The 144,179-nt window shown below is 41.3% G+C and overlaps 2 protein-coding genes and 1 long non-coding RNA gene across 3 annotated transcripts in view; all 3 read right to left on the reverse strand.

Annotated features, from left to right (window-relative positions):
* Positions 1–6,972: 6,972 nt before the first annotated feature.
* FAM3B (FAM3 metabolism regulating signaling molecule B) lies at positions 6,973–21,546 on the reverse strand. The gene is made up of 8 exons (XM_067545223.1): positions 21,303–21,546; positions 16,001–16,144; positions 15,547–15,670; positions 13,770–13,828; positions 10,325–10,375; positions 8,575–8,662; positions 7,909–8,041; positions 6,973–7,095 (listed from the first exon to the last, which is right to left on the reverse strand). The coding sequence occupies exons 1-8, from the start codon at positions 21,319–21,321 to the stop codon at positions 7,006–7,008; spliced, it is 708 nt and encodes a 235-aa protein (XP_067401324.1). The 5' UTR covers positions 21,322–21,546; the 3' UTR covers positions 6,973–7,005.
* An 11,388-nt stretch (positions 21,547–32,934) lies between these two features.
* Positions 32,935–101,202, reverse strand: BACE2 (beta-secretase 2). The gene is made up of 9 exons (XM_067545224.1): positions 100,790–101,202; positions 75,339–75,427; positions 63,913–64,129; positions 62,026–62,154; positions 57,437–57,571; positions 54,734–54,835; positions 51,643–51,792; positions 50,137–50,305; positions 32,935–39,659 (listed from the first exon to the last, which is right to left on the reverse strand). The coding sequence occupies exons 1-9, from the start codon at positions 101,111–101,113 to the stop codon at positions 39,406–39,408; spliced, it is 1,569 nt and encodes a 522-aa protein (XP_067401325.1). The 5' UTR covers positions 101,114–101,202; the 3' UTR covers positions 32,935–39,405.
* Positions 101,203–143,277: 42,075 nt separating this feature from the next.
* The window catches only part of LOC137151107 (uncharacterized), a 2,110-nt gene continuing 1,208 nt past the window's right edge, over positions 143,278–144,179 (reverse strand). Inside the window, exon 3 of the long non-coding RNA XR_010919179.1 lies at positions 143,278–143,521. This is a non-coding gene — a long non-coding RNA (uncharacterized lncRNA). The remainder of the gene's footprint in view (positions 143,522–144,179) is intronic.

A 144,179-nucleotide genomic window follows, 5' to 3' on the forward strand; every position in this document is an offset into this window, starting at 1 on the left:
CAGAAACTGCATTTTTCCCTGTAACTTTATGTTACTAGTAGAGATTTCACAATACAGAGTTTGTCTTTTGGGGGTTTTTTTTTGGTCTAGTGAGAGAGCTTTTGTACAGTTAATGTCACTCGCATTTCAGGCTCACTGTCAGTAGCTCTTGTGCTACCCACATTTGGCTACCAAAAAGCAGTTCCTCTCTCTTGCAATAGAAGAATCACAGATATCTACACAGGGGTAAATGACTGAGAAGGAACATAGGAGAAAGATTCTTACCTGTTTCAGATCTTGGGCTCTGATGAAACTTCTGACTAATGCTCTGATGCTGCTGGTTATACAATACTTATTAGCTCCACCCAGCTTCAGTGACACAATGCAGGAGAAATGAAACAAACCATAAGAAGTGCCTTTACTTTCACTGTGAAATAATCTTGATGCTGCAATCACAAGGTGATCTGGAAATTACACCTCCCTACCACTGTGTAGACAGGCTCTTAAGTATGTATTGCATGTTCTGTTCCAGATATCCAATACACAACTGCCTTCTCAGAGCCCAGATCTACCATCCTTACTGCTGTTGAGCAGTTACAGTGAAATCAATAGAACAGCTTATGTAATACAGTACTGCTTACATGAGCAAGGGATGGAGCAAAACTGGGAATGGGACTTTCAGTGGGACTTTTGCTTCTAGGTCACTTGGGAATTTTGCTGAATCCCTTCCCCCCAAACACCAGTTCTCTCTTTTCCAGGTATAGTGTATCCTAGGCCATCAGCACTCCCCAGTATCAATCAGATGGGAAAACTCTCTGGAGTGCTGCCTAAGGACTTTGATGGTCAGCTAGGAACACCTGGGGAGAGGAGGCAGTGATCACAGACTTATTACAGAACCAGAACTGTCAGAAGCGGATTGTTTAACATACACACATTAGCTTTGGCTGGAACATAATGGATAGCCAATTTTTGTCAAACATAAGGAGCATTTGCAGAGTAAAGTACTATCCAATGTAAAAGTCTTAGACTGGCCCACAAAGATGTCTTTCTGCCTTAATCCAGTCTAACAAGCTCATATCTGAAATCTCGCAAATGCAGCAGCCAAATGTATTTCAATACTATGGGTGCAAAACCAAATACCCTTCGATGGAAGTGTGACTCAAAAGAATAAATTCATTAGGAGAAATGCATGACTTACCACCTTAGGGTTGCGACTGAGTTATGAGGACCCTATGATGGAACAAACAGGATGAACTGATACCATAGGTAACTTTTATAATAAGCGATATATAAAGTAACCTGTAACTCTCACCTTTATTAGCTCCACACTGCTGTATTCCCTGAACTTGCACCTCCAATGCCCATCCCATTACGCTTTATATAAGAAAACAACTTATACTGTCAATAATTCTTAAGCAACTGAAAACATTTAATATGGGGGATTCAAATGATTCTGCATTTCTTCTGCTGCTGTGAATCTCCCTCAGTAAAACAACCTTCTCGTGCTGTTTCCTTATAATTAGTTTTGCTGTCTTGCATCGAAGTGGAGAAATGATACCAAGTTAATGTTTCCGGGAATGGACAAGCTATTCTCCCTGTAGTGTTAGTCAAGAGATCCAGCCCTAACTCCTTTACTTCTAGTCTCTTTTAGCATTTCTGCTGCAGCTAGTCAGAATGGCTGGAACTTTTGAGCCTGCCTATTCATTTCTAACAAGCATTATGCATACCTGAGGATGCTTCTTCATTTGCTATTCTTTCAATGTGACTTAAGTAAATGGGACTTTTTGCCTGAGCACCTGTGCCTGAACAAAGACCACGTAAACTCCAAGGACATCAGGTTGTGCCCTTTGGTTATTAAACATTTTTCCTTCCTGTATTTTTTCTTCTAATAGTACAATAAAACTTCCTACTTTGACATTAGTAGCATTAAATACATGAGTTTACATTCAGGAGCCAGAGAATTAGTTCTTGACCAGTGTTAATATTGTTTTACTGATAACTGATTAATAGTTCTGACTTATCACCATCAGAAGGTCCTGCAATAGGATCTATAGAACATAAAAGTATTAATAGCCATATCAAGATTGTGAAATGCGTTTCATTTTCTTACACAACACAATTAAATAGGAAAATATATTGCAGGAGATCCAATGTTTTTAATGGGTTATTTGTGCCATCTTTCTCTACCCTATGGTACTATGAAAGGGGCTAGTTTTGCAAGAACAGCTGCTGAATTCTACTTAAATGGTCCAAAGTGAGCTGTGATCTAAGACCAGTGAGTTAAGATTTTTACCTTGGAGAGTGAGAGAATAACAGACATTTCATTCCTGTGTGCTACAGGAGGCTTGTGTAAAACGCCTCTCTAAAACAGCATACCTTGCTCCAGTGAAGCACCAAAATCCAGATGAGAGGAGTTCCTCAGAACATGATTCACCTGCGTATTGTCTTACTGCCCTTATTTGTAGCCATGTGAGAATGCAATAGGCTGTAATCAGGCTGTGGTCTCTCCAGCTTTACGGGCAATGTAGTCAGTGGAAGGGAGGTTATGTACTTCTGCAGTACGGATATCACATATGGAGAGCTGATACTTTGCCAGTGTAATCAGTTGTGCTTCATTGAAGTCAGTGGAGCTATGCTGATTTATACCTGCTAAGGATCAGGCCCATTCTAGCTACTAGAGAGTCCTAAGTAGCTAGCAAGAAGTTCATGTCTGGTATAACTCTGGTAGTATAGTACAAGCCATAGATCGAGGTGGCCTGATTCTTTCTTTACTAGCTAAATCATAGAACGACAAACCATTCAATGTGTGCAATACATTTTTATTACAGCTTTATTAACATTTATTAAGAGCAGTGTAGATCCTGATGCTGAGTTCACCAGTAGAACTGGCAAAGCAGTCAGGAACTTTGCTCTTTTTCAAGACAGAGCCTGGAACAACAACACATTGTCAACTAAAGTGAAAATCCGTATTTATGAGACGTGTTTTATCCATTCTTTTAGATAGCTCAGAAACATTGACAACTTACTCCAAACATACCAATAGACTAAATAGCTTTCACGTCAGATGCTTGTGTAAAATTCTTTAAATAAGATGGCAATTCACGGTGACAAACGTGGAAGTGTTAAACTGAGCTGGTACGTCATTCATGGGAACGTTGATTAGTAAGAAAAGACTCGGGTGGCTTGGACATGTTAAGCGAATGCCGGATTACAGGATCCTGAAGAGCGTGCTGTACTCTGAAGCTCATGAAGGGTCTAGAAAGAGACGCAGACTGCTGCACAGATTTCAGGACGCTTGCAAAGATGACTTAGGATCCTTTGGAATCCCTGTGGATGATTGGGAGAGGAGTGCAGAGCTCTGGCTGGCGGAGCTTGTAGATGGAGGTGGGCTGGATTAAGCTTTGTGATGACCAGTGTCAGAAGGAAAGAATCTGTTGCTCAGATTCAGAGCACTGCTAGTGTGTGTGTGTGTGTGCCCTAGCTGTGGACAGGACTGTCACTTGTGGACTCAGCAGCCATCAATGAACTCATCAGTGTATACACCATGCTCTGCGAAGAGCGATGGTGCCACTTATGTTAACATTCATAAAAACAATATAGTACGTGAATGCTACTAGCAGTTAGCCCCAAATCTCAGCAAGGCACTTAAACAGGTGGTTAAATGATTAGCTGAATCAAGGTCCTAATGAGGGACCAGCCTTGCTCCCACTGATGTCAGTGGAATTAGGAGCAGGCTCTGTATTATTTCCAGGGCGCAGGGTAATCCCCTGAATGATACAGAGCTAAACCTTGCCATTTACTGAATCTGATGTGATGCTGGCACTCACCAAGGAGGCATAGCATGCTCATTCTAAGTGCAACCTACCCATACAAAAACTACACAAAAGTCCTGCTGCTTAAAATATTGTCCTGCTTTACAGAACACTGTACTGTATTACTAAAAGAATAAATGGTTGGCACTTTTAGACATACACCATATATCCATAAGTTAAAAAAACGGAAGAAGTTCCATGGTTAACTCAAACATGTTATAATTATCCCCCTAAACTAATCAAGGTAATTAGAGAGAAAACTGAAGCCTGCTGCTAGGAAGGTGCAAGAAACAATTGAGATGGTACAACTTATAGATAAAATTACTTGTTTACTAGCTATAAGTCAAACTACAGTATTAATTTAGCAGGTATTTATTCTTTCCCATTTATATCCAAAATAAGCACCCAAATCAGCGGCTGCAGGTACATTTACAAGCAGATTCTTGAGAGAAAATTGTTTATCAAAGATTGGAAATACTTTGCTGCTCTGTTTTTCACTTTTGCTTTTAAACATAATAAGTCAAGTCACATGCACGATAATGAGTTTTTAAATAAACTGATGAAATTAAAAGCGAGTTATGATTTAGAACGGTCAATCAAATACTTGAATCTGCTTTGTAATAGTGCAAATTGGAAAACAAGGAAATAAGATTAGCTATGGAGTGCACTATGAGGTCTGATAAATATTTAACACTAAAATACACTTGTTAAATGAACAATACATTTTGTGATGCATTTACTCTTGGTTTTAAGTGTTTTCACTTAACTACTGATTCATTAACTTGCCATCATTAGTCTGACTTGTGTAAGCTCTGCTGTGTATACGTTAAATGTAAATAAAACGTGGCAATGTGTGAAACATCAGACTGAACATCTCTAGTCATAAGTGCTTAAATTAGGATAAAAACAACAAAACCCGCCCCCCCCCTGCAATTTAAACCAATCGTGAGATGGTATTAGGGATTTTTTGTTATCCTCCAGTATCCTGCAGGTAGATCTTCACACTCCTGTGCGTTCCAGACCCTGTACCATGGATACCCTCCAGCCAAAGAGGATTTCATCATCACAGAGCACCAATGCCACACGACACCACATAATAGTAGAGGTTTTGTAGTGTTGTTTACAAAAACCTCTACATCACTTTGCCATGCATGCTTTGCTCTATGGAGAAGAGAACACCACTGGATGTGAGAGAGTGGAAATTAGGGAGTTCCTACAATCTTCTAGCTGTAGAAATCAGTAACACAAATCAAACCTTCAGATCTCCTCTTATAGAAGGAAAACTGAATCCTCAGCACTCCTGGCTCTTCGCTGTTCCTCAAATTTTCCTCTTTCACTCTCCTTTTGGTAATGTCCAATTCTTTCCTCTCTTCCCATCCCAATCAAGTGATGTTGTGCGGAGGGCCAGTTGCCGCAGAACTGCTATTGTTCCTCCAAACACTAACACTTTCCTTCAGTAAATTAAGACTGAGAAACTGCTGAGAGCCCCTGCTCAAGGTTACATAAACTTAGTCTATACCTACACCAACCCAGCCTTCTGGGATTTGTTCTATCCTACTTCCATGCGGTACAAACCTGAAGGAGTAACACTGGTCCAATTCGGAGTTGCATCCAAGCTGTGCTTAGTGCAGTTTGCAGATGGAGGATTGTTATAATTTCCACCTAATTGCCCATGTCTCTAAGGCATCATTCTGGCAGCCAGCAGTACCAGAGCAGAAAGGTCACACCCCTTCCACCAGGGGCTGAGAGAAATTGGGTGGCACAGAGCTGCCATGCTGCTGAAGGTAGCTGGCTACTCTGGCTGCCTTGCACTTGCTCAGCAGCACAAAGCTACTGGAGCCATTGCATTACACACTACCCACATTTCCTCCAGAACATTGGCAGCTGCTGCTGCTGCATTTTCATTTCTTCAGAAAATCGTGTCCATCACCAGCTCAGGTTAGAGACAAGAACAGTTTGATGAATTTCCCACTCTTGGTACAGCATCCAATGTGCTTAAGAAACGGCAATCCTGAAGACACATCTACACTGCAATTAAACACCCACAGCTGGCCCACGTCAGCTGACCCAGGCTCACGGAGCTCAGGCTAAGGGGCTGTTTAGTTGCTGTGTAAACGTTCGGGATTGAGCTAGTGCCCGAGTTCCGGGACCCTCCTGCCTCGCAGGGTCCCAGATCCCAGGCTTCAACATCTACACCACAACAGTCCCTTAGCTTGAGCCCATGAGCCCAAGTCAGGTGACATGGGCCACCTGCGGGTTTTTAATTGCACTCTAAACATACCTAAGCAGCCCATAGGTGTCAGCAAGTCACCTGCCTTACAGTCTGAGCCAGCCTTGTTATAGCTAGATGGAAACTTCATTACAAAGTTATAGCAATGAGGCCAAATTCAACAGTTGCTACATGGATCTGATCTGAATTTACTAAGATATTTGAGTGCCAACTGTGTGCTAACAAATGACACGGTAATATGCCTGACCTGAGGAGCTTACAGTCTAAACAGGCAACATCCAAACAAAGGAAATGGAAGAGAAGCAATAAACACAAGAGTGACTGAATAGTGCAGTTAGGCATCTCTCTTGTAAGTTCCCTGACTTTTGTATGAAGTTATTTTGCACATTTTTTTCAGTAAATTAAAGGTGGAGGAGCAAACTCATGAAATGTAAGGGTATAGATCAACGGCACAGAATTATGTGCCAAGTGACTGTCAGGTGATGTGATCTTTGATTGCTAGGATGGGTTAATTATCAGTAAACGAGTACCTTAAAAGTAAGGGCAATTCAAACTTTTCTGAGGAGATAAAGAATTACTCATATATTACATCAGAGTAATCTATTTCACTGCTACGGATTCTGTGATAGAAGAAACAGAATTTGGTTTTATATCCTGTTTTCTCCTAAAATCTACAGCAGAAAGCATCCTATAAAAAATTAGACTTGCCATTTAAAGTGACAGTATGGTACCATTTTGATAATCCTGGCAGATCTGCTGTACATCATAATTACAGACCAGAAAATGGATTCTTTTATCTGCACCTGTCATTGAAACATCTATTTTCTTTCAGACCAACTGCAGAATATACCCTCTGAAGGAGAAGTGGTTAAAATTGTATATACGACTTTTTTAGTTTACAGCAGATGTTTAGATGCTTATTGGTTTTATGACTGCAACCATACATAAAAATAATTTAAATGATTTTATTAGCAAAATGTAAGTTCAGATCAGGTTTACTGGGATACAACCTTCTATCTGGATTTCAGCTGGCCAGCCATTGTATCTGTTCTTGCTATTGTCAGAATGGTTGATCTGTTTAAGAAAAAAGAAAAGCCTTCCGTTTATTGTTTATAAACTGTCATCACTGGGAGGGAAAATTTTATGTCTCCCTGTGTAGCAAGAGGGAAAAGATATGGGGAAAGGAGCTTGGAAATCAGCAGGTAACCAAATTATCCAGCCTATCTTAAATTGGTACGTCCTCACCCCATTATCTGTTATATAATCAATCCTCAAAATATTATAACCCAAACGCCTTATTGTCTAGAGGACCTCATAATATCGGACAAGGATGAGGAGGTATTTCCTGTAAGCAATTTGTTTCAATAAGTAACACCCAACGAAGATGTGAAACTAGGGATAGTTCCATATACCTTTGGAAAATAGAATAGTTAAGAGAAATCTGTGGAAACCGAGCTGGGTCTAGAATATCAATTTCTTCCGTCCTCCTTGCATCACAGAAAGATGATTTTCGCGTTTGTATGGAGCATATAAAATAAAATACCACTGCTATTAGGAGAAGTTCCGATACAGAAATGATTACTGTTAAATTTTTCTCAAGTTTGAGGAGGCCAAGATTTTCAAAAATGGCTTGTGATTTTGGATATCTCCCTGCCTGAGTCTCCATCTTGAGACTCTTAAAGGGTCCTGTTTTTCGGAAAATGCTCAAATTCAGACCTCCTCCAAGACATCTCAAAAGTTGGGCATCCAAAAACTGAGACACTCTAAATCACTAGACACTTTTGGAAATTTGTTTCTAGAAAGAAGTCATAACACAAGGTTGTGAGGGATTTGTGAAAATTATAGTTTAAAAAAAACAAAAACAGACAACAAAAAAATTAACCCTACCTTTTCTTTTTGAATATTATCTGGTAGGTTGAAACCTTTGGCAGCTAGAAAGGCCCAGCTTGACCTGAACTTCATGTTCCATATTTCTTTACTGCCAAGTTCTGCTATTGCTTTTTTCGCATCATCCTTTAATCTAGTAGAAGATTTGAAAAATTAAATATTGGAGACTATGAAATGCAGAACTTTAAAAATAAATTATATAAGAAAGAATACAATCTGTTGATATTTATGTTGTAACTTCTGATTTCCTATTAATGAATAATTTTTAAGCCTTCCTGTATCTTCTGTCCAGTAATGTGCCACAAAATTCATGGAACCCAATTCTGCCCCCACTTACACCTGCGCAACTCCACAGAAGTTAATAAAAGACAATGAGTTTGCACAGATGGAACAGAGGGGAGAATTCTCTGTTATGCGGGATCGGATCTCTTTGGTACATTTTATCATTTGAACAAATTTAGTGTAATCCGAGTGTCTTTGAGAGGTTCAGGCTGTGTTATATGGGCAAGTGTGTTGAATGGGACAGCATCAAATGTCTTAGAAGGAGGTGAGTAACTAAATCTGGTTATAGCTTGAGCTATGTCAACTTTTGCTTCTCAGAAGCTTGCCAGCCTGAATTGCAAGTCATTTATTATTCTAGCACTGGGCATACACGTGCTTGCTTACCTGCTGCTTCCATCATCATGGGTGACCATCAAGAGAAGTGACCCTTGAGGTGCATTTTTAACAAAAGCAGTCATCTGTCCAGAGAAGTCTGTTGATACAAGCAATTATTCATTACCCCCATGCTGATGCACAAAACATATAGTTTCCTTTCTCTTACACTCAGCTGGTTGCTACTTTTCAGCCTTGCTTCTCCAAAAACAGAAGCAAGTTACTTATTTTTCTCTAGCCATATAATTCCCGCATTCCCATGCAGAGGGCCAAATCCTGAAAGGTACTGAGTGCCTTCAACTCTCATTGAAGACAGTGAGTGTACAGAATGATCAGCATCTCCAGAGAGTTCTGAAGTGAGCATGAGGACCCAGATTAGAAGCTGAAGTCCATAGCTGAAGATCAACTTTTATGCTCAATCTCTTTAAGAAAGAAGGCAAGCCAAACTGTGGCACTGAACTATACCGCATTAATACCACTTTGCTGTTTTCACGGAACCCAGAAGTACGCTAAGTGCTTTACTGACCATATAAAGGACATGACACCAGCCCTGAGAAACTTACAGCACTCTGCATAACTGTGCTCACAAGAGGAGTCCCATTAAACTCAACAGAACTATTCACCTATGTAAAGTTCAACACATCCTTAAGTGTTTGCAGGGTCAGGGCCCAAACACATGATGGCATTATACTCTTTAGCTCTGCATTGTATTTAAGATTAGTTATCTTGATTATTAAAAGTGTGAAAAACATGCTAAGGCCATTCTTAAATGTGTGTTTTTTATTTCCAGCTACATTTAAGCATGATGAATAGAGACCCCAGCACACTGCAATCTGATGATATACAAGTCAAAATAGCACAAAGTCTAAAAGAAAAAAAGCAAAAAGCAAAATTATATTCAATGGTTTCTCCAATGACTTTCAGAGAAGACTAGAAATAGCTTCAATTAGTATGACACATTTCTGGGTAACTGACTGAGAAATGAGACTGGAAACACAATTAGAATACAATGCATAATACAAAAAGCATAACAGGGTATGTCCACACTGCAGTAAAAAACCCACAGCACTGAGTTTCAGAGTCCAGGTCAATTTGGGCTGGACTTGGGCTGGAGCCTGGATCATGACCCCACTCAGCAAGGTTTCAGAGGCCAGGCTCCAGTCCAAACCAGAACATCTACACTGCAATTGTTAGCCTCGCAGCCAAGCCCCATGAGCCCAAGACAGCTTACCCGGGCCAGCTGCAGCCATGCTGCAGGTCTTTTATTGCAGTGTAAACGCATCCATAACCACCTTCAGGCAAAGGAAGAAATTTAGATCTTTAGAAAAAGTTCCGGATGGGAACTGGACATCGCACATTTCCATGAAGACAACATTAAAACTTGTTTGGAGTGTAAACCCCAAGCCATGTTTCCTGCTGTTTAAACCCTCAACCATCTATGAAAGCAGGACACGCTATTTTCAAAAGGGGTGAATCACACACCTCTGTACATCATGGAAATCTAGAAATAAAATAAAGGCCTGACACAATTTAGTTTTTTCCTTTAGTATTGAACAATGAAGTACACCAGGTGAGCAGAGATAAATCTGTTTTGCTGTCTGTTTTACATTAAGTACTGATCGTTCTTGGAGAGTTTAAGCAACTGTCAAACATTTAATTGGGGGGGAAAAAAGCGCTTTATTCCATATTTCTTCTGCATGAAAAAGTCTCTACAAGAGACCCTGTGCTATTTTTATTTGTTAATATTTTGGCTCTTTCTTACCTCCTTCCCACATGTCAAAAAACTGTGTAGCTATGACTTTTCCTGTTTTATCTGCAATAAAAAAATTATACGTTTTAAATATGTGAGAAGGGAGAAATGAAAAGGGAAAGTAAGCACAATGGTTACAACTAAAAATAAGTACATCTATTATTTTACATTACTATGGTTTCAAGTTTCCGTTTGTTCCAGATTTCTTTCCAAGCTCAGAAAATTAATCTGGAATAGACATGACCATACAGAGTCTCTGTGACAGCTTTAATTCCTGCCCATCTATGATACATAGAAGTGATCTGTTAAAGCTATCCTACAACTGAACTCCACCAAAACTGTTGCATGACAGAAAATATTTCTGCCCAAGTCTTCCAAATAATGGATTTGGCTTTACTTTTTTAGTTTATGGTTAAAACAATGAGTGAATTTTAATAGAAACTCTGGTGCTTGCACATATACTTTATACTAGTTCCTAACTAGAGCTGGGAACAATAGCTTTTGATTTTGGAGGCCCAACTCAAGACTATTTCAATAGCCCTAATTTTCAGTGGGTTGGTGCTCAGCACTTTCTGAAAAATCTGGCCTTTTTACAGTGGCTCAAGTTAGGCTCCCAGAATCACTAATCACTTCAGAAAATCTTAGTCAATATTTGTAATTCATTTTGTTGTTGTTCAAATGTGCCTATTTTTGAGTTCAAGAAACAGATGTAAAATTGGAGGTAATTCTCAAGACTTCAAAATTCTTTGACAAATTCATGAAACATTTTTTGGTAGTAGGAAAACTGCAAAAATAGTAACTAATTTTCACGTTACACTTCCAAATGTCAAACTGAGTCAGGCTTTGATTGGTTACATAAGATACATACTCCCATGTAGGGGAGGCCGCTTTCCTCTGGAGCACTGAATGCTCCCACTCAGTGGGAAGATCTGGCAATTGCTGCCCCCTTTCTGGCTCATCTTGGTTCTCATCCTTGGCAGGATCATGGGGGTAGGGGAAGTATCTTAAAAGCACAGGACTCTGTAAAAGTTTACTTTCCTGAATTCAGGAGGCAAAATCCAGAAGTGGGGAAATAACATTCCAGACTTGGGCCTCTCCTGAGCAGAGACCAGAGATCACACCAAATGGAGGATGCTGGATTTGATTGTAGCAATTCACTGTGCTTGTATGTCAAATAGGTTTTTTTCCTGTGTGGTGTTAATCTTGGTTTATAATTTTGTTTTCCTTAACAACAAAAACTGTTAGGTCAGAATAGAAAGGGGACACCAATGTGAATTAACATATTAGAGTGATACTACAGAAAAAAAAAGTGTTGGCTACAGTCTGTAATTAATTAGAAAATATGTAAAGGATATGTTTTACTGTATTTCAAGGTTAGATATGGCCACTTTTCTATTTGAACTGGTGGATAAAGGAAGCAAGATATTTAAAGAGTACATGGGAATATTTGTTCAGCCAGAAACTACCTCTCAGAGGAAGGATGGAAGATATTCTATTATACAATATTTTCACAGGTACATGGATTTCAAGACCAGAAAGGACTACTGTGTTATGCAGATCAGACCAGGTAATCACAGGGCATACAATCCAACCTAATAATTTCAACATCAAACCTGTAATGTCTGTTTCAGTTATAGCATATCCTTTAGAAAGAGATTTAGTTTTGATGTAAAGACTTCAAAGGAATTCACTATATTAGTAAGTTGTTCCAATGGTTAATTATCCTCACTCAGTTTAAAATTTGCATTGTATTTCTAGTCTGAATTTGTCTAGTTTCCAATCATTGAATCTTGTTATGCCTTCTTCTGCTAAATTAAAGAGCTGTCTACTATCAAAAATCTCTTCCCCACATAGGTACTTGTAGACCCCAGTCAAGTCACCTCTTAACCTTTTCTTGGATAAACTAATTAGGTTCAGCTTTTGTAGCCTCTCATTATTAAAGAAAGTTTTGCTGATCTCAAATCATTCATGTTTTTCTTTTCTGACCCCTTTCCACTTTTTCAACATTTTTTTTTTTTTTTTTTATTATTAAAAGAAAGTAAATACAAAAGACGTTTGGTGACAAGAAGGAAATTTTTGATCAGATCCTCATCTGGTATAAACAGGATATATCCGATGTCAATGGAGCCACACCAATGTACACAATTCAGCTCTTTGTCCATCCTTTTATCGTCAAGTGGGTGGGAAACAGAACAAAATCTTTTTATTTATTGTTGCAACATTTCAGGTCAATGTAAACACCAAACTACATTTAAGCTTGTTTTCCAGACTCAGGGCTCTTATTCCCCTCAGGAGGGGCCTCATCCTCATCAATAGAGAACTGAGAATTTTCTTTTATATGACATACAAAGTAGTTCTACTCTGTCTAATTTAAAATCCAGGGCCACTTGGACAACTTTTCATGGTCGTCCATTCTCATTCACTGAAAATCTAACAAGCTTTTTTTTTTTTTTTATTTTCCCCACTATTCTAGGATTTTTTTTTCAAGTGCTGCTTTTTTGTTGTTAATTCTAAGATGACTTTGAATCTGTTTAATAAAACTGGAAAATGACCAGCTACTGCTGCATAAGGAAACAAACTCCCCTAAGGCAGTGAAAAGGTAAATATGGCTCTCTCTGTTCTATTGCCATGGAGAAGGCTGTGGTTTTCCTCTGGAGCAGTGCCACAGATAGATTGCAAGTACCTTTACAACCATAAGTGGAAGGGATGGAGGGGAGTGCAAAAAACTTGAGGCACAAGATTATGTTACAATGACATACACAGAGAGCAGCCCTAACTCATTATGACTAGAGACTAAATTAAGGATTTAAACCAGAGATTAATCTCTCAGTGCCTAGAGTACTGGACTGGGATTCAGGAGACCTAAATTCTGTTTCTGGTTCTGCCCCTGCCCTGCTGAGTGAATTAGGGAACCTGAGGCACAGAGAGATAAAATAACTTCCCAATCCATAAAATGGGGATAATGCTGACCTCTTTTGTAAAGTGCTTTGAGATCTACAGATGTAAAGCACTATATAAAAGTAAGGTATTATCATCTAAACTCATTACACTATCTGCAGTAGTCGCTTTTATACATCTTTTTAGAACTTCAATATTCATTATTCAATTTTAAGAAGCATATCAACCACTCATATTTTGAGGATTGTCTTTAGTTTAGAAGATAAAAAGATTTGCTGGAGGGGACAGAAAGGGAGTGTAAGAGAGGAAAGTTTGAATCCAATTTTTTCTTGGTTGTCATGCATACATTGCAAGGCCACAGTAAAAGTGACTGGGAGTGACAAACAGAGTTATTGTGCTTGGTAACTCTATTTTCATACGTGTCCAACAACAAGCAAATTGGTAGTTGACAAATATAAAGGGAAGACTGTTAGTTTGTTGATATTTTGCATGTCTGAGATGCAATCTAATTTTTCATAGTGTACTACCATTGTCGCGTAACATTTCTTTTGTTACTTACAATTCACAATGGCAATGTTTATACCTCTTCCAACATTACCCTTCTGTTCACTTATGAGCCTGAAATTCAAAAAAATACATTGTCAGTAAGGAACTGTACTTCCAGAAGGGTGGTGATATTTATCTATACAAAATCATTCCTGGTATTCTCATTTTTTAGGTTGATCATTTAACTGAGGAGTCTGCTGAAAGCAATGGAGCCATGTCTTAAAAATTTATAGTGTGTTGGCCAGTTTCCCCCAGAGAATCCATAATGAGTCTCAGATCAAGTGCCAGTTCAAAAATGTATTCTGTTAAAGTGCAGCACAAGCAGAGTAGAAAACAATATAAGAGAGAAAATAATTGGTTTCATGGCACCATTCCATGCAGATTTATAGAACAGGCCAGTGTATCTTCACAACAACTCCAAACCAAGATTTTAAAGAGTGACTAGAGATTTTAAGTGCCTCAGTTTTTTGAGTGCCTAATTTGAGATGCTGTAAAGAGGCCTGGTTTTCAGAAAGCGCTGAGCATCCAACCTCTGAAAATTAGGCCCTTTTACAGTGTTTCAAGTTGTGCATCTGAAACCTGAGGCACCTACAATCATCGGTCACTTTTGAAAATCTTGGCCCAAAGCAGTTTATAGAACAAAGATAAAAGCCTAGATGCAAGGTTAAAAAAATTATTTTGGAAAAAGTGTGGTTGGCCTTATTTTATCAAGAAAAATCATTTTTGCTTGCTTTAATAATCCTAAATAGATTTATTCTATAGTATCTTCACAAAAAAGATCATAATGTGTTAGAGATAGAACAGAAAGACTACTTTCTTTAGTGACCTAAGCATAGAAAAAACAAATGACAAAGTAGACTAAAAGGAAAAAATCTAAAATGTCAAAGAAAAATAAGTATACTAATTTAATAGAAAAGGTGTTCTCCACACAGATGGAACAGAATTATTCAAGGTTTAAAGTTATAAGGCACCCAAGAGCTGACACAATGAAGCCAATCATGTTGTCTGAAGAAAGAGAAATTAAAATTTCAGGGGGGGTGTCAGCCGCACAGAAATAAGGACAAAGTCAAATTTTTGTCTCAGTAAAGTCAGTGAAAATTCTGGCACCGACTTCAGTGAAAGCAGCTTTTGGACCCAACAATGAAGAAAACAATGAGCTATCCTTAAGGAAATAACATATGGATCAGAAATGACAATTTTTAAGAGGATTTAAAAAAAAAATTATCACTAAAATAAAACCACAACCTCTAAAATATTCCCACCTCTGATTTCTAAGTGTCTCTCATTTGCTGTGTGCCTGTCCTAAAAAATTACACCTATACATTAGACTGAAAACTCTTTGGAGAAGGACTGTGGGTGCATGCACATGTATTACCACTGCACACACAGTAAGAACTAAAAAACAGGGGAAAGTCAAGATTGACCCTTAAAATATGTTATAGCAGAAGGGTTAAGTGTGACATTTAAGACCACCAGCAGAAATGAAAGAATAGTTAAACGGGAGGATTTAAAACCAGAGAAGTGAAAGAATACTTAAATAGGAGGATTTAAAACCAGAGGACAGCTGAAGATGCTGGTTTCTTGCTTGAGGAACTTAAGGAGTATACCATGGTAAACGGTACTGAAAGGGGAAAACCGCAAGATTGGTGGTTTTGTGCTATGTAGTTTGCATTAATCCAATAAATTTATCTTTATAATAAGAGTTTAGTTTGCTGCTAATAAATCAAAAGCAAAATGCCCCTACTACTCCACATAGTTCTTGCTTGAAGTTAAAGAAGATTAGTACTTACAGCTCATCTTCAAAACAAATCTTGGCCAACTTTTCGTTGCCACCACCACTGCGTAATTGATAAGCATAGCTCCCAGGTGAGCATGCAGACCAGTGGTCACATTTTTGTCTTTTGGGAGGTGGAGCTATAGTGAATAAGAAAGCAGAACATGTTTTGTTTGAGCATTATGTAAACACCATTCATGTATGAAAATGACCAACTAATTTCAGTGTATCAGAGCAAGGTAATAAGTCTCAAAGACTGAGAGAGCTGTTACCTAGTGATTAATGTGGAGAAAAAAAATATCTATCAAATTCTACCTTATTATAAATCTGCTCATTCAATTTTTAGGAGAACAGCACATAACCAATCATTCATTAACTAACAATCCATTTGCAGGTTAAATTACAAACACTGTGCTTCACTTACAATATGCTGCATATTAGCAGAAATAAAAAGTCATGGGACCACATACCCTTAATTACTGGTTTCTCGCCAATGCTCTGAAGATTTTCGACAGCTGATGATAGTGAATCTTCAGGTACGATATCTGCAAACAAGTATCCCAAATACCAAGCACACACCGATGCTAATATAAGTCCTGATAACTTCACAAGGTCTGATAAGAAACAACAAAACCATTATTTAACGTGAAAACAGGAACAACGTGATAAGAAGTCTACATAGGGCTATTTTTACATAAGTCTACATATAGTATCTTCTATGGTGCTGCTACACAAATACACTACTTTGAAAGGGTGAAATTCAGTCCTGATGCACAGGTATTCCACACCATTTCAGATCTTTGGTGAGGCTGCAGACAGAGGGAGTGTGGCACTCAGCACTGACATCCCCTTGAGCCCCTAAACCCCTAAGAAAAAAAAATCTTTAAAAACAACAAACAGCGAAAAACCCACTCTACCCCCAAGCAGAGGTTTGACCTGGAAAAGGAGACATGCTAGAGATTCCATAAAATCCACTAAAGACTTTGCTATTGCTATCCATTTTAGACAGACAGCACCCACATGCTATGGTGATGAGTGGCAGTTTAAAACCCTCCTCTATAGATAATTTACAGGGGGTTCTCCATATTCTCTTTGAACTATAGGAGGAGGCTAAGCTATGCCTGAATAGGCCAATATGTAAACGGGACTTGGGGTTCAGGTTGAGGGTGGGGTTGTGAAATCTTAGATTTGCACACATCTGGAGGCCCAGAAGCCTGCAGAGTGGTGTGGAGTGACAGTAGCCATAGTCCAGCCTCTCTCAATTATACTGTAATTTCCACCACTATTGCAGAAGCTATAATAGTGTCTATATCTGCAAGGAGACAGGTGTGTATTTGCTATACTCTTGGGAGTGAAGCTGATAAATACAGAGTGTCATATTGTACCAGAGATATGGCTACCCCTCTTTCAGAGATAACAATTTATACCTAGACCTGGAGAGAAATATCATCCACCCTATCCCCATATCAATAAAATATCACATTTCTATTGCATCTTTCACCTCAAAATAACTCAAGTGCTTCACATCGTGAGTATGTACACTGTGTTTATTAAGGAACTACTTTAACCATTGCTAAAATGCCACCTTTTCAGGGGGTTGGAAGATAGGGAAGGAGTAGGGAAAACATGGCAGCTGTTTTACACTACACATTCAAGAAAATGAGGCCTGAACATCAAATATGGAGGTTCTCCCGTTTATTTTAAGTTTCCTTTTCCAGAAGTAAATATGGGATATAGTGGTGGCTCTCATCAATTTACTGAGCTAGAAGTTCACAAATTCCCTGTGCTTTAGCACAATTCCAGCAAGCTGGGAGAGCCGATTGAGTTTAAAAAGTTGCAAGTTAACATGATTTATGAAAGTGCTGTTTAAAAACATTAGTACTAGGGCTGTGCAGGAACCAACATTTCTGTTTCACATCAAATTCTGAAATTCCGATTTCTTCGTTCATTCTGATCTGCTGTGTGGAATTTGCAAAAAACCTCAATTTCAGGTCAGGTGAAACTTTCATTACAATAAAACCAAAATATTTTGTATCAATTTTGACTTTTTATATTGTAATACCAAATAAAAAATGGAGACAGTCATTTCAAAATGGAAAATAATTCCACTTTACAAAAATCAAAACAGAACATTTTGACCTTATCAGAATGCTTCATTTTGATTTTTTTAAAAGGAAATTTCATCAAAACTGATACAGTGCTAGGGAAAGTTTAGATTGCAACAAAATGGCATTTTCTGATGGAAAAATGTTTTATTGGAAAATTTTTGACCAGCTCTAACTAGCACCCAATTCATACAGGTTTTTAAGCTGCTCATGGTCTATACTAGAAGTGGAGGTGATTAATACAAAGCACTCATTTGCAATAGTTAGAGCTAGTTGAAATAAGAATGTAATTTTTGCAAAAAATTTCAAAAATTACATTTTTTTGCTCAAAATTTGACATTTCAAATAAATTACGGCATTGAAAAACTGAGTCAAGTTTTAGAACATTTTTGACCAGCTCTATTTCGCATTCAGTGATTGCTAAACCTTAGTGTATGATTCAGCATGTCTGACGTTGAAGGAAGTGGTAGAAAAAATACAAACAATTGAATGGATTTAAGTAATGAAAACAGATTCTTCTAAGTAAAATGTGAACACTGTCAAGAATTGCTAGCAGCAAGTTAGACGGGATTCATAATCACCTCAAATAAGTGCAGAAACAGTTTTTTGCCTCTTGCATATCAAATACAACACAATCTAATAGTGAAAGTGAAAGAGCAGAACTTTGATGAATTTGGTGATCATGTGAGACATTTTCATTATCATGATCATAAAAAATATCCACAATGTTCAGCTAAGACCTTGTTCCAGGTCTATCTTCAACATCAGCTTAATTAAACAGAAGTCTTCTATTTATTTTCAGTACCCAAGGAAAGGCAAAGGTCAATCAGCATTTATGCCATAAAAAACAAACTGAAAGGCAAAGTTTTCACTTGATAAAAAACCCCCAAAGCTTGCAACTTTCCTTTACGCTTTACCTTCAATGAAGTACAAAATGAGCATTTTAAAGAAATGATTGAAGCACTTAGTCGAAATTTGTCTGGAGGAATATACCCAAGCCTGACAGTTACTGTTAGTGATTGTCTCCACTGAAAAATTCTCTCAAGCTTTCTATGCTTGAATATTTCTCTTGAGCTAGCCTAGTTCAAGTGGGAGAAGCAACAATGCAAAATAACATGCAACACTTGAGGTACTTTGTCCACACTGGTGCTGCAGTCACTCCTGTGGCACTACAGTTTTGTCTTCACTGACAAAGGGTTTTTTTGTTTTGTTGTTTGTTCACAGCAAGATAATGCACAATAGTTATCCCACTGTAAAAGTCTAGAGCAGAGGCAAAACACTTCATTGTTTATTATGAGATACCTAGGGGAGGTCAGCACTATATTCCTGTCTGTGGTTGACCTCACCTAGTTGATTTTCAATAAAAGTACAGTGTCTTATCTCCACTAGCATTTTATAGCAGGCTAACTAACATATGTTTGTTAGTTATTCTGTGATAAAAACACACCATTTTTGTCAATAAGGACATAGCCTAAGACTTCTGGGGGCATATCCCAAAGTATTTAGTGCTGCAGTTAGCTGTCTCTATGAATTCTTTCCCAGTGAATTGTGGGAGGTCTTTGCTGTATGTCCCAGACACATGGAAGGAATTGGGGGAAAGCGGTGGAGGACTAGCAACATTTGAAGGAAGATAGCTTGTGTCCACACTGCAGAGGTCTTGTTAGCAGCTGATGAGTTGTGTGAATTCAAGGGTTAGCCTATACCCCCTCCCACACCATGAGACAGCCAACAAGGCTTAAAAGCACCACCACACTTAAGTTCAAAGTTTGTGTGTGGAGAGGACTCAAGTTAGGCATAACACAAGTTCTAAGTCAAGTTAATTTTGCAGTGAACACAAGTCCAAAATGGGTGCGCACACACTCATTTCTGAAAAAAATCACGTTCTTAAAGATGCAAACATCATGCACCTTCCCTGACCAGACCACTTTGATATCAGTGAAGTATTCCTGGTGATTCACTAGCAGTTGTATAACCATGAAAAAATATCCCTTTCCGTTGATATACTAGATGGCAAGGTGGGCTAATTCCAGAATAAGGATGTACGTACTCTCTATAGCCCAACCTCAGTTCTGGAACCCCACTGATAGGAATCCATTCACTACTTCTTGTACTTTACCAAGAGTCACAGTCCTGTGTAGCAGGAGATGTTTAACAGCCCTACACACTAGGACAACAATGGCCCCTACTGTGAATTTTCCAACTCCAAACCAATCCCACTGACTGAAAGCAATCTGGTGTTGTAAGCTTCCAGAGCATAATAGCTGAGAAGTGAGTGGCAGTCATTTTGGTGCCCTTGTGATGGCTGTTTGGGGTGAGCTCAGCACACAGATCCAGGAATGCGGCCTTTAACACCCAAAAAAGTTCTCCTAGTTGTCCCAAACGTGCATTATGAGGTGTTCCCATGAATCAGTGCTCATTTCTGGGCCCAGATGCAGTGACTTATGTAAAGCTGCTCTGTGAGTGCCAGCAGCAACCTGGCTTTTTTTTTTTTAATATTTATTATTTGCTCTATCCATCAGCATCTAGTTATTGTGCTTGAACTTCTCCCCCTCTTCCTCATCACCAACCCTTTGAGCTCTGCAAATACAGGAGAATGGTGCATCCTGTATCAGCAACACTCATGAAACTTGTACTGAACTCTGCACCATCCACGTCTGCCAGTGAGATGGTGGAGAGCTGTAAGATAGTGGGAATTCAAAAAAAAAAAAAAAGCTCTAAAATTATGGGGGATGTGGAAAGTATTATTGGGGTGGGGTAGAAAGTGGCATGATGGGAACTTGATCCTTAGGTCCCAGAAATCCCTGGTTTCCCACAGAACAGCATGCAAATGATTCACCAGGCAGTGAGCCAACCGCCAGATGCAGGGCAGGGGACGCTGGGGTAGTGTATAAAGATACCTAGCTGTGGCGCACCGCATTTGACATCGCTGCAAGCTTTCGGGCGGCGTACATGCCGCGCTCACTCTGGCTAAGTCTACACTGAGGGCTGCAAAAATTCACCACCGCCGTCAGATCGATTTCTCTGGGGTGAACGGTCAGTGAAGACCCGCTCAGTCGATCCAGAAATCGACGTATTAAGGCCACCTCCACAAGTGGTGCAGTGCAGTGAAGACGGGGCGCAGAAGAGAAGTTGACGGGAGTTTTTTGCGTAGCCTGCATAACTCTAGTCGACTGCCGCGGAAGGGAAGTGTAGACGGCCTCAGCCACCCCGCGGCGCATACACTCCAGCTGCTGTAGTCCCCGAGCAAAGTCGGGAGCATAGACTGGAGGCCGAGCTCGGGTCCCCCGCCAGTGCCACTGCGGCTGGGGAAGCAGCAGCAGCCGGGGAGAAGAGCGGAGACGGGAGACAAACATCAGGCGGCAGCAGCAACAAACTGGCTCGCCTGCTAGAGGGCGCAGGACAGCGAGGGCTGCGGGACCCGCCCGAGGGAAGCTGCAGGCTGAGCTCCGAGGGCCAGCAAGGCGCCGTGCGAAGAGGGGCCGCCCCCCGGAGGGAGAAGCAGCGAGCGGGGCAGCGGCCGCCGCACCCCACAAGTGACGCCCCCCGCGGGCAGCGCTCGAGGCGGCCCCAGGGCAGGGCAGGGAGAGGCGCCGCGGGCTGCTCGCGCGCCTCCCTGCCAGTCCTGTGCGCGGTGCCTGGAAAGAAAAACCCGGCAGCCCCTACTCACTGCTCCCGCCCAGCCGCATCTTCCCGGCCTTCTCCGCAGCTGCCGCCGCTGCACCTGTTCCGCCAAGAGCCCGGCCCGGCGCGGCCCGCCCGCGCCCTGGCCCCTGCCCCTGCTGGGCGGCAGGTAGGAGCCGGAACCGGGGGAGCGCCCGCCCGGCCGCGCTGGCCACGCCCCGGGGGCAGGGAGCGAACGGGGAGGGGAGGGAATGAGTCGCAGGTGCGTCCCCCGCCGCGCTGGCCTCAGCCCCTGCGGCGCTCGGGGGAGCTGAGCGTCCTACACCGCCGGGGACGGGCCGGGTCGATCCGCCCCCGCCGCACCGCAGCAGCCAGGAAACGTGTTCTCGGGGGAGCGGTGATAAAGATCGCTCAGCCCACAGCCGGGCGGGGTGACAAGTGTGTGGAGCTGGGCCCTGGGCGCCTGCTGTGCTCCGACCACCGCTGTCCACTCAAAAGGGTTGCAGGCTGATGCTGGGAGGGAGCGGGGCTGGGTTTGGGGCACCTCAGTGTCACTCTGGGGGACAGGGCAGGCACCCCAGTCACTTTTTAGACATCAGGCTTCAGCCTATTTAAGCGTAAAGACTCCCTGGCTCCACCCAACTATTCAACAAGAGCAACTGTCAGCGCCTCAAGTGCAGCGCCAGTCAGGCAGGGACTGGCCGGGAACTTGGCTCTGCTTAACAAGACACCGCCCCCCCTGAAGGAAATGCTGTCCCTGCGACCCTGCAGCTGGGGAGCAGCCCTAGTGAAGAGCGCCCTGTGGGGCTCAAAAGCTCATCTCTCTCTCTCTCGCCAACAGAAGTTGGTCCAATAAAAGATATTACCTCCTCACCTTTGTTTGTCTCTCTCAGAGCCTGCTGCCTGTCACAAGCAGTTTGTGCCCACCTCACCTCTGTGGAGAGTTTAGGTAGTAAAAATATATATCTTTGCTTTTGTTTCCTGATCTTGTTTCACCCCACTGCATGGTGTAGATTTATTACACAACATATTGAATCCACAAACAGGATGTGCAAACAAAAGACAGGCCAGAAAACAACAGATCCTTCTCCCCCCCCCCTCGCTTTAAAAGCGAGTTTATACATAATTTGCCCCTATAACGATTGTGAAGGGGCCTGACAAATATTTTAATAATTAATCCAGAGGGAAAAAAATCAATAGGGGCAATTTTATATAAGGGGGAATTTTGTGCCAAAAATTAAAAGTGAATTCAAAATGATTCCAACGGATTCAAATTTAAATGAAAAGTTTTGGAGTTGTTTAAGCAAAAATCTGAAAGTATCAGGAAAGTTTTGAAATAATTTTTTTCAGATTTTTTTTTTTTTTGGTATAATTCAGAAAGGTGTATTTTTTTTAAAAAACAAACAAACAAAAAGAAAACGATTTCAACCAGCCCTAGCAATCAATCAGCCTAAGCAGAAGAGCAAGGGGAAACCTGCTCTAGGGCTGTGCTAGGGATAAATTAAATAAGGGATACATTAGTAAGGGAGAAAAAGATCAGAATTTAGTTATGGCAAATTTTGATTAAGTAGTCCACCCCCTCCTCCCAAATCTATAATTCATCTTGTTTACTTGAAAACACCCCCTCCCCCCATAAAAATGTCAGCATATTTACCTCCTTGCACATTGGTCCAGATTATTTATATTTCTAACCCCTCTACCACAGAGAGTGGCAGAAAGACTTCCTCTACCTTGCCAGGATTAGCCTCTGTGCCCTACCCTCCATCTTCAAAAGATATCCCCTTTTGCCCCTCCCCTCCATTTCAGGAAGCCCTAAGATTAAAAAATATAGAAAGATTTGCACTGTTTGCTTTCTTCCCAAGCACTAGGGGGGAGAGTGGTGTGAGAAGGATGACCCTGACAACAGGGAGACAGGCACTTCCTTTCCTGCCCTGCTGGAGGTTGGGATATTGCAGAGTCCCCTCCAACACCAGAAGTTAGCCAGGTACCTGCAGCAATTGCTGTTCCTTGTCAACATGACTAGAGCTTGCTTTTTTTTTTTTTTTTTGTGGCCATTTTATAGACTTTATTCAAATTCATGATTTCCATGACCACCAAGACAAAAATCACAACCTTGTTTATGATGCACAATACAAACAGTGAATGTTCCAACAGAAGCAATTAAGCACTTTCTTTTCACAATTTGTTTAAAGCTATAAAGACTGAAGTACAAACATGTTTTACTTCTAAGCAAGTTGTTTGCCAGTTACATGATGTACACAAGCATTTAACTAAAGACTATCATTACAGTTAGTTCATGATGCAAAGAGACCTATGGAAAAGATGGAAGACATTTTCTAAGTCAAGTCAGCAAATACATAGAGGAGGTGTTTAAACGTGCAGTGGAATTTCCCCAACAACGTAAGACAGCACAGATATAACTTAGGTTGAGCCAAGGCTCTTCTTACAACATACAGCAGTAAAGGCACAATCTTTGGCAGGCAGAAAGGAACATCCAGGAGTCATGAAGTAAATGAACAGTATGGCCAGGAGGATCCCAATAAGGAAGCAAATTCCAGGAGATGAGACAGGTGGAAAACATGGCTGGAAGTGAAGGATACCAGTGGCAGAAAAGCACATGCAATGAATTGGGTAGGGGTGAGGGGGAGAATCAAGATAGGAGAGAAGGAACTGAACTGCTATTATTTTTTAAAATAAGCCATTGCTATATCTGAGGAATGTTGCAAGACAGCAAAGAAGAGGGGAGGACAGGAGACATAGTCCAGTCTATTGAAAATGTATAGCTAGCTGTAAGAGAATTAGAAAGGCTTTGAATCTAAAACATGACAAGTGGAGGTTTCTTTTCTCCAGTCTGTGGCCAAAACACTGAATTAGAACTCAGGACAACTGGGCAAGATTCCCAGCTTTGTAGTACAGTTCTTATGTGACTTTAAGCATGTCACATTCGCTATGGGTAAAATTTTCCGAAAGTGAAGGGACTGGATATCCTATGTGCCTCAGTTCTACATCTATAAAAATGGGGATAATACTTCCCCCTACCTCCATTGATGTTATAAAAATAAATTAATTAGTTAATGAGAAATGTCTGGTGCTCAGCACTTTGGATATACCATGCGACTTTCTTAGGGGCCCAATCATGAATTGTGGAGCATAACACTTGGCACCTATTTGGAAAATCTTGGCCATGAATATTTGTGAAGTGCTCAGCTGCTATGGCGCTGAGAGACAGAAAATCTATTTAAAAAAGCAGCTCTGGCAAATAACCTGCAGTTGTGCTGGAACAGAGGTATGTTTAAGAATTGCTCAATGTCAGTATTCCTATAACACTAGGAAGGTCATGGTCACATGAGTTGGTCCATGCAGGTTGACCCTTGCAATCTCATGGAGCTCTGCTGGCCTGCTGAGTAATTTACAGGATCAGGGTCTATGTCTACTTTAAAATAAAATATTAAACTGTTCTCTCGGGGAACCCTTGAAGTCCTTCATGAAACCTGGAAGCAAAAGTTTGGGACATAGGCCAGACTTTGAGAATATTAGATTAGCCTCACTGAAAAGCAGAAGTCTTAAACAAAATACAAAAGTACAGAAATCAGACAAGTAACAAAAAGAATGGTGAGCAATAAAATAAGCACTTGCAACTGATGAGCTGGAAAAAACAGTGAGACTGGAATCCGATGGGTTGGTGGCTGATTTATGGTTTTGGTTCATGCTTGACATTTGTTGACGTGAAGTTTTGACACATAGAATTAGCTGAGAGTCACACTGCAGAAAAAAACCCTCCAAAACCAAACCAATCACCCCCCAAATACAATAAACAAACAAATCAGGGAAGTCAGATTTAAGGCTACACTTAAGATAAACTCAAACATTGAAAAGTAGGAACATTCACAACCTAGGTACCCAGACTAAACTATCCTGCAGCAAGGTTCTGAGAAAATATGAAAATCCTGCTAACTTATGTATCAATTACAAAATTTCAAATTATCAGTGTCCATGAAAAACGTATCTTCTTAGTCATACATTTGCTAGACTTGACAACTCTGGCCTTCTTTACAATCATAAATTCTATAAGAAAAACCTGCTTTACACATTCTTGGTTAGATAAATAGCATATTAAGGCAATTATTCCCCACTCCCCTTTTAAATGCTGAGTCTTGTGTGGAATTGAAGGCACCTAGCACCTCTCAATATAAGGCCCAATGACTCCAAGTATCAAAAATGCAAGTACTATTAGACACAGATCTGACATCAATAGAGATATGAAACTGTTGATACTGGATGCTTAGTGATTATTATATTAGATAATTTTAATACAGTAATATTGCAATAATATTTGCTTTGGGCAGGATTAATTTTTAAAAATGTTTTGTATTAATTATAACTTGGGTACATTGCTTTTGTATATAAACACAACTTTGTTTAATGTACACAATGGTAGAATTAGTGCTATTATTGGGTAATAAAGCATATTGACAATGTTATATATTATTTTTTATAAGGGTATGTAAATTGTGTTAGTGGATTTTAATAAATATATTTTAATTTTGATTTTAATATGGCTTTATGTGTGCAGCTTTATAAATTAATTAATTGAATTTTATTTTATTTTCTTAATTTTTATATTAGGAGTTTAGTAGGTTATAGCATTTTAGTTTTTATATTGAGGCTTAGGGGGACTATTTTGTGTATGTTTATGATGCGAACATTAGATATTGTTATTACATATGCTGTAATTATTTGAGCCTGGGCATTTATTGTGAAATTTAAGATTTTTTATTGATGATTTAAGGCTTATTTTTGGGTAGTGGCATTATTTTAAATTATTTTTTTATTTTATTAGGTAGGATTTATTAAGTTTTTGTTGGATAATATTTTGGCTTAGTTTTTGAGCCCAAAGCTGTGCTTTTATGCAACCTTATGCTTTGGAGGTAACATTTATTATGGTTTTTGTGATGTTTAATAGGCTTAGGCATGCTTTTTTATTGTTTATTTTTAGGGTATGAATGTATTTTTAAGTAATAATAGTTAAAATTGGCTTTGTTGTAAATTGTTTTAGACTGATTTTGATGCCATAACAGTGTGTTGCTTTGTTGGGTTTTTTTTGGTTTAATTTATATTGTGTAAATAAATTAAATTATTTGGGTCAGTTTTTTAGGGAGGAGTATTTATTTTGGTGATATTGTGAGTTGCTTTTTAAAATTACAGAAAGCTATTATTTTAAGCTTTAAAGTTTTTTTTTTTTTTTTAGCTACATGGTATTGGGCAGGGGTATTATTTTGCAATATTTGTTTGAGATTATATTTTTTGTTTATATTAAAATAGCAAGATTATATAATTTTTATATTGTGTGGTTTGATTTTGTACTTTTGTGTGCTGCTGTAGATTTGTGTGATAACTATTTATTAAAAAAATACAAAAGTGGGATTTGTAGATTTTATTAGTAATTTATAATTAGTTATTTATAACATATTTAATTTTTATATTTGCTGTTTAGTGGCTTGCAAAATTATATGGCATGATAGAGGAATTGTACAGTGGTATTTTATAGGGTTTTTTTGCTTATAAATTGTATTGGTTTTGCATTGGGAAGGGCTGGATTTATTGGAGAAAGAGGGCAATTACGCTTAGCACTTTTAATTATTAGGGCATATGGGGCCTGGTTGGAAGCTGTAGGTGGTTGGACTTCTATATTTTTATTTATTAAGGCTATGGTTTATTTAGCCAATTTAAGGCTGGATACACACCCTTTTAAAAACATTTTAGACACTATGTATTTAAGAGGGGTGTGGGCTGTTTGCAAAATAATCGGGGCAGAACCAATAAGGTATTGCCAGTGCCCCAAGGCACATACCAATGCCAACATTTTTTTTTTTACAAGGGGTAAAGGTAGTCTCTGGCCCTTCCAGTACGTGGGAGGCAAATGCCACTGGCTTTTGACCAGAGGGCCCCTCCTGGCTTAAAATAGCTCCTATTCCCTTTGGGGAGTGAGCTAGCTGCCACACGAATGGTTTAGTGTTATCCAGATATACTAGTGCAGGGGTGGAGGTTACCACTTGCTTTAATTCTAATAAGGCTTGATTTTGTTTTGGGCCCCACTTTTAGGGTATTTCCTTCCTTAGTAGCTGGTAGAGTGGCTGTGCCTTTAAGGCAAAATTTTTCATATGGTTGCAGAGGCATCCTGTGAGACTTAAAAAGATCCCAATACAGAGACATCAGTAGGTGCTGGTAGTTTATAAATTAGTTCCGCTCTCTGCTGGTCAGACGTAACTTTTTTTTTGGTCCTAACACTGAACCCAGGTATTGGACCTTTTGTTGGCACAATTGGGCTTTTTAAAAATTAATTTGGAAGCCTCTTTGCTCAATTAGGGAAATTATTTTATTGAGCAAAAGCAGCTGGGCTTTTCGGGTTACAGTCCGAATGAGAACGTTATTCACATAAGAGATAAAATTTATTGCTGTGCTCCTACTTTATAATTTAATAACTTGGGCATGGCAGATCATGAGGGAGTAGTGTAGTCCCTATGGAACATGGGTGAATGTGAATTGACGGTTCCTGTAGGTAAAAGCAAATTTATACCAACAGTCGGGATGCAGGGGAATAGCAAAGAATGCATTTGATAAATTTAATACTGAAAACTATTTAGCTTCCCTACTTATTGCAGCCATCACTTTGATAACTTGGCCACTACAGGAACTGTCTTAGGTGTACATTTATTCAAAGCCCTGTAATTTACTTTGAGTTACCAGGTTTTCCCGTCTGCTTTACGGACTGGCCATATGGGGGAGTTATTTATGCTATTAGTTTTTACTAGCACTTTTTGCTGCAAGAAAGCAGTAATTGATAACAATTTTTCCTTACCTCCTTTGGCTTTTGTACTGCTTCTGGAGTGGTGGATCAGGTCCTACAATAAGAACACGGGCATTCACCCAGCCACAATTCAATTTATTTTTGGCCCATGCTTGTGGGTGTGCTTATGCTATGTTAGCAACATTCATGGGATATTGCTCTAATGCAACTGAGAGTGGCTCTGGTGCTTTAAGAGCTGCCACCCTGTGTGCAGCTGCAACAACTTTAGAAATTTCCAATTTAATTTACAACACCCAATTAGCTAAAACAACAGCCTGCATTTTAAGCATACAATTCATGCCCAAAATAGTTGCCTCTTCAGTACGTGCCAAACCAAAAATCCCTGTCCATGTTTTCTTTACAATGGTGTAAGTAAGGGGACAAGAGAGGGGCATATTTACACTAGAATCTTTAAACCCCTCTAACCTTTGCTGGTGATTTTCCTTTAACTTGACCATTGCAGGAATTAAGCAGTCATTAATTAATGATATAGTTGCACCAGTATCTACAAGCATATGCTGTCCGAACGCCCCCTGTTTAAAATTCACCCAGATAGTGGGTCATTTCCATTTATTTGATATTAAAGGTGCCACATGTATTAGGGGACTCGGGGATGCCCGGCCCCTCCATGCCTCCGAGGGCTTCCTCTCAGGAGGTGGGATCAGCTACTGACCCTCATCAGCATGTTTTTCCAGAGTGTGAGACTTCCTTTTTTTTTTTTTGACAAACTAGGTTAGCCAGCTGCTTATTTGATTTGCCATTAGTTAGAGCTTTAGGGGTATACTGGAGAGCTCAATTCCACAGTATTCAGAGCTGGGAATCAATCCTCCCACAGCCTTGCCTATGGCCACACCCTGTGTTAACTCCCTCAGGGACTAAATCATTTTCCTTTTTCCTTGATTTTGAAAGGTGATTTGAACAGCCACTTTTCCTTCTGTTTGTGCAGCAGCTTTCCCTTTGTGCATACTAGTGAAGGCTTGGCTCACTAGTAAATGAGCTTGCTGAATTTTCTGTAACAGTGCCTCCCGTGTCACAGCTAATAAATTCAGAGCACCCAAAGCAACTTTTACTTGCAGATGTAGCCCTTTTATGAAAACAAGTTGGAAAGTCTGTGTTCATAAGGTTTTGACCTTTTTTTTTTATGCCCCATAGCTTGCCCTAGGATTTTTTTACATTGTAAATAAGCATTAGGGCATTTCTCTAGGGCTTGCTGCTCCAAATGAAAATGCATCTCAATATGCTTGCCAGGATCTACTATCTCAAAGATATCCCTCATAAGGGTACCCCTCTGTGCTCTCTTTCCCCTCTGTATATTTACGGGAAGTACCAAAAAGGTGTCTAACGGGACATATTTCCTTAAGAGCAATGCATAATTACTATAATTTAACTGTAGCACTGTGGTAAGCCATGCAAACCAGGCAACCACCTTGTCAGGGGTAATATTTCTTAAAGCCTTTTTCAGTGCCTGCACTTGCTTAGGTCTTAATAGTTTATTCACTGCAGTGGTAGTGTGAATGTTACATTTCTTCTCTCCCTTTTTAACAGTTGCTGTCGATTTCCACAAGCACAGGCACTGTGGGTGCAGTAGCCTGCGGCGTATCCACCTTGCCCAACTGCTTCCCTATCTGTCTGACGGGATCCTAGGGAAAGGGACATCCCATGCTCTGAGCTGACTCATCTCATACAGCCTCTGCACAACAGAGAGCTGACAGATCAAAGTCCTGCATACCAACACTCTCTGCACCATCACAACCTCCGTCTGCCTGCATAGCAGCAATAATTCCCCGAGCAGCAGTCAATTGCTTTGTACACTGAGTCAACTGCTGCTGACGAACTGCATGGGACAGACCCTCAGTTTCACTAAGGTCTCTCTCTCTCTTTTTTTTTTTTTCCTTCAGGACAGTGCATGTCGCAGTTTGCACATTTTTACATTTCACTTTTCAGATATGAGCTGTTTTCTGACCTTGGCATGCTGTCAGTTGTTCATGCAGCTCCTTGTTTTTTTTGCCTAACTTCCCTAACTCTTTATTAAGGGTTTTAGGTACTAAAATGAGCCCATGTAAAGCAGCCAAGCGTTTTTTCTTACAATCAGGCTTTGTTTTTATGAATTGTTTCCATTGACAGCATCAAGTCTGCATATGCTGTTTTACCCTTAAATGCTTCTTCAGACCATAGGTCCTTTCCCAGGTCATTCACAAAAGCTTCCATATCCAAGAATGGTTCTAGCGAAAGGAGGGCGGGAGTGGCAACCCCATCGACTGCCTGACTCACAACACATTCCTGTAGAGGACATAATGCCCTCCTCCTGAAGCCAAAGACAGATACAGCTTCGCAGAGAACCATGCCAGACAGGTTGCTACCCCGCTGACACACAGTGAGAGAAATCCTAGCACCGTATGCCTCAAAGATTGTCTCACTCACAGCTAATCAAGCCCACCCAGAGCCACCAATTGTTGATACTGGATGCTTAGTGATCAGTGTGAATACCAGTGAGACACGGTATGCCCAATTTGCAGATCAATAAGGTTTAATGTGCAAGGTTTTTTATAGATATATCAGTTGAATATAAAGCCTAACATTAACTACAATATATTATACTCACTAAGCCTGGAGAGCTAAGCAGTTACTCAGAAGGCTGTACACAGGAACGGCTTTTTTCAGGGGCCCCGCCAAGGAGTCAGTGGATCCTCTGGTCCGACCAGCAGCACCTCCCACGGAGTCAGGTATTGATGGAGCGCGCCCCTTTGTTTAAGTGGTAACTTTTATATTTTTTTAGAAACAGCTTTTAATTATTTCTTCATTTATTATATATGCTAATTACTTACATTAGGTTTTTACTTTTGACTACATTTTAATTTTACTATGGTAATTGGGGTTGTTAAAACAACATTTGGTGATAGGAGGGGCAGTGTAAAAATATGCCCCTTTGCATTGAAAAAGAGTACCTCCAGACTTTCAAGGATAACTTGTTGTTCCCATCACCGTTATCTATGTGCAGCTGCAAGCATACATGTTGTGTATTTCATTGTTATGTACCGTGGTATGCAGAAACTGAGACATCTGCAAGGTTACTCTGTAGTCCTATTTATTTTTGCCAACCGGAAGATGTCATACTACAGGAGTCAGAATAGCCAAGCAAGCAACTAAAGCTATGCTAGACCTGTAGGACAGTTGTCAGGCAACTCAAATTGCACTGGGCCTCCAACAAAACCAGTTATAGACAAAGGTCTGTGGAGTACAGCTCACTATTCCTTTTCATTTGCTAGCTGTACAAATACAATGGATGTTCAAAATTTAAGTCTTTAGGTAGAGGAGTTATTGTAATTCTCAGAAATACTTCCTCAAAAATCAGACATCTTGCAAACGCCACTATTAAAAAAAAATAGCAAAGATGGGAAGCTGTAATTGATAAAGGAGCAATAACAAATTAGTTTGGGAACTTTAACTGTGAATTTTCATACTTTCAGATACTGGGGGTTACTATAAATTTAACCTTAACTCTGAACATCCTGGCTTTGAATAGGGTTTCTGCTAAATATAGTGTTCTTGTAGGGATTTTCACTCTTAACCATGTACTCTCACACTTAACAAGCTTTTTGTCTGGAAGTGCTACACACAGTTAATCCACTTATAATGGGGCAAAAATGGTTCTGTTAAGCCAAACCAATCCAATTGTGGATATTTGTACTGGTTAGGACAAAACTTATATAGTCTTAGAGAAAACTTTCAGGAATATACATGGGCATTTCATGAGCTGTACTCTGAAGTAGTGGTAATTTTAGAAGTGCTGGAGATGGTCAAGCACAGGAAAGAACTCTCATCTGACCTGTTACCAAAAACTTGGAAACACGGATGTGTTACAACTAGGCTTCATTGAATGGTAGAGGGCAACAATCAGCTGAAGTAAATAGTTATATGCGCCAAAGACTGGGTATATTGAAAATACTGTTCCATTTTAGAATGAAAAAAAATATCTTGTTTGATCAAATAATCCTGGTATCCACTGACTAGCAACATATTTTGTACAAATACGTAAAAGATGACACCTGGCAGCTTCGAAATAATGGATTTTAAAAAATAGAATGCTGATTCTTCAAGAAAAAAGATCAGACCATCATTATTACATAAACTTGTTTATGTATATGGATATTTTTTTAAAAGGAAAACTTTTAAAGAGAATTCAATAAATTCACAGCGATCAGTTGTGAAAACAGGTCTCAAAAAGCACATCGGAAAGATGATACAGGAGTGCCATCTTGTGAGGGACAATGTAATAAGCAGAGCAAATTGAATATTTCTAGATCTCTAATGTATGACACCAAAAGAAAATAGACACCATAAAAGATGTAGCATTAAAAATAACAGTACCATGAAGTGTGTGTCCCTTTTTTATCTTATAGCTGGAGATTAGCATTAGAAAGCATTAGAGATAGCGATAGCTAAAATAGCCAAAGTGTTATTAATCTGACTGTTTTCAGTCTGTCTTTCCAAATGATCCAAAAGTTTCACTTACTGGGTTAAAATTTTTCATGCCTGATCTCTGTCCAGTAGTGAATAATTTTGATGGAAAGATGAAGCAAGACTAGTTCATTTCTGAGTAGGAGTGTGAAAATCTCCCTCACCTAAAGCATTCAGCCCGTTGCAGGTTTTAACTTTCAATCTCTTATAGATAAGTTCTGCTCAAATTTACAGCTGAAGCTATGTTGCGGATCTTACATTTGGTCAAAAGTATCCTGAATTTCATTGCACTGGAAACAATTTGTTTGGATACTGAACACTAGTGTGACCAGGAAGCAAAATACAACCTGATTTAAAAGACACACTGAACAGGTTAGAATAGTTATCCTTTATTTAAACAAGCAGAAATTTTAATGTTTACATAGTGTACATCAGAGAACAGTGGAACTTGAAAGATACAAAAATACCAACCTTTAGAAAATTCAGTAACAATGTTTAGCAGTAATTGGGAACAACATTGTACAGCAGCTGAAGTCTGGCTTTACAAATGTAGCATCCCCCTTTCTCAAGATTTTGACCCCATCTTTTGACTCTGAACCATTAAAAATAAAATTGAGTTCTCAGGTGGAGAAATTTCTCCAATAAATTGAATTATTTCCTTAAGTAAAATTTCCATCCAGTATATCATGTGGCACTAAATATATACAGTGTTAGAGTTTTCGAAGTTTATACATGGCTCTCTCTTAAGTAGCAAGACAACTTAAAACATGATTTGCTCATTTATGTTTTCCCTTCCAGATGAGACACATTTCAGAACTCAAATTCTTATTATTACTCACACTCACTCTCTTTTGGCCAGTAATACACTCTTCAGGTGAGGCATTAGGGTAACATGTCTTGGTGCTGACCAGGAATTGTCAAAATTGTTTTTAAATTAAATTCAATTAGAGTCATTTTCCACTCTCATGACTTCTTTTGGCATGGTACCAAGGACCATATCACTGTTGCAGGCTCAGCTCCAATAATAAAAAAAAAACTAACTCTTAATCCACCATTGACTGCACAGGAAAAAACATAGACTTATTGCAGAATCCTTAGGGCTCAGAGAATTGCCATTTAGGGCTCCATCTAGTTTCCTAAGACAAGGGTATTTCCATATTCTGCTTGCCCATGACATTTGGGACCAATCCAACCCATTAAAATCAGTAGGAATCTTTCCATTGACTTGAACGAGGGTTGGATCAGATGCTTTGCCAAGCTGTACCACCTCCCTTTTTCCTTCCCCCACTCTTGTGAAATCAGAGAGGACCACATTATTCAACAAGAGAAGTAGGGGGCTCCTGAGGTGGCAAGAAGAGCCTAGGGGAAGTAGCATGTCCAGTTATGATTGTGTGATAGCATTAGGACCAAAGACATGAGGCCTTTTACACTCAGACCCCAAAGGCAATCTGCTTAAGGGTTGGTCCTGACTTGCTGACTCTTCTTGCAATTATTCCCTGATGTCACCTCCTTTAGAATTTATTCCTCCTGTCCCATGCCCCACCCCAGACATTTCCCAAGCGGTGAGAGAGGAGATATACATGTAGATAATATTTTGGCACTAAAGTTAAGAAACATTATTTTTAGTTATTCTTATTTATTAGTCAGACCACGGCCATAATTTAATTTGTTGGTCATCTGTTCAGTTCTATTCTAAAAGAGAAAGAATAAGTTGTGTCAGAAGTTTATCTTACTATTTTGCTCATAACTTACAAACTGGAGTCAAGTATACAGTTATATTGTGATGACAATGATCACTAAATTTTAAATAAGACATTCAGCATTTAATTGAAGGCTATTTTCATTTGGAAAGTTAGAGTTACTTTTTATATTTAACCTTTTGTTGGCTGGAAAGCTATCCTGTCTGGAATTTTTTTTTTTGGTCAGAATATAAACTCTTTAAACAGCCTATCATCTGAGACCCAACCCAGCTGAATGAACAATGAAAAGAAAAAAAAATTAAAATATTTGTGAAGCTATGCAAGTAGTAACTAATGTAGACCTTTAAAAAAAAAATAACCTAGTTTCATTTGCCTGAAAAACAAGGTTATCTGCAATCATTACATAATGGAATAATTACTTAGTTGATGCTTTGAGATTCCAGTTAGGAATTGTTACACTTGTTCTTCACCAGAGTGGATGCATAATTCTCAACAACATGAATAGGCACTTTAGGATAGTCTTATTTTCAAAAACATACCTACAAATGAATTCTCACAAAAGATGCCAGATCGTGAACTAAGATCTAAGTATCCACAGCAGAGATACAGCAAGAGCAGCAGCAATGCAAGCTTTTCTATTCTGCTCTGGCAATGTGCCTCAGCCATTATCCATCTTTTAGTAGGGACAGAGTACAGTCACTTCTCATACTATTTTACAAAACTAATCCATTTCAACTAATCCTTAGCTTCTCTGCCTGTTAGCGCCAGTTGCAACAGAGGTTTTTTCAATATGGCTCCTTCTCCTCTATAAGCCGAGCTAAAACCATTGATTAATTTCAGATAGATGACATAAATCACTGAAGATCCATTAGGCAGGAGTAAAACTTGGGACCATTACCAGCCAAGCCTAGATTTGAAGCAAGCACTTCCAGGTAAGACACTCTGAACAACTCAAGAGATGGGTAACAGGATACAACCTTCCTCCCAACTGGCTTAGCACATCAACCAGCAGCAACAATTTAAATGGTAATAAAACCAGTGTTTGTAACAGTCAGGAAGTAGAGACTGACATAGCTTGAACCTATATGAGCCATATACTAGGCTACAATAAATTGTAATATTTTGGTAAATTGTACCTGAAAATCATTTAAAGAATGCCAATTTTGTACATTTTAAACTGTTTTTAGAATAGAAACAAATCAAATGATTACAATTCAGGGCAGCTTGCTTTTCCTTTTTACATATAATTTCATTTACTTTCATATCACTTCCACAAGTTACCCTTCCAAGTTCTTCATGCTGTCATATTTGATGTCAGAATTGAAAGAGTAGTCCTGGAACCATTAAAGAAGTAAAAAAATCACTTCTATGGCACAATCATTCTGGATTACCTCAGAGCCACAGAATCTAATCTCTTGTATTTAGCAAATCGTACGTAAAGATGCTATGTGAGTGGGATAATTGTCCAGGGATATCCATACACAGACAATACAAACTATCTACTACCAAAATGATCTACCCCGCAATCAATACCAAGAAAGACTTCCAGTTTTATGAGATAACACTTTAGGATTCTATACAATTACTTGCTTTAAGCTAATAAAATCAGACTATTGTTTAGAGGTTAATGTTTCTTCCTTAAAAATACTCAGAATTAAGAATATCTGTATGGAGTCTGCAATTAACCTGCATAAGGACAAAGTTCAGAACTAGAATGTTAATGACTGATATATCAGTGTGATGTAAGCAAGTTTAATATAGCAGAAGGATACTAAGTGTAGGTTGTTTAATTAATAGTAATATTCAGCTCAACTTTTCATTACAATATATGGAAAAAATGCTTGCAAAGTCATATTTATCTGTTCTCTTCACTGCCTGAGCTGAGCAAGGTAGCCCAAAATAAAATTCCTTAAAATGAACACAGAGCAACAGAACAGTGAAGACAAAATTGTTGTTTTCCCTTGCTTCACCTTGAATTCCAGCATGAAATGAAATCAATCACACATCTATTTCATTAGGAATCAGCTACATTTTATTAATGACTAAAGAAGCTGTATGCAATGACCTATGATTTTCCCACATTTGCCTGGTAAATACTGTAATGTTAAAATTGGAAATGCATTGCATCTGAAGCTACTATGGTTACATTAGCATTGGGGAATATTTGTCTATTACTTCATCACTTAGGGTATATTTGTTTATTGTTTTAAAAGTGACAAATTGTTTGGGAAATCAATATCTATTTTTCCCTATAACCTTGTTTTTGAAGGCCTGGTTTAATCTATGAATATCCCTGAAATAAATTAACAGGTTTATCAAATACCTTATAGCACTATTTCTGAATTGAAAAAAAAATCCTCCCAAATAAGAAACACTTCATAGGATTTTAGGCTATCATTGAGCTTCATCTTTCATAGAAAAATGCTCAAGTGCATTATTTTTCTTAATGTGCTGCTGGCTAACAATTGAACCCTATAAGAGTTCCCATTGCTCTTCCTGTTGCCAGAGCAACAAAGCAATACCCACCTGAATATCTGTCACTGTAAGTATCAATTTACTAGCTGAGATGAAGTTTGTGCTGCCAGCGGATGTAACTAACTGAATTTTTACTGTAAGCCAAATTTTTAGTGGCAAGGGATGCCATGAAAACTCACACTGTATTACCATCTATTTAATTTCTGTTACTGGATTATTGCTTATATAATTCAAGTATTTCTATTAAAATGTCTTGATTGATGATATTTAACATGAAACAATAAACTGAAGGAGATCTATATGAAATACAGTGCATTAAAATACTTTACTGAACTACTATGGAGAAATCTAACTTGTCGATACAAAGTATAGCAAGAATTTTGTTCAGTTATGTGCTTCCTAAGATCCTTCTCAGTAATCAGAAAGCTAAAGTGAAAATATGTTAAGGGTATGCGGTCTCTCCACCCCACATACATCAAAAGCAATAAAGATGGTCTCTTCTCCCCTGCACTGTTAGTCCAGATTCTGTACAAAAAGTCAGAAATTATTTTAATTTAAAATAAAGTACGAAAAGAGTATTAGATATATTCTTGTAACAGAAAACAAAAAGGCATTAAATTTCAATCACATTCCTATGTGCCAAACCAAATCCAGGTGGACTAAATGGTGCTGGATTGAAGAATTAGAAACTCCATTCTTTCCAAAGCAGAAACTTTGGGGGAAAACTTAAAAAGGAACTTTCTTTTATGTTTAAACTCAATGCTCCTGATGAAAATTTGTTTCAACATTATGAACCTTCAATTATAAAGAAGTGCAGGGCCTGATTTTCAAAAAAGTGCTGAGCACCCACCATGCCAGTTGAAATCAATAGGAGCTGTGGGAGCTCAGCACTTTGGAGAGTCAGGTGCATGACATTTTTTTTCTCCTTTTGTGCGAAGAAAAAAACCCTAAGCTTAATCTAAAAAGTACACTCTGGAACAAAAATGCCATGATATGTGAAAGAAACTCAGTCACCCAGCTCACATGAGGAAACAAAGATACAGCTATCTTAGCATGATTTTAGTCATCTTCATATTAGAACTGACAAAATAAAAATAGTCTTTTGTTTTCAACAATATAAAAAGAGAAGTTGGGTGGATTTAGAATGATAAATATCATAGGGATAAAAATCCATGAAAATAAGCCTAATTGTAACACTTTTTTATCATTCGCGCTATGCAAAATTTTTTTTACATTTCTTAGTATAGTTTTTGATAAAGGCTGGGAGGGGTGGGGAGGAAGGGAGGAAACAAAACGCAGAAATTTCCAACTCCTAGTTCCAAGAAAAGCATTTTCAGATGTAAGAACAAACTCCAGCTATTTTCCTCAGCTAACCCGGTAATCTGAAAGTATAATAAAACCCCTTAAGAGGCACATTTAGTCAGGACACAAAATGTAAGTGTTTAAAAAGTGTAATTATAACAATTTCTGAGTCTAGCATTGTTCCTCCTCCTGCCCCCATTGACTGTGCAAGAACTTTAGGAAGGAAACCAAGGTTGAGCTCCTTCAGCTCTGGCTTACTAGTTATAAGAAAATACTTATCAATATTTAAAGAAAGGGCCACATTCTGATCTCTGTTAAACTCCAGATTTATACTTGTACAATTGAGATAATCTGGCCCAAAGTGTTTTTTTTATTTTTAATATTCTTTTTTAGGATTATTGGACTAGTAGTTTTCAGTCTCTTACACAGGGTTCCCACCACTCAGTGTCAATATATTTTTCACCAAGGAGGACATGCCAGAGCTAAGCTGACATACCTTAACATGTTTAAGTGAAAAACTGTTTTATGAAAGGAAGGTTAAGCAATAACTATTTGGGAGTCAAGGAGCTGCATTTTGTGGTAAGGGATTTCTTGTGGTTTAAGAGCAGTTCTATGTGCACCACACTTACCAACAGTAAGTATCCTTATAAGTTAACAGAGGTAGTTTTGTTTTACACTAAGGCTGAGTAGTTTTGGTTTCCCATTTTTCCTCTTCAATCTATTTAGGATGGACGACCTATGAAGACAGACCCACTCAAATGACAGCAGAAGTTTAATTTCTTGGAAAATAAAATCAATTTCTTCTTGATCAGACTCGCTGCCATCTGTTGTGCAACACTCACCTTTCCCCCCTTCCTCGCACTAGGAGGAGTGCTGTTTCAAAATGAATTGATGTAAACAGAAAATAGTATTTCTTTAATGTGATTAATAAGAAAAATCAATAAAACTTATGATCTTTTTTCTTTTTCTACATTCAAGGCTTAATTAATGTTAGAAACTTGACAGTTCTTTTCTTCTTGTGAAGAAGAGACGAGCAACTTCGTTCATCTGTTGGAAGAACGTCACAATGTTTGGGGGGGGAGGGTGGGGAAAGCACTACTGAGATCTTAAAGGTTCAGCTGTGCTATTGGGGAGCAGAACCAATAAGGTAGCACCTGAGAGTGGTTATAATGTTTTGGTTCAGAATCAGTATTAGAAAATAAAGCTTAAAAGTTATGGTGCAATATGCCTGGAGAGTATCCAGCAATAGAACAGTGATTTGTGACTAATGTATAAGGAATAAGGCCTTGGCTTCCTTTCCATGGTTGGAAGCTTTATCCTTAATTGTGTTAAGAGAATCCAAGGTTCCTTAACTTTGATCAAGTTCCTCATTTCCATCGATGATGCACTAAGGATGACTCATCATTGACTACATCATTGTCAGTGTAGTGATGCTGACAGCGAGGTGGAAGAAGCAGTAAGATGATCAAGACAAGGAGGATGATGCCACACAAGCTCATGAGAGCATAGGAGACAATCCACAACATTGGTTCATGGAAGGACATTGTGGAGACACAGTTGCTTGCTATATCTGCTGTTGTAAAAGGGCCTTCAATCTCAGATACCGGAGAGCCACCAACCTCTGAGAAATTACAAAAAGAAGAAATATTATCTAAAAGCAGTCAACACCAGAGGAAGGGAAGAGATTACTTTTCTTAGCAAGATTTAAAAAAACCTACAATAGCACAGTCAAATAGTTCTGTACTTTTAGATATTTGGAATAACTGCAGTAGCTCTCTGTTCTTCACACAGTTTTTGGATAAGAGTTATGCTGTATATACATTTTTTAAAAAGACAAGGAACAGCTGTGGAAAAAACCCTAATACATATTAACCTGATTTCAACACTGCATGCTAAAAACCTGTGCTTTTCTATCCTTTCTTACTAGTTCTACATGACAAAGAATAGAAAACCCACCACCACCCGCCCGCAAAGAATATGTTGAAAAGAAAAAGGGAAAAGTAAAAGTAAAATTCAAAACATTATAAATGAAAGGGAAAAGATACAGATTGTTTTCATCCCCTGTTTTCATCCCCTCTCACAAGTACAAGGAAAAATTCCCACACTAAGGATTTATATAATTGGGTTCTAAACATAAGGTGCCTAGATACTACAGTAACAAGGAAGGAGTCCATACAAGTGCATAGATATATAAGGCCCACTCCAGGTCCAATATCAGTGAGAAATAGAATGGCCCCATAGATGAAACTTAACAAGAAACATCAAAATTTCAGTTACTACTGAAATCCCATCACACACCCCATTGTGCTCTGTGGGGGGTGAGGTATGTTCACCCAGTAGGTAACATTTTTTAAAAAGCACACTTGGTGTGCTCTGGCCAATACCGGCTTCATTAGAGACAGTCTAGAATGCATCATAAGTTTTTGCTGACAGCTTCTTTGCATCTGAAAACCATGCCCCAAAAAGATTTTTACTTTTAACAAAAAAGTCTTTGAAAGCCGTGGAACAGGCAGAAAAACCTTCAGAAGTCTGAGCAAGTCTGCCCATAATTTGGGGCTCTGTTGGCCAACTCCATGCAATTGTTATTTTCTCTAGTATCTGCAAAGTCCCAGAATGTATGCATCCACAGAAAACCCAGAATTGGCCTAAAGACATTGTGGACCTTAAAGAGTTGATTTTTTTAAATGAAAGCTTGAATTGAATTGTGTGGAATGCTGTCACACCATCCTCCCCAGACCTGGCAAGTGGGACATATTGTACATTTCTGCAGAAATGTACAACAACAGGTTTCCCTTGAAAAGCACTTTCACAACTCTAACACATGCCAATTTAAAGTATTATTTACTTTTGAATTCTGCTTGAATGGGTGCAGATTTACAACAAACAAGAAGATACAAAGGCCAAAGAGTACAAAATGATTTGCATTTCCAATAATGGCCTCAGTGCTGTCGGAAGGCTGCATTGTCAGCTTTACAAGTGCCAGGAGGAGACAACACCACACTCTTATGCTGCGGTATTGCACTATCAGAATGATTCTCAATGATTCCAAATAGTCTGAGTTCTTTAGGGAAAAAAGTTATCCTGAACCACTGTATCACCTAGTCATTTCATTGTTGGTTGGCTGATTCATTTGTAGGTGTCACAGGGGAGGTGATCTTGAGGACGGATTTATGAATTAATTGAAGGGAAGGTGTTCCATGCATAAGGGGCAGCAGAGAGGAACGCACAGAGATGTTTACAAGATGCTGATGAAGTGCAGGAACTCAGGCTGGCATTTTAGCAGAGGAGATGGATAACACAATCAGAGACAAGAGGGGATAAGTAGGGAGAGGCAGAGTTGTGAAGGACCGTGATTGTGAAGAGAATCTTGACCCTCATGTGGTGGAGCTGGGGGATCCAGTGAAATGATTCAGAACACTGGGGTGATATGGTCAGAGTAGTGAGCAAGGAAGATTCCCTTAGCAGCTTCATTTTGAACAGTCAGACATCTTGGCAACATCAGAGAGATTGCATGACCCATTTCATTACTTCCCCAGGCTGTTAACTCTTATATGTTAAACAAATGTTTGCTGAAGAGTGTTATATTGTCCAGTATTGTCAAAATAACCATGAAGAACAGAGTTTCCCGACTAGTTCGTAGTGCTATTTGTTTTGTAAAGGCAGAACAGAGAGGTGGGTTGCCCAGAGCAACTGAAACATGCAGTGTGTTTCATAGCCGAGGGTCTGTGGCTTATGAAGGATGAATATTTTCTAGTTCACTTTGGGCAGCTAAGACCTGGAGTTCGTATTGACTGCATTTTAAAAGACATCCTCAAAACAGCTTAAAATTACCTCTGTAGTCAAATACGTGAGATTTACATGTTGCTTAGACAGGGCCTCTGCTTTTAAACTTCATTTCTACAAAAATATTTATATGTAAATTATTTTACCTACATAAAGACAGACTTGCCAAATTATAAGACAGTGCTTGGCTGAAAATAGCACTCACATCTACATAGATTAGGTCAAAAACTATAGTTATGCTTAAAACTATGACCTGCTAATGTGGAAGAAAGCATGCATCCCTTTTTTTGTTTCTTTATGGAGATATAAAAAAATGTCTAAAAAGTTGTGGTTATCCGTGTGTGTGGGTTGTTTTATTTTATTTAATTCCCCCCCTTATTTGTTTTGTACCTTAGAAATAACAAGATGACAAATTCTGTCTGCCTGGGTTTCTTTCAGGGGGCACTTTAGCAAAACCTGTCTAGATCCTCCACTGAAGGGAGGAGTTGTCAGATCTTTCACCAGACGAACAAACAAAGAAAACCCCAGATACCACACTTCTTGACAGCTAAAATACAGCAATAAAGTTGTTATGGAAGTCATGGTTCGGCCCCTATGGGAAGCCAGTTACGTTGCTTAATCTCTGTACACCATGCTGACTGTTTATTATGCAGAGTCACGTTTTTTCCATGAAAAATTATTTTATCAGACCACTTGTACATCCGTAATATGGAAGCTGTCAAGAAGTGAATTCAGAGCAACTGTTGTATCTGGCCAGCGTACGTATGAATTGCCATATCAATACAACAGCCTGCCTCAGACATGATTTCTGAAGAAAGCAAGTTCTGATAATAAACACGGACAATCGTGTGATAATCTACCACAGAGCTGGGGAGGTTGGGTGAGAGATGAATTCTTCCTGGCACCAGCTGGTGATCAGTTTATACCCTTGTTAATGTACATTCTCTCTTCGAGAGTTGCTCATATGCATTCCATGTAGGTGAGTGCGCGCCCCGTGCACGAGCCTGCGGAAAACTTTTCTGCCCTAGCAACCCAGCGGTCGGTCTCGGCGCCCCCTGGAGTGGCGCGCGTATAGCGCGGTATATAGGGCGCCACCGACCGCGCGGGTCCCCAGTTCCTTCTTTCCGCCCGTGACGGTCAGTGGAACGTCTGCCCCTTGCCTTTATCAGCAAGTAGCAACCTGCTTAGTATTGTATATAAGTTCTTTATTGTTTTTATAGTATATAGTTAGTGTAGTAAATAAGATAGTGTATATAGTTAGCCCCTAAGGGGCTCCCTTAGGAGCCATGCCTGGCTCCACCGGGTTTAAACCTTGTGCGGCTTGCGGTAAGCTGTTCTCCGTCAGCGACCCCCATGACCGCTGCCTTCGGTGCCTTGGAGAACAACACCGCAAGGACAAGTGCCGCATATGTAAGGCTTTCAAGCCGCGGACTCAAAAGGACAGAGACGCTCGCCTCCGGGCGATCTTGATGGAGACGGCACTTCGTCCTGACTCCGAGCCGTCCAGATCACCCACGGCACCGAGCGTCTCGTCGTTCCGGAGCGCACCACCGGTACCGACACAAACACCATCGGTACCGTCTAAACCGGTACCGAAGAAAAGAAACGGCCAGCGGCCGCACCTATGGACTCCTCCCTGCGACCGGTACAGCAGGGAGTGATACAGGAGATGCCCCAGCCACGTGCCGTTGAATCTGTCCCGGCACCGGCATCTCCTCGTAGAGAGCCTCCCCCGACCCCGAGGGGTGGGGGAACGCCTCTACAAGGGCCGTCGACGCCGGAGGCGTTCACAGCGGCACGAGCCCTCATGGCCCTGCCCACGCCTCCATCCCCCCCTCGGCCGAGGGCATCGGGGATAGCGTCTCGGGGTAAGCCCGTGCTGGGCTACTCCGGTGGGAGGTCGAGACGGGACTCGGTGTCTCCCCCCAGACGGTCGGGGAGAGGGAGAGCAACATCCTCCCCCCCCAGCTCCGACCGCGAGTCGTTGAGCCCTCCCAAAGAACGGCACCATAGCTGTTCGGGAAGTTCCCGGGAAAGCTCCGTAACCGAGGTGGGACCTTCGGAGCCCCGGCGCCGCTCAACAAGGCGGGATAAGTCCCGGACGTCGGAGACACGGCACCGCTCCTGTTCGTCTTCGGGCTCTCGGCACCGCTCTTCACCAGCCCCGGTGCCGAGACGTGCGGCTGAGCGTTCCCGGTTATCGGAACGCAGTCCGGTGCGGATCCCGGCGCCCCAGCCACGGCACCGGTCTCGATCCCCGGCATTACATCTAGAGGGGCAGCGGGGCACACCACGCCGGGCTCGCTCGCCCACCCGCACTCCAAGCCCATCCCGCCATTCCTCACACGACGCCCCAGCTTCAAGGGCACCGAGGACTCAAGAACGGTACCGGCGCTCTGCTAGCCCGGTACGTTCGAAGGCGTCAGGGCAGGCATCTCGCCCCTACCACACCTCCCGATCCCCGGTACCGACCGATACCATACGGTACCGGACCAGATCGAGGTCGCCAGCTCCCTCCCCGGCGCGGCGTGCGGCACCGAGACAAGACGCGGAGCATCAGAGGCACTCTGGGGGCTCGGTACCGCAAGGGAGCCGGTACCATCAAACCACACGGGGCCGCTCTCGTAGCCCGGCGTACAGCCATCGGCACCGGGAACGCTCTAAATCTCGTTCCCGCACCCCTAAGCGACCCTCGGTACCGGACGCCTCGGCACCGGACGCCTCTACGGTACCGCACCTTTCCACGGGGGAGCGGCGCTCAAGAAGCCCTAAGGCCCACGCCAAGCGCCGTTATAAATCGCGGAGGTACTCCTCCTCGTCCAGCTCGTCTCCTCGACGCAGCAGGCGCCACCACCGCTCTTCTAGATCCCACAGCCAAGGGCATCGCAAGAGGAGTCGCAGATCTCCCAGCCCGGCTCATCCATCTGCGCCTACGTACCCGGCACCGGGCCCGGTACCGGCGTGGGGGCAAGGCCCTTGGCAGTGGCCTTATTGGGGACCCTGGCCCCCTCAGACAATCCAAGGCACAGGGTCACTCCCCTCCTCCTCCAAACCTCAGCCACCCCCCACCACAGGGTGGACAGCAGGAGGAGCGCCCCCAAGATGGGGATCATTCGTCGGACTACGAGTCTGATCCTCTGGAAGGGCCCTCTACAGGCCCGTTGTTACAGTCCTCCTCCTCCTCCCCACCCGATACAACATCTAGGGACCAGAGGACCCTTTTGCCTGATTTTAAGGCTCATCAGGAGCTCCTTAAGCGGCTAGCGGAGAACCTTAACATAGATCTCAAGGAGCTCTCGGAGGAGGAGGACCCCATATTTGGTATGCCAGCCTCTGCGGGCCCCTCTAGGGTGGCACTCCCGGTTCATGACCAGGTACTCAAACGGGTGAAACCCATATGGGAGACCCCTGCCTCGGTAGCTCCAACTTCTAAGACCGCGGAGCGTAAATACTATGTGCCGCAGCAGGGGTTTGAGTACTTGTACAACCACCCAGCCCCCGGTACCTTAGTGGTGGACGCTGTCAATCAGAGGGAGCGTCAAGGTGCCCAGGCCAACACTCCCAAAAATAAAGACTTTAAGAAGCTAGACCTTTTTGGGAGAAAGGTATACTCCACCGCGGCCCTTCAGCTCCGCATAGCAAACCACCAAGCTCTGTTGGGGCGCTATAATTTGAATCTCTGGGCCTCACTCCAGAGATTTACGTCGGCCCTTCCTCCAGATCTAGCACAGGACTTCACCACCGTCCTCCAGGAAGGGTCAACTGTAGGGGGAGCTACTATCCAGTCGGCCAGTGACGCGACCGACGCGGCGGGTAGGGCCATGGCGTCCGGCATTGTGATGCGCCGGTCGTCCTGGCTACAGTCATCTGGCCTCTCCACGGAGGCGCAACAGGCCATTCAAGATCTGCCCTTTGACGGTACAGGCCTGTTCTCCGCCAAGACAGATGATAAGCTGCACGCCCTAAAGGATTCTCGCGCCACTCTGCGATCCTTGGGGCTTTACGTACCGCAGACTGCGAGGCGCCAGGGCAGACAGCAGCCCCAGAGACAACAACAGCAGCAGCCCGCTCCTAGGCTACCCCCCCACCAGACCCAGCCCAGAAGAACAGGGGACCGTTTCCGGCAGAACAACCGCCAGAACCGCCCCGGGCCTGCCAAGGGCCCCCAATCCGGGCCGCGCAAGAATGGCAAGCGCCCTTTTTGATGGGACGCTCGGGAGTGGCAATTCTGCCATTCTAACGACCCCGAGGGTCGACCAGGATCTCACCCTACCCTTCAAAGACAGACTTCGCCCCTTCCTCCGAGAGTGGCGAGGCATAACCTCAGACCGCTGGGTGTTAAGCGTGGTGCAGAGGGGTAACGCCTTACAGCTCTCGGCTTTCCCACCGGACTCTCCCCCTACCCCGTCCCTCTTCAGGGACCCCTCTCACGAGCAACTCCTCCTTCAGGAGGTCCGCTCCCTGCTCCGCCTAGGGGCAGTAGAGGAAGTCCCACCTATGGAAAGGGGCATGGGGTTTTACTCCCGATATTTCCTTATTCCCAAGGCAAAGGGAGGCCTCCGGCCCATTCTGGACCTCCGCCGCCTCAACAGGTTCATCAGGCGGCTAAAGTTCCACATGGTCTCCCTAGCCTCCATCATCCCCACATTGGATCCTGGAGATTGGTATGCCGCTCTCGACTTGAAAGACGCATATTTCCACGTGTCTATCCTCCCTGGCCACAGACGTTTCCTACGGTTCATGGTAGCTGGTGGCCACTACCAGTTCACGGCCCTCCCCTTTGGCCTCTCTTCAGCGCCCCGGGTCTTCACCAAGTGTATAGCGGTGGTGGCGGCCTACCTGAGGCGCAAAGGGGTCCAGATCTTCCCCTACTTGGACGATTGGTTACTTCGGGGAAGATCCAGACTCCATGTGGCAAACAGTTTAGTCCTAACGTGCGAGACGTGCAACAGACTGGGGCTGCTCATAAACGAGCAGAAATCCACACTGACCCCAGTCCAGCGCATAGAATTTATTGGGGCCACTCTGGACGCAGTACAGGCCAGGGCCTTCCTCCCACTACCTCGTTTCCAAGCCATGACCGCCATCATACGCGAGCTACAGACGTTCCCCACAACAACAGCCAGACGCTGCCTGCAGCTGTTGGGGCACATGGCGGCATGCACATACGTGGTCAGGCTGGCTCGCCTCAGACTCAGGCCTCTGCAGGGCTGGTTAGCATCAGTATATGCCCCAGCCAGACACTCTTTGGGCAGGGTAGTCACCGTCCCACCCCAGGTCTTAGCGTCCCTGAACTGGTGGACGGACCAGAGACAAGTAATGGAAGGAGTCCCCTTCGCAGACCTGGTTCCCTCTGTAACTCTAATCACAGATGCCTCCGATATCGGGTGGGGGGCGCACATTACACACAACCTGAGTACCCAAGGTCAGTGGTCGCTGCAAGACAGACTGCTCCATATAAACATTCGGGAACTCCGAGCAGTCCTTCTCGCTTGCAAGGTTTTTCTCCGCTTTCTCAGGGGGCGGGTGATACAAGTCCTTACGGACAACACCGCCACGATGTTTTACATCAACAGACAAGGCGGGGCGCGCTCCTCGACCCTGTGTCGCGAGGCGCTACAGCTATGGGACCTCGCGGTGAGAAACGACTTCCACTTGGTGGCATCTCACCTCCCAGGGGTGAGGAACGACGAGGCAGACCGCCTCAGCAGATCGTTCTTTCCCCGCCACGAATGGTCACTTCATGGGGAGGTTACAGCGTTTCTCTTCCGCAAGTGGGGAGTTCCCCATCTGGACCTCTTTGCCACGCTACAGAACGCGAAATGCCCACTATTCTGCTCCCTGCGCGGGCGAGAACAGAACTCCATTTCGGACGCGTTCCTGATAGACTGGTCGGGGCCACTTCTCTACGCGTTTCCACCGACCCCACTGCTCCCCAAGGTGCTCTTGAAAGTCAAGAGGGACAGAGCGAACATCATCCTGATCGCACTGGCATGGCCGAGACAGCACTGGTACAGTATGCTGCTCGACCTCTCCATTGCCACGCCGATCCCGCTCCCGAGACGATACGATCTCCTATCCCAGGAGCAGGGTCGCCTGCTCCACCCGGACCTGGACTCCCTCCACCTGACGGCGTGGAGGCTCCATGGCTAACGGAAGGAGAGAGGGCTTGTTCCGCACAAGTCCAAAACGTCCTGCTGGGGAGCAGGAAACCTTCAACCCAGGTGGTATACCGGGCAAAGTGGAAACGCTTCACCTACTGGGCACAGTCACAGGGCATCGTGCCTTTGGACTCAACTATCCAGGCCATCTTGGACTACCTCCTACATTTAAAGATGCAGGGCCTTGCCCTGGCCTCCCTAAGGGTGCATCTGGCGGCCATCTCGGCCTTCCATTGCCCAGTGGAGGGGAGGTCTATATTCTCCCACCCGATGTCCATCAGGTTTCTCAAGGGAATAGAGAGGCTGTTCCCGCAAGTTCGTGACCCCTTGCCTCTCTGGGACTTAAACCTAGTTCTCACTATCCTCACAGGTCCCCCCTTTGAGCCTATGGCTACATGCCCTCTTCTAGTCCTATCATGGAAGGTAGCCTTCCTCGTAGCCATTACATCGGCTAGGAGGGTCTCCGAGCTAAGAGCCCTAACCTCAGACCCTCCTTACACAGTATTTTTCAAAGATAAAGTACGACTGAGACCCCACCCGGCCTTCCTACCTAAGGTGGTGTCCCAGTTTCATTATAATCAGGATATTTTCCTCCCCGTGTTCTTTCCCAAACCACACGGATCGGAGGAGGAGCGAAGATGGCACTCACTGGATGTCAGGCGAGCCTTAGCCTTCTACATAGACCGGACCAAGCCGTTCCGGAAGTCCACGCAGCTCTTCGTCGCAGTGGCGGACCGCATGAAAGGCTCACCTGTCTCCACCCAGTGCATCTCCTCCTGGATCACCACCTGCATCCGCACCTGTTATGAGATGGCGAAGGTACCACTTCCAGGACCGATTACAGCGCACTCCACCAGGGCCCAAGCCACCTCGGCGGCTTTTCTGGAACGAGTGCCCCTACAGGATATCTGCAGAGCTGCAACCTGGTCATCGGTCCATACCTTCACCTCTCACTATGCCATCGTGCAACAAGCAAGAGAGGATGCAGCAGTTGGCAGAGCCGTGCTGAGAAGGGCTTCACGCCACTGACTCCTTCCCACCGCCAACGGTATGGCTATGTAATCACCTACATGGAATGCATATGAGCAACTCTCGAAGAGAGAAAACAGGGTTACTTACCAGTAACTGTTGTTCTTCGAGATGTGTTGCTCATATCCATTCCAAACCCACCCTCCGTCCCCGCTGTCGGAGTCGGCAGAAAGAAGGGACTGGGGACCCGCGCGGTCGGTGGCACCCTATATACCGTGCTATACGCGCGCCACTCCAGGGGGCGCCGAGACCGACCGCTGGGTTGCTAGGGCAGAAAAGTTTTCCGCAGGCTCGTGCACGGGGCGCGCACTCACCTACATGGAATGGATATGAGCAACACATCTCGAAGAACAACAGTTACTGGTAAGTAACCCTGTTTTTTTATTCAGCAAGTGTAATCCCTTTTCTCTGAAGTAAGATCATCACAACTGAATGAAGTAGCCACATTTTATGGATTTATGACAACAATACTGGGCACAGAGAGGGAGGAAGCTGGCAGATAGCCAGTTATGGTTCATTTGACTCTCTGCCCCAGCAGTTTAGAAGCTGCTCTAAACTAAGTCAGCTGGCTAGGCTCACTTAAGGTACATCTACACAGTTACAAAAGACCCATGACAGCAAGTCTCAGAGCCTGGGTTATTTGATTCAGGCTCTGACTGTGAGGCTAAAAATAGCCATGTATGCAGTTAGACTCATACTTGAACCCAGGCTCTGAAACCCAACCAGGGGAATTACTGATGCACTCTTCTACATTTCTTTGAAGACTATGACAAGATTTCACTCTTTACCCCTTGGTAATAACACTTCCTTACCATTTGCTCTGGACCATCAAAAGCCTGTAAAAATCTTTAATAAATTATACACACTTTTTCTACCTTCACCTACCTTAATCTTTTCAAATATTGGTGAAAGGTCAGAAAGTCACAATTTTTACTCATTCAGAAGCGGTGCTGGCTTATTATGATGATTTCATCTTTATTGCTCATGGCAGAAAGTTTACATTAGCAACTACTTATCCTGAAAATTGCGAACTTGTAAAATGATCTTCCTTGTTGACAGAGCAGCTGAGGAAGCTCCAATTTTGAAAACAGCAGATATTTCCGGGGGGAGGGATATTTCTCTTACCTGCACAGGGACTTACTGCAAAGCCCACCCTCTTCTGAGCTCTGTCAAAGATAACGTAGAAGCCCTCCATAACTGTCGCACCAATAACCAGGGCACTGGTGGAGGAAGAGATGCCAAACCGGTAGCATTCTAAATTCTGTCCAATCCCAAGGATGGGTTGAATATAAAGCTGTTCATTTAAATAAATAAATAAAATAAGCAGCAGCAACGTACAGTATTTAGAAGATAATTAATGACATTAGCTCATAACCGTGGGTGCATGCATAAACACAGCTCTTAATCTGAGTGTCTCCAGAGCTTTTTATTTCTAATTTTGAGCACTTAAGAGTTCATAAGAAATGAAAAAATAAGAGCAAGAGGAGTGTTGTAAAATACTTAAAACTGGGCAGATTGTCAGTGAAGTTAAGAACCCGGAGCATAGGTTAAATTTGGACTTTCAGTTAGTTGACACTTAAAGGTCACCTTCATTTTCATCTAAGTGATCTTTTTACACTTTGTATTGTGTGTGTGGGGGGGATGCCAGGTATATGCACTCAAATTACAGAAATATTCAAAAGAGTTATCAGGGTGCAGGGGATCCACAAAGCATTCATGTCACTTCAAGCCTCTAAATGAATAAATTAAAGTCAATTCCACACCTTGTTTCTCACTCAGGATGAAAGACTGTCAAGTTACATGGTCAATACAGAAAAAGCTTATCTCAAGCCTTTGCTCTGTTTCATGTAAAGTGTTCTTATATGTTTCAGCCCCTGAGACAAGAGGGTGTGAAACTGATGTTAGTTGATGTTTATTTCATATTTGCCACCAATGCCGAAAAGGCGATCAGGAATTATATTTGTTTATGATTCAAGCAGAAGTGGAACATTATTTTTTAAAAGCCAGGCAACACATTCTGCATCTTAAAAACAAACTGAGCAAGTTATGGAAATTGGCAAAGGGATTATACAGGCCCTTTGCCAAGAGTGGCATTTTCAGGAAGAAGTGCCCCACCTCACACTACAATGGGGGAAAACAGTTTTTTCCCCAAAATGGAAAGATCAAAATCAGCTGAAGCAAAATATGTATTATGTCTGATGTAGATAGAGCTGCTCCTTTTTCAGAAAAAGAGTACAAAAGCATTCTTGGAATTTTTTCCCTGAAAATTTGAAAACATTCCCCCCCAGCTCCACAGTTAGTCAAAAAAACAGGGGGATGTTTTTGCGAAGTATCATTCACATTTTTCCCTTTTAAAATTTATTTTTCAAATTTCATCAGAAATGTTCAGCAGATCTAGAAGTAGCCCAGTTCACACACCCCTTACAGTCATCTTTATAAATATGAACTCCAATGACAGTTAATTATCATCGCAGTCACCAAAATAGTTTTATACAAATGGGAAGAGCAGGAAGCTATATAATTCAATGATGAAAGAACTATGTCATCATAAATTTTACTTCTCTATTGCTGTAAGAAATTACTTCACTGTAGTGTGGCTGATCCAATCCAAAAAACAGGACAAGTTCAAACCTGTGGTAGGATAGTGATCCGAAATGATCTGCTGGAGTTTTCATCTCTCAGGTAGATAGAGAGTTTAGGAAAAAAAGACCATGGTGTTTCAGTTTTATCCCAGCATGCAAGCTGGGAACCAGTCCAGAAGCCAGAGGAGAATGTTTGGATCTATCGGGGAGGAAAAAGGTGATACACGTGTGTTACATATCCTTTGACAGATGCATATAGCAATAGTTTTTCTCTCTTTAGTATTCAAGCATGCTCTCTTCTCCCTTAATTAGGGGAGTTCCTGGATGGACACAAGCCCAGTGGAGGTGTTTGTCTTCTTCTGTTTTAAGTAGTATGAAGCCTGCGTACATTATAACCCATCAATGAGGTCATATCAACCCTTCAGTCTGTTCCAAAGCATCAAACTGATTATTGTTAAGACAGTTTACTCAAAAATCTTATTGCTGCATAAACACATAAGGACTAATATAGCTAGCAGTAGGATTCTGAAGGGACTGTGGAACATGAACATCTCTATTTGGTGTATGGAACAAAAAACTAATTTAGCCAGGGCAGAAGATACAGAATAGTTAGCAACTATTTAACTAGCTGCAGTAAATACGTGGGTAGGATAGTCAAACTCATGAACTTCCTGAGCAATTACGGCAACTTCTACAAACAGGAAAAGTAATAGCTAACCTTTGCTCCTTCCCCACCCACTCGCCAAACTTTAGTGTACATCTGGAACTGAGCACTGATGTTAAGGAGTAGGTACATTTTAAAACACAAAACAAACAATTTAACAAAGTAAAGAACCTCCTCCCTTCCCCTGATACACACTATTGCCTTTATGCAACTTTCAAGCTATGAATTTAGGGTATGATCCAAAGCCCTTTGAAGTCAAAGGGAACCTTTCCACTGACTTCAGCAGACTTTGGAACAGGCCTTTAGTCCCTTTTCCTGCTTTACCCCTCATGCAACTTGACGTACTTTTGAAATAAAATCGATCAACAGTTTCTTAATATAGCCATGGCACTAAATGAGCAAACAATAAACCCTTGCAGAGCTTTCCCACCCAAGACAAACATCCCGTCCTACTCCCTGAAGCACACATGTTGACATGGTGCCAGATGAGACTAACACACTTCCTTAATTCTGTGCAGTACTTTGTGCCTGTTCTGGTTTCCTTATGAAGCACCACACAGTACCTTGCTGTAACAAATGCCGTTACGCCACACATTCTGTTTAGGCCAACAAAAAAGCTAGACCCAACTGTCTCTTACGCAGTTTATTTATGCATATTCACTATAATAAGCATCTCCTAACAAACTGAAGCCATGTCCCCAGAAATTAGTCATAGCAAGTTCCAATGGTGATGTATTTGCGAACATGGCTTAAAACTTTCTCTAAGTCTTAAAATAAATATGGGAATAACCGCCCCTCCCCACTACATCTTGGAAGTCAGAATATAGCGATCAATCATTTAGACTTCAATATTTCTTAAATGCACTACCTGTCTATCCATTCTTATCTAGCCCCCATTACTATAGTATCTGAGTACCTCACAATCTTCAATGTTCCCTCAAAACATCACTGAGGTAGAGAAGTGCTATTATCCTTGTTTTACACATGGAGAACACAAATAGATTAAGCGACTTGCCCAAGGTGACACACAAAGCAAGGAATTCAGCCTAGCTTTCCAAAAGTCTCAGGCTAAAACCCTAACCACTGAACCAATCTCAGACCCTTTAGGACAAGGAAACCTCTAATGATGACATAGTCCTCCTCCCACACGTTCTGCAGGGATCACTTATTTTATAGAGAAACAGCTGGTGACATCATAGAACAACAGTGTTCAGAGAAATGTTTTGAGATGGTGACCTGCTCGTTTCCACAAAGGAATCTGAAAGAATTCAAAGTTGCCTGTGGGCTATCCAGTATTGAACAGGCTGCTCTGTGTTAAGGGCTTGATATGGCAAGGTGGCAAGCACAGTTGCTGGGCCAGCCAAGCACGTAATCATACGAGTTGTGTGCTTGAAGCCAGCCACATGCTTAAGTGCTTAGCTGGCCCAGGACAGAGTGCTCAGCACTTTGAAGGTCTTAGCCTTTGGTCTGTCTACCTGGAAAATAATCTAGAAAGAAAACACTCCTTTTCTCAATCAACCTTCTCTAGGAAGACAGACCTTGCAATCTGACAAATACTGTGTGCTGGTATACAGCATGCTTTGAATGCTTGCTTTGATTTCCAGAATGATAGTTTGTTACATTACACTTGCCTGCCTTATTTTTAGATTCCAAAACAATATATTTTGGGAGGCATGGCTTTATGCCAAATAAATGGACCATGCAGGTCACTGAAATACTGGATTTTAGCTGTATTTCAGAATTCCCTTCCCCATCTTTTTAAGAGAATGCTAGTGTAAGCGAATGTCATACTTCAATAAAACAGTGCCTTCCAGAAGGAAAGCATGTTGAAAGCGCTGTGTTGCAGTATAAAGTACAACTACTGAAATACTGCAGATGCTAAACATGACCTTGCTACCATTACTCACGGGAGTCAGAGTCTGACACTCCTACTCCCCCTCTATGAGCAGTCCTGATTTCAGTAAGACTAGTCCCAGAGCAAGATGCTTCTACACATAATGGTGGCAGAATCAGGCCATAAATAGCTTTACAGAGACAAACAGTCTCACTGAAGTCCATGAGACTCTAATGACAGTAGGTGTTATGCCTGATAGGAAGTGCTTGCAGAATCAGCCCTTTAAGTTTTATGAACACTTACTTTTGAATCAGTGAACTAATTTTCCAGCCCGAATTTGAGAAGCCGGGATTACATCAATGGTTCTTCAATGCATCAGAACAAGTATTAGACCACTGCAATAGTTCTCAAACTTTTCCATATTAGGATCCCTGTTTCCATACTGGGATCCAATCCCAACAAGAGCCATCAACCATTTAGCAACATAGGCAGGGTGGATTGAAACCTCCAGACACACCAGTTCACGACCCCCAGGTTAAGAACTCATGAACTCTTATGCTAGACAACATCTAAAATGTCCACACATATTTTCCTCCATGAACCAAGGGCTGGAACAAGACAGGTTTTACAAGTTCAGCTTACCAAAGATGTGTGCACAATCGCTTCGACAACAGCATTGAAGACTTTCTGGGGCAGGCGGAGGAGTGTGGTGCCACTGTCTACGATAGCTTTGTCTGCATTATACTAAGAGAACAAGGAGGAAGAAACACAGTTAACATACTGCATGCAGGTTAAACTATGTAGTAAATTGCTTCATAACAATTACTAGACTTCTTTTTCTGTAGCAGTCATCATTAACCTTTACTTCTTGTAACCTGGCAGTACTCTACAGCTGGCAGCCCGCATTAAAATGAGGACTCCAAATGAAAGACTGAATTAAGGTTTCCCCCATAGTTGATACAACTTGCCATAACTTGGACATACTACAGCAGCCTTATGTATTATGACCTACAGTACTATGTACCTGACTTAAAAGTAATTGGGAAACATTAGTTCTCACTCCTGTTTGTCATACTGAGTCAGCACCACGAGTGCAAATGTGAAATACTTCATCTCCGTTTCTGTAGTATGAAAAAGAAACCAGGCAGAAGTGCAAAAGCAACTACTGAACTGGAATGGTGAATTCAAGTCTTGTCACATTATAATCTGGGTTGCAAAATGGTCATCTGTCTCTCTTCACTGGACAAAAATCCAATAAATTAAGAAGCTTCTCAGACATGAGTACAGTATATAAATACATACAAGACATGCCTTTTACAAAATACTTGCGTGACCACTAATGATAAAAACGTGGAAATGGTAGGTTTTTCTATAAACTGCTTTTTCTATCAAATTGAACAAATATAAGCAATATTAAAAAACAAAAACAAACCCAAGAAAACAGGGTTGTTTCCTTAATGAACTTACACTCTTAAATTGCAGTAGCGGTAACCATTCAAAATCCTTAAATTTAATTAATATCAATTTCCTGGAATATTTTTAATGCCTCTCTGAAATGTGCCAATGAAATTCAAAACTTGTTAAAATAAAAAGATAGCATGATTTACTTTGGTTTTCTCTTTGTAGTGCTTGGTCCTGCAGATTGCTGAACACTGCTAAAAGAAATGCCAAGAGCCTAAGCATTACCCCGAACCATTCAGTGTTCACTCAGCCTGTGTGCAGAAATGCTTGTACGGAGCTGAGGGAAAGGGAGTTGGATGAGGAGTTTGTGGCCAAGATGTATGTGTTTAAAAAAAAAACAAAAAAAACCCAAAAAACCCAAGAAGCTAGTGAACACAAATGATATGCACAGCATCCATTTTTATTATTTTCAGCTACTCCTATTACCACGAACTAGCATCTAAGAGCCACACTTGGAAGTAGTATAGCAAACGCAGTCATGACAGCCATCCACTGACAGAAATACATGTGAAGATGCAAAGAAAGCAATACTACTCACAACCTAACAACTCACTGCCTTCTATGCCCGTCACAGTGTTTACACCCACCCACGTGCAACGCCTGCTCTCCTCAGCTTAATCTTACTGGATCATGAATAACAATCCATCATATGCTGCAGCCATACTGGCAGCTCCCCACATCTCTCTCCCAATCTTCACCCTGAAGGATCAAGACCATAACTGCAATAGAATACTAGACAAATTCCCAGTATTGAAGGAAGAGAGACTAGTTTTTCCAGAGAAGAGAGGAGTGTAGTTTCTTGTGACTGTAAGTTTTACAAAAATGCTCTATTTCCTAATTCATTACCAAATATTGAAGAGTAAGTCAATCACAGCTCATTCTCCCAAAGTAATCATTATCCATCTATGCAAACTCAGAAAGATTAACAAGCTAGCTAACCTTATAACTACTCTGACATTCGCTTACAGTCTATCTCCTAAATTTTAATTAAGCATCTGCTTTGATTGGGGCAGAGACTGTGTCTTCAATACAGTAACTATGCGTGATCTGGTTATTCTATAAATGGCAGAAAATAATAGCAGCAAGAGTAACTGCACAAATATTTAACGTCAGTGACAAAATTAAACGTTTAAGTGGCAACATTTTTGGTGAACAACTCATACCAAAATGCTACTGAAGCAACAGCAACTCACTCCTCCCCAAAACAGTTGATCAACCATTTCCAAGTGCTTGTAACACGGTAGCTACCACTGAACATTCCTTTGTGGCCAGGGGTGCCGCTGCAGGGCTCTGCCCTTGTTTTCCCTTTGTTCAGGACTCATCAGACAAAACCACACAGTCTTGGGGATCCATTCACAGCTACTCTTGGGGTTTATTTATGAAACACCAAGTTCTAAAAAAGCAAATAAAAACAAAATCTTCCACTCAGCCTTATGTTGGGCACTGTCCTTTTCTGCCTACCTTCTCCCAAAGGAAAAAAAACTTTCAGCTAGGTCTTCTTCTTACCCAGCCCTTACGTAGCCTTGCCCTCTTAATTGGCTCAACTGGGAGCAGCTACTCTGGTGCCCGGGGGCCAATCACCTGTGACAGTGCCGTTTGAAACAGTTTCCTTTTAACATGTTTGGCATACACACACACACACATACACACACGCTATATTGTTTAAGATGTGCAAAGTTTACTTGTTCCTTTTCACAAGTTGTCAACTATGTTTACATTTTGTAAATTTTGTAAACTTAAAAGGGCTGTAAGTTTCCCAGTTTAACTTTGATTGATTCACTTTTGTTCTAAACCAAATGGATGGATTCTATGCTTAAAAAGTAGTTAGGTTTTTGTTAGTTTGTTTTTTAAAACAAAGACAAACAGTTCTCTCATTGCAAATACCTCTCTGCAGTCCAAGTTAAGGTTTTGGCCTCCAACCTCCAGTTTGAGAATTTCAACCTGGTAATACCATTCCTCCTTTATAGGTGTGTACCAGATATCACCCTTGTACAAACTTGGTTCAATTCCACCCATGACCTGAAGAGGGAGAATCATAAGTTTCAGAGTCATGCAAACTTTTTTTTCTTCTGTACGTGCATAAAAACGGACAACTGTGATTACACAGGGCACAGAAATTTTATTGAGCTCTATCTGCAAAGATTCAGGTGTTGATCACAATTGTTTTGAAACATCTAGATATCAGAGGCTACTTGTTATAGTTAACAAGTCAAATTCCTATTTAAGACCTGAGCTTGAAATGTCCTAAGTACACGCAGTGCTTGCTGACTTCAAATTGATTTCCTTATGGATGTTCCCTTCTTGAGTTAAAATTAAATTATGTTTTTAATGGTACTGCCAAGACTGAATCTAGGCAATGCACAGAATGAGAAAGAGCATTAAGTTTTCACATTAAAAATTCACTTAATAAGAGTACAAAAGAGTTGATATAGCCTAATAATGCTATTTTTAGATGCACTTAAGAGAAATGCAATATGGCAGTTGAATCAATACTATTATTAGTTCCTGGTAGTATTTCTATTTCTGTTAATTGTGAATACACTAGACCTTTGATACACCTTTCATACCTTTGATACATTAAAGTTAGTTTTAATTTAAGGCCAGTTCTTGGGCCCACAGAAATTGGTGGTAAGACTCCTACTTATTACCGACCTCCGTGATAGCATCCTCTGAAATGCTTCCAGTTCCATGTGCAGACAGGCAGAACTGTACAGTCTTAATTTGTGGATGAGATGATGGTATAGGGAATCAGGTTTTAGGTTTATTAGGAAATTTTGAGGAAAGGATGAGCTCCACGTAAACTAAAATGGAACCAGACTGCTGGCATGTAAAATTAAAATGGTGGTAAAAGATTTTTTTAAATGAAGGGCTGGGGATAGCCGAAAAGCACGGAGGGGCCTGCAGCTTGGGCAGAGACATCTCTTAGGGATGAATTTATTAAAGGTGAGCTCGATATCCTAACATAGAGGGTAGAAAAAAAATTGGTAAAGTACAGGTAGCAGGTAATGAGGAACAATCAAACATAAAAAAGGCCCATTTAAATATAACACATGGAGGCAAATAACTGAATATTGACAACAATGTCCAAGTGCCTATATACAAATGCTAGAAAACTAAATGATAAGATGGATAAAATGGAGTGCCTGGTATTAAATGAGGATATTGATTTAACAGGCATTGCAGAAATTTGATGGAATGATAATAAGTGGGGCGCAGTAATAGCGGGGTACAAAATATATAGGAATGACAGAGTAGTTTGTGTTGGTGGAGGAGTGGCACTATAGGTGAAAGAGAGCAAAGTCAAAGTAAAAAAAATCTTTAAACAGTACCACAGAATCTCCATGGAAAGAAATGCCATGCTTGAACAATAGGAGCATAGCTATGAGAATATACTAACAACCACCTGACCAGGATGCTGATGGTGATTGTGAAATGCTCAGGGAGATCAGATAGGCTACAAAGGCAAAAAAATGAAATAATAAGGGGGGATTTCCACTGTCCTCATATTGACTGGGTATGTGTCACCTCAGGCCAGGATGTAGAGATAAAAGTTTCTAGACACTATTAATGAATGCTTTTTAGAGCATCTAGTCCCGTAACCCACAAGAGGAGAAGCAATTCTTGATTTAGCCTGAAGCAGAGCACAAGATCTGGTCCACGATGTGAATATAGCTGAACTGCTCAGTAATAGCAACCATAATATAATTAAATTTAATCTTTTTGTAGGGGGAAAATATGGTAAAGAAATCCACCTAAGTACCATTTAACTTCAAAAAGCAGAACTACACAAAAATGAGGAAGCTAGTTAAACGGAAAGTAAAAGAACAGTCACGGGGGTGAATACCTCCAAACTGCATGGAGACTATTTAAAAACACCATAAAAGAGGCTCAAAATTAAATATCTACAACAAACAAACAAACAAACAAACAAACAGTAAGAGGACCAGAAAAATACCAACATGACTAAATAGCAGAGTGAAAGAGGCTGTTAGTGGCAAAAAGGGATCCTTTAAAAATTGAAAGTCAAATCTTACTGAGAAAAATAGAAAGGAGCATAAATTCTGGCAAGTCAAGTACAAAAGCCTAAGAAGGCAGGGCAGGCCAAGAAAGAATCTGAAGAACAACTAGCTAAAGACCCAAAAACTAACAATATTTTTTAAAGTTCAGTAAAAGCAGGAAGCCTCTCAAACAAGCAGTGAACTATCGGGGTGCTAAAGAAGCCCTCAAGAAAGGCAAGGCTGTTGTGGAGAAGCTAAATGAATTCTTTGCATAGCCTTCATTGCAGATGAGGTGGGGGAGAACCCTACACCAGAGTCATTCTTTTCAGACGACAAATCTGAGGAACTGTCCCAGATCGAGGTGTTGATAGAGGTGGTTCTGGAACACACGGATATATTAAAAAGTGATAAGTCACTAGGACCAGATGGGATTCACCCAAGAGTTCTGAAGGAACTCATATGAAATTGCAGAAGTATTAACTGTGGTATGTAAGATATTGCTTAAATCAGCCTACGTATCCGATGACTGGAGAGCAGCTAATGTAATGCAGATTGTTTTTAAAGAGGTTCCAGAGGCAATCCTGGCAATTTACAGGCCAGTTAGTCTAACTTTACCATCAGGCAAACTAGCTGAAATTAGAGTAAAGAACAGAATTATCACAGACCTAGATAAACATGATATATCGGGTAAGAGTCAATGTAGCTTTTGTAAAGGGAAATCATGCCTCACTAACCTATTAGCATCACCAAAGGCTCTTAAGCAAAGTAAGAGGTCATGGGATAAGAGGGAAGGTCCTCTCATGAATCAATAACTGGTTAAAAGATAGGAAACAAAGGGCAGGAATAAACGGTCAGCTTTCACAATGGAAAGAGGTAAAGAGCGGGGTCTCCTAAGGATCTGTACTGGGACCTGTGCTGTTCAACATATTCATAACTGATTTGAAAAGGGGGTGAACAGTGAGATGAAGTTTTCAGATGATACAATATTACTCAAGGTAGTTAAGTTCAAAGCTGATTGTAATTCTTTGCAAAGGATCTCACAAAACTCAGTGACTGGGCAACAAAAGGCAGATGAAATTCAATGCTGATAAGTGCTAAGTAATGCACATTGGAAAAAATAACCCCCAACTATATATAAAAATGATGGGTTTTAAATTAGCTGTTATCACTCAAGAAATATCTTGAAGTCATCATAGAGTTCTCTGAAAACATCTGTTCAATGTGCAGTGGCAGTCAAAAAACCCTAAAACCAGAATGTTAGGAACCATTAGGAAAGAGATAGATTACACAACAGAAAATATCATAATGCCTCTATATAAATCTATGGTACACCCACATCTGGAATGGGGCGAGCAAATCTACTTGCCCCATCTCAAAAAAGATATATTGGAATGGGAAAAAGTACAGAGAAGGGCTACAAAAATGATTAGGTGTATGGAACAGCTTCCATACAAGGACAGATTAAAAAGAGTGGGACCGTTCAGTTTAGAGAAGAAACAACTCAGGGGGGGATAAGAGAGAGTTCTATACAATCATGAATGCTTTGGAGAAAGTGAATAGGGAAGTGTTATTTATGCTGTCACATAACACAAGAAATAGATGTCACCCAATTAAGTTAATAGGCAACAGGTTTAAAAATAAACAAAAGGAAGTACTGCTTCACACAATGCACAATCCACCTGTGGAACTCATTGCCAAGGGATGTTGTGAAGGCAAAAGTATAACTGGATTTGAAAAAGAATTAGATAAATTCATGGAGGACAGGCCATCAATAGCAATTAGCCAAGATGGTTAGGGACACGAACCTAGGCTCTACGTGTCCTTAAATCTCCAACTGCCAGATGCTGAGACTAGATGACAGGGGACAGATCACTCAAAATCATCCTGTTCTGTTTATTCCTTCTAAAGCATCTGGCACTGACCCATTGTCAGAAGACAGGACCCTGGGCTAGACGATTCAGTGTGGCCATTCTTATGTTCGATTGAATCAGGATTTAGTCTTTGTCATACATATTTCCCTAGTGTATTAACTTACATATTTGTCAAAAATATCTGTAGCAAAAATTTGTAAGGAGTAGGGACCAGATTCTGCCAGCCTTATTTACATCAAGTGCTACTTTATTCCAAGTGTTCCTATTAATTGGAATTATTTTACTTGCAGAGTAAGGTACAATTCAGTGTGAGCAGAGCTGGTGAATCTGACCTTAAGTGAAGATGTTAGGGGAAAGCACTTCTTTCTTACAAGTTTTTAATTAAAAAAACAAATTCAATATAAAATGTAGTGGATGGCTCAAAAATCAAAATAAAAAAACAAGAGAAAGGTAATTAAGTATATTTAACTAAAAATGGATGAAGGCTGGAAAGAATAAAGAGGCACTTTAACTTTTTAATTTAAAAACAGATTTAATATATTTTGGGAAGCGAGGGAGTGATTAATTTGGATGACTTTTCCCTTTCAGACTGACAGATACCCACAAGACTACCTCCGTTGGTACCACTTCCAGAAACAGGCATTCCAGCACCACACATCTGCAGCGAGAAAACGTTGGGAATCTTTGCTTGAATCACAAGGGAATCAAAGAATGTCTCCACAGAACTTGAAGGCTACAGTATGTTGAAAAAAAGAAATAGCAGATAAATGCAGGAATGTTCACACAGATGACGAACTGCTTTAAGAATCATTTTAAAAAGTTTTTGTAGAAACAAGCAAATCAGTCACATAAAATCCCTTTTCACTGGATAAAGATGAATTTCTGACAACTGAATGATGAACAAACACTCCAGATTTAAATAATTCATTAAAAGGAATAGACAAACTTCTGTCATTTCCCTTTCTCTAGATATTTCTTACACACATTTTTATTCTTGGTCATTGTTACATGTATCCAGAAGACATCAGTGTACTATTGATTGCAGTATTGGCTTCTGAAAAAGCCTACACATTTTGCTGCTAAAAGCACCCAAGTGCACTCAATTTCTGCAGAACTATTTGCCAGAGAGTGCATTGTGGGTCAGCAGAAGAACCAGAAATTGGGTTTGCTCCCACTTTTCCATGGTCAAATGGCAGCATTTTAGATCTGAATCATCCAGCATTTCAGATTTTAAGTCTAATCTTTAATGGTGCCTATCTCAGCTTCCCTCCTTTGGAAGGGGTGGGATATCAAAATGCATTTAATACTCAAAATGCACTTAACTACTGGTTTAATAATTGGTCTCAGACAACACAGCTCTAGAGTGACACTGTGCCCACATACTAGCCTTCACTTTCTATGAAAGCATTTAGGCTGGGCAGGTTTTTATTTTGACAGATATCAACTCTGCATTTCGTGATGTGTGGTTATTTGGTTGGCACAAAGAATACTAGAGCCTGATCCTCTGAGGTGAGCACTCTTAGAACTTCACAGCACCAAGGCCTTAATAAAGAAAGCAGAATCCTTGACTATGCTATTTGCCTAATCAGCAATTTGAAAAATAGCTTTCTTCCCTCCCACTACCCCTCATGAGAGTAAGGAAGGCTGAAGTCAATGTAATCACTATACAATTAGGAGTAAAGCGTTCTAGTTCTGGTGGCAACTGATAAAGATTACATTGTTTGTTATAAGTGGGTAAGTGAGTTTCTGGATTTCTCAGGGCATACTATGAATGTAGAGTTAAGGTAGTTTGGACGGTCTGATTTTCACCTTCAGATCACTAGTTATTATAAATGTAACCTTTTCTCTCTGAATTTCCTGGCTTTTTAATAGCAGGGCTGTGTATGGTTTATAAAAACAACATACCCTGTGCACGCTTTTGTAATTTTTCCCCCTCTTAAGTTACAGATATGTGCTCCGAACCTTAATGTGCGTTTGATTTTCGTTTCTTTGAAATAAAAGAAGCAACATGGGACTTTGCCTAGTAAGTGCATCTGCTTCCAAGCAAGCATAAAGAAGCTCATCCGGAGAACTCCATGCCCAGCCTTATATGTATGACACTTGTGGCTTCCTCCCAGACTCTACTTAACCTGGGCACTGTATTATGTTCAAGAGCCAATCCTTCCACCACTAGAAGATTGTTTAGCTCAGATGAGTGAAACCTGGATCATCAGCCACCAGACAACCTTAATCCTCATTGGGGGTGACTGCTTCATTTAGGTATGCTGGGATCTGCCAAACCTGAGAGGCTCCTCGTAGATGTGGGTAACTGGCAGGAAGCCTTGACAACTTTGGTAAGGGCTTGTGGAGTGAGTGGAAGGAAGAAAAGATGAGGAGTCTAAAGCCTTAGGGGACTGCTCCGTGCCGTTTGAAAAGCACCTCCCTTCATTAACCTGTTTTTACTTTTTCTTTATTTTAATCATGAAAGGTGGGGGTGAGGGAGGAGCCTTACCTTGGCTAAGGCATCATAGGCAAGTCCAAGAATCCCATGCCATTTAACCCCCGGTAAAAAGAAATTCTCCGATTCCAGAATGGTAGCAATGTTGATGATGTAAGTGCCATTGATTCCCTTGGGAACAGTAATGACATCAGTGCCAAGCATTCCAGTCCAGCTTCCTTGAGTATACCGAACAGTGACATCAATGCCTTGTGGCTTATATGTACTTGACCTATACAAGGGGACGGGAGGCAGAAGAGATACTGTAAAATAAATGAACCACTCTTTTATAATGCAAATTGTACAAATGCTGTTTAACTTAAAATTATTCCTACTCAAGGGGGGGGAAAATGGCTTCTGGCAAACAAATCACTTTTACTCCAGGAGGACTGTAAGGATAGAAAATGGAAAGAGAAACCCCTGTTTTGGTACTTAACCCCTCAATGACTAAACCCCTCAGGATCTGAGACTGCTTTTTAATCTGGAATTGTACAGCATCTAGTACAATAGGACCCCGATTCCAGTTGGGACTCTACTGCTATAGAAATAAATAATACTATATTCAATTTACAGTGACAGGGTAGGTGAGGTAATATCTTCTAGTGGGCCAACTTCTGTTGGTGAGAGAGAAAAGCCTTGAAATTTACACAGAGCTCTTGTTCAGGTCTGGGAAACCGAACACTTGTCTCTCTCACCAACAGAAGTTGGTCCAGTAAAAGATTTTACCTCACCTACCTTGTCTCTCTAATATCTTGGGACCAACATGGCTACAACACTGCAAACATTCAAGTTATAGTGGCAGTTTCAGAGCTATTCAACTGAAAAGCTCTGTGTTTAAAACTCAAACTGAAATGCCAAGCTAACTAGACTGTTTCAGACAGACATCTCATTAACATGATTAAAAATTCCATTTTGAGTAAATTGGAATGTAATTCCCAGTTACATAGCAACAAACCGTTAGTTATATGCATTTCAGATACTCTTCATTGTAATTTAAGGAAGGAGACTTAGTTTTAATAGTGACTTGCTGACTTACAAGAGAAGGGAGAAAAATTCTGTGTAGACTAGGGGCAGCAAAAATTTAGGAGCAGCACATCAAAGAGGCAAAGAGAAAGGGCAGACAGGATCATGAGTTTTGAAAGGAAGGGCAAGGGCAAGTCTATCAGAGTTTTAGAAACTAGAAATTTTTCATTGGAAATATTGGAGAGATAACGTGAGGTAAGGTAAGGTTGGTCCGGTCCTGCTTCCTGAAGAAAGTCTGAACTCTGTAACATTAAGGACTGGATCTTACACCATTGAAATCAATGGGAATTTTACCATTGATTTTAATGAGAGTAGGATCAGAGCCGAGGAGGGAGAAGGGGGTGTGTGTGTGTGTGTGTGTGTGTGTGTGTGTGTGTGTGTGTGTGTGAGAGAGAGAGAGAGAGAGAGAGAGAGAGAGAGAGAGAGAGAGAGAGAGAGATCAGAAAATGGAACTGCCACAGCCCAGTCCTTTTTTTCAGCACAGACATGCCAACGTCCATCTTTAAATGCTAAAAGTGTAAGTCATATTTAGGAGCCTTGACAAAAGGCACTAAAATGTAGTGATTAAGATTTTATTTTGAAGGCCCTGTTTCTAACAAAAACACAGCCATCATCTTAAGAACTTCACAATGCTTATGTTTTGAACACGACAGAAGAGCAATGAAACTCAAATTCCTTGCAATTCACTTTTGGTCCAATTTCCTAGCACTCAATTTTTTAACACTAAATGACAGGACTCAGTTTAGTTCAACTATAATAGAGTAAGAGCCACCTTTGCTAGGAACTTTTAAATTAGCGAGTTTGAAATGATTTTATAGTGATGACTATATATGTGTAAGTATGTAAAATAGTATTATAATGTACACGTCCAATCTCTATATAATTTAAATATGTAGTAGTGAATGCACATTAAAGACAAGCTGTGCTTATTGAACCACCCATGTTTGGTTCTCTGCACACATTTACATTCAGTTATACATGAAGATGTGCTGGATGAAAAACTTTTGCATCAAAATCCAAAACCAAGCAAAACTTGCCTGTGGGCTGCTACAAATCCCCTAGTCTCTGATGTTTGTGGGAATCTTGAAGGAGAGTGCAGCCGGCCTATGAAACATAACACAAACATCCTCTCCCAAGATCGTGCATTGTATCTTTGCAAATCAAAGTGAAGCTGAACAGTTTACCTTACATGCTTTTTAAAGTTATATATAAAAATAAAAACTGTCCAACCTCCAAGGACAGGAAAATTTTGACTTCATAATCGGATTTTTTTTTTAATTGGGGCAAAACAGATCAAAATGTGTTATCACATTAATATACCTGAGTGCTTTCTTTCCTTGAGAACCAACATAGCTGTGAATATTGTTATAAAAATTCCAGATTTTTTTCCCCTGCTAAGAGACAAGTGAAAGCTTGTCAGCTCACTTGCTTCTTTTCCTGTGAACTTATTCTGTAACAGGACCTTCCTTAAGTTCAGCAGAGCCAGGGAAAAACACATGAAACTTATTAGGTCAGTAGCAGTGAGTGTGGTGTGTAGGAGACTGCATGCACATCCAAGGTTGCACAGAAGGCTCTCAGTTTTTCCATAAAATCATGGCATTCTCCAGAAAGAAGAGTTTCTTTCATGCTCAATGGAAAATTCCTTAAGAAACCCCAACCTGGTCTGCATGTGATTCCTACAGCCCTCATTGAAGAGAAGGATGCAAGAGCTTTCTTTGGAGTTCCACTCCAGTTGGAAAAGGGGAATGGCAGGCACTCTCAAGAGGCAGAGTGTCAACTCTCTTGTATGCCCAAACTGCTGGCCCATGAACAAAAGACCAAATTAGAGTCTCAAATGCCTGACACTTGCCTTCCATCCTTGCACAAGGGGCACGTGGCTATTTTGTTGGACTATCAGGCAGCCAAGCTGCAGTTTTTAACTTATAACTTTTCACTTAAATTTGCAGCCCTTACGTCCAATTGCAGGGAAAAAGAAAAAAGCCTGAACTTGACTCTCAATTAGTTCTGTAGAGATTCCCTAAAATTCAAGTCTGTCTAACCATTAAAGGTCATTGTGGTCTGTTAAGAGTCCATAATCCTCAAGAAAAAGAAAAAAAGAAGAGTGAATTAATGCTCTACTACTTCTAGGGGCACTTCTCTTTCAATGCGACTTTCCTAGCACTACTTTTAGTGCAGTACATACTGAAAGTGTACTTTTCCCTTATCTTAATGGCACTTCTTTTCTAATGCACGTATTGGTTTCTTTAGAAGGTCTGCCTGCAGTCTGCTCTCCTCTTCTCCATGAGGAAAAAGAAATCACTTCCTTCGTGTATCTGGTTTTGAGATAGTCTTTCATTGCAGTTTTATCAAGCACATTCCCCTACAAATTTTGGAACTATCTGCTTCCAATAGTATATCTTCCTGAACTTCCTGCCAGGTGTGTACCTCAATCACTAGACACGTCCGCTTTCCTTAAATTTCAGATGAAATCATATCACCTTTAACTGGTCACTACTACAGCTGTGTTAACGTGATGATGTATATACCTCTGCATGTGTACAGCACCTAGCACAATGGGGCACATGAATGGGGCACTGGAAATTTTTTTATAATGGGTGTGTTGAGAGCCATTGAGCCAAACTGTAAACCCTGCATATAGTAGAAACCACTTCAAGCCGCTGCACCCTCCACACCACTAGTTTCAGCACACACACATCTGATCTCAGAGCACGACTAATATTAAAACAACTTTTATAAAATCAAAATAGAGTCTGAATAATTGACAATTTTTACAAAGGAACCTGAAGGGGCTGGGGAAAGAGAGCGAAAATGGGGAGGGGGAAGTGTGCCGGGTAAATGTAGAGGGGTCAGTATGGGACAACAGAGTATGGGGGAGCATGGAGGGAGAGCGTGTGAATTGGTGAGGGGGCTGGGAGGATAAAGAAGGAGGCAAAAAAGTGTGAAATATTACAGCTTCCCAAACACCAGAGTATAGGAGGGATTAAGTGGAGTCCCACTCTGAGCAGGCAGTGAGGTGAATGCATTTAAGGTTGAATTTGAAGCTTGACATGATCAGACACAAATTAGGGGTAAACAGTTCCCTAATAAAAAATTTCAAAAAACACCAGAAGGCAAATAAAAATATTCATTTATAAATATTCATTTATTTTTAAGCCCCCCTTTTTGGATGGGAAATGGGAAGAAGAGGAGAAAAATAAGACTTGTGAGCCACATGTATTCAGAAATCACAACACTGAGAGCATCTAGCCCTTATTCTGTAAATTAACCTTCTCCCATTTATTAGGAGAGTGAAAACCCATCAGCATCTTGGGATCTGATGAGACCCTGGTGGTAGTAGTTTTATTCTATGGTATACATAGACGCTTCCTACATCTCCTCTTACTGCATGACCAAAGTCAGCCAATATTTTCATCTGGCTGATCCAAGAATGTTTTGACTTATAGTAAATTGTTGTAATTCATGGTCCCAGGATTTTAAACAAACAAAAAAAGAATCCCAAACAAACCTCACTGACCAGGATTAGAAAATATAGAAGCTCCAGCACTACCAGAGAGAGGCAGAGAGGCATGCACCAGAACTGCAGGGATAAGTAAAGGGCCCTGACTTGCTCCCATGGTAAGACCTCTGAGGGCTGTAGGGCCACTAGCACCCTCCCTACCACCACATGGGACTGAAGCCTCCACAGTATCTCCTGGGAAGCAGTCCATAGAACCCCCTCCCCCAATCTCTAGGAGGCAGAGGACACAAGTAGAGGAGGCAGCCAAAACAGCAGGACATGCACCACGGGAGCACCACTGACACCACCACCTGAAGTTGCTGGGTATTTCTTTGTGAGGGAAGGGGCAATGATTAGATCTGGGGAGGGAACAGGAGAAGGAAATGAATAACTGGGGAAGAGATGGAATTATTTCAGAATTTATTTTTTTAAAATGTTGCTAACAAAATGTGAAAGTATATTAAAAGCACAATCTCTTGGAAGTATTTTCTTCAGGCCCCAATCCCGCACACCTGGGTAGACTGTTGCACAGAGATCCACTTGGGCACTGGAGTCTGCCCACATGTTACAGAATTTGGGCCTCAGACTAACCCCACAGGAAAAAGATTGCATCCTATACCGGGGGGGGGGGGGGGGGCGTGCCTAGCATAATATAAGTGCTACTGTAACATTTAAAAAACACACATTCTGAGAACAAAACCAAGAAGAATCAGTTTACTAAACACAAAACACTTCAAGTTTGGCTTCAGTCAAAAATGGAAATAAGATCCACTGGCAGAGCAATAGGGGAAAATCTAACACCCAACTTGTCCATGTCCAGTACATGAAATTTCTCCATAATCCTAACTCTCTACTCCAAAACACCATACCCAACCCTCACAAGCCAGTAAAACCATGCAGAGAAGAAGTTTGCTTCAAATTTTCCTGTTAATACCTTATTTTCTTCACATATCCAAATCAATGTCTAAAGAAACTCAAACAGCAGCAACAAAGAAGGAGAGAATCAACAAACTAAACAATTTTAATGAAAAATTGTTTCGGTCCCTTTTCCCCAATTACAAAAAATATCAAAATGCTAAGCAGACCTTCAATCATTTCCCTTGCTGCCAACTAGGGTGACCACACAAAAAATCGGGACGGGGTGGAGGAAATAGGCGCCTATATAAGACAAACCCCAAATATAAGGATTGTCCCTATAAAATTGAGACGTTTGGCCACCTTGCTGACTTGCTGCCAACTCTTCCTCTAAGACCAAAAACAAAAACCCAAAACAATCAAACCACAACAAACAAAACAGTAAAACTCCTCATAAATCTCTTCCATGGTTTAAATTTCAAATATTTAACTAAAACGACAACTTTAGGTATTCTATTTGGACTCAGTTCTTCAGTGCATGTACCACTAAAACAATACAAGCATACTGCAAGGCAATACCGCTTATATATTTATATGTTTAGCATGAGGTCAACTAGATATAGTTAAGGCAAGCTAGAAAAAAAAAAAAAAAACCCCACAATTTCCCCCCCCCTCTTTTCTATCACCCAAACAGTGAGGATAATTAACTATTGGAAAAAATTACCAAAGGTTATGGTGGATTCTCTGTCACTGACAATTTTAAGATCATGTTTTTCTAAAAGATGTTCTCTAGTTCAAACAGGAATTAGTTCAGGGAAGTCCTATGGCCCAAGTCTTGCAGGAGTTCAAACTAGATAATCCCAGTGATCCCTTCTGGCTGTAGGTTCTACAGCCGAACCTCAGAGTTCCGAACTGACTGGTCAACCACACACCTCATTTGGAATAGGAAGTACACAAGCAGATGAGACAAAAAATAAACAAAAACAAAACAAGAGGCAAATACAGTACAGTACTGTGTTCAACATAAACTACTTTAAAAAAAGTCAAGGGAAAGAGTTTAAAAAATATTCAACAAGGTAAGGAAACTGTGTGCTTGTTTCATTTAAATAAAGATGATTAAAAGCAGCATTTTTCCCCCTGCATAATAAAGTTTCAAAGCTGTATTAAATCAATGTTCAACTGTAAAGTTTTAAAAGAGCAACCATAACGTTTTGTTTGGAGTTACGAACATTTCAGAGTTATGAACAACCTCTCTTCCCGAGGCGTTTGTAATGCTAAACTTCTGCTGTATTAATTTATGGATATTCCTGGCTCTCAAGTTTTAGCTACATTTGCTTGGGGAGTTAGATTTGGCTCCCAAGCCCAAAGGATGATCAAATATATGCATGCCCCAGTAGATGTTTCAGATCAGTTCTAAGGCAGTAAATTTAGCTAACAAAACTGATTAGTTAAAGGCTTCTTAGAGAAGAAAACTAGATGGATTTTCATTACCAAACAATTTGAAAAAGACAACCCAGGATTAGGCTAATTGAAGACTCAGCATGATATAATCTGAAATATTCTATTAAATACCCTACACACCAGTTCAAGTAAATGCTTTGTGGAAAAGTAGCAAGCTACATTCACCAACATGTTGTTTAAAAAAAAAAAAAACATGAGAAATAGAATGTTCAAGAACTTTTTGTTCCCAGTATAGGGTAACAATTATTCCACTTGCAAAAATATCAATGGTTTCCATCCATTATTAACTATGAACCATTATTAATTATTAACCATGAACTGTTAACTTTTCAAATCAAAGACTGTCACAGAACCTCATAATCCCCACTAGTGAAGTGATCCAGATAGTATTCAAGATAATATCAGTCTACTGTCATATTAAACTGCTGGACTGTCCAGTTACAATGTTTTGCTTGGTTTATAGAAAAATGCAATCATTTGACCAGGCAATAAAATGTACTTCATGAATAAAATCATCATACAGGACATTCTCAGTGAAAACCAACTTTATTTTTCTAGAAGACTGATTGAGTTCAAGGTTTCCTGCAAAATCCCATAGTTTCAGGTGGTTTTCCTGGCGACTCAAGGGTAGCAAGATAATTTTATCATCTACACAAAAACTTAATTAAGGTGATGTTAAGCATATATTTTTTAATCATTTGAATTAGAGGAAACCACTGAAAACTAAACACCTAGGAAATTCAGAATTAAGGTTCCATTTCTAACACTGCACTGACACACTCAAGATGAGCTTAAGACCTAAGCTGTGGGAGGCAGACCTATCCTTGCTTACAGATAGCCCCCCCAACCTGAAGCAAATACTCACCAGCAACCGTACACCATACAAGAAGACTAACTCAGGTACATACCCCTGCAACAAACCCCGTGGCCAACTCTGCCCCCACATCAACTCTAGTGACACCATCACAGGCCCTAACCACATCAGCCACACCATAAGGAACTCATTCACCTGCACATCTACTAATGTAACATATGCCATCATGTGCCACCAATGCCCCTCTGCCATGTACATTGGCCAAACTGGACTGTCACTACGCAAAAGAATAAATGGACACAAATCAGACATAAAAAATAGAAACAGCCAGTCGGAGAGCACTTCAATCTCCCAGGACACTCTGTAAATGACTTGAAAGTTGCCATACTTCTACAAAACAACTTCAAAAACAGACTTCAAAGAGAAACTGCTGAGCTTGAACTGATCTGCAAACTTGACACAATCAAACTGGGTTTAAACAGGGACGTGGAATGGCTCTCTCATTACAAGAAAGACAACGAGACTAACACGGCTACCCCTCTGGGACTCATTACAAGAAGTAATTTTCTCTGTTCACACATTCTCACTTCCTAATCAATGGTTGTGAATAGGCCTCAACTACTTCCCCATTGTTGTTCCTTACACTTGGATGTATATATATACCTGCCACTTGATTTCTATTTCTTGCATCTGATTAAGTGAGTTACAGCCTACGAAAGCTTATGCCTGCAGAAATTAAATGTGTTAGTCTTTAAAGTGCTACAGGACTCTCGTTGTTTTTGCTGTATACAGACCAACACGGCTACTCCTCTGGTTATTTTAGTGAAACTCATTACAAACACAGCAAAGAGCAACCTTAACCTTGAATTTCCTAGATTTCAATGTCTGAATTTTTATGCCAATGTTTTCCAAAGACAACAAACAAAACACTGACATGTAACTAGAACCTTCAAGTGTTTTGTGTGGCATTCCTTTGGGTTGGGTGTTTTTTAGGTTTGTTTTTAAATAGTCCTAAAGCCTAGAGATACGACCTTTCCCTACAAATACTAAGAAGCCCCTGGGGAATAGGAGGGCGGGGCAGAAAAGGATGATTTCATGACCAACAGACTGGGAAGCAGTCTGCCTCATAACCACAGTCTCCATCCACCATCCTATGAAAGGGGTCCCTAAGCTACAGATGTCCTAAAGTCTATACAAAGGGAGATCCCACTCTCTGTAGGTCCTCAAGAAAGGGGATCCTTTGCTACAAAGTCTAGGAAGTACACAGGAATGAGGGTCTCCTCTTGTGAGCCTCCTGATGTTGACAGGACTGGGGCTCTTTTACAGCCTGCTGGGATAGGGGCAAGAAAAAGTGTGGTTTACTGGAGGCTTGGGGATCAGCAGACACCAGAGGATGTCAGGTAAGAGGAAAACCTCCTTACCCCTCCTATCACTGCTCCCATGGAGGGGATCACAAAGATTGAGAAACTTCTTCTTGGCTTTCCCTGCTACTCTCCAGACTCCATACATAGGGTCCCAGGTGAAGAAACACTTCCTCCCTTCCTCCTTTACTCCCACCCTTTGAGCCTGAGGATACTCATCAAGGCTTCCCACAACCCCCACCCCTTGACCTTGGGGAGGCCTTGGGGCCCCCGCTGTAAAGCTTGCAGCTCCCCCTTCCCCATGATCCTTAACCATATAGTTGCAACCCCACTTTCACTAGGGCCTTAAGTTCTTGGAGGAGGAGGGGATTCCCAAATTCTCCTGCAAAAAACAAACCTTCCGAGGAGCTAGCCACGCTCCTCCTCTAGCTCCCAACCCAATGTGCCAAGATAAACTTATCACCTGTCCCAACAAGTCTACTAATGCCCACAGGAGGGCTGGGATTGCCCCCCACTGCTTAGCCTCTGAGGGCTTGCTGGGTAAGAGGGGAGTGGAGTTTTCCCTCATTTACAACTCAGGAGTGGAGCTGGCTGAAATTTTTCAGACAAAACTCTTTTGGCAAAAAAATGCAGATCTGGCGACATTTAAACATTTTGCAGAGATACTCATGTGAATTTTGCTAACTTGTTTGTGCAGGAAAAAAACCAAAAAATAATTCCGAAACAGGGGAAGTCTTTCCTTTAGGCATTTTAACACAAAACATTTCAATTTTTAGTTCAAAACGGCTTTTGGTTTACAAACATCCTTCAGATTTTAAAAGTGCTCTAAAACCAAGAGAAATGTTTGGTTCAACCCACCGTGAATTTTTTTGCCCAATTTTTCAGAGTTGCCAGCAAACTGAAAAAATCTGTTATTTGCACAGCTTTACTCAAGAGGCCCACAGGTAGAAGTAAGTTCCTCCCTGATCTCCCCACCTAGGCCACCCAAAGCCTATGCACAGCACATCAGCAAAGGGAGTCGAGTCATGAAATTCTCCCTCTCTTTAAAATACTTTCTGAACTCAGGTGAAAGCCTCATTTTAGGGTTAATAACTCAGGAACCTCTGTCCAATTCACTTTAAATGTGGTGGTGGTGGGTGGACTGTGGGGGGAGGGAGGGGAAATCTAGCTCTTCCCCAAATCTAATCTTCCAAATGTTGAGCATTTTTAGTGGGGGGAGAAGGGTGTGAAGGGTGATGGTCTAAAATCTGGGTTTAGAATAAAAACATCACTTACAACCTCAGTTACAGAATGTTGACAGCTGCCTCATAACACTTGTATCCTCCTTATAACCATTATTTCATATGAACAGAGGTTATTCAACTGGCATACAAGGACTCCAATATCAAGGATTCCAAGGGTAACATTCAAGGGGAAAATTCCAGAATCTTCAAAAATGACCAATTTCTAGAATAAACTGTGCAAAGTCTCCACTAGTGTTTCCTTGATAAGGGATAACTTACCTGTTGCCATATTTCTACAGAAATACAATATTTCCCTCCATCCAGAGCATGTTCCATTGAAGACATTAAAAAACAAAATAAAACAAAACACGAAAAACCCACCCATCTGAGATGTATAAAGAGGTATCAAGAATGGCAAGTATATTTCTGTCTCCCCATCTTCTAAACAGTTTTGGCTATATACTTCAATTAAAGATCTATAGCTGGGCTTGGAAACCTTAGATTTTTATTGGCAAACATTGATTTCACCATATACACATGAACCGGAGAAAATATCCATAGACAGTAATCAAAATTTACAGATAGGCAGAGTAAGAAACATGCTGCTTGAAAACTTGGAGTTTGATTTAAAGATATTTACTCTGTATATTTTGACATGCAATATTGACAATTTGCATTTTAATGGTTATAAAGGTTTAACTTTTTGAATCTCAACATGTACTGTCATTAAATAATTCTCTGACCACCCCCATAGATTTCCCACAACTGTGAGGATTTATATATATATATATATATATATATATATATATATATATATATATATATATATATATATATATAAATATATATAAATAAATAAATAAATAAATAAATAAATAATGAAAAATGCTTAACACACACAAGTTTGCACAACTATGAACATTTAAAAATTGATTAAAAAAATTTAAAATGCTTAAAAATAAACATTGATATTATCTGTTAAAATTACAACACCTCACACTGCAAGTAGCAGGGCCAGTTATGGATTAAGGAGCTACTGAACATGGGGAAGGGTGGTAGACTCTGATGCTAACTAAAAAACAAGAGACACATACACCATGTTCAGCAATCAGCTGCAATAGAAGCCCATCCACCTGCTTTGCATAGTCTTTTCCACATAGGATTGAATGTGCTGGACCCGATTAAAAGAGTTTTTAAAAGATACTTACTCCTCTGTATTGAAGTACGATGTTACATCAGGGTTTGGGGCACCTGCGACTGCAAAATTACTGCTTCCAGTGTCAACCAGAATATTTAACTGCAGAACCAGAAAAAAAAGGGGATTTTGTTTTCATGATCAATTTAAGTTTAGACAAAAACTTAAGTACAATCTTCAGTTTATAAATGGAGACGAACATTGTGGAGAATAAACTCAAATATTTATGCAAAAATCACTGTAAAGGATGATATGTTGCTGTGATCTTTTATCAAATTAACCCACTCTGAAGAAGCTACATGCCTACAAAGGAAGGGAGGGGCAACAGAGGTAGAGTACTGAAACATTAATATTCAAGAAGCAGATGCATTCAGTGCTTTCCACAAATTGCTTATATGGGTCAAATTCATTCTGAATTTGTTACTATTCCATGTTTATACTTCTAGGCAGCCTGTTGCTTGTAAAGAGACACCTTGGGTGGCGTACTAACCACTGAACAACAACAACTATAAAAAGCTACAATCACTGTTTGCACCAAGATCACTTGAAAAATACATCTGCATTGGGAGCTGGCTACAAGGGGGAAATAGACTAGGTTCTTGCAGCTTGGTTCCATCTATGAAGCTCTTCTATATTTGAATTTAATTTTACTCCTTGGCTCCTGCTAAACCTTGGGAAAAACGGTGTTAAAAAGGGGAAGAGATGGAAACACATAGGATTACTGTTGAGTATATGTAGTACCTGATCCTGCGGATAAATACATTTAACTTTAAACGTACAAGTAGTCAATGGAATTATATGCATGCTTAAAGTTAAGCACATGTGTAAGTATTGTCAGGATCAGGGCTGTATGGATCAAGTGTGTACATTAATAACCTGGGCTTGACTACAATGTTGCCATTGTATAATCGATCAATGTAAATGAAGGGGGGAGGGGGAATCTCCAATCTAATCTAGTGCAATTAAAATACTAGATATGTTAGAATTTATGTAGTTTTTGCCCCAGGGCTCACTGGGAGCAGAACTAAGTGGAGATGAGTGTTTCCTCTGGCTGAAAGATGAGGCAAGTAGAAGACAGATTTCAAATATCTATAGCACTAGCAGCAGAGAGAGATCTGGGAATGGGAAGGAAAAGTCAGGTTGGAAGTGGGAGAGGAAGTGGAGAAACAAGGATAAAAGATGAGGGACGAGGAGCATTACAACATAGATTAAAAAAATATAAAAGGTAAGGTTTTGGTCAAGATATTTGAGTTCATGGTTCATCTTGAAATGAACATTTTCGTAGTCTCGGAGTAGAAATGCTCCAAAATGAGAAATTCTCAAAAATTAAGCTTTTAAGTACACCATCAGCATTAAATGACCTCACAATTTGTCACTTTTAAACTTGCATTGGGAGTGCCTCTCAGGTGACTTATTGAGCAGTCACTGGCAATTCCAAGAAGCGTATTTAGAAAATAAAAACGTTTTCGTTCTCACTTTCTTTGGTAACTTTAATTTACCGCGTTAATAAATGATATGGGACTGAATAAAGAAAGATAAACTAACTGACTGTCAGTCTATTGGAGAATGTTCTGAACTGCTAGCCCTTTAGAAACCACAAAGATTTCCCCAGAGAGTGCTGCCTATAGAGCTGGGCAACTAATGGACTGGTTCACTGGCAATTCCAAAAAAACATGAAAAGAAAATCATTTTCAATGAAACATTTTGTTCAACTTGAAATAAAACACTTCATTTTCATTCCACGCATTTTTATGTTTAATTTATATATATATATATATATATATATATATATATATATATATATATACACACACACACACACACACACACACACACACACACACACAAAAATGCGTGGAATGAAAAATATATATATATAAAAAATAAAAAGAAATTTCAAAACAGGAGTGATTTCAAATAAAACCATTTGAAACATTTCAAATGTGTCAAAATGAAACTTTTAAAGTTTGTTTTTTAAACGGAGACAATTTGGTGTAACTGACACAATTCTGTAAAATATTTTGGTATCACCAAATCTGCACTTTTTGCTGTAAAAAATATTTCAGTTGAAAAATCATGCCAGCTCTAGATACAAGACTTTTAGAAACACTAATTAATTTAATCAATTTTGTGATCCTTGAGTGAAGTAATATTATACATTTATATGTTGCCTTCACATCAGTAAAAATACATGACACCATACATGGAGGAAAAATGAAAAAAACCACAAATAGTTCATGTATGAAAGATACTTTAAAACTCCAGACAGGCAGACTCCGCACAATTCATAAATCCATGAATAAAGGCAATTTTACTGCCCACATCATTGAGCAATACAGAATTTACTCTGTCTTGTTCTTAAACAAAGAAAAAAATATCTCCCATAAAATACAAAGAATAGTAGAACACAAAAAAAGTCACAAGCCCACTCTACTGTAACCAGCATTCACATGACAAATTGCTATTCAAATGGACATTCTGCATCTATATGTTTATGCATAACTAGAAACAGACAGCTAATACAGACACAGATTGTAGTCTTCACAATAGATCCAGTGACTAGTGGAACATTTTGGGATGGGTGTAAATTACTGAATTTTCTTTTTTAGGTCTGCCATTCCTTTCAGCTCCTTCACATCTCATCACAAAGGAAACCCTTTCCACATTGCCAACACCAAGGCCTACTTTACACTGCACTGTACATTGCCAATATAACGGCAGCAGCTCACCATTCACACTGACAGCTAGGGTTATCACTGTGGCTTCTGCGCGGGTATCCAACAACCACCATGTTATGTCATGAAGTGCCAGAGGAAATTTTTGAGAAATGCAAGAGCAGAGCAACGCAACTGAACAGAGGTACAAACAAAATATTATAAGTTAGCAAGACTGTTTAAGTGCAAAGCACAAAGGCACAAGCCTTGTTTTTCCTTTGTAGGTTATCTTCAACAGAACATTCAATGAACATCTATAGCATTGTTCCCCAAACTGTGGGGCGCGTGTGGAGGAACATTGGGGAAGGGGTGAATAAAAAAGCCAGGTATCTACACTAACACACAAAGGTGGAGAAGTTGAGGAAGTACTCCCAGAGGGACTCAAAGGGGCAGGTCGCTTGAGCAAGAGAAAACCTCCTTGACCAGATGAAACTGGAGAACATTGACTGCAGGGGTCAGAGAGAAAGACTCCATGTGTTTCAGAGGAGAAGCCATGAGCTGGAGTACAGTCCAACACAGGGGACTTGGAACCCTGAAAGAACACTGACCCAAATTCCAAAGGCCATTCAAAAGTGGTGAGGAAACTGATTCAGGGAATGGCCTACGGGTGTTTATATTTTATTTCGATCTGTATCTCTTTACTTCAACCCCCTCAAAAAAAAAGTGATTTTTTAAAAAAAAAAAATAAACCCTTTTGCAAAATCTGAGTCTATGTGCTTTAACTAGAAAGTGTCTCAGAAGGATTAAAGAGTAAACCAGAGTGCCCAAGAGAGGGGAGGATTCGGAAATGGGTGTGTGTAAGCTACTTGGGTAACTTGCACAGGGTCAGCACTGGTCCTGGGGGTCCAGGCAGTTGGGCCATGGAGTCCCACTTCGAGAAGGGGTATCAGACAGAGTCTGGCCCCAGGGAGTGTGTCAGAAATGCCAGTCTACCCAGTGACCAACGGGAGCTTACAGGCACATGGACCCAGCATGAGAGTCACAAACCAGCAGTACAGTGAGTGTCCAGCAGGGGGACATGACCAGGGCTGTAACCGTCTTACCAGGCTACCTTTAGGATTGTTTTTTTTTTTTTTTTTTTTAAAAACACTCTTCATTGCTTAATATCTATTTTAGAAGCTGCAGAACATCTGACTATTGATTTGTCGTCTTTTTCCATTTGCAAAACCTGAGTCATCACCCTTGTCCCACTTATTTGCTATAAAAAGTGGTGTTGCTATAGTGTCATTATTGATAGTTAAGTGGAGCATTGATAATTAATGCCTAAGGGGGGGAGCTAAACACTCAAATGTCGGACATCAGCCACCCCAGCAGGAAACCATATCCTGCCAATCACTAAGTCTCAACGTTCCTATTTTTGTGAAAAGGCAAATGAGAAGACACTGATTATTCAAGTTCAGATGCACTGGAATATTGGCAGCATCCTTCTGTAGACATGTTACTTGCCTGGGTTCTGGCCTTCTTTTAGAGTTGAGACCATGCTGGTCAGAGTTATTAATGGTCTCTTGCTGGTTTTAGACTGGGGTCAGCTGGCCATTTCCCACTTTCTGCCACCTGCACCCTTCACTGAAGTTCCCAGCACAAACTAATCACTGGTTACTGTGCCCTCTTCACTTCACTGAAACTGCTCTCACCAAGATTTACCGTCACCTTTTCCTGGTCAAGTCCCAGGACCACTACCTCCTCATAGCGTCGAAAACAGCAAAGTGGTCAATTTGTTGTGTAATCAACATTAAACCACAGCCGGTCTCTGACTCTGAAGACTGAACCATACAAAAAAAAGTTTGCTTGTTTTTTAAGTCTGCTACTGCATCCAAACTAATGGACCCAATCCTTTTACATGCAGAAGCAGAGGTTTATACTTTTAGATCTAAAGGTCACAGGTTCAAACCCTTGTGGCCTTGTCTTGATGGGGGTGGCGTGGGAGCGGTAGGGGCAGGTAAATTCTTAACTCAAGGTAAAATTCTAGAAACAACAAGGCAGTTTGTAGTTTTCACATGAGTTAGCAGGTTGAGTTAGACAATTAACTTGACCGACTAAATCATGGAAAAAACAATGAACTGCCTTGTCTTCATTAGGCTTTTGCCTAAATTTAAGAACATACCTTTCTTCCCCCAGGGAGAATATAAAGACTCATTCAGCAGGGTTATTACAGTCACATACCGCTCAAAACTTGTCCTCCTTTGCTTTCATGATTCCTTCCTCTCCTGCTTCAATAATTCACAGGGTTGCTGCCCACCTTTATAGACTATTCCCTTAATATGTACAGAAACTCAAGTGCTTGCACAAATGAGAAGCATAGTTAGTAAATCATTATATTCTGATGCATGCAAATCTCATGAGACATTAAAAATCTACCACAGCTGAAAAAACCCAAACATATAGCATTATTTCATCTCTTATTTTGTTTTACATATCTGTAATAAACTTTACTGGAAGTAATTTGCTAAACAATACATTAAAAGGAGAAAAACTGTTAGGTTTGTAGTTAGTGATTAGCAGCCAGAGATCATTTGGATAACATTTTTTTAAAAAGCTGGTTAATAGATAGGAGAATTAGCAGCCAATTTAAATACTGCCTCATTTAACACAACGATTCCTAATTACATTAACAGTCCATCTGGTAAGAATTGCTTGCAACCATTAAACAAGACAGAAAATGCACTTTTAACTACTATATACTAGGTTTGTCACAGTTATTATGTGTTATTTATTGGCACTGATTTTGCTAGTTGGGTTCTTTTACAATTTTATTTCCTAAAATTATTAATTTTATAATACTTAAATGTTGGCTTTTTAAAAAAACAGGTACTTACAGTATTTTTTTATTATCTGCAATGAGATTATAACATGTACAGACAGAGTTCTCAAAACAGAAGACTGAGATTCACTATAGATTTTTTTCACCTGTTCCTTTTGAAGATATTTTTTTTTTTATTTAAATTAAGGTGAATTAGAGGACTATTTGGAAGAATGCCTAGGTGTAGAGGATCCCAGTGTTGTGCACGGCAATCAGAAACATGGCCCCAAGAGAGCACACTTTTTTGCACAGAGAAAGTATACATTTACAGCGAACGCTCTGCAAATGAGCCTGGAACAAAGTCCTGTCCAACTTTGCTAATCTCTACAAATGACTGAGATCTTGTTGTGAAACACCACATGTGACAAAAAAATTCCCAGGCTTTTCATCATTTCTGTGCAGTTCCCGGATTGTAGTTGCACAGTTATAAATTATTCTGTTGTACCTGCAGAAGAACCTATAGAATGGTTCTCAGTTGTTTCTGACTGGCTGTCACATGACTGCTTTGATCCTAAATAAGTGGCCCACCCAGCTCTACCCAACTAACTCAGCAGCACTGGCTAATGTTGTCTCCATGTAGATGGCCAGCCCAACAGAGAAAGTTGTTTGACAATGGCTATCAAAGGAAGAAAGGGCAGTATGCAGTTTCATGAAGGTAAACTGTGAGAGACTACAGGATGAGCGGGAGTGGCAGTGGAGGGCAGGGGGGAAGAAAAACAACTGCAAACAGAAGGACGGTTTAAATATGAAGCTAGTGGCAGAGGGCTGACACAATCCATGTGGAAAAGAAATAAGGCATACAAGACAAAACGGAAACATGGAAACTTAAAAGTTAATAATTTCTCAGCATATTTTGTTACATGGGCAGTGCCACACATTTTACCAGTGTGTCACATTGTTTGGTTAGGCTGTTGAAATAGGCGGATGAACGCATTTTGCAAGTTAGCTAGTAAGCAAACAAAAATGTCAAGGATAGCACAATAGACAAACACTGACAACTGCAGAATGATTTTTAAACGCTCTGTAGAATATTTTGCAGAGTATTGGCTTAACATGCGAGACCTCCCCACAGCACTTCTTCTAGTTCTTTACTGAGATACTACTGTTTGTTTATTAGCGCAAATTCTGGAATGTGCAGATGATTAAAACGCAACTTAAGGCTCTATCGTAGTGAGACGGAAGTGAACTTACAAAGAAGAGCCTCTAGAGCAGTGGTTTTCAATCTTTTTTCGTTTGCGGACCCTTAACAAATTTCGAATTGGGGTGCGGATCCCTTTGTAAAACTTAGACATAGTCTGCAGACCCATGCCTGAAAATCACTGTTCTATGGTAACAACCCCAACGGACCACAGGTTGAAAACCACAGCTTTATAGCATTTCCACACTATTTTCTCAACCATCGTACATTCCACTGACTTCAATAGCATACAAGGTGAAATCCTGGCACATTACCCTAATCATGGCTCCTTTCCTACGGTTGTAGACTCTTACAGCTGCACAGGGCCCTACTGAAATTAGTAAGCCTCTGCCCAGTGCATAGGAGCACATTGTAGGATTTGGACCAAAGTTCCTTCCCTTCCCTACAAAGCATTAGTCTCTTTCCTTTGTTACAAAAGGATGAGGGTTGTATGGACTAGTCAATCTGCCCAGCTAGATGGATTGTGATCTTTTATAGTTCAGATTAACATTTTTTAAAATGCCAAAAATGAGCTACTGAAACTTGCTAAACTAAACTGGGAATAGAAATATGAGCATCTGACTGTGGAATTGTTAAACAGTCATTTTAAAAAGAAATATGGGAAATATGCTTTATATATATATATATATATATAGCATTACACATATCTTTATTTATACACACACACACACACACACACACACACACACACACACACACACACACACACACATAAATATATCATTTTGACAATAAAGAAAAGGCTATTATAGTTTAAATAAAATAATAAAATAAATAAAATCAATCAATTAATCAATCCTGATAATAAAATAAAATATCCAGATGTTTGTTACTGTGCTTTTCCTTCTGCCACTTCCTTCAGTTGCCATTAACATTCCCCCCCAATGCCATTTCTTGTGGTGTCTTATTTTTCAGACGAATATTTATTCTCAATGTCTAGATTTATCACATATCCCAATTATCCTATTCATGATATATGAACATGCTTCATTGCTGATAATGAACTATTCCTTGCTAATTTTAAAGTCATGTGAAGTTTAGTAACTTCATTTAATTCTTCCTCCTACCAAATTTAAAAAAAAACATTAACAAAATTTTAAAAGATGTGGTTGGGTAATAGATGCCTCTGCTGACAACTGTGAGTACCTACATGTACTCCAGGTGATTTCCAACCATTTATTTTATTTTTAGAGGCATTTTTGAAGTTAAAAAAGCAATTATTTTTCCAAAACATAAGTCTTTGTTAGTTGAATCTTCTCTCTAGCGTCTCAAAGAATCTGATCCAGCAAACATGCACATGCTTGAAATTCATGCATGCGAGGAGTCCGCTGGTTTCGAAGTTAACGATAAATTTACGTTTAAGCATTTGCAGGATCAAGGCCCCAAATTTCTGCCACGTGCCACTGTGTATATAAATTCCCCGATTTGTAGGGTTGCTCATGAGTGTTAGGCTGCTAGCAATTACTTTAAAATAGTGGATTTTGAAACCACAAGGTAATTATACTGACAAAAATGCCCTGGGTAAGCCACATTCTGCTTCTATTAATGGAAGTGGTATTTCTTTAAAATTGTGATGTTCTAATAAGAGCGTGTTCCTGCTCTTCAGTGCAAATGTCCAGCCTCATATCTTAGAAAAGTTATTCTGTATGACCAGCATGCACAAGGACACTACCCAAGTTTTCCCAACATAATCAGCAATGCACGTCTGCATGTTGTAGGACAATTATTGTCCTTATTAACAAGGGTGCTCAAGGAGTAGAATTTTAATCTCAGTAGCACTTCTCAAAATCTTGCATTGATTTATTTAATTAATTGAGGTCTGTAGTGTACATATAAAACAAAAACTTTCTTTGAATTCAGAGAACACACACACACACACCCCCAAACAAAAACACAAATGTTCCATGAAAGTTATTAAAACTTAAAAGTTCACGCCCCACCTTGTTAAATCCAAATTAAAATTTCTACTCTTTAGGGGGGGGATTTGGGAACTGAAGCACTGGCGTTTTGCTCATTACACTACAGCATTTACAAGAAAAAAAAGAGATTACAAGTATAATGCCACTGGGACCAGCTTTTAATGACTACTGTACTGAGAGGTCTTAATATGGATGCAACAATGATATTAACAACATTATTTTTTAATATTAGGTCATTAAACTTGCCAGTGCCTTTATTGAAGCTTATTGTATATTTATCATTACTTTCATACATACGGTATTTGGAGAAAAAGTATCTCACATGCATACATTTTTGTTGAATTATATGACATATTGAAGCTGCCCAAAGCAATTTTAAGAGGCTTCTACCTTATCTCCCAAGGACAAGTAAATATCACAGAAGATGAACATAGCTTTAGAGTCATAAAATGTTTATTACCTCCAAGTCTGTTTATACAGATTCTGGAATCTAGCTCTATCACAACTTCTATTTTGCTTTAACATTGTATATTATTTTTTTTATGCTGTGTTTTGCAAGATGTATATGGAAGTTAGTTATTGTGATTTGTGTTTTGTATAGAATATTTTATCAGAGTCTGTAATTACAAATTGTAAATATATTGCAAATGATAGGTTGTAAAACTAGAAACCATTTGGTCAAAAACCAAAACCAAAGACATCAGCATGCCTTATCAAAGAATAGGACACACCTTCTTTATATAATATACCAGATTGATACAAAGGTAATCCTTATTTCAAGAAGACAAACCATATAAAGCATTCATATTTTATGCAGAGATGTGATTGTGAAAGGAATATAGGACATGTTATCAGAATAATCAATATAATAAATAAATCCAAACAAAAGTCTAGAAATATCCTAGCTGAAATGAAATTTATAATCACCCTAAAAAACTTTATTCAGAAAAGTGTTTTGGAAAGGTGCATAGTTGGTGTTTGTTTCTTTAACATTGAAATAGCAAACACCTTTGTGAAATGCATACTTGCAGCTACTTTCACTGAAAGCAAAGCTCCTAATATGATTGCTATGTAAACAGTAAAATGCTTTATGTACAAATATAGCAAGGTCATTTGATTCTATCACTGGTTACTAATACAGGAAGCCATTTGAGTATAGAAATACTTATATTTTAATTGGATAATTAGTATCTGGCAATGCTTAAGCAACTCCTCACCTAAGTTGTAAGGACAAAAAGAACCTCTCAAAGATTGATAAAAACAAAAAAAGGCACTACTTTCTTTCATATCCATTTAATAATAAAGATTTTATAGGAAATTAATTAAAAAAAAAAAAAAAGATTTTGAGGGCTGACTTGTATAGAGAGAACAGAAATGTTTGGACTCCTTTGAAACAGAATTTGAACTCTTGTTAAACCCTGAAGGAACTGCTGAATAAAAAGAAAGAGTTAATTCTAACTTTAAATGTTATGTGATGCTTTCCCACCACAAGAACAAAGGTAATTAAAGAAATATTGCATATTCATTCAGCAGACTGCATATTCAGGAGCTGAAAGTGTCACCTAAGCCAAACCAAAGGCATGAAGCCAATGAAAAATGAACAGCAATTAGCTTTTAATCTAAACAAGCCTGAAAGGTGGGATTTTCTTAATTTCATGGAGATAGGAGGAAAAGAATATATAAATTCTGAAGTGGGCACCCCTCACACATACATCCTCTATTACCCTGCTTAGGCAGCAAGCACTTCACAACTCCTGTCCACCTCTACAAACAAGTTGGAGGGTGGGGGAGGGAGGGAAGAGAGAGAAGACTCAAGAAGAAATTCCCACAAGGAAAGTCACTCTAAAACTTTAACATGGATTGGTGATAGAAAGTTAACTAAGATGCTGCAAAGGGATTAGATGTAAATTGATATCATGATTTTACTGGGATATTGAAATGCTGTTCTAACTTAAAATACTAACAGCTCCTCCTATTAATCAACAAGTGGTTAGACCATGTATTCCTCGAGACAGAGACTAGCCCTTGGTAAAGAGAGGAATAGTGGGATTTAAAAATTCCTAATCTTTGTAATTGACCCGAGTTAAAACAGAACCTTAAATGGCTACTCCCAAGTAACTAATTTAAATATTTTCTTCAATTTCATAGGATTTAGTTAAGATTACTTATTTTGCCCAATTATAAATAGTCTGGTTATTTATTAACTACCAATAAGATCCACTTGCCTTTAAACAAGTTGTTTTGCCCATATATAAATCTAATAATACACTAAAATTGAATTTACAATAATATTGGGAAACAATATACTTTGGTCTTAACTTGCCAAATGAAGAACGCCAAGGAGGCAGTCTATACTCAAAGGTGTGGGGTTCTCAAACTGGGGGGTCGTGACCTCTCAGGGGGTTGCAAGGTTGTTATGGGGAGGGACACAAGCTGTCAGACACCGCGCATGCCGGTAAGGGTGGCAGGTCAGGGGGGGTGGCACATCACTTTTTGGAGGGATTGTCATAGCCTGAAATATTTGCAAAAGGGTCCCTGCAAAAATTTGGGAACCCCTAGCCCTCTGTTAGAAGCTTTCCACAGAAAGACATACAGAAGAGCTAGCAAAAGTAGTAACCATCTTATTCGTATTCTGTCATTTGTGTTTTTTTCTTTAATGATTTTTCCCCCTTTCTTTCTTGAATAAAATAGTTCTGGTTAATAATTGTGATTATTTTGCTTGGTTTTGATCACAGTGTCCCCTAAGGTATATAAAAAGAACCCCTGTGACTAAATAGTGGTAATAGCAATTCCTGAGGCACTCATGAATAGCCTGTATTAATAATTCAATTTTTTAAATTTTGATTTTCCCTGAGTTGACAGTAAGAGAAACAGTTGGGAAGAGCTGGCCTGCCACCTCTCATTTCACTGGACTAAATATTTTTGGTAATTTTTAAAAGTAAAATTATCTGGGGGTCCACCAGTTTAAAATTATCCCTTTAAACCCTACACTACTGTAAGAGTCACTAGAAATTATCATGAACTCACAGCCTTGGTTAGAGAGTTAGGCCCTGACTACAGTGGCAAACTTCATACTGCATCAAACATCAATACCGCAGCTACTCAGCCCAATCCTGCATCCTTCGCTCACTAACAATGTCCCCAGAAATCAGTGGGAGCTTGGTGTAAGAGATGGAGTACCAATCCCACTTTGTGCAGATATGTAATTATTTATCACATCCAACCTTACAGGTATGTTTTTTTACCAGTTTGGGATCTTATCAGAAACCAAAATTACTCAGGGTAAAAAACTGTACTAATCTTAAAAAAAAAAAAAAAAAAAAAAAAAAAAAAAAAAAAAAAAAGTAGAGACCAGGAAGTCTGTGATAGTACATATCATTCAGAACAAAATTAGCTAATATATTAAAATAAAAATCAAGATAATCAAGCTTAAATATAAAAAGTGTCTTATACCAAATGAATTATTCTTACTAGAAATTGCATATGGTTTAGAATTTCAATCTTCTGAGGGATTTGCTCTCCAAAATTAGCTTCTAATTCAATTTGTCAAGATGTAGTCACCTTTCTTTAGTTCAATGGTTCCCAAACTGTGGGTTGCAACCCCAAGTAGGGTCACATTGTCAGCAGTTGGGGTCACAGTGATCCCTAGAGTGCAGAGGATGCTATTTTGCTTTGCACAGCATGACCTCGCATGTTGAGTGCCTATAAACATGGAGGATGCCATTTTGCTCTTCAAGATGGCACCCTCCGCACAGCATGACCTCACTGTTCCATACCTAAAAGATCATGCTGTGTAGAGGACACCAGTTTGTGGAGAAAAATGGCATCCCCCATGCAGTGTTACCTCACACATACCATGTGTGCAAGGGCACAGTGTGCGGAGGACACCACTTTACTCTTTGAAATGGCATCTTCCATGCTGTCTGGGGTCCTGGGAGGAAATAATTCATTATAATGGGGTCATGTCAGCAAAAAGTTTGGGAACCACTGCTTTAGCTCCATTGTTTATTACAATCACGAGGAACTGCTATATAAAAAAAGCTCATATTAAGTTCATGCCTATTCTCTAGCTAGTTTCAGAAGTCATACCATGTAACAAAGGTTCATCTTGAAATGGAAAGAAATCAATCTCTATAATCCTGACGTCAGTAAGATCCAAGTTTTCTATATTTAGAGAAGGAGAGACTGAATTTATCTTCAAACTATCCCCATGTTATAAACAGGTTTGTCAGAACTTAATATTCTTATATATAGAATTTCAGCAGATAATATTGATATTGATTTGTAAGCATTTTTAAAATTGTGTTTATTTACATTTTCACAGTTGTGGGAAGTTATTGGGGAGGGGGGGTCAGACATTTAATGGGTGTAGATGCTGAGATTCAAAAAGCTGAAAGTTTATAAACTGTTAAAACACAGACAGTATATTTTGACATGATGTTGACAAAGTAAATATCCTGAAATCAACAAATCATACATGTTTTCCTATTCATTCATTAGTCCATTTGTAATAAGCCTAATTCAAAAAATCTAAATCACCGTATTTTGACTACGTTCTCAAGCAGCATTTTTATTACTTTGTCTATAATTATTATAATTTCAATTATCAGCAGAAACATGTTTTCAGTTTGCATGTGTACATTGAAATCGACATTTACCAACAATAACTGTTAAAAACCTAATCCTTCCAAGCCGAGTTTTATAAGGGTCTCTGAGCACAGTCATTTTTAATGTTTGCTGCACTAACTGGAAATAATGGAGTGAATCAACAGCAGTGATTCAAATTGTAACCCACAAAACTAGGAAAATTCAGGTAAGTCAGATCTTTAATGGTGTTTTTTGTGGGGATGAAGGAGGGGTCCTCCCAACCCCATGGAAATATTTTTATGCCATTTGGTCTCCCTTCTATAAAGCTGCTGTGGCAAAGCAACCTTCTCTGTAGCAGACATAGAACTGGTAGCCGTCCCAGGAGCACATAAACCTCTCTCCAGAATTCCCAAGTAGTGCCCCCTGAAGAGCAACTCAAGGATCTCTCATGCTCCTAACTCTGGTCCCCAGGTGTGAACTGCACTGCCCTAGGTCAGTGCCTTGTTATTTAACAGTCTCAAATATGAATAAAAACCTCAGCTTCAAACTGCACTAGAGATGTGCAACTGAGCTAAAAATATTGTGACAGTTTTAGAGAAGGTCTTGTGGGGGAAATAAAATTTTCAAATGTAAAAAGTTATGTTTTATAAAAAAAGAGAACTATATTTTGAAGGTGAGAAGAAGGAGAAAGGAATTGGGATGAGAGGGAGAGAGAGTCATTTATGTTGCAAGAATATTAAAAGGTTGTGATCTCAAAACTCAAAGAAAAAATAGGTTTTTAAAACTAAACTCATAGGGGTAGATATATTTTAATCATACTTTTTTCTTCAAGGTATTGGCTTTGGAGACAGAGACTTTTATTAATAGATGGCTTTCCAAAGCTTAAGAGTTGCAAAACTGAAAGGTGAAGGAAGAACACATCAGGTCAAATTGTTCTACTCAGAATATTATGTTCTCTTCTAAGATGCTCTAACGAAAAAATGAGTCTACTCATTAGAACGTTGTGCTATTTGTACTTACAACTATTTGGGATATGATAGTTATTTAGCACTTTCCAACCCCACTTCTAAGAGCACTTCGGCAAAGCAAATATATAAATAGGGGTAAATATCTGTCTTTTACAAATGCAGAAAACCACCACAGAAAGGTGAAGTTATTACCCCAAAATCATACAAATCAATGGAAGAGATGCCAATAGAAACCACGTCCTTCAAGGCACTGGACTATGCCATCTCTAAAGTAGGTGAGAGGCTGCTCTATGAACAAATAAAAGTCTATGCATTTTAGCTCTGAGCCAGACTGAGAACTTGGTTTTGTTGCATAGCTTTAAATTTCTTACTTCCATGGATGCTGACAAGTTTATAGATCAATGGGCTGCTAAAACTAAAGGGAAGCAGATTCTAAACTACAGATTCTCAGTTGAATGCTTCAGATTTTTTAATACTGGACTTCATACTAGGCGCATGCTGCAGTTTTGGACTTCAGTGTTCCAAAGGGCAGATAGTAAATTAACTCAGACCTCGGAGAGCTGACTACATGAAATAGAGTGTTACGCATCTTGAGTAAGAATCTCTGTTAAACTGTCACAACTTTTTTTGTGAGATTTGATTTACAGCATTATTATGCTTTGCCTTATTTTCTAAGAGTCGTTTTAGTTGTATTTCAGATATTTTAATTTGTTAAATCACCACATAAATATATCTGGTGCAGAAGATAAGGTGGTGCAACTCCAGGGGATTTTCTAGTAAATAATATAGGCAAAGTAGATTTTATGACTATGCCTAACATTTGAGCCTCTTCCCACCTTCCATAATAGGGATATTACCAAGTAACTCAATTTTAGATGTTAACCATTCAGAACCATTTTGACATTTCCCAGAGTCTACAATGCATTATCAGGCATACGGAAAAACACAGCTTTTCACTGCGCAGTGCCATATGGGACAGTTTGACAGTGTTTACAGTCACCATTCTTTTAAAATGTATTTGTGTTACCTAGAAGAGTTTTACTTACAAAGGCCAGGTGAAGTGCAGCTTTGATAAAACATAAAAATCACATCTGTATTTTCTTATCATCATCTGACTTATTTACTGAAGAAAAAAATTACTTTAAGGTAGAGCCAACAACAGTTATACAAAATAGCTGGCTTCTCTTGTGGCTCATGTATTAATAGAACTGTTAAATAATTTCCATTATAAAATCTTAATTACAAGGGAGGATGCATGATCTAGCCAGAATCCAGCTCTATTTTCAGATGTCAGGGTTGAATTTGCAGAGCTGGAAGTTATAAAGTCATCTTTTGACACTCAAACTGAAGAAGTTTGATATGAAAGTCATTGCAACATAATACAATTCACAGGACATGCTTGCAGATCCCCTCCTTCCCCACAATTATAATTCCTCTTAAGCCTGTGTGCGAAACTAACTATTCTCAGTTTAGGCAAGAGGTTGCAATCTATTGTGTGATAACAGTTGCTCTTAAAATTTCAGTCTCCATCTGTTTGCTTACTGATATGGCAAATTCTGCTTTCTGCAACTCCCTTCTAAATAGTACACAAAGGTGTGCTACTTCTTAAGAGTTCTAGAACAGGATGTCACTACCCAGACATGAGAACAGTAGGCTAATACAGCTCTCTAATGAGACAGAACACTTAGGTTTAATAGGGTTCACAGAAAGGGATATGAAGTCTATGGCACCTAGAATACACATAAAAAGAATGGTTACAGAAAATAATCATATTTCTCCCATCTCTGCTCTGCCAATACTAACTTGATGGTATATATAACCTATAGCACATATTCAGATTACCAAATATCTAGGCACAAGAGTTTTGAAAACTTGGCTAACATACTGGCAGTTTCTTTGGGTCAGAAAACCAGAAGTTGACTAGCGGCTCTAAGAAGCATCCATATAGGCAGCAAGAAAGGGGAACACAAGGGAAAGAGAGAGAAAACAAGAATAACAGACAGAAAGAATGGGGCGATAACAGAGGAAAATTCAATTGCTGGGGGCCATAGAATACCATCTTTTCCTGCAGCAGGAAAAGAAGTCCTCTCTTGCCCCATCCACTGTTATAGGAGGTGGGAATGCTGAAGAAGTCAGCAGTCAGGCCACTTCCTGTTCCCCACTGGAAACTAGTGCCCCCCTCAGGGCAGCAAGCACGCTTATTTCCCACACCCATATAAAGGGTGAGCATAAATTGGGCAAACTGCATCAGTCTGGATCCTCAGGAATTCCCACTTGGTAGAAGAACCTTTCACACAGTCCATGTAGTGACTACAGCCAAGTGATTAATTACACACTAAAAGCCACATTATCCATTCTGATGATCTCAAACATTTGGTTTAAAAAGCAAAACAGAACCCTGAAAACACATTTGACACCAACAGTAATTTCCACCCCATACATGAGAATTTACAGGTAAATCCCCCGACCTTCAAAAAGAGCAGTTCTACAGAGAAACTTGGAAGATCTGGGCGAGTTGGAAAATGGTACAGCATTAGTGGAAGTGGGGGGCAGATTACACTAATCTTTAGTAAATGGTCAGGCAAAGGCAAACCAGAAGAGCCAGTTGACTCAACAAACATCATCCTTCGCTGGCAAAGGTGAGCATCCACAGCCAAACAGCCAATAAGGAGTTTTCTGGTTATCTGCAGTTTTTCATCCAACTGTCAGTTATATCAAATATCCAACTGCAAAAATCTAGCACTCACAAGCACGTGAATTTTTGTCCTTCCTTGAAAGATTTCATATTCATAAAGGAATGAGGATTCTTTTGAGACAGAGTAACATTTCTGACTGTGTCAAATGTGATCTTGCTACACTAGTGAAAAAAATTCAGTCATATTAAAATGATCCTGTTCACTTTTCTGATTGGTGGCATGGAAGGGAAACCCTATCCTGTACTCCTTTCTCGAAGTAGAACTGCAGAATTTCAGCTCCTCCCCAAGCATTTTACATATATTTTTAAACTTCTTACTTCTTGGATTAACAGGATTGGTTCTCTGTAAATTAAGAAAACATATTAAAATGACAATTGCCTATTCACCCAAAAAAGTGATATGGGAGCAAAGCATTTTGTGACACGGCTCTCATTTCACCACTACACTTGTCAGACACAGACTTTTTCCACTTTACTGTCAAACGTGGGCCATGCCGTACAACAATTCAGCAGTATGGTGGTACAGCCCAGATGATTTTCCACATCTAGTGCACGTAAAGCATGTATGACACTCTTTTCACTTCACTGACCTGAATGACATGCCACAGTTACTAGTTTATCATGCTGCAATGCATCAGTACTCAGGGATTTTGTACCACAGCGTACTAGAATTCAATTTTGGAAGCCTCATATTGAAAACACGCAAGAGGAGCTAGCCTAGGAGGTCAAAGTCTCACCTATGAAATTAAAAAAAATCTGAAACCTGCAATTGCTTTAGAGCCCAACATAAACACCATTGTTCTGTGCTCAAAGTTATGTTGCCAGAGGCAGCCTTCAAATTACATCCTGTTGGCCCTGTGCTGTATTCAATGATGTACAGCTTTTTTGTTAATACCATCTAAATTATTCTGTTGAACAGTCTTTCAGATTACGTTTTGGAATGCTGGCCTTTCCATAAACAACAACAAAAATGTCCTTTAGATAGTTAGTATTTTCTCCCCAATTAGAAAGATGAACAGTGTTCCCAGCTATGAAAGTTATATGAAAGTTACCATTGAGGCAAGGACAAGGAATGAAGATTTGAGATGGGGAAGAAAGTGCTTCAATCCTGCCTCGACACATGACTAACATATTATAGGTTTAAACACTACCTGAGGTTCGGAAGTGTTGATCTGCAGACTACTTTCACAGGCACATCCATGAACAAATATCAAAGGGAATTATCTGAAAGATATCTGTCAAAAAGATTGGATTTGTTTTTTTTCTCCTTTCAAATGGCAGAACCTGGCCTTTAATGAGAAGAGGCTTATATTCAGTCCCTCTAGTTCAAAGTTTGCTTTTTAAATTGTCTTTTTTTTAAACTACTATATTTGATAATGGATACAATGAACAAAAAGTGATGCTGTCAAGTAGTTTAGTCCCAAATATGGGTTCATTTGTATGTTATTAAAAAGGGGGAGAAGGTTACTAAATATGTTTGTAATATGAATGTCTTATTTTAAGCAAATCAGTGGCAACTGCGTTGTTTTATATGTGATTTAAACTTTTTTTGAACACACACAAGTCAAACATAACAGCAGTTTGTGCTAATGCATGAAAGAGAGAGATAGCTGGTTATGTTCTATTTTACAGGTAGTTTAACTGCAGTTGAATCTACAAGTTGAATTAAATACAGACAGAGAAGGAAAGTAACAATTTTTAAAAGTCTTCATAATTTGAACATAGGTAAGGAGAAACAATTCTCAAGTGTAATCATTATCTTGACAGCATTTCTTTAAAGCGGAGCCTTTTAATTATGACACATTAATTGTATTTGATGCACTATAGTTTTTTCAGTTAAAAAGGTTGGATGAAAAATTTCCTATTCTTAAGTAACCTTTTGTGGAAATTCCCCCCTCCCATGCACTATTTTTTCATAATGTATGTGAAATGTTTGTGTACTATATGCATATGGAATGTTCCTAGACCTAGTTTAGTTAGGCAGGAAACCAAATCCGCAGTTCAAGAGGAATGCTACAGAGCAGGAAGAAGAGTTTGTTTTCCAATACGTTATTTATTTTTTCTGAAAAATAAGACGCCAATAAGGGGGGGAAAAAAGGGAGAGAGAGAGAGTAGGAGAAGCAGGTGAAGACAAAAAATAAATAAAATTAAATTAAAAAAAAGAGGGAAGGGAGAGAAGGAAACAATAATGATCATCCAAACCGCTTTGGGCAAAGGAAGAAAGGAAGTTAGACCACTGGCCTATTGGGATTTTAATTATCTTGAGAGGCTCTCAGATAGCATGGTGATTGTGTCTAGATTCTACAATGACACCTCAGAAAGAGCTCTGTCTATACTGTTATTTTAAAGCTTCTTCCCAGTTTTAAAAGTAAAGACAGTGGCATTAAGTCAAACCCACTTTTCTCCCTTGGATAACTATACTACTCTGTTTTACTAGAAAGACAAGGTGTGTGAGGTAATAGATTTTATTAAACCAACTTCTGTTGGTGAGAGAGGCAAGTGTACACAGAACTCTTCTTTAGTGACCTGAAGATATTACCTCACCACCTTGTCTCTTTAATATCCAGGGACCGACACAGCTACCCCACCAGTGCATACTACTTTGCTGTATAGCAGTTTTTTTTCTTTTGATTCTTCAGACAGCATTACTCAAACCTGCACACAGAAGAAACTATAAAAAGACAATAATTCCCTTTTTAAATTTTAATAAAAGTAAGCAAACCATCTGGAACACAAGCTTCTTTACATAACAAAAGCTAAGTTGGAGAAGCAGTGAGAGGTTAGATAGAATCTTAGAAATGCTATTTCTGACAGAAAAAAATCACTTTTCTTCCGAAGATGAATATGATGTTTACAAAAGTAAAGGATGGAACAACTGAATACTATCTTGTGCACTTACAAGACCTAGTACCCAAACCAAAATCCATGCAGAAAAGAGTTTGTGAACAATTTCCCCCTCAAATTCACTCTAACTGTGAATAAAGTCACATTTCATGGCAATTTTTAACTCATTAGCAGATGTTGAAATATAGATGTATTATTGTACCCAGCTTCCTGCTAAAGTGGTACTTCGGCTTGACCATGACCAGCTAACACATTTTTAAATGTGACTTGCCTTATCCACAGTAGGTCCAAAGTCTTGTTTAGAATCATGTTAATTAAAATGCATTACCTAACATGTCTAGACAAGCCCACAGAGTAGTAGGTGCTTTCCAGAAACTGACTTCTTAGGTGTTGTTGCAACATACCGTACTTTTAAATCTACTTTGGCACACATTTTATCTGGCCATGATAGATACTGAGGAGAGGGGAATCACCTAAACCCTGCCCCTTTTAGGGACTTCAGCACTTATCGCCACTCAGGATTCATATCTATGAACACTCTCCCGGAATTAGGCACCTCAGCCATTTCTTGAAAGAAAGGCAGCCAGCACACCTAACTCCACACAGAACTGCCCTGGGGGGCAAGAGGACAGGGGTAGAGGAAGAGAAAGGAGCCTCCCTTTATCGCAGTGGTTGGGGTTTGTGGGAGACTTCAGTTCAATACTTCCCCTCTATCTGATGTGAAGAAGGGATTTGAACTTGAGTTTTCCACATCTCAGCTGAGTTCCCTAACCAGGAGAGTATAGAGTCTCTCACTCTCTCTCTGGTTCAATGCATATTATTTGTACACAGTGGAACAGCTTGAATAGGTTTGAGAGAGACTCAGACTATCCGTGGTCGGTGGCTGGGGCACTTACCTGAGAAGTGGGAAAGCCAAGTTCAAAACCCTTCTCCTATCAGGCTGAGAGAGGGGCAATTGAACCTGGATTTCCCACTTCCCCGGTGAGTGCCCTATCCACTGGAATAAAGGATATAAGGGAGGCCTCCACCTTTCCCGGTCATTTTGTGTGTGACATTATGTGTGATTTAAGAATTGCCTGTGGGACCCAACCCATAGGCAGATAGGCAAGAGACTGCTTAGTTTGAGTATCCAGATGGGGAACAGACATGAGCTAGGTTCTGGACCTTCAGGACTGAAGCAACAATGTGTATGCCCATCAGCAGAAGCTTAGGCACCTTGGGGAATTTAACAGTAGAAATTTAGATCTTAAGGGACTTTAAGCACCAGCTGAGCAGGGGTTCCAGGATCTCAGTGGTGCCTAAATCCTTTTGTGCATCTGAGTCCCAGGGTTTAGCCAACTATACAATCTACTTATAAACATGGCTATATACAGTCTGTGCTGTAATCAGGTCAGTGCAACTAGGTTGTAATAAAGTGCTTTGATTTGGTAATTTATGTAGCACAGAAGGGCTCAGACCTCTCTAACACCTGCAAATGATACATTGTTCTACTATTATCCTTAGTACCTCCTTCCTTTTGTGGCAGGACCCAACAAGAACAAATAGTCTACTGGACTTTCAGAATCATCAACCCATTCCACAATAAAAGTAACTTTGCACTGTTACAGCATCTTTCCTCAGAAGATCTCAGAGCACATATTGCCAACCCAAAACAGTCAAAAATCATGAGTCAGGCCACCCAAATAAAATAAAAAATCATGAGATTATGTTAAAAATCATGAAACTTTCTACATAAATTTGGAATTCCTTTTATTCACCTTCTACTTTCTGAGCCTTTAGGAGTCATGTTTTCAAACTTATCTCACAACCTGGAGGGCTAGAAACTTAATTAAAAAAACAAAAACAGAGATTCTCGCGAAATAACGTGACTCCAAGAATTGGGGCTTTAAAAGAAATATAAAATGTTGCAAGGCTCATGATAAAATTGCAAGAGCTGGCAACACTACAAAACATTTTTTTTTTAAATAAACAATCACTTCCTGCAACACTCCTGTCAGATAGGCAAGAACTACTAACAATTAAGACATAATGGCTCCATTTCTCAAAAGGTGCTACAGCTTGATGGAAGTTGTGGGTGTTTATAACCTTTGCAACACCAAACCGTAAGTTTTAAGTGCCCAGCATAATTAAATATTTCATACTTTTTCCTCCTTGTTTTTTTATAGTTGGACAGTGATAGAGGGACAGCCAATGTTATGGGAATTGGAGTTCCTGTTTTGCAATGAAGGCACTTAGCCCCAATAACCACTTTATCCTTAATAAAACCTTTTAAATGCCAGTTCCCAGGTCAGATTTTTGCTGACCCTTTGAGAACAGAACAAACTGCCATTACAGAAGCTGCTTTCATGCTTAGCATTAACAGCTGAACTGAACTGAACGTGTGAGACGGATGCTTGCCACTAGAACAAAATTCAAAGTTCCACTATAGTTCTAATGGCAACTGATCAAAACTCAGCTGCATCACACTGATCACTCAGAGGTATATGGTTCCTCCACTCACCCTTTTGCATTGAAGTTACAAGGGGAACATGTGCATAGTCTCAATATAGGCACAATTTGGGAACAGAATGGGATGAGAGGATAGCAGGATGGGTGTAATCTGAGGAAAGTGCTACTCTGCAAAGTTAGGAATGCTCAAGATAGACTCAACAAAGGAATCAGAGGGGGGGGGGGGGGAAGGGAATGTGGTATATTTCAAAAGTTAGGCTTCTGCCTCTTGTTTGTTTGTGAAGGAAAGGAACAAAGTAGACAATGCTTCAGTAAAAATATATGGAAAACAAATAAAACTAGACAATCTTTCATTCCACTTATCAAAATGCTTATAGCTTCCATTTCAAGGCCAACAAAAATAATAAAATATTGAGTAAGGAATTTAATCTGTTTTCAGATTATTTAAAGAAATAAAAAGTTAGAATAGTGCAACCAATGCCATCTTGCCAACTTATATTTCAGACTTTAGATTTGGAATAGCAAGCAGACAAAGTACACCCTTCACCAGAAATAGGACATATAACAAATCCATGGAGTAAAAGTCATATATAATCACATTCCTCAAAACACCATGACATTTTTAGCTTTCAAATAATTCTCAAAGAATGTATGTGCACTTGAATCCATTGGTAATAATAGAATGAGGGTGGATTGGTAGCTAAGTTGGAGTCCTGATATTTCTACGATACTGTGCTATAAATCACCATCTTTCATAGAGGCTGGAAAAGGAAGATAGCTACTGCCATTTACTTGCTTAGCAGTTTATGTTATTCACCATGAAGAACACTTGCATCAGATATAGGTTTGTGATTTCAGAGTCAGAGAAAGTGTGTAAAGCACCACACTTTAAAACACAAAAACAAAAAAATCCCAGAAATATGTTTTAACTGTACAAGTCTTGATCCTGCAATCATTTAAGCATAAGCATAACTTTACTTATAAACATCATTAGGATTATGTTTTAATGTTTTACTCTGCAAAAACTCAGCATAGTTTACAGAGAGTTAAACCTTAAACACAATTTCAGGTGTAAAATGGTGAACAAGTATTAAGGGGGTCAGTTTATTTGAATATTACATTACTGGTAATACACAACAATTAAAGTAATATCATTTGCAAGCAAGGATTTGGGGGCATAGCACTGAAATAAGAAACATCTCTCTTATTAATATTATGCTCAAAGGTCTACATGAATCTCCATAATTTTCTTTTTCTTCTTATTTCAGAACTCTTAAAGGTGTATAGGTAGGAGATATTAATATTCTGTTTAATTACTTTTTCTCCATACAGTTGTGTTGTAGTTTAAGGCACACAGGATCATACTATTGATATGATCAAGTCTGATAACCTGAATCTCACAGAGGCCAACACTGGGTATCCCACACGGTAGTGGAAAAAACACACACGTGGACAGCAATCAATATAGAGGAAAAACCTCTTCTTGACCCCAGGGGCAATCAAATAACACCTTGATGCGTCAGATCTAGTTGGCCCTCAGAACATTTATTTATCATAAAACTATCCAACCCTGTCTGAATCTATGTACTGCTCTATGACCTACAGTAATACATTTTAATTAGTCAGAATGGCAATTTGACCAATCCTTCTCTTTTATCAAGGCAGAAAAAAATATTTCACACAAGGTCAGAGGCAGCTTATTAGCTGAACACTTCCTTTTTACTAAGTATGTATATGGTTGACTAAGTTTTCATTATGGTAAGAAGTAGGAATAGAAAAATCAAGCATTTTCACCACCCCAGTTACCTGCATTCACTTAAATCTCAATAAAAAGATTGGGAGTTCTAAACTTAGGGAAAAAACAGGGATGCAAATCCCCAAGGGCTTTTAGAAAATTAATCCTTCTCAGCTGACAAGTCATCCCCACCACAATTCATCAAGGCTTCACATGGGATCCCATGACACAGATGAAAGAACAACCAAGTCTTCAAAACTTTTGAAAGAATTTGTAAGAGGGAGAGGGCAAGGAGGAGGAATAATTCCGACCACAGGAAGTGCATTCTTTACAGGTTGGAAATATATAGGTTACATTTGAATAAAAAATAAGATGCTTTAAAAACTTTGCATTACTGTAGTACTTAATTTAGTTAGAGTGGTTGAGTAATCTCCATGTGGGGAGCCAGGAGTGTCTGGCAGTCAGCCTACTCCATCACAGCTCAAGGCTGACTTCAAAAACAACATAAGGTAAGGTAAATACAGTATTTTTGACTGACAGAGCAACTCATTTCCAATCAAACTGACATCAAACAGTTTGAAATAAAGAGACCGGCTCTGCAAGATTTCCTTAAAATTACTGTGCCGGGGGACATTAGTTTTTCATGCTAAATGTCAATGAATGAAAATGCTGCTTTTCAGAAAAGTTGCAAGCTGTATAACTGTACTTAGCACAAGAGCAATATAATATCTGGTCATTTTCCCCTTGCTTTTTGCCACCTAATAATACTGTCTGGCAGTTAAAAGGCAAGAGGTGGGCGGGGACGAAGAGAAGAGTCAATCCAGTTCTTTAAAATGTGCAGTCACCATTCACATGTGTAACAGTCACATCTAATTCACCAACGTGCTTATGACATTTAAGATCTCCCAGCGTTATAAAAAAGAAAAGAGGAAGCTAGGAATGACTTTTCCTCCTCTCAAGAAGCAATCCAAGGTGCCTCTCTAGTCTTCCACACTACATTAAAGGGGTCACTTGGATCCCTTCAATAATGGGTGTATATAGAATTTCTCCTCCTGAACACGGCCTTTAAGCTGAGTGCATTTACAAACCCTTTTGGAAGGTACCTCCCCTGTGACCGGTGGCACCAGTGCCTTGATTAGGGATGGGGGAAAGGACCCTATTAATGGCCGGTGCCCGCTCTCCTGCGCCAAGGGCAACTCAGCTGAGCCATGCCGCCACTGGCAAGGGCGCTGAAGGAGAACGTTGCACTTGGGAGGGAATCAGGGAACTAACTCCCCGCAGTAAGTAGCAGGTCACCATGGGAAGAAAGTTGAAAGGAGTCTCAGATCGCCGACCCACCTGCCCCCTCTCCCCCCCAAAATCTCCAGGAACCCCACTCTCCCCTCGCCGAAGAGCCTTCCCTCGTTGACGTGGCATGGGTGCCCAGGGAGGGTTTGCAGGTCAAGGAGCAGCAATGGCCAGCAAACGGGGCAGCTGGCAGGCTGGGATCCCCACCCAGTGGGAAGGCAAGCCCCTTGCCCTGCCCGGGAGTCCCCCCTGCCCCGGGGGTGCCTCACCTTCTGCGACGGGGTCCCGATCAGCATCTCCAGGTAATAGCCCCGGCCGGAGTCTCCCTGCAGATTCTCCACCATGGCCAAGAAGCTGACGGCGGCCCCGGGCTCGGAGGCTAAGGCCAAGCCGTCCGCCTGGCCGGGGGGAACCTGCCGGCGGCTGCTCCCGGAGCCGTCCCCCGGCCGCAGCAGCAGCTCCGGGGCCGGAGGGGAGGCGCTCGGGGCGGCCGGCGGAGACACCCGCAGGGGGAAGGAGAAGCGAGCCCGGCAGAGCCCGGCAGCGCCAGCCAGGAGCAGCAGGAGGCAGGGGGCCGCCGGCAGCTTCCCCATCCCGGCGGGCGGGCGGGCAGAGGGACACTCGGGGACTCAGGCAGGAGGGAGCGGCCGCCTAGAGCAGCTGGGAAGGAGGAGGGCGGCTCCGGTTTCCCCACGCCCCGGCTTCATCTCGCCCCCCCCCCCCCAAGCCCGGCTCCTCCTCGCCCCCCCCCCCCCAAGCCCGGCTCCTCCTCGCAAGCTCCCAGCTGCCACCGGCACCGCCACAGCCCGGCGGACGCTCCGAGCTCGAAGAGTTTCTGCTGGGAACCAGCGCCGAGAAACTTCCCCGCCTGGCGAGTCCCGCAGGCTCCGGCCAACGGATGTGACGGGGTCGGGACCGCCTGGGCCAGCAGGCAGAGAAAGTTTACTCAAGCCCTTAAAGCGACAAGCGGGAGCGAACACCGCCCACCCCCAGCAGGGCAGGGCTGGGCCCAGCCCAGGGGAAAAGTTTGTCCCGGCTGCCCGCTGCCCCCACCCCAGTCCTGTCCGCCCGGAGCACGCCCAGCGCTTGGCTGTGTTTACACTGCGAAAGAGGAAAGGCCGGTTCCAAAAGTCCCCCTGCAAGGTTCGATCGGGCGAGTCGCCTGGAGGGAAGCGCTGGATGGAGGGAAATCACAGTTCAGCCAGCCGCTTCTGCAGATGGGTTTGTGTGCGAGCGTGGCATTTCACCAGCGCTTTTCATTACGGAGGAGGAAGGAACAAAGGCACTCACACGGCTGTCACCACCAGAGTGAGGAGTAACTCACACACAGAGAGACACCTATCATCACCTTCCCTTGCCAGAGTTAGTTTTTCACCTCCCTTTTACACATTTTTCCACACTGTGGGAGCTTCAATTGTCTCTATTTTTTCCCTATTTCGTTTACGCAGTAAATCACTTTTATAATCGCACACTCCATCCTGTCTCTGAACTTCCATGAATGCATTGCTCCTCCCTCTCACCACCTTCCAGAGAAAGAGATGTGTATAGCTAGGAAGTTATTAGACGAATAACTTGTGATCAAATCAAGAAGCCAGCTCCTCAGCGGGTGTAAATCGGTGTAGCTCCATTTTTGAAGCTATGCACATTTACACTGGCTGAGCATCTAGCCCAAGATCAGAAATGATGATAATGACTATTTACTATTTCTATTGTGATAGTGCCTAAGGAACACATTAGAGATTAGGATCTCATTGTGTTACATATACACGCTGTGTAAACAAGTAAAATCAAGATTATCTGCCCTAGAGAGCTCCCAGCCTTGGATTTGACAATGTGTAAGAGGTGAACAAACAAAATTGGGAAGAAGTTCGAGGTAACAAGAAAGATAAATGAGTTTGCATATGTTAGTAATCTCCCTGATCTCATTTGTTATGCATGTACATTTATTTTCTATATTAATATTGTGTATTGGTAACTGACTTGAGTATGAAATATAGTTACATAGAATAAATCCCTTTTGCTGTAAACACAATGAGTTTTAAATATAATTGTGACACAAATAATAATCAACAATCAAAAGACATGAAATCTAACAAGCTTCTCCTCTAACCTGCTGCAGCACTAGTCTTTTTACCTCTCCAGTAATGATAAAGTGAGTGCCAGATAAATAAAGTGAGATGAAAGTCTGAACCCCTTGAAAAATAATACGAGGCAAGTCCAGTCAGCACCATTTCTAGCTCTTTTTCTCTTCTGCTAAGTAAACAGGAAAATGTCCAGACCCAAATCCCACACCTCTAAAGGATCACTAAACAGTTTGTTGTCCTGGGCAACTACTTGCTCTGTCTTTATGTGTAAGACAGCCCTCACCTCAGTCAAATGGTTTAGGAAGGGGAGTTTTGCACTGAGCGAGACAACAGGCATTGATTGACTTTCTTTGTTATTATAATGTACTTCAGAAGATCCCCAAGTGTTTTACAGATATTAATCATTCCCCGCAACAACCCTGTGAAGCAAAAAGTATTATCCCCATTTTACAGATGGGACAGCAGAGACACCAGTGAGGTACAGGAGCAACATGCTGGGAAGAAACGCAGGTGAGACTGCTATCACTGAACATTGCTTCGAAACTCCAGCCCAGATCCATAATTGGAGGTAGGCACATAAGTACCTGTGAGGATATGGCCCCCAGCTTTTTTATCACCTTCTTGGTGGTAGGCGTCTGATAAATTTGAGGCTCCACAACCCTCTCTTCATAACCCTTTCTGTCTCACAGCCTCCTGATTTTTTCTGGAGGAGCATCAGTAACTCTGTCCCTCCCAATGTTTCAAGTTTTGGAGCTCTTCTCCACTATTCCCACTTGCTTCATGTGGCTCTGCTGCTACTCAGTGCTTTCCCAAGATGCAACATAGCAAAGTTGACATGATTCTTGTCATTTTCACTAATGTCTGTAGAGTTCTCAACAGCAAAGGGACACCAACCAGAGGTTTCTTAATTTCCCTCTGCTGCTGCCTGGGAATGCTATATGCAGCAAGCAGAAACAATGGAAATGCCTGCTTGCCGGCTCAGGTAGACACTACTGCTTAAGTTCATATTTGGAAGGTTATCTTTGCACTCAAGGATTAGATTTTACAGTTTTTAATAAAAGATTAAACTTTACAGCAATTACTTAGGACCCCTGGCCATGGGAAACTTCCTATTCACCACTGAGAAGTAGGTGAGTGAAATTTTTCAAGTCTTGCTGTACCTGGCCTCTCATGCCCTGGAATCACAGATAACAGAACTAGACAACACCACGTGGGTCAAAGAGTCAGACTCCCTGTGTCTAGATTCATGGCAGCTTTGGAAAACAACTGAGGAAGTGGCATGTTAGAGCTCACAAGAAAGGTTACATTGCTGTACCAACGACTTTTCTAGTCTAGCAATGCACTGATAATGACAGGTTATTCTGTAAACCCCGTCCAGTTATGGTCAATATGAGGCCTACTTGCAACCAGCAGGAATGCTGAAAAGGGGAGGAATAGCCTTACCTTGCCAAGGAAAAGGAAATTAGAAAAGTAATCAAGACTGCAATTTAACATCACCTCACAGCAATAAGGGTATATATTTATATTACTCAGCAACATATCAATTTTGTTTAAATTCTTGTGCAATACAATGTCTTCTTCAGCCTTTGTTGCCTAGACGGTATCTCTGGATAAAGCAACTGCTGTCAGAAGAAACATCAGTGAACTATAAGCTTTTAAAAGTATATAACACAACATGTGCCATAGTCTCTTCTAAATGTTCAAATGGAAACTAGTCTTTTTGTAACATTTAAGTGTAAGCATTTGGTAAAACATTTAATCTATCTGGTCCTGTTACACGCAGGACTGGGCTTTTAGAACGCCTGCTTATAAATGATGAGAGTCAAGAACCTTTTGCATATAGAAGGATTGTGTTTTGTCTTATAATAAATTATGTGTGCACAGCTTTACTATATTCTGCCCACGCCATCATGACAGCAGGACTTGTATCTGGTTGCACAATGGTGGATAGTATGGTCTCTGCCACTCCTCGTCTTTCCTTTATTCACCCTGGTGGTTCATAAGTATGGTCCTGATTCCATAACATGCATGTGGATAGTCTTGTTGAATACTTATATGAATGACAGTGCCCCTGCAGGATCATGGTTTATGAGAGCAAGACAAACAATTGAAAGAAGACGTAAAGTCCTTCAAAAAATCTGAAAACACCCATATCCAAAATATTTCTTCAGGGCAGATCATTTGCATACTGTACATATAAATTTATTACACAACCGTACACAATATATACAAAATATGGAATGCTGGAAGTAGATAATCTTAAGTGTCTGTTTTCCTTGTTTTCTAAAATTTCTTTAAATAATTCTGGTTTCTATAATATATTTGTCTTATAAATATGGGTAAGATAATGGAACCAACATCTACCTTGATATAGGCAACTATGTATAGGTATAAATCTATATTTATGAAGACATCCATTTACATGTAGATATGCAAATGTAACTGGAACTTGATTCACCACTGTATTAATCCAGTTCAGTGGAATTGTGCGAGGATAAAATTGGAGTAACCAATTAATGAACCGGCCTATTGCATCTGTATCTATATCCAAAGGAGCCTTCCACTGGTATTTACAAACTGCCCTGTGTGACAGATGTGGAGCTGATCTGTAATTTTACGAATATTGTATGTTGACCAGGTTATTGAGATGTTTACTGTATGACTATATTGGGTTAAATCAACAAGACCATTGGGAAAACAAGCAGGAAGGGAGAACAATGTGCGAGGCTCCTGGGTCTGCTGGTCCCTGGATGTCTACTACATCCAGGCCACCACCCAACACCTTTGGCAAAACAGTGATGGATAAGCTCTGAGCCTTGTAGGCCCAAACACCACAGGCTGTGTCACACACAAGGGGCCTGATCGGCAGCCCAGGGTCCCTGATTGGTCCAACCACATTACTTAAGCCTGGAGAGGACACCAGGAAGTTATCTTTCAACTAGGTGGAATCTCAGCTGGCTGCTATGACAGACCCTGCTCCTTCATCTTGCTTCTGGCTGTGGCTTTGACCCTTTGCACTGGGTCTGGGTGCTCCACTGCTAGGCCTTACTTCCCAGGCCTTGGTTATGACACAAAGCCTCAAAATAAGTCACTCCATGATAAACACTTGAGGGCAGTTATGGGAGAATGGTGGAGCCACTAGCAGTGAGACATCCGGCTTCACAGTCTGTGGAGCTTTCCATACTGATTTGGACAACTAGAGTAAAAGGAAGTCTGAACCCACTGAAGTCAATGGACCTTTTCCCAAGCCAAGTACTCAGTAAAAACCAAGTGTATTTCAGCATTTCACATGTCATGAACGATTCTTACACAAGAAGTATAAAACAAGGTAACAAGAAACTATATGTTATAGAAAAGAAAAACACAAGAGCTAATTCTCTCTTGTAAATATCCCTGCATTCTTTGTCGTAGTAAAATACTCAGAAGATTGCAGTACTGACAGATACTATCAATATGTGGTGTGAATACTAATGTAATATGAGTAATAGTTCATATTATTTACCCATGCATATCACACAAATAGTAGCTCTTTTTCCCATTACCTTTTTGCAATTTCTTTTTATAACATCCTGGGCCTGATTCAGGAGACTATATCGGGCAAAAGATATATCCAAAGTTGAAAGTATCAGAGACCACAGATGCTTAGTCAGTGGCAGGCCTGTCATGGGGGGACATGTCACCCTAGCACTGAAGACAAAGAACAAAACAGTTGTTCTGGGGCAGAAGAGACATGCAGACCATAGGAGTTGTATTAGCAACAGTACTGCGGTTATAGTACCATCTCTGTAAAGTGGGGAGATGGACAGTTCTGGGACTAGCCTCAGAGTTGAGCATATGTATCAAATATATAACTAATCTGGAAGAGGGGAAAAGACATTCCCCAGCCACACAGTTGATGTGTGTTTGCTTGCACGTGGGTGCATGTTTGCCATTTTTACAGAATCCTAATAGAACACCTTCATCTTGGATCACCCTTTTCATGGGTAGTCTTGTGGCTCATGAACGATCTCTCTGGCTGAAACCATTAAGTGAGACATAAGAAGCTGATAGTCTTCCATCCATGCACTATTTAAAAGTCTTGTCCAGCTCCTGCTGAACACATTCAGTCATTGTTGACACATCTTGGAACCCATGCACCTCTTCACCACTTCTTCACATGAGCCTGATAGCCCAATCACCATATCTGGCGGAGTGGAGTCAGATCATCAGTCCTGGGGGTGGGAAGCTGCAGAACACCAGGTGACACATTCCGCACCACTAAACGGGGGTTACTCCTCAGAATACAGCTTGGGGAGCTTGCAGAGTTTTCACCAGCCAGCAGCCATAGGGGAAAACTTATTTCTTGATTCGGATTTAAACAATCTATCATTGATCTTTTGATTCCAGACATTTGTACATTACAGACAGCAGGGGTTATACATTTCTATACAATGAAAAATTAAACCTGTGATGAACTACCACAGCACTTAAAAAAACCTCACCAAAAACTGGCAGGCTGCAAAGGTTATTCAGATACTTATATAAACTTGCAGGGCTGCAATCTACTTGAGGAACACTAGAAGACATATATATGGCCAAGTTCATTGATAATGTGAAGGGTGGTATAAATGGCCAGGCAAATAGTAACTTAGGCCCAGATTGTCAACAGTTCTCAGCAGCCAGCGGCTTCCGCTAACAATAACTGGAACTAGTGGGTGCTGAGCACTTTTAGAAATCTGTCCATTTGTCACTAGGAGAAGTTTAATGTGTGGAGAGTATAATTTGTTTGCTTCAGTCAGTCAAGGCCAACTATTTACCATGGGTGTAGCAGAGAGGGCTCAAGTAGAAAAGGGGATGTGGTAAATACAAACTGAAGCATGCACTTCCTTGGCTGAACACGCTTACAGTTACACCGTGGTAGTTTAACTGCACCTAATGGTGACTAGCAGAACTTTTTAAGTTAAACTACCTCCTCCCTCTCCCACACATAAGACTTACGGGTGTCTTATTGCTCAGAGCCAAGGTGCTTTCATCTGCAGGGCCCGTAGCTGCCAGTTCTGGGGTTGCTGAATATGCTACAGGAAATAAAATCACATTGTGATTGTGGCAAGCAGACTGGCATAACCAGAATGCTAATCAAGATATAGCACCGTGCATGTACGGATATCCTGGGTGACACAGAAGTCACTTAAGAACATAATCAGTCTAAAAAATGAAACTATATTGTCACAATTTTTTCTTTTGCATTGAAATTTGGACAAAAAATTTAGTAGAAGTTTTGAATTTTGCAATTTTTTGACCACTCATAAATAGTGAGGAATTTTGTGACATGGCCATATTACACTGTCTGTTCATCCAACCAACAACTAGGAAATGGTCAGCAGATTACACAAAGGAATCAACTGCATAACTAATTATTTCTGCAAAGCCAAGTAATAAAGAGTTATTTCTAATATCTGACACCCACAATCAACCCCAGCAGGTTGCCCTCAGATCCAAACTTTGCTTATATACCTTTCTCTCTTTTTCACACTGACTAATACCTGGAGGAGGCTGTGAAGACTGGGCATGTTATACAAATTTACCACCATCCATAAAGATTTATGCTGAGATCTGCAATTTGTCTAAAAAATTACATTCCTGAAACCAATGAATGAATGAATGCCCCTCACAGATAAGTTACACTTGCCTAGGGTTCCAAGTTAGATAGAATGTAATGTAACTCCAGTCTAAATGTTCAGAACTGAATGCGACCCATCAACTTCAGCTCAGTGTGTCTGTGTCTCTTGGCAGGAGGAGGGGGGATTTGGATTAACAAACTGGGTACAGTACTTAGTAGGATTCATTAAATGTGTTTGGGGAGGAGTTAAAACACAAAGATTAGCTGTAGTCTGACTGAGACTTTGAACTCAGAGCTGTTTTGTTTGGAGTTCTGAAGGTGGTGCTTTGTGTGTGTAAACTTTAATTTTTTTATCCACAACCGTCACAGGAATTATGGGCCAAATCTTGGTCTTATTGAAGTCCATGACAAAGTTATCATTGGGACCAGCATTATAGACATCAAATTAGACTCTTTCTGGCGTATGTCCATCTATTTCTCTTCTGACAAGGAAATAACCTAACACTAGGATTTGAATCTTTCCTATTGTCGCAGAATGATTAGATTTGCAATATGGACACATCACCAAGAAAAAGAATATCCCACAATTATCCAGATCTTCCTGTCAACCTAAACCATAGCCTATTTAACAGGGGTGTAGATCACAGTTTCAGGGTTAACAGCACCTTTGTCCCCCTCCTAGTCTTTCTTGAAGGCATCCACTTAAGATTTCAGGCTCCCAGCCATCACCTGTCTCAGGTGGACACCTGCATCTTTCTCTCTCCAGACTGGGGTGTTTAGGCTTGCAGTCCCACTGCACCTCACTGTGATTTCCTCAGCAGGTCTGAGCTGGGTTCAGCACCTGTGGTTAACCTTTCTCCAGGGGCTACAACAGTATATACCAGTGTATCAACCAGACTTTTCAAATAAAAACATTTGTGTAAAAGCATTACACAGAAAACATTTACACCACAAAGACAAAATGAAATGGTAGTTTCTATGCTCAACGTTTCTCAGAGGTCACCCATCTGTCTTAGAAGGCTCTAGTGAGTCAAAGTCTCTCCAGCCCGTCCACAAGGGTGGCCCCCACGCTTGGGCAGAAGGTCCTGTCCGTTTGCTGTATCTGAACGAAGGCCCTGAGTCAGTTTAAACTCAGTCTTTTCATACCAAAACCACTTTCTTTGTCGGTTGAACTCTGAAAAACCCATCTGAACCAGCGTATGCATCCATAACTAGCCTTAATCACTTTCCCACCACCTCTTGGCTGTTTTTAATTCCAGGATGAGCTGTGGTAATCCTCGCCCCTCTGAAGTTGCATACAATCCCTGGCCCACAATGATATATAAACCATTCATAAACTTAATGCAGTAAGTATCCCCCAAAGATACTGCAGGCAGTTGTAATATCTGTCACAGTGTATAGCGATCAACATTATAAAATATGCTTTGTTAGTATCTTGATCCTCTGGAAACTTCATTAAACCAAACATTTTACTGAGGCTAAAGGAAAAAAAAATATAGAATTTTATTTCACAGAGTACACTCCAATAGCAACTGTAATCTTAGTTCACAATGTTCCAGGGTAGATGTTGCTTTTTGAGTGTTATCGCTAAGTAGAAGAACAACCACTACCTAAAGCTCACACATAATTTAAAAACTGATAAGGAACTATTGATAGCTCTGGGCATAGGACCATCTGTTGAGATAGGGCTAAAGCAGGTCAGATGTTTCAAAATGAGTATGTTAATTAGTAATAAAAGCACATGACATCTTAAAGCCATATGGTAACTACATATTGGTGAACCAGTCTGGATAAAATATGAAGCAGGACAAAACATCATACACCCTTTTTCAAAACAAACCAGAAACATTAGTAAGTTTGAAAAAAAAATTAGTTACATTTACAAATATTATTATTACCTTCCTCTGCATTTCAATGTTTCTATTTATTTTAGTTTTTGTAGAAGTTCATTGGTTCCTTTCCTGATCTGGATTTATAGGTCTCCTTGTAATTTTTGTGTCTACCACTGTTTGTTCCAAATACCTAGCAATGAGACTAATTATACTTGCCTTTTGGCATTCTTTGTTTTCAGGAAACAATGGTCCAGGGAAGCTGTTCCATTGAAATAGATTCTCATAGGCAGATAGCCAAAGAAGGCAAAACTTTGAAAACAGCTTAAGAAACTTCAGATAATTCTACCTTCATTTATAATTGTGCAATCCACTGAAGTAAATGGGACTGACTAGCTCTTTATAAGGGCAGAATTGAGCCATTTTCTTTAACCAATTTTTCTTTAATCTAAATCATTTTTATACTATTTCTTTTGTTCTAACATTCAAATAATGCATTACAGGAGTTGGTAGTGCTATTTATAGTTAAGATTTCCCACAGTTCCCATTATAAGACCCGGTTTTCTGTTGTTTATAACTTTGCCAAAATTAACTGTTTGAGCTGAAATTTTCCATTCTAGGTATCCGCCTCAGGCTGAATTGTTTTGGAAAGTTTCAACAAAAACAATTTAGCCATTTTTGAGAATGAGACTAACAGAAAATACATTGTTTTGCCATGAAAAAAAAATTGAGCAACCTTTTTTTTGAGAAGCTTCAGCAATTCTGTGCTTTGAAGATGTGGCTTGAAATTTGAAAGGGAGCTTGCCCTCATGTCACAGATGTGTCTTTTGCTGTTACAGTGAATATTCACCTGAATTTAGTCAAGTTATAAGCCTCTGAAAAATCTCAGTTTGCACATGCTCAGTAGAAATTTATTAGACTATGGCAACTAAATTCTCTGAAGACTCCATCTGCACTGAGCATGCTTTGCACACTCAGAGCTCCTACATGTGACCACGCTTTGTCACCCACTTTCATCCTGGAACAACTGAGCATGCTCCATCCTGGGGCTAGGGAAGCTAAGCTGGACTTTCCCTGCAATTGCTCCTTCCAGCTGCCAGAGGCCAAAGTGGTGCAGGGCACAGGAACTGAGAATAGAGAGACTGTCTCATTTGTGGTTTTAATATTCCTCTTGGGGGGCCCTGGCAATGTTCAGGAGAAGGAGGTGGCAGCATCCACAATGGAATGCAATGCAGTAAGTGTTATGTTTTTTTGTCCTGATAGCTTGTTGTAGCTAACAGAACTAGAATATTATGGGATAGCTCAGCAAGTTCTGTCTGGTCTTGAGTTGAAGAATAAACTCAGTCTGTGTGTATTCACATGTCTCTGTGTCCCTGTCTGCTGGTTTCTCTCTGAGTGCAAGTAACTTCCAAATATCCAAACATAACAGTAAGAAATGGAGAAGTGGGTGCAGAAGAAGACTGGGTTATAGCAGCCAGAGGGTGAGAGAAACAGAGGAAGCGGGACATGAGCAAGGATTAGAGGACCTAGATAGGTCCCTAGGGAGTGTGTGTGTGTGTGTGTGGGGGGGGGGGGATTAAGGAGGAGGTATGATGTGGGATTGGCTAGGAGCACAGGGGGAGAGAAGCAGGCTAGGGGCAGAAGGGTCTTTCATCACTAGGTCAAGCTCCCTACATAATCTGGAATTGAACCCAGGACTCTTCAGTCTCTACATTTATCTGCTGTCAGAAAATAGATTAATAAATTCCTATAATAAATACATAGATTTAAAGGCCAGAAAGGACCATTATGATTGTGACGCTAGCCCAGAAAAAACTAAGCAACTTTGCAAGTGCATGGCCCAAATCTGACCTTTAGAGACATATTATAGGAAAATACAATGGTAGTGAGGGTCATTCCTTCTAAGTAGACTTGAGCTTTGTTATGCTGGTAGTTATTTTATGTTGTTTACGTATATCTTGTTAGAGTTTAGCAGTGTAGATAAATTGCTTTCCTGTCTATCACTGTTCTACTGATTAAGAGTTCAAAAGGAATATATGAAAATTTAGATGGAACTTGAATGGAACAAAACTATTGTTTTATTTCTCTGTGAAGTTTAAGGAGTAAATACCTGTGAATGGTTGTAAATGGCCAATTACCTTGTGCTAATGTAACTAGTTACCAGTGTGCTCTGGACATAGGAGATGATACTTCTGAGCCACAAGCATTCATCTATTAATTGTTCAAGGAGGTACCTGCAGAAGATATCAGTCAGCTTGCATGGATCTATAAAAGACTGTATCTCAAATCTGTCCAAGCTCATCAGGGAAAGTTAGGATTGCAAGATTGGGATCCCAGCACCAGCCTGGAATCACCCTGCTAATTCTCATGGGAGAATTTGAATGAACTCTGCACATGGACTATTTAGTCTTCATTTCTCTGGGCTGGATTTCTAACAAAGAAGCTCTAAACAAGAACTGATGACCTCCAAGGTTTGGGTAATTTCAGAGATGTTGCAATTTAAGAAACTTTGCAACTCAGTTATCATTTCTACTTTGAAACTGACCTAAGAGCTTTATTTTCATCTGTGTATGTATACTGACCTTTTAACCATTACTCTTTCCTTTTTTAAATAAATATTACTTTAGTTAATAAGCACTGGCTTAAGCGTGTATTTGAGTAAGATCTGAACTATTCATTGACCTGTTTGGTAATGTGTCCAATCCTTTGGGATTGGTAGAACTATTTTTACATATGGTGGATAAAGATTTTCAGTAATCCCCATCATATTTGACTTGGCTGTCTGAGTGCTAGCAAAAGAGCTGGATAGTTTTAAGGAAACTGTGTTTTTGTCAACTGAATGAGCAGTGAGGTCATCAGAAGCTGTTTGTTGCTGGCTTGGTATATGTTAAGGAAGAAAAACCACCAGTATTTAGGGTTTTACCTGCCCCACTTTTTGCAGTTTGCCTTGGCTAAGGTATCTCAGGATGGCTCCCTGGAGGCCAACGTCACAATGATCATTGAGTCTGACTTGTACAAAACAGGTCAAAGAACCAGGGCTGGCCCTAGACCAAAAGACACCCTAGGCGAGGAGCATCTTTGGCATCCCCCGCTCCATTTGTTAAACTTTTGAATACCTTATTTTTTTATTGCATTTGTAGCCCATTTCACAATTTTCATGCACGATTTGCATGCATGATTTATCCCTGTCATATAAGATGATAAATATGCATGCTAGGTTTTGTAAATCTGTATTTATTCATGCCATATATAAGAAAATAAAAAAGAATTGTTTCCGCTAAGCTGATAGAAACTTTTTAATTTTAAGAAAACTGAAATGTACTAACATCAAGAAATTGAACAGTGCACCATTATTGGGTGGACCAGTATTAAACAGTGTTACAGTAGATGACAGCCTTAGAATGTTAACCCTAGTCCTTTAGTTCAAAAGGTCGCTTTCCTCGTCTTTGCCCTTGTGAACTAAAGCACAGCGTCAGAGAGATCCAAAGACTGGCCAATGGCCTTTTCAAGTGTTAAAATAATAAGCGATGTCAGTCTCTCATCAGCCATTATCATTCGAAGATAGACTTTAATGAACCTGAGCTTTGAAAAGCTGTGCTCACCACTCACGACTGTGACCGGCAGCGTGAGCAGAATCCTCAAAGCTATCCACCCATTAGGAAAAGTGTCCTTCAGCTCTGCATCGTGAATGAATTGGGGAACTTGCAGTGGAGAGTGCTTCCCATGTTGCAAAATGTGATGGATGTTGTCCAATTCGACATAGAGGTCTTTAACATTGATATGACATCCAAACATTTCCCATGTGTCAGTGTCTGGTGAATGTCCATGCAATTTTTCAAGAGTGTTTTCCTTTCCACCAGCAGCTTACTAAGGTCATAAAAAGCCTCCAGGTCTTTTTGTGGTGCTTCATTTGTCCAAACCTTTCTTTGATGGACACTCAAGCAGTGTCCACAAGCAAGCAAAAAGCCTCCCTCTTGAATTTTTCTTCCGATTGAATTTTTACCTCATCTCTACACCTGTAACCAAACTTCTCTTCTGATGAAGATGAGTTTCCTTGAAGACAGACTCAACTCCTAAGTTTTCCGCCATTTCTTTGGCAAGTGATGGCATCTTCAAATACATTGTCTCTGTAAGCCATAACGAAATCAAGGCAGTTTCTCAAAGCAGAACCAGTCTCAATGTCCCTCGACTGAGTTTGTAATACCTTGTTACATTTACAATGTTTATTTAGAACAGGATATTGTGCCAATCTACATCTGACACCTGAAATTTGAAGTCAGTGATCTGGTTTACCAGGCTATGTGTGTCATGTCAGATTCTGGTCTTGGCTTTACTTAACTGTGCCAGTTCCATCAGTAAACCTCAGTCACTTTGTACCTCACTGGCCTTATGCTGTCAATGCAGCTTTTCCAGTGAGTGTCACTTAGCAGTTTCATGGTCAGATTTGTAACATTGTCCATGAGGATCTCTCATCTGAGAGTTGATGCTGAAAACAGGGTTATATCCTTTGCGGTACTCCGGAGAGAGATCCTGAATCTAAAGAAGATGACGCTGCATCTAACACGACCAGGTTGAGGGAATGGCTGCCACAAGGCATGAAGAAAGCTCTTGGATTCAGTTTAAAGATCTTTGTCTGGACGCCACTCTTTCTTCCCTTCATGTTTGCACCGTTGTTGTAGCCTTGGCTGTGGCAGTCTTGAAGCTTTATTTTATTCTCCTTCAAAACGTTCATAAACAGTTCTGTTAGACCTTTTCCAGTAGAGTCAGCCATAGACTGGAAACAGAGAATGTGTTCCTTTACTTGGATACAGCCATCCTCGTCATCAACAAATCTTACTATAAATTACATCATTTCACTGTGACTAATGATGTAGTACTTCGCTTTGCCTAGCACATCAATATGTTATCAAGCACCTTCTGTGCCATAAGGTCAATCAATTTGTTTTAAATTATTTTGCTGCAGCAGTGGTCCATAGCTTCTTTATGAACTATTCAGTGTAGGTGCTCATGCATGACATTATCATATTTCCCAAGAAACTCTACCAAACCAAGAAAATTACCATTATGTTCAGTGAACAACTTATCCGATGAGCTCCAGAAAGCCAAATTATTCTTTGCAAGGAAGAGGGTGATTGAGATCAGATGCTTGAGCACGTTCTTCCAATTCTGGGTTTCTACATTAATAATGCACTGGTTTTCTGCATTTAAACATTTATTCAGCTTGAACCTGGACTCAACCTCCATCCATTTGGAGTAGGCCATAAAATGGCTGGGTGACTTTTCATGTTACTTCAGAGCATCAGCTAAGATATGCCAGTAATTGTACCCAAAAAGCACAAGCAATGTTTGGCATTCTTGTCAAATATTTTGCAACAAAAACAGAACACTTTGTCACTTGATTTTGAGTAAACTAGCCAATGCTGATTCAGTTTCTCAACATTCTCGAGCACTCTTTAGCAGTGTGACTTTGAGAAGTGTCGCTTCTGCTCATTTACTGGAAATATCATATCCTCAGTTTTTCCCAGCCCATTCAAAATTGTATGATCAATAATGGCAGAATTTAGAATCACCAGCCATGAAGCAGGATCTGATGTAGTGATTTGTGGTGTGAAATTTTTCTCATTGCTGGTTTCTGTCATCATGTGAGGGTGATTCTTCTTTATCATTTCTCTACTTTTCATGTAAATCAGATTTTTCTTTATCATTACTCTCCTTTTTATGGGAGCTGTCATCACTCTCCATTACGCCACCAGGAAAACTGGACGATTCTCCCTTACTTTCCTCACATTTCCATTCCTTATCTTCAGATAAATGTGCTAATTCCTTAGTAATAGGGCTTCCATCATTTACGCTTCACTCCTCAATTTCTTTTACACTGGGACGATTGCTAGTGCCTAACTCGCAGTCTATGTTGTTTTGTTTCAGATATTTTCCCATCAAATTTGTACCTTGCTGCAAACTAGATTGTAATTGAGCTTTTTGCTTCCTATACTGAGCTCCTGAAGGCTTCTTTGGGGGCTTCTTATGGGGGAAAACATTCAGTATTAGGGAGAGCAAAAATCTATGTTCCACAGTCTTAGAAAGTCATTAAACATTACGTGTTAAGCATGGCAAAAGAAGTAACAATATTTCTTTTATATTGTTGTGAAGATAGGGGTTCAACAGGTATCTTAGGCATCTCATTAAATATGTCCTTTATTAGTTGCTACTTATACTCTTCAAGTCTTAAAACACAAGTACACTTTCACAATTATACAGTAAAATAAGGTTCACAATATCACTGCTGGGCTCTTACTTCACTTCATTCTTATGTCTCACTGACTGATTGGCAATGCCCCTCCCCTTATATACCCATGAGGGAATGGCTGAATGTAGTTCTCAGAATGTCTGAAAGGTTCCATGAGATTCTGCAAAGGTTCAGAACCTTCTAAAGAAGGTTAGTGAAAAATGTATCCACCTATAGAATAGCTGAAACATTTTACTTCAAACATTCTATTTTCCCTTTTGTCGCTAACAACAAAAACAGCACCCCGAGCCTGGGCCCACCAAGCACGGCACCCCAGGCAGACACCTGGGTCTCCTGCCCCTAAATCCAGCCCTGCAAAGAACTCAAGCTTATATTTTCTGTATCAAGCCCATCACTTCTTTTTGAGCTATAGAATATCTCTTAGAAAGAGATCCTGTCTTAAAGAGGTCAAGTGATGAAGGATCTACCAGGTCCCTGGGTAAGTTGTTCCAATGATGAATTATCCTCAAATTTTAAAATCTGATAATTATTTCTAGTCTGAACACTTTCCGATGAGTCACCATACTTTTTGAATTGTGGATACCAGAGCTGGACACAACAGGGGCTGTGGAGCATTACTTACAGTGGTGGGGCCTTAGACTTGACTCCCCCACGCTTGACTTTTCTTCCTCCTCTCAGGCACTCCTACCCTCACCGCCACCAGCAGCCTGACCATCCCTCTCCCCAGGGCCAATGAGCCTCTATGCCTCAGCCCCTCTTGGGAGCCTCAGGTCTTGAGGGAGCCCCACCCCCATCATCTCCTCCCAGGAGCCACAGCCTCCTCCACCCCTCTTCTTACTTTACCCCTTTCTGCTGGCAAGCCTCACCCTCGGGTGATGGGTCTGTCCTGCTTCCTGGCTGTTTCCTGACTCTAAGAGGAGCCATGGCAGTTTTGGCAGCTGGTAGGTGAGGGCATGGCACTCTGCGTGCTGTGCACACAGAACGGGACATGGGCACTGGCTGTGGCATGCTCCCAGCCATGATGTGTGTGGCCCCTAGTTACAAGCTTGCTGCATGTGCAGCTGTATGCCTATGCAGCAAAAAAACCTTGGCAAACTACATCTCCTGACTTGCAAGAGGGTAGAAAAGGTGGGCAGGGTGATCAAAAATGGGTCAGGTGGCAACAATTTTTTCCACATTTCTGCTTAAAAGTTGCTGAGCCATGGCTCAGGCGGCCCTCCTGACTCTGTGGCCTACAGGACACAGTATTCCAGAAATGGTGGATAAAGAGATAATACTGCCTTCCTACTCCTATTTGATATTCCCTTGTTTATACATCCAAGGTTTGCATTCACTCCTTCAGTTACAGCATTACACTGTGAGGTCATGTTCAGTTGGTTTTCTATCACAAGCCCCAAGTCCTTTTCAAAGTCACCAATGCTATAAATATGATCTCCCATTTTTTATTCCTAGGTGTCTGGCCTTGCTTCTGGTTGTGTTAAAATGCATATGTGATGGTGTAGCCTGCCCCTTAAGGGCAGTACTCCCTACTGATCAGTCCACCCTGCCATCTGGCCCTTCAAAAGTTTGGAGGTGGTCTGATACACAAAGTCTGAGGAGATATGGGGAGAAAGGAGTCCTGGGAAGAAGTAGCAGTTAGAAGGGATCCTGGTACTGTATCTTTATGGGAGTGGAACCTTGCAGAAATGGTGGAACAGGGCTTCCCTCTCATCCAGCCAATAAGGAATGAGCTGGGGGGAAGGGGCCAGTATAAATGCTGCCTCCTACTTCACAATAGGTTAGTTGTTGGCAGATGCTGATAGGAAAAAGAAGGTTCCTGCAGGACTTGAGTTAGCTAGGAGGTGACACCAGCAGGAGAAGGCTGCCAAATCCTTTGAGCCTGAGGATTAAATAGGGCCAGTTGAGGGAGATAAATTACTAGCTAGCTCCAGGAGGAGAGCTGAGGATTCTTGGTAAACAGAAAAATGATCATTTCTGGAATTATCCAACTCCAGAAAGAGAGCTAAGGCATGAGGAGAGATGACTGAGAATGCTGAGGTGACTGGGATTAGAGTTTAGCAGGCAGGCTTCAAAGAAACTTGAAAGCCAGAAGTACCTTGTGTTTATTTTGGACTTCTTGATTTGTTTTGTGAGTGTGTGTGTGTGTGTGAGTGTGCTAAGCTATTTATTTAGAAAACTTTAACAATTTTACAAATCCTTGCCATGCCAATATCAGAAACAAAACAATCATTACAACCATTAGAGCACTGCTACACTAGAGAGTGTACAGCATGTAAAGCTTTGTGCAGCTATGCAACTATAAGATCTGTTGCATAGCCTCTTTATGCCGATGGGAGAGAGCTCTGCAATTGGTTTAACTACTCCAGCCTCTGTGAGCGACAGTAACCATGTTGGCGGGAGAAGCTATCCCATCATCATGGCAGTATTCACACAGGTGCTTATGTCAGTGTAACTTATGTCGCTCAAGAGGGTAGTTTATTCACACCCCTGAATGACATAAGTTACGTGGACATAACCTGTAGTGTAGACATAGCCTTAGATTTTGTTTAAAGAAACGTTATACAGGACTATAGTAATCAGATCTTTCTATTTAACAGGATGTTACCATATTACAGAGTGAACATCATTACAGCACCTAGGTCATTTCTAGTGATTTCATTGAATTGTGTGAAATCTCTATATTTAACAGAGCAGGTATGTCGATAAAATGTTAATATTCCACACAAAAAAATAAAATTGGACAGGTGAGTTGGTAATTTTGAAAGTAAATGTACTTTGTCTGAGCATTAAAAGGTCACCAAATATCTGAGTTTCTATCTGTCCTCTGTCTATTGTCCTGGGTATATCATTGGTATGTGTATTTTTCCATAACCACAACTTTTTTTGAACTATTCCTCAATGGTTGGGATATCTTTCTTTTTCCAATGATAGGCTACCAGTTGCTGAGCCTCTACTAGCAGATGAAAGCTTAATTCTTTATTTTCTTTTGTGTGTCCACTAGCCCTGGGAAGCCCCAGGAGGATTACCAAAGGATCATTTGGTAATAAATATCCAACAATTTGTGATATTTGGTTATGGATTTCATCCCAATAGTCTCTAATGATCGGACATATCCTCCAAACATACACAGAATCAACTCTTCCACCACAGTTTTTCCAACATGTATCCCCATTCAATCTCTCTCTATTTTTAAACCTGACCAGTGTGAGGTACCATTGAAACGGTATCCTAAAGACCTTTTCTTTTATTTCACTACAGATTAAGGTTGCTAGTCCTCTTTTCCAGATCAAAACCTGTTCTCTTGGGGTAATTTGTCTATCCACATCCCTTTCCTTTCCATATATGCCCATGTCATATATGGGCACTTTTTTGTTAGGAAAGCTGTCTGCAAAGATTGTTTATAAATTAGTTAGTTTTTTGTTTCCTAGCTGATCAGATGCAATAGCTTCTATTAAAGTTAGCTTTCTGTATAAAATGGCATTCTAGAAAGTTGAGTTGAAAGTACTAGTACCAAGGAAGAGTGGGACAGTTAAAGTTAGTTTTGATCTCTAAATAAGCTAGAAAAATGTCTTTACTGAATAGCTAGCTATCCCACTGTGGGTATTCCATAGCTCTCCCAGTCTTTGAAACTCTGTCTTACGATTTGGGTTAAGATCTGGATGATTTGCAATGGAGATCATTGATGAGGGAAAAGAAAAAACTAGAGAAAAAATTCAATCTCAAACCCATAGAGTACCCTTTTCTAAAGGATGTGTGTGTGTTGGTTTTTTTTAAATCCATGGTAGCTTACCCATTATTTAGACTGATGCAATTTTCTTGTTCAATAAAGACCCAGTGTTTGGCTGGATTAGAGTGCCTCCAATCCACAACTGCATTGAGCTAACTGGCTTGATAGTATCACAACATATTTGGAACAGCTAGTCCACCCTGTTTAATGGGTCTGTACACAATGTCCGCTCTTCTTATTGGGACTTTTTGTTCTGGCCTTTTTGTAGTGGGTCTTGGAATAAACAAGCCTTAAGAAGGGTATAACTGAATCAAGCATCAGGAGTGCCTGAGGTGGATTGCTATTGGCTTTTTGAGAAGGGAAACTGAAGCAGAGAGTATTTGCAGCATCACACTGACTTAGCAGGGGGCACTCCAGGGCAGGCATGGCCTATGACACCATTTTGTTCAAATGAGTCCACCTTACCACGTGGCTCAGGCCAGTCTGTATAACTGCCAAATAGCTATGACACACATTGGGAAAGTGTATGTCTCATCCCTCTTTAGTGCCTCGTCCACATAGAGGATAACAGCCTCCTTCCACATTACCAGTTACTCCATTACTCAAATGGTAGAGATCTGCTGTGGGTCTAAATATCCCAGCCCTGCTAGGGAGAGGGGGCTGTCAATATGGTTTCCACGTGGCAGTTTTTTCCCATTTTATATAAGAAAATAGGAATTTACTTTAAAAGAAAGTTAAGGATACAAAGTCAAGCACTGGAAAGTTAGGAAATGTCACTATTCAGGTTGCCCATGCAACCTTAATTCAGCCCCCTTGTGCATATGCGTTATCATACAGCCTTTAATGACATGATCACATGCTATTTTTTCCCAAAGGAGCTTTGCCTCAGTTGACAGGATAGACTGTTTTCCAGAAGTTCTCTGCCTCGTGTTCATCACAAACCTTCCAACTGCTTCAACAAATGAGGCCAGGGATCCAACAGATAACAACTTTCTTCACTACACAACCCTGAGTCATTCAAAGAGCACAAAGGATGGTCTCAGAGTAAAAGTAGTTGAATGCCTCCCTGAAGAACTGAATTCTATCCCTGCTTCTGCCACAGAGTTCATATATGCTGTTATAGAAATGCTAAATATTCTGAAAAATCAGAACCTGGGTGTCTCAAATTTGGCACCCAAAATTAGTGAACACTTTTGAGAACTTTGGCCTTAAATCTCTTTGCATCCATTTCTGCAGCTGTAAAATGGGGATAATACCACATAATCTCAGATGGGTGTTATGAAGACTGATTGCTGTTTGTGAAGCATTAAGATATGCTGAGAGCATCACAGAAATGCCAAAGTGGAAATCAATAATTTTGTATTCTGCGAAGGGTTTGGATGGTGGGTGTTGAATAAGCCTAGGTCCATGCATTGAATGTGGAGATTACCTTGTGTGTGTGGAGACGGGAGGTGAAATAGTATGAGATCATATATAATTAAAGACTGCATTATAATGCAGATGCACAAGGGAACCAAATAAATTTGTATGGGATACCTTGATTCTGACACTTCCTAACACTTATGTCCTTGAGTATGCAAGCTTAATTTTATTTTAACAATTTTTCAAATGACAATATATTTTGGATGACAATGTTTTTATGCTGTTTGGTGTGGATATATATAATGTGCACATTCACATATACATACATAGATATGGCACACCTATGAAATCTTTTACTGTAAAAATACTACTGTTGGCTGTCATGCTTGGCAGACTCATTAGTTAATAATAAGCCTGAGTGAAAATACACTTAGAGAAGAAAACTTCTGAATATGAAGCCTGAAGTCTGTTTAGCAAGTGAAAATCTCTTAAATTAAATATAGTTACATGCTATTTGTAAATGGTAAATCTTAGCACATATATGTATGTGGACACTAACAGGATTAAAAATTGAATTGAGCTGATACAACTTGTTTTTCTCCACTTCATTCCCTGCAGTAGAATATACCATTGGAATACTGAGTATGTTATAGAAATGTTGGGTTAACATATTATTGTCATTGCATGCAAATATCTCTCATATAGTGCTCTGTCTTATCTATCTTAACAAGACAGAGTTTTGGAGTTTAATAGGCATATTTATCATTGCTTTTTCCTTCACAAGTCTCTCTCCAGAGAATGATTGCATTGACTACATTTTAATACATTCTACAGACCTACACAGAAAACCTTGACTATGCACTGGTCTCCATGACAAAGGTTTGGCCGCTGCTGTATTTGAATATGAATTTCAGGATATAGTAAATGTAATCCTATTAGCCTGTCAGGAAAACAAAGAATAAGAAACAAAAATCACTGCAATGTGGTAGGTAATCCCCTTCAGTGGACTTGCTGAAAATACAAATCTAAAAAAAAAAAAAAGTGCATTCAAGGATCACAGTTTCTGCGGCAGACCCTAGAAAAGCATCCATATTTTGATCACATAAAATGATGAGGCAACACTCAAGCCTCAGTTCTGCAAAGCACTTCACTACCTGCTTAACTTTAATCTTGTCAGTAATCTCAACCCTCTTCAGCAAAGCAGTTAAGCATGTGCTTAAAATCTTTGTGAATCATAGGCCTTAACAAGCAATTTGGGGTTCACTCTACCACACAGAATTATACTCTACAATGAGTAGTTTACACCAACCACTTGGATTTGTAAGAAATGGTGGCAGGAGGGCCTCTGCCTAGTGATCCTTGCTAATGCCTCTGCTGCTATTTAGAATGCCTGAGAAGTTGCTGTGTACTGTATGGATACTCTCGTGGGAGCTCTGATAAGGGCAACCCTATGGATCTCTAAGGGGTTAGCAGAAGATAATCAGAATTGTCACTCTGCCCTCCATCCCTGACACAAAAAATTATAACTATTGCTATGAAGAAAATCCTATACCTTTTGTGCTTGGATCTTAAAGGGCAATTCTTTAAAAAAAAAAAAAAAGAGACATGAGTGAAGCAGCTCATCTTTACCAAGAAATAGTGTAAGAAGAATTCACCCATTCATATTAATTTTCCTTGCAATGAACACAGCATATAAAGTGTCTAATGACAAACAGCTGGAGGGGAAAAAAAGACATTCATGGCTGCTTTGAAGGGAAAAATGTCCTTACTTCATACTTTGGAAAAATCATTCAAGAGCAGTTCATCCATGTGAAAATGTGATCCCTGTAATGCTGCGTAGATTGGTGAGAGCAGGGATGATCTGCTGAGGAAATGCAGTTCATGCAAGTTAAAAGAAGCCTACAAGAAAGCTTTGAACTTTACCATTTTTTTCTGAGTACAACATATATGGAGAAGAGTGGATTGGTATTGGTCATATGCTTATTTCGGAGTGAGGCCCTTCCCCTTTTTGTGGCATGTTCTTTCTGTTCTTTGGTATACAGACGTATCTCTGTAATTTGTTGTTGGAAAACCTGCTTTGTGAGAATAAAATATCATCAGGAAAACTGCATACAAGTTAAAGCCTCGTCCGTCCACAAGAAATGTAGGGTTGCCACTTTTAGTTGTTTGACCTATACAACAAATTGGCACATAGTGGTATCATTATAGGCAAAGCTGTTAGGGTTACTTATAGTTAACATAGCCCAATGCATATCTTCATAATACACTGTCTTTAGTTGCTTATAATTTCAATACTTTTAATGGTTTGGGATGAAATTTTCCATGTGGGTGGTCTGCCTCAGGCTGCTGTTTTTTGGGAAGTTTCAGGTAAATGTGCCAGCCGAAAATTAAGTTAGGGAAAAATACAAGTTCTTTTTCGAGTGCGTGCTCACGTCCATTCCACTATAGGTGAGTGCACGCCTCCGTGCACGGTTCCCGGAACTTTTTTCCCCTTAGCAGATTCTGTAGGGCTGGCTCTGGCGTCCCCTGGAGCCCCACACACATGCACACGTGGTATATGAAGCGCTGCCGGTCCTACGCCCCCTCAGTTCCTTCTTTCTGCCCATGACGGTTGCTGGAACTAGCCTTGCTCTCAGCAAGTACTATTCCCCTTGTTTGGACTTGTTTGTTATTCTAAGTTAGTTTTAGTTAGTTAAGTATTTGTTAAGTGTTGTTAAGTGTAGTTAGAGATAAGACAAGTCCTTGCAGGGACTTGGAGTGGCTGGGCCATGCCCCAAGCCATATGCCTCCTGCGGGAAGGCCTTCCCACTCAGCGACCCCCACGACCACTGCCTTAAGTGCTCGGGGGAAGCACACAGAAAAGAAAAGTGTAATATCTGCAGGGCTTTTAAACCTAGGAATCAAAAGGACCAAGAAATCTGGTTGAAAGCCCTGCTGATGGAGGCAGCGCTCTGCCCGGCGTCCAAGCCGGCCCACTCCACCTTGGCAGCAAGCGTGACCTCGGTGCAGAGTGCACTGCCGGCACCGGTCTTGACTCGGCACCGTGCAACATCACCGGCACCGAAGAAGAAGCAGCAGCACGCGGAGCACGGACACTCCCCTGCGCTGTTGGTACGGGCAGGGTTGAATGCGGAGATGCACCAGTCCCAGCCTGTTGAGTCTTCTCCAATGCCTGCATCTCTGGTCAGGGAACCTCCCCCAACTACTGGGAGTGGGAGAGGGCCCTGGCCGACGCCATCGACACTGGAAGCTTTTCAGGTGGCAAGAGCCTTGTTGGTCTTGCCTACGCCACCTCCGTCCCCCCCTCTGCTGAGGGACAAGAGGCCAGTGTCACGGGGGAAACCCTCATTGGGTCCCCTTGAAGGGTGGTGGAGATCCCCAGTATGGGGAGGAAGATCTCCCACCGGACAGCCTGTAGGGGTAGAGCAGAGCCACTCCCCCAGCAGTCGCTCCAGGTCAGCGTCGTCGAGCCGACCTGCACCGGCATGGGACATGGAGTCTCCCTCTCAGCGCCAACATCGATCCCTGGCACCGTAGGCAGCACATGCCAGGAGGTGGCACCGGTCAAGGTCTGCCAGGTGGTGCTCGAACAGCTCCCGTTCCAGATCCCTGGCACCAAGTAGTTCTCCTGCACCGAGGGAGCGCAGAACCCAGTTGCCATCGGAGGACCCAGCACCACGATGCGGAACCCGGTCGTCGGAGTCCAGCTTGGCACCGCAGAGTTTGGAGCAGCACCGACCCAGTCACCGAAGGTGTCTGCAGAGCTGCAAGGCAAATAGCACTGGAAATCATTGGTACCGAGAAGATGCTCCGGTACCTCTAGCTCTTCAGAGCGCACCTCTGTTCGTTGGCACTGCTTGCAGCGACGGAGGCAGTCCTCTTCATCCTCCAGGTCGGAGGCATCAAAAGGATGGTCCCCAGCAAGGAAGGGCACCCGGGACCAACGACGGACATGGCACCACCAGTCCAGTGACTCTGGGTCTGCCAGGCGGGACAGTCGTCGGGCGAGTCGATGCCCCCACAAAGCGTCACAGCCTATGGCGCAGTCAGCCCCGGTTTGGCCCCAGAGTTAATGGCTCCAACAATGGCCTTATTGGGCCCCTTGGGTTATCCGGATGGGGCCTTGGCCCCAATCCCTTATGTCATCGGGGGTGCAGTCCATGCCTCTGGCACAGGAGGAGGCCCATAGACACATGGAGGGACCCTCAACCCTTCGCCACAAGGGGGCGCACCCACAGGACGTGCCTCAGCAGTCCTCTTTCTCTTCACTGGATGAGACAGTCGCCCAGGACCACTCGGCGCCACTGGAGGATTTCGGGGTGCATCAGGAGATGCTCAAGAGGGTGGCCTCCAACTTGGGGCTGGAGGTGAAGGAGTTAGAAGAGGCTGAAGATAACCTCTTTAATGTGCTGCTCCAGCGAGAGTGGCCCGCCCAGTCCATGAAAGGGTCCTTAATATTGTAAAGGCCCTGTGGCAAACCCCTTCCTCTGTTGCCTCTACGTCAAGGGTGGCTGAGAAAAAATATTATGTCTGGGCCGAAGGCTTTGAGTATTTGTTCACTCACCCCACCCCAGGAACCCTGGTGGTAAACACGGCTAACCAGCAAGACAGGTAAGGTCAGCCAGGGTTCACTCCCAAAAACAAAGACAATAAGAAGCTGGATGTGTTTGGGAGAAAGGTTTATTCCACGGCAAGTCTGCAGTTCAGGATTGCCAACCATCAGGCCCTCCTGGGTAGATACAATTTCAACCTGTAGGGCTCCCTCAGGTGATTCGCTGAGGCCCTGCTCCAGGACCAGGCTGCAGACTTTAGCACCATCATGGACGAAGGAACCATGGTAGGTAGGGCAGCGCTCTAGACATCCTGTGACACTGCTGACTTGGAGGGCAGAACCATAGTCTCCGCCATCTGCATGAGAAGGTGCTCGTGGCTGCAGTTCTCTGGCCTGTCCCAGGAGGTGCAGCAGTCTATTCAGGACCTCCCCTGTGATGGGTCAGCCCTATTCTCCGACCAGACCGATGCGAAGCTGCACGGTCTGAAGGACTCCAGGGCCACGCTTTGCTCCCTGGGCCTGTACATGCCCCAGTTTTCCAGGCGTCAGTTACGGCCCCAGGCGCAGCAGCAGCCAAGGCCCCCTCCTAGGCCTTTTCAACCCTATAGGCATAAGGATAGGAATAGGGGATTTAGAAGGAGAAATCAGGCCCCCAGCTCATCCTCAGCTCCCCAGCAAGGGCGCCCAGGTGGTCAGGCAACCAGAGGAGACAATTTTGATGGTGTGCCTGAGGGTGGCGCCCTGACTGCTCTCCTGGATCCACCCCACCCCTTCCTGAACAGGTTAAGGCCCTTCTATCCCGAATGGGCAAAGATCACTTCAGACCGTTGGGTTCTCGGGATAGTCTCTGGGGGCTATGCCCTACAGTTTACATCTACCCCCCCCCCAACAACCCTCCCCCTCTGTCCCTCTTCAGGGACCTCTCTCACAAGCAACTCCTTTTGCAGGAGGTGGACACCCTCCTCAACATAGGAGCGGTGGAAACGGTCCCTCAAGGAAGAAGGGGGGTCTGAGACCCATATTAGACGTGCATCGATTAAACAAATATGTCAAACGACTCAGGTTTCACATGGTTTTTCTAGCCTCCATAATCCCTTCCTTGGATCCAGGAGACTGGTATGCCGCCCTCGATCTCAAGGACGCATACTTTCATGTGTGTATCCTCCCCAGCCACTGGTGTTTTCTTCACTTCATGGTGGCTGGCTCCCACTACCAGTTTACAGCCCTGCCCTTTGGACTATCTTTGGCTCCAAGGGTGTTCACCAAGTGCATGATGGTAGTGGCTACCCACCTGAGACGAAAGGGTGTGCAAATTTTTCCTTACTGGACAATTGGCTGATCGGGGCAGGTCCAGGTTCCAAGTGCAGGAGAGCATGACCCCTGCTTGCTCCACGTGCAGCAGGCTGGGACTGCTCATAAATGAGCAGAAGTCCACACTAACTCCAGTGCAATGCATAGAATTCATTGGGGTCACCCTGGACGCTTCCCAGGCCAGAGCCTTCCTGCCTCAACCATGTTTCGAGGTGATGGTCTCTATCGTCTCCCAGCTGCACCGATGCCCCACGACAACAGCCAGGCACTGCCTAGAGCTGTTAGGCCACATGGCGGTCTGCACGTACGTAGTGAGACTAGCTCGCCTGAGGCTCAGACCGCTTCAGGCATGGTTGGCCTCGGTATATGCGCTGAGCAGACACCCATTGGACCGGCTGGTCACAGTTCCCCCGCCCGTCTTAGTCTCCCTAAACTGGTGGCGGACTCCCAGGGCAGTGATGTAGGGTGTTTCGTTCAGGGAACTGGTCCCGTTGGTACCCTAATTTCCAACATTTCGGATGTAGGATGGGGAGCCCACATCAGCGCCAATCTAGGCACTCAGGGGCTCTGGTCAGGGGAGGAGAGGCACCTGCACATCAATGTGAAGGAGCTGAGGACCATTCGCCTAGCGTGCAAGGTGTTCCTCTGATTCCTGATAGGCAGAGCGGTGCAGGTGCTGATGGACAACACTGCAGCTATGTTTTACATAAACAGGCAGGGGGGGAGTGTGCTTCTCAGCCCTCTGTGAGGAAGCTATCCATCTGTGGGACTTTGCCGTGAGGAATGATTTCCACTTGACTGCCTCTCACCTCCTGAGAGTGAGGAATGCTGAGGCAGATCACCTCAGCAGGTCGTTTCTACCCCTCCACGACTGGTTGTTGCACCCAGAGGTGGTGGCTATGATCTTCCAGAAATGGGGCATTTCCCAACTGGACCTATTTGCATTGACCTGGAACACAAAGTGTCCAAGGTTCTGCTCGCTCCGGGGTCACGAGACTGGGTCGATTTCCAATGCGTTCCTCATGGACTGGATGGGGACCTTCATGTATGCGTTTCCGCCCATTCCACTCCTGCCCAAGGTCCTGCTGAAAATAAAGAGGTTCAGGGTGGACATTATACTCATCACTCCAGCCTGGCCGAGACAGCACTGGTTCAGCATGCTGCTGGACCCTTCGATCACCCCACCACTGGAGCTCCCGACCTTCTCTCCCAGGACCATGGTCGTCTGTTGCACCCAGACCTGGACTCCCTGCACCTGATGGCCTGGAGGCTCTGTGTCTGACGGAGGGAGAGAAAGCCTGCTTGGTGCAGGTCCAACAAGTCCTGCTTGGCAGCAGGAAACCATCTACGCACGGGATAAGTGGAAACGGTTTACCTCTTGGGCGGAGTCCCGGGGCATTCCGCCCAGCCTCTGCCTGTACAGGCAATCCTGGAGTACCTGCTCCAGCTAAAGCTCCAGGGTCTGGCGCTGGCCTCACTGAAGGTTCACGTGGCGGCCATTTCGGCCTTCCATCAGCTGCAAGAGGGGAGATCGCTGTTCTCCCACCCCATGTCAGTCAGGTTCCTCAAGACGGTGGAGAGGCTTTATCCGTAGGTCCGTGACCTGGTGCCTCCCTGGGATCTCAACCTGGTCCTCCTGAGACTCACAGGTCCCCCCTTTGAACCCATGGCTTCATGCCTTCTGCTCATGCTTTCATGGAAAGTAGCCTTCCTGGTGGCCATTACCTCAGCTAGGAGGGTCTCTGAGATTAGGGCCTTGACCTTGGAGTCCCCTTATACAGTATTCTATAAGGACAAGGTGCAGTTGAGGCTGCATCCAGCCTTCCTGCCCAAGGTGGTTTCCCAATTTCATTGTAATCAAGATATTTTTCTCCCCGTGTTTTTTCCCCAAACCGCACAGTTCGGAAGAGGAGAGGAGATGGCATTCGCTGGATGTGAGATGAGACCTGGCCTTCTACATTGAGCGTACAAAGCCGTTCCGGAAATCAACACAGCTCTTCGTCACAGTGGCTGACCGGATGAAAGGCTCACCTGTCTCCACCCAGCGCATCTCCTTGTGGATTACATCGTGCATCAAGTTCTGCTAAGAGCAGGAGAGGGTGCCGCTTCCGGGAACCATCACAGCGCACTCAATCAGAGCTCAAGCCTCGTCTACAGCCTTCCTGGAGAGAATTCCCCTGCAGGACATTTGCAAAGCCGCCACCGGGTCGTCGGTGCATTCCTTCGCAGCCCACTACGCCATCATCCAGCAGGAGAGAGAGGATGCGGGATTCGGCAGAGTGGTGCTGAGGGCAGCTCACCGGTAACTCCAACCCATCTCCAAGGTATTGCTTGTTAGTCACCTATAGTGAAATGGACATGAGCAAGCACTCGAAGAAGAAAACAAGGTTACTTACCAGTAACTGATGTTCTTCGAGATGTGTTGCTCATGTCCATTCCACAACCCATCCCCCGTCCCCGCTGCCGGAGCTGGCAGAAAGAAGGGACTGAGGAGGCATAGGGCCGGTGGAGCCTCATATACCATGACGTGCGTGGGGCTCCAGGGGGCGCTGGAGCCGGCCCTACGGGATCTGCTAAGGGGAAAAAAGTTCCGGGAACTGTGAATGGAGGCGTGCACTCACCTATAGTGGAATGGACATGAGTAACACATCTTGAAGAACACCAGTTACTGGTAAGTAACCTTGTTTTTCCCGCTGTTAAAAACAATTCTTACAACATTTAGTTGAGAAGGTCTAAAGCCTCCATGCTTTGGAACAAGGATTAGAAAGTTGGCAGGGGTATGTCTCTGTAGTCAGGGATGTGCCTTTTACTGTCCCCATAAAAATTCACCCAAATTTGGTCAAGTTATAAACCTCTCAAAAAACTTAGTTGGCATATGGTTAAAGGCTTGTTAGGATTTGGCAGGTAAATTTTCTAGAGATTCCATCTGCATTGAGCATGCTCCAATTCCTCACGTGTAAAAAGCTCCTACATGTAACCAGACTGCCTATGTGCCATTCCCATAGAGTGACTGAGCATGCTCCAGCCACGGGCTGCAGAGGAAACTGGAATTTTCCTGCTATTGCTCCTCCTGATGGCCAGGAGACCAGGCAATGCCAGGGCCCTCAAATGGAAGCAGGGAGAATCAGCCTCTCCTGTGTTCTCAATGCTCTTCCTGCTGACACCCAGACAGTATGATGGAGAAGAAATCTGCCTGACATGAGAGCACAGGAATGAGGAATAGAGTGAGAGAGGGAAAGGAAGAAGAGATGCAGAGCAGCAGGGAGGGGTATAGGAGTCTAGAGGAAGGAGGTTAGGAACAGGAGCTGAAGAAAGGAGCAGGGAGGGTAGAAGAAAGGGCAGCAACAGCTGACCGAACAAGAGCTTGGTGGAAAGATGGAGCAGGAGGATAGCTGGGCAGCAGATGGGTGCGGTGGGGTGGGTAGCAGCAGGGGAGGAGATAAATGCAGGAGTCGGGAGGGGATGAGCAGGACAGAAGGATCTGCTAGACTACGTGTCTCTACAGAACCTGGAATTGAACCTAGGGGTCCTAAGTCCCTACATTTCTTTGCTATATAGCAAAGATTGTGAGACCCACTGGTACAGTGTATATCTCCTCCTCTTCTAGCAGCAGGTCGCCATAGAGGATAACTGCCTTTCACTGCTACCAGTTACTCTGTTTGCACTAGTGCTAGAGGACTGTACTGTGGATGTAAATATCCATGCATGTGACGGGTCAGTGTGGTTTCACATGATTCCCCCGTTCCCCCCCAATTTTTAACTTTCTAAAAAACAAAGGAAATTGCATCCAAAAGCTGTTAAAAGAACATTAAGGTTGCAAAGTCAAGCATTCAAAAGTTAGAAAGGTCAGTATTAAGGTTGCCCATGCAACCTTAAATCAGCCCCCTTGTTTGTGTGCATTAAGATACAGACCTGAATTACATGATCACTTACTATTTTTTCCACAATTCCACACCTGCCTCATTCTGGGCACAGGAGGGATTGTGCTCTAGGATTGTATCAGGGTTCTGTAGTGAAATAGGCTGTTGTCTTCTCATTTGTTGTAGAAGTTAGAAGGTGTGTAGTGAGTGAGGCAGGAGGTCAACAGGAGCTCCACTCTAAACATATAAAGTTAAATGCAAAGAACTCTGAAAGATTCGGCCCAGGGCTTCTCAGAGACGATGCTCAAAATTAGTAGACATTTTTGGCTTTGAACTTTGTACCTCTATTAAAATGCCTCAGTATAAAATGCAGATAATAATACCACTTTCATAGAGTGTTGTGAACATAAATTCATTCATGTTTGCAAAGAGCTAAGATATGAAGAGAGCACCACAGAAAAACCCATGAGGAAACTAATAACTCTGTACTGAGTGCAGGGTTTGGCTAGTGTACAGGAGATAATACATGGGACCACAAACTGAATGATGGGGATAAAAAGAAATATTGAATAGCTGTCCACTCAGTGCGCACTGGCCATCCAGGACAATGAAGGGGGTCCTATGGAAAAAATAGCTTGTAATTAAAATATATCAATGCATACACGCAAAGGGGCTGAAATAAGGTTGCATGGAAAGCCGGCGAGGGCTCTAGTACATTAATTCACTCACCAGTGAAGTGCAACCCCTTCTCAAGTGAAACATGATGGTTCCTTAACAGCACCGAGCAACACTACACAACCGGTCAGGACAGAAAGCCAAGAATACTTTATTCACTTAAAACAGCAGGAGGAATTTATGCAGGCAGGTTGCCATCAGAACCCTGGATGTGTGTACAATGCCTTATAGTGTAGGTCAGTTATTATAAAACCTGTTATTTTCTCAGTTCTACAAGAATTGTTCATCTGATGCTGTGCTAATGTACAAAGTTCATAAATAACATTACTTTAACTCTTCCTGGGCATCTGATTACTTTGCCTTTTCTCTTTTACACTTTCAGTTTCATCTGGACCTCACCTATTTTTCTTCCTAGTACTGATTCCTTTCCTTCTGTGCATTCCTTAATTGATTCAACACTCTCTGTCATCACAGGAAATGGAATCGACGTTTTTCATAAAAGCAGTTTAAAGTTGCTTCCTAAAATTTCTTTCCAACCTACAAACAAGGACATAGAAAAGTTGTCATAGTGCGGTCGTGTGGTCTTTGTCATGAACCCTGTCCTTCCCTCCTTATTTCTATATAACTCTTGTTGTCACCATTAACCATTTTCTCTATTTCTTTAAATCTTCTCCTGACCCAGTCCCACTGCAGCTGAATGTACTTCCAAAATGCCCATTTACTTCAAAAGTGCAGGACAGAACCATTTGTTTCTTTCTCCCAGAACCCATGGGCCTTCTTTGTACTGATTACTGTTCTAGCAAAGAATAGTGTTTATTTACTTCTCTGTAACTTTAGCCCTGATTGTCATTGCTTTGTTCTGCACCTTGCTGTATACCCACTTTGTATCTTCCAGATTCTGGGAGCCATCAGAACACAGAGAGGTCTCAAATGTAACTTACAGTAGCCCCAAGAATGCACTAAACCAGACAGGGGCAGGGGCCCAGAAGAAAAGATAGTTTGTGATCATGTAATTAAAAACTGACTAGTAATGCATATGTGCAAAGGGGGCATGTAGCATTTTGCTCTTGAACCCTTCCAAACCATTTTTACCTTGTGTCATTTTGCCACAAGACCCCTCACCAAAAATTGCTTTGTTTATGGGTAAATCCAAAAGTTTCTCTTCTGTTCTCCTTCTTCATGATTTATCAGCTTCTTTCGACATTTCTTGATCATCTTTTGATCATTTCCTTTTCCTTCATCACCTTAGCACCTATGTTTTTTCATACTTTTTTCAATTTTCATCCTGCTTGTCTGACTGATCCTTCTAGTCATTTTGAGATAATGATTCTGTTTCCTTTCTCATTGTATGTTCCTCAGGTTTTTGATCTTGGTCTCTATTTTATTTTAATATTTGCCTTTTTGGCAGTGGTGTAGCTATAGCTGGGCCTAGGTGGGCCATGGCCCACTCACTTTGAAAGGAGGCCCACCTAATCAGATTTTAAGCAATTCATCCTGTGTTTTTATCAGTCTCTGTTTCACTTCTAAGACAAGGCTTGTGCCCACACATGCCAACCACAGGCCCTGCCAAAAAGTCAGTTCTGGCTATGCCTCTGCCTTTTGAGAACACTTTTGCTCATGGCCTTCAACACTTGTATGCTGATGACACCCAGTTGTGTTTCTCCTTTCTTGTCTGGTCCCAGACTCATCAATAATTCTATTTGTACCTTCCTTATCTCCTTTTGGTATGAAAGCTAACTACTTTAAAGTAACAATGATGAAAACAGCAATCCTTCCCTTCCTCTTGAATTCTCACTATTCATCTTCTCTCCTCTTCTTTTTCACTATTGAAGATATTCCTATCATTTCAGTTGTCACCACCAAGAGTTATAGTCTCTTTAGAACCAATTATGCTCTTTTTTAACCTTTATCTCCCAAATTATTAAATCATGCAGATATCTTTTAGCATGCCCCATTAAAATTCTTACTTTCACTTCTACCAATGCCATCTTCCATGCACTTCTTGTTTTGTTTTAATTCTTACAACACTGTCTATGTCCATAGCAGTTTCCCCATTTCCCTAGTTACCCCCTTCAATCTGTTCAAAACCATGCAGCATAACTGATTTTTCACTTTGATCTGTTCCTTACGTCTGCCAGCTGTTCTGTCTAGAAAGACTCCTTATCGCTTTCCTAGTATTCTCACCTTATTTTTATTCCTGCTGCTCAAACTACTTTTCATTTTTCTTCACTCCCTAGCCACGTGCCTGTTTCCTTTATTCAAATTCTAAATTTGAGCACAATTTGTTCATTCCTTACTGTTTCTAACGTTCTCATCTGGCTCCTTCTCTTTGCAAATATTTTCCTTCCCCTTTCACTTTTCATTTCTTGCTTCATTCTGAGTCTCATCTTAAAGGATTTCTATGCTCTACAACCTAATCCTACCATACAGTCTGTGGTGCAAAAATATTCCTCATCTTATCTTCTTTATGCCTCAATACCACACTTGTACTGGGGTCTGACAGTTGCTGACTTTCCTGCCTGTCATTTCTGTTTATTATTTTTCATTGTTTCCTTTGTAACTGTTGACAAGCTCCACAGAATTAAAAGTGATGTATTAAAAGACTGTAATGGGATGTGCTGGCCTTTTAAGGCTAGACCCCAGATGCACCACTATCCTCCTACTGTTTCAGCCCAGAACTAAGGCATTCTGGGGGTTGTAGTTCCCAAAGGGACCAGAGCAATTGTAGTTCACAGCAAGAAATGTTAGAGGGACCAGGGATAGGGAGTGTTGCCAATCCTGAGGATTTTATCTCAAGTCTTACAATATTTGGTGTTCTTTTAGAAGCTCTGGCTCCTGGTGTAGGGATAGGTGAGAATTTCAGCTTTCATTTAGGGGGAAAAAGGTTTTTAGCCCTTACGATGGTGGAGGAATGCTTGCAAACGTGACCTGAGTGCACCTGAAAGACTCAGAAACCAGAGAGCAAATAAAGAACCCAACTTTTTATTATTAAAAAAAATCATTAGTTTTAATCCAACCTCATGATTTTTGAACATTTGGGGTGGACAATACTGAATATGAATACCTGTTTCCCATAACAGGAAAAGATCTGGCAAAGGGCAGGGCTTCTAACAGATCTGTCCAAAGGAAAACTTCTGAAGGACTTAGAGTATGCTCTCAGTGTTTGCCGAATAAGAGTATGCCTAGACTGCATCTGGGAGCAAGCCTCCCAGCCCGTGTCCACAGACTCATGGTCATGGGGCTTGTGCTAGTGAACTATGAATAGCAAGGTGGATGTTGCTTTGATGATGCAACTCGTCCCACCCCCAGGATTCATAGCCCCAGCCACAAGGGCTACACAGCTATTTTTAGAGCGCTACAATGAGCCCTGCTGGCACAAGTCTGTGGACCCAGGCTGGGAGGCTTGCTCCCAAATGGAGTATAGATGTACCCTAAGGGCCCTGGAAGAACGTTGGCCGCAGTTGTTGGGGAAGACAACAACAAGTTGTTGTGGGGCAAGGCAGACAACAGGAGAAGGGGAACCTGTGTGCAATTGTTTGTGAGGGTGTCTGCGGAAAGATTGAAGAGCTCATAAAACAGTGGTAGCTGTAGCTAATTCAGACGGGATAGATTGTGCCTTTAGATGCTGCCTTGAGCAAGGGATATTGAATGAGCTGCACCACACTAGGAAATACAACCCTCATACTAGCTGTGCTAGCTGGTGTGTTGCGGGGATGGAAATAATGCTCCATTCCTCTGAGTAGGTGAGCCCCCACTTTCCTATGTGCCTGCACCAATGTCTGTGATAAGAGGAGTGGGGGGGTTCTTACTTCACTCCTCCTCCCCCTACAGGTGTGTAGACTCAGTCAGTCTAGCCCATTGTTATATGAATAATGTGTTATGAACTGAACATTATAGAACGGTGCTATCAAAACACCACAGCATCACCAGGCATCTCAAAATGACAAAAGACTTGAAATATACTTGAGTGTGTGGGGAAAAAAAGTGTTCTAACGGCCTATTAATCTAGTTTGATGTCACCCTGGGCTTTCACTCCTTGCTTCAAAGTTCTGTCAGTCCCTCTAATCCTACTCATCCTGATCATCCCAGTCAGTTTCTATGGTTGAATTCTAGTGAATTTTATGGTTGAATTCTACACTCCAGAGCAGCCTCCCTGCCATGTCTTAGGACAGGTGTGCAACAGAACCTGCCATTGGACCAGACGCTGCAGTTGGTACTGTTCAGTGGTCTTTCTGCCCCACCCTCTGTAAATGAACAGTTAGGGGCAGATTCTGCCACCCTCCCTCACACTGAGTAGTTCCTTACTCTGTGAATAACCTCACTGAAATCAATGGAACTATTTTCAGTGACAGTAATGGGAGCAGAATCTTGCCCTGGAAAACACTTCCTCCCCTCCCCCCCTCGTTTTAGTTCTTATGAAAGATGGCTGATTAAAACGCCTGGGCTGGGGAATGAAAGCTTCCGTTTATCCACAGGACCAGTACACCACTGACAGCTCCCTTTCCATTATTCCAGCAGTATGCTTCTAATTTACCCGATCTGGAGGACTGCTTCCCACCCCCAGTTGCCACCATGCACACACAAGGGGGAGCAGAAGGCTAAGTCTACACTTAAAATGCTACAGGGGCACAGCTGCAGTGATGCAGCTGCACTGCTGTAGCCCTTCAGTGTTAGACATTCGCTACAGCCACAGGAGCGATTCTTCCAACACTGTAGTAAATCCATCTCCTCCAAGAGGTGGTAGCTAGGTCAACAGAAGAATTCTTTTGTTGACCTAGCACTGTCTGCTTGGGGACTTAGATTGCCTTAACTGTGATGCTCAGGGGTGTGGATTTTTCACAACCATGAGCAACGTAACTGGGTCAATCTAATTTTCAACTCGGAGGCTCCAGGTCATTGGCTCTTTAGTCTCCCAGTGATGAGTGCCAACAGCTATGCTAATGAGTGCCAAATTTGGAGCAGATGCTAAAAGTTGTGGACATCCATCCATTAAACACTGCATTGAGAAACCTACTCATTTCTCACAGGCCCCCAAACAATCAAATGGTAATAATTTTCAGTCTGTATCAAGTGGGCTGGATTTGAACTGATGACCCAGAAGTGAAACGTTCCTTGTCATACTTTGTCAGTCCCCTGATCCATCCAGACCTGCACTCCAATTAATTTTTTCATTATTATTATTATTATTATTATTTATTGCTGCAGCACCAGAGCTGTGCATGGCATTTAAAGACAAATATTAAAAAGAGACTGCTCCTTTCATAAAAGAGCTTACAAGATAAGGGCCAGATTGAGGCTGGTCTGTGATTGGGTCCTGCATAAGGGTAATGAAAGAAGAAGAAGGAACTTTTAGACTTCCCTCCACTCTCAGATCTGGTCACAATTACAGCACTTGTGCTCCCCTGAAGGCAAGGACAACAAACCTAGACGTATCTAGTTAACCCATTGGTTGAACACAAAACAAAAGTGTATGTAATAATTTAATTAAGAACAGAATACTACATGCCTGTCTTGAAACAACAGAGAATCAAGCTAATTGAAATACTGAAAGGGTGCAATGAAGGGAAACAATTATGGTTTGAGAATGGCAGCACTTATATACAATGAGAGACTACAAAAATAGAGATTATTTAACTTGATAAGAGATGACTAAAATAGCCAAGATTATGAAAGATAGAGTGAAAAACTGTGTTAGACACTTCTTTCTTAACTCTTTCCCACAGTAAAAGAACGTGAGGTTCCTTCATGAGAATGAAAGGCAATACATTTAAAACAAACAAACCAAAACACAGTACTTTATGAAATATATTGCCAGTCTCTGGAGTTGTTGCTGCAAGAAGTTGAGACAAAGGGCCCATTTGTCTATTGTACCTATGTTCAGCACAGGATGGGTGGGGTGATGGTAGGAAAAGTGGCTTTAAGCCACATTTGAGTCATGCATTTTACGGCCCTGCTCAACCCCTGATGTAAGTCAGAGCTGCTCTGAAGTTGCTGTAGTTTACACTCAGCTTCCCATGGCCCCTGTAGGCCACAAGAAATAGAAAATAGCTGGAGTGCAGGAGCATTTGGATCACACCCTTTCCTTACATGGTCCACCGCACACAGACATGCCCCTCAACAGTCTACAATAGAACTTGGGGGAGGCACAAACACAGCATCATTCTTTCAGGTCTATGTTGAGGGAGGAGGCCTTTACAATGGGCGCCATTTCTTCCCCCTTCAGCCTGCCAGAGTATAATTCTTGCATCCATGAAAAAAAAAAAAAAAAAAGATACAAAACAAATAATACCTAAATTTTCAGGCCATAGAAGTGTTTAGCATGCAGGAGTTGGCTGGGAAGAAGTACCTAACCTCCATAGAACTGCATAAGTGAATGGGCGCATTCTGTATGATTCAGGAGCATCTGAAGGTTAATGGTTTCTTTACAATAAATGTTGGACCTCATGTCACAAGTCCTATCTTCCTACATAAGGAGAGGAATATCTCCCTTCTCTAACCTCCTCCACCAAATATTAATTATTATTATTATTATTATTTTGATTATAGCACATAGGAGTCCCTGTTGTGAACCAGGACTCCATTGTGTTAGGTGCAGAACAAAAAGACAGATCCTGCTCCCAAAGAGCTTACAAGCAAAGATCTAAGAGATAGGAAATCCTGTGTAGGGCAATTAGTCTGCTGATATGTTTATTAGACCTCTCCCAAAGGCCTGCTGTTATGCTGTGCAATGTCACGCTATCTTCTCTGTAGTTTTGTATTTTGAGAAAGTAAATCAGGACATTTGTATATATTATCCCAGTATTCAACATAAAATGTTTAAACTGCCTAATAATTTACATTTATTTAAAAAAGGATGTTGAAAATAATACTTCAGAAGGTGAAAGATATTGACAAACTTAGCAATTAGAGATGGTCAAAATATTCATTTGTAGTGTAGTTGTAGCCATGTTGGTCTCAGGATATGGGAGAAATAAGATAGGTAAGGTAATATCTTTTATTGGACCAACTTCTGCTAATGGAAGGTATAATCTTCTGAGCAAAACAGAGCTCTTCTTCAGGTATGCGGAAGGAGACAGAGTGTCTGAGCCAAACACAATTTGGGACACATAAGGGATGACACCTTATAGGAGGTCACTTGAGATGGAATGTGCAATAAGGATTATATTGTTATGTAAAAAGAGTTTGAAGAGGGCCACTAAGGGGTAGCAGGCAGAGTTACAGCTTGTTGTAACAGAAGTTGGTCCAATAAAAATTATGTGTTGGCAATTTAGACCTTTTTTTGTTTGTGATGTGTTCACAGACTGCACCTGGTTTCTACAAATCTATCAATTATTATTCAGTATATAGTTTGGATGAACAGTTTCCAGCCTATGTGTACAAGGTGGTCAATCTGACTATTTGTGGTGTGTGATGGTCATCTGGGTTACATGGCTACATATTTGCTTCCTGGTTGGATGACTGATTTTTTAAATGGAATAATGAATTACAGATACCCATATGTGCATATAAAGAAGGATTTCATGCTTGAACAAGGGTATTTGTACAGAGAACAGCTATTCCACAAACATTACAGTCACAGGAACAAAAAGCTATTCACCTGAATGTTGATGAATAGCAAACAACAAGGAATACATGGACATGGTAATGATTCAGTATCCAAGCAAACATTTACAAACGTTGTTCGCAATATTTGAACAATTTCAGTATTGGTGCTTTGTCACTGCTGTACTAATGTTCCAGTAGCAGGGTGTACTAGCCCTTCAAGGATGGTTCGGCTTTACTGAGTTCCTATTTTCAGTACAGCGCCAGAGAATGCTGGGAATTGTATTGCAGGGGACTACTGGGAACTGTAGGTTACCCCCACATTGAATGCGAGGAAAGATAGCCAGGATATTAAAAACAGCTACTGTCTCTCTTAATAGGAAGAGAGTAAAAAGGATCAGGAGCTGTGGTTATCTCCAGTAAGGTGCCTGGGAGGCAGATTCAGATGTCCAAATAAGGAAACCTGGAGTGAGAAGTTTTTGGGAAACTGATACCAACTGATTGTAGAGAATCTGTGAACCCAGAAGGAGAGAGAAGTTTGCTTTGTTCTGACTTTGTTCACTTAGGCTACGGCTACACTGATGGCAGCAAAGTCGCCACCATCAGATTGATTTCTCTGGATTGACTGAGTGGTCAGTGAAGACCCGCTCAGTTGATCCAGAAATTGATGTACTAAGACCACTTTCACAAGTGGCGCAGTGCAGTGAAGACGGTGTGCAGAAGAGGAGCAGAGAAGTCGATGGGAGTTACGCAAGTTTTTTGCATAGCTTGCGTAACTCCCATCGACTGCTGCTGAATCTTGGAGGTAAGTGTAGACAGGGTCTTAGATTTTGCCACCAGACTTGAGCAGAAAGAATGAGAGGAATGGAAGGTGCCTTAAGGCTGACTGAGTTGGTCAGACTGGGTAGTTTGTTTCTGTGAATGTGGTACCCTGAAGTGAAGCAGTTTAGTTTGACGGGAAAGTCAAATACAGACCTGCCACAAAACTGTACAAATGCTTCTTAATTACAAAGGAAATGCTGTAACAGGAAAAGAGATGTTCTGAAAGAAGTAGCCTGAAATGAGGAAGATGAGAGGACAGGAAGCTTAGGGCTGGTTCACACTGGCCGTGCGATTCGGCAGCAGTCGACGGGAGTTATGCAAACTACACAGAGTAACTCACGTAACTTTGCGTAACTGGCGTCGACTGCTCAGCTTCCCTTCTGTGTGCTGTTCACACTGTGCAGAGCCGATGGGAACAGTGTTCCAGTCGACTCAACGCTATGCTACTTGAGGGGGTGAACTTACTTAGTCGACCTCCTGATTGATTGAGCGGGTCTCACTGACTGCTCACTCCATCCTGAAAGATTGATCTGGCGGCAGTGATTTTGCCGCTGTCAGTGTAAACGTAGCCTTAGACTAGGCACCTGCTTTCTTTTTGCAGCACCAGACAAGAGTTCTGAAAAGAGGGTGGGTGGGAGTTCCTTTTCTTCTCCACTATATTAGCATGGGAGCTTGCTATACTTTCTTAATATAAATATGGCTTTCCCCCATCACTTATTCGTTTCATGCCTATAAAGTTGTGGCAGCAGACTTTTAAAATGAACTCTGCACAACACTTTTTATTAGAGAAGTATTACATTATGTATCTTTGTCTACAAACACTTTCTACAAATTTTTGAAAGGTGTAAACATCAGGCTAAGAAAATAATTGTTGAATATGGTCCAGGGATGTATAATTAGAAGTAACTGTGAGAAGCAAACATTATGTTTGCTGAAGGATAGTCTGAAAGACAGGGTCCCCCAAGGGACATGCTAGAAGCCCTATTTCTTGAGCCATTTAAAACTAGTCTGAGTAAACCTCTTGAGACTAGCAATTTAAGGAACAAGCCAAGATCCCATTCCTGCAAACTATCAAGTCCTATGAACTCTCACTGACTGTAACAGGAGCTGAAGTGCATAGACTGAACCCCTCATCTCTTCAATATCTAACTTTTATGTTAGAACAATAGAAAAAAACCTTTTAAATCAACTACTCCCATGTCCACCAGATGTCAGTATATTATAGGGCTGCCAAGGGCACCAGATCAAACTAAACAAGATTCAATTCCTATAAAAGAGGTATGAAAGGTATCTTAAGAAATGTTTCCCTGCCCAAGTTCAAAAAATAATTGGGGGAGTGGGGATGTGTAGTCGTCTTCTTCACAGAGTGAAGGAAAGTAACGGTTTTCTGGTCTATCTGTATTGGTCTAAAAGGAACTATTAAATATGTTCAAAGGGCCAAATTTTCTGCTAGTGCAAACTGCGCAGTCTTGTTGGCTCCAGTAGAGAATTGGACCCTCCCAAAATAAACATTTGATAAGAGAAAATCTTAAGAGGAGTATTATATGCGTGTTCTAAACAGAGAGGCCTAGACAATCAGCATGACCCTGATCCTGCAACTGAATCCTATGTAGATGGACCATTGTAATTTTGCATAGCCCTACTAAAGTCAACAGGATTGTACGTAGGTACAAAAATCCACCCATGAAGATTGAATTGAGGGATCAGGGCTCATATTAGTAACTTAAATTTTCAGTCCATGTGCACCCCCTCCATCCACAGCCACTTCTTCTGAACACGATGCTCAAGCAAGTACTTTGCTGGCAATGTCAGATCTTCTTCTCTGTCGCCTTGCAAGTAAAGGGGAACCAGCAGAAGCACCGATCTCCCCAGACTGAGAAAGAGGCAGATGCAGATAGTGGACTCCCAGCTTTAAGAATTCTCCTCCTCACAGGTGCTGGGGGCTGCCTCAGCCACTGGCAGGAAGACCTGAAGTCCCACACTGCGCAGACACATTCAGCCCCTCCTGCTGCTCCCACTCCCTCTAACGGCTGTTCAGCCTCTGTAACTTGCTGGACTGATGAGTAACAAGTCTCAGCGACGTAACCGGCCCAGCATAAGTAGCTGGCTGGTCCAGCCACAAGGGAGAGGTCTCTGCAACATCATTGGGTCAGCATGTGGAGCTTGGTAGACTGCTCTATTTAGAGTCTCTAGTATCTTTGCCAAAGGGTGAGCTGAGATCAAAGCTTATGTTTTTCTGAGGACTTTAGCCCGGCAGCTTTAGCACGCTGTGCCCAAAGCAAGGCACAGGTCTTTAGTCTTGCCAATACCGAAGGCTCAAACATCATGAATCAAGTCCCCAAAGTGAGGGGATTTTTATTATATAGTGTGGTTTTTTTGTGTGGCCTTTGGCTTTCGAACTCCCCCTGCCCATCTCCAGTATGTCTGTGTGACAATTAGTGTTACCCAATACATTTAGGAGAGTGGGTAAGGGGATTTTGGCCCCTGTTGCTGAAACTGACCCCTACATCTACACAACCGCTCACCAGCAATTAATTCTACCCTCAATCTCCAGCTCAATCCTGCCCCCAGCTTCTGCATCAATCCTACTCCCCCATCCCCCAGCCTCACTTCTGCCTCTCCCGGGATTCTTCACCCATCTTCCCAGGCTGGGGGATAGGGAGGGAGGGAGTCACTGAGGAGGAGCCTCGTCTTGCCTGGCCCAATCATCTCAGACCCAGGCGTATCATTTTGGGTTAATTGAAATATTAGGAAGGAATGAGAGTCTCCAGGGTTGGGGCAGTGGGAGAAGGGGAGTGGAGGAGGCAGCAGAGCTAGAATAAGGGATCAGTAGTGATTGTTCATTTGTGGTGTGGGTTTTTTTCTTGATAGTTACTGGGGCCAAGACATATAGTAGGAAAGGAGTGTTCCAGCCTCTCCCAACCCTTTATGGATTAGGTTTGTAATGTATAGAGGTGGATTGAAAAAATGGCTTTAACCGGGTTTTTCCAAGAAATTGTCCATTCTGGAAATTTCATGCATCACTTTTCATTCCTCCACCCCCTTTTTGTTTGATCCAGTCATTTAAATAGATTTACATTTCAAAAGCGAGACAGGAAGAAAAAACAAAACATGAAACAATGTGTGAAAGTTTTCAAAAATTCATGATCAAATGAAACATGGGTTAGTTTGAACCGTACAAAAAATGAAAACAAGCTGAAATTTTTCATGAAACCTCATTTTTTTTTAACCCACTCTGGCAACATATTGTTATGCTGGAGGGCATGCTAGCTACCTTCCATTCAGCATAAATAAGGGAGCAATTAAATGCCCCTTTGTTAGTGATAACAGATCCATGGGGATTAATTGGATTGCAGCTATTGTGTGTCCGTGTGGATCAGAAGCAGAAAGGCTGTGGAGAAAGCAGACAGAAGAGCACTTTTAGTTTGGTGTTAGGAGGAAGCCAAGAGAGTTTTTGGGCAGAGTGCTAGCTGGAAAGAGTCTTGGAATGGTGAGCAAAGAAACTGCCTCCTGTTCTCAGTTCTTGTTGTGTTGAAGGAAACTGGACTTAACAAAGATGTATACAAACAGGATAGCTCCACAGAAAAACCTGACTGTCATGAGTTTCTTCTAAAGGAAACAATCAACAAGGCCTCAAATACTGGCTAACCGATTGAGCCAAAAGGGGTGACAGTATATTGAAAATCTGGTCATTGTAGGCTCCTGGATTCTTCAGGGCAAATCAGTGGTGGGGTCTCCCTTTTCACTTGGGGAGGAGGGACCACTAGAAGTGGCAGGCCTCTTCTCTTTCCCCTCCTCTTTCCTCCAGAGAGAATGAAGTCTTTGAAGAAAGAGAGGCAAAGATTTGAAGCCCTCTATGCTCTGCAGCCAGGCACCAACTCCTCTTGCTGCTCCCACTGTTACATCTTCTACCTACTGTAGGCCTTGCTGGAGCCCTAGGCGTAACTAACTGTGAAATGAAGGCTGTGAACCAGATTAGGCCTGACCTTGGCAAAACCACCTCACTACATATTAGCTAACATCAAATAAGCACATTCCTGACCTGAGAG

This window comes from Emydura macquarii, unplaced genomic scaffold (assembly GCF_026122565.2).
Source record: "Emydura macquarii macquarii isolate MOO-44397 ecotype Brisbane River unplaced genomic scaffold, CSIRO-AGI_Emac_v2 contig_1043, whole genome shotgun sequence".
Classification (NCBI taxonomy): Eukaryota; Metazoa; Chordata; order Testudines; family Chelidae; genus Emydura; species Emydura macquarii.

Bases quoted from the DNA above. Each gene is read 5' to 3' on its own strand.
- FAM3B (XM_067545223.1), bottom strand. The intron at 13,829-15,546 runs GTAAGTACTAAT...TTTGAATTTCAG, and splicing joins ATTTGTTTTGAAGATGAGCT to GCTCATAAGTGAACAGAAGG. The intron at 8,042-8,574 runs GTAAGCAAGCAC...ATCTTCTACTAG, and splicing joins CATGATGATGGAAGCAGCAG to ATTAAAGGATGATGCGAAAA.
- BACE2 (XM_067545224.1), bottom strand. From the start codon at position 101,113: ATGGGGAAGCTGCCGGCGGCCCCCTGCCTCCTGCTGCTCCTGGCTGGC. The intron at 57,572-62,025 runs GTGGGTATCTGT...CTCCCTCTTCAG, and splicing joins GTACCAACGGAGGTAGTCTT to GTCATGGGTGGAATTGAACC. The intron at 50,306-51,642 runs GTTTGAACTTGT...TTAAATGAACAG, and splicing joins GGATCACTATCCTACCACAG to CTTTATATTCAACCCATCCT.